The sequence below is a fragment of the Erpetoichthys calabaricus genome, chromosome 13, assembly GCF_900747795.2.
Source record: "Erpetoichthys calabaricus chromosome 13, fErpCal1.3, whole genome shotgun sequence".
NCBI lineage: Eukaryota > Metazoa > Chordata > Cladistia > Polypteriformes > Polypteridae > Erpetoichthys > Erpetoichthys calabaricus.
Window position 1 is genome coordinate 125,295,215 of NC_041406.2, and position 144,179 is coordinate 125,439,393.

Genomic DNA, 144,179 nt, shown 5'->3' on the forward strand with positions numbered 1-144,179 from the left:
ATATTTGTTTTTTGTCTATTAAACTCCTCCATGCAGATATAAAGTTTTTCAATGTATTACATTATATTTTACTTCCAGTTCGAGACTCATGCATTCTGTTGACATTACTTCTGTAAATTTCATTTACCAGGAAACCTTTACTGAAGATTAAATTGTGCTGCTCACAAAGTACAATCCTGAAGCAAGACAGTAACTGCACCTGAAAAGATGAGTAACTGGACCATGACTAATGCATATGATGCCCGTGCTAGGTAACCAATTACATATTATTACCTAATATTTGCAGTACATTCTTTTAACAAATTCAAATACTAATGTGTAAGCAAGGTTGACTGGGGCCATATAGTTGATCACCTGAAGCATTAACATATTTTGCAAAGGACAAAATTCAATATTATAGCATAATACACACCAGATAGCACTGTGACTATTTGCTTTAAGTAGACAATAGTAAATCTAAATAAAACATGACTGACTGCTTGGTTACAACTTTGGCCCCTTGCTGATAGGGTAAGTAAATGAACAGCTTTAATCTAACAAAATGACAGCTTCATACAGTCCACCATAGTTGTAAATTAATCATTTGTGTAATGAAGGCGGCTGGACTCTATTTCCAAGTACATTTCATTGCTAGCAACAATTTGGCAAACTGATTTTTTACACCAGCCAATGTATAAATATTTATATCTAAAACATTATTGAAATATTGTTTTAAATCCAACTCTAAAAAGAACTCATGATTCTAACGTTTATATTGCTACATAAAATGTATTTTTTGTGCCAAATAAAAAAACATGGCAAATCTATAGCTAACATGTAAACAGGCACATGCATGACTTGCTAACAGTTTGGGTTGACCTCTACCAAGACTACCAGGAGTAACCATTACCATGCTTTCCAAAGTCAACCAGATTTTAGGCTTCTGCAGTGATGAAGGCAACAATGCCAAAACATTGAGCCTCTTAACTTCTTATTTCCACTTGGGGATTTACCTTTACCTTCTTCCCTTTGCAGATGCACATAGACACAGCCCCACACTAACTTCACTGCCTACAATACATGTCATAAAATACTGAAAACACAACATTCCTAATATACTCTATGGCTACGTATACAGATGGCAGATAAAACCTAGCAGTTTGTATGTAATAACTGTAAAATAGTAATCCAAAGGAAAGATTAACCATGATTGTTCAATTCTGTAGTTTCAATTCACCACTGGAAAATCAAGTTGGAAAATTAAAAGAACTAATCATTGCAAGCACTTTTTTTATATGTTTAGGTGACCATGTTGTAACCACTGTCTCACTCAAGACTGAGTGAAACAGAACTCCAATCTTGGAACTACATACAGTATCACTTAGTAAAAGTAATGTCTCATCGGAACTGCCAAAACAAACCTAAAGTAAAATTACACTAGCAAATATCAATTATAAGTGAATGCTCAAAGACATGAAAAACTACAAATTCAATGGGCTGACTAAGTCTAAAATTTCAGATATAAATTTTCTGCCAAATGACAGATTTGTAATTTACAGATGGCAGAAAAATGAAAATAAGAAATCTAAGTTAAAACATTGTAATGTCTAAAGCTTTATTGATTTACAGTTGGGATTATGTAGGTTCTCTAAATTATTGTACAGATAGAGGTATGGCATAACAATAAAATGAATGCTAACAAAATATTAACACTTCAGTAATTAATGCTGAATATATAATCACAAAGTAGTATACAGAAAAAAATGTCTCAAATGAGTTTTTCCGGGGGGTCTTTAAACATTTTCAGTGTTTGATTTGGGGATCGTCCATTTACTCTACTTTAGTCTGTAGTAAAACACTTGGAGGTAAGTTTTCAGGTTCTCGTTTTATCAAAAACCAGGAACCTGCTCTTGGGTTTTTTCATCCACTATCAGGGTTTTGTAAGATTAACAACTTTATACTAAGAACTGCTGTTGATGTCTATTTTTTATTTTCATAAGTAGTATCATTTAATAATTTTACACTAATGTACTGTATAATGTTGTATTCTGCTTTTATGCTTCATTTTTATTAAATGTAATTTATAAATGATTTGTGAGAGTGAAAAGTAAGTAATTAACCATGACATTTTTATAGTTTTGAAACTTTTCTAGTCATTTTTAAGGCTTTACATTTTCCATGCAGGGATAATCAAACCAAACAGATCCAAGAAATGGTGACTAATGTGAAGAAGCACTTTGGACAATTATGCCAGTTGTTTGCTGCTTATACACGAAAAACAGCACGGTTGCGTGACAAGGCCGACCTTCTTGTAAAAGAAGTGCATTTTTATGGAGACACGGAGACACCAAATTTGAGAAAAGGGCTGAAACTTTTCGCAGATCAGTTGGCAAAGGTGCAGGACTACCGTCACGCCCAGGTAATCTCACATGTATTTTTGCAACAATTAACATGAAAAATATATTTGTTATATACACTGTCATTTTATCATATCATGGGCCAGTTTCACAAACATCCACCCTCCACCGGTGAGAAAGGACTAACACTGTTGAGAAGAGCTTGTGAGGCTCTTAATTGCTTTGTCAAAATGGGTGACACCTGCGAATATGCATGAGAATTGGTGTAAGCTCTGACTGCCTCAGATGCTTTTGCATGTTGAATCTATATGGTTCTTACCATTTTGGCATGTGGAAAGCTGCTGTTTTACTATCCAACATCTGTTTATTATTTCACAATAAGCCTCAGCAGAGACAAAGGCATGCAATATAAGTGAATGAAAGGCAAGGAAGTGTTTTTAATATATTTACAAAGTGAGTAAGGAGGAGATAGCAAAACATTTTATTTAAAAAATAGGTAATTTACACCCCAACCTAATGCTAAAGTACAAAGAGAATGGCAGTGTGCCTTGCCCCATTTTTTTTTAAATAATATTATGGGTGATACACTATGTTTTTCCTCAGTAGGCCACTCAGTTGCAGTGTTTGCAGTTCCCTGAAAGGCAAAGCACCATTGTATAGAATCACATTTTACAGATCAATTGTTGATTTGAATATATTTGCAATTTTAATTTTGAAATGGTCTTTGTGTTTTAAGGTTGCACATAGATTTACCTTAACAGTGGTGCTTTCTATATTATGATTAGTTATGTGAGGGAGAACAGTGGAAACGAAAAATAAAACACAAACCTTTTTGGTCTGTTAGGCATGTGGTCTTAACAATAAACTACTGAGAGGACTTTCTGCTCATGTTTGTTTCCTGTGCCCCTAACCTGTATCAAACAAACTCATCTTCTTTCTGTATTGTATAACACAACCCTAGTCAGTAAAACTGTGTTAAATAAACAGTGGATTTATTTCAATGAATATACACATCATCTAAGACAGGAACATTGTCGGGAAGTGGCAAAGAACAACACAAGATGCATCAGAGCTTTGCCATCAGTCAGGTGGTGCCCTACAGTATTATCTGAAAATATGTGCAAGCACTGCTGTAGGTAGTCCTTTTTCCCAACACTAACTCATTGCTGGTATCAGGTAATGACTAATCTTTTTACCCACTGCTATCATTTCATTAAAATCACTTGAATCTCTTAACCCTTATTAGTAAGGTATCCCAGGACTCTTTCTCTTTTGTTGATATAGTTTTTTCTTTTTTCTTTTTCTTTTGGTGCTGTTAAAATTTGAGTCTAGAGGCTATGCTTTAGTTTTCCCGTGAATTTCATGCATATTTAATTTACTGCAATTTTCCTAAATTCATATTTCTAATTAGATGACCAGTCCTCTTAAAGGAATTATTTCTGAAGTGTGGTTTTTTCATAGGTGAGAGGTTCTCGCTTTTCACCAATCTTCTTGCAAGCCTTTAAGAAAAAGACAAAAGAGTTTGGTTAGAGACTAGTGAGAAGAATATGAGCTAAACTGTCAATGTTTGTTATCAAGTATCTGGTCCCTTATCTCTTTTTAGCTAATTATCCACATCTTTCCTTACTGTTCCCAAAAATCTTTTAAAACTAAGGGGCTTTGCCCCCTGCTTGCAAACCCCTTGGCCTGCGCTTCGCACCAGCCACTTCGAATCTCTGCCGCTCACGTATGTGGATTTCACTTTCACCAAACAACAAATCTTTTAATTCCCGCAGATACACCTCTTCATTGGGAAGAAACACTACTTTTTCCTGATCGCAAAACGAATTAGACGATCTACAAGTCTCTGACTTAAAGTTTAAATCCAAACAATATATTCAATCTCTTTTCACTGTTCTGTTATTTCACTGAGTAATAATTTCTGTTTGTTTGCACTAATGTGATCTTTACAATCATTTTACACTGTCGAATTTTAGTACTTTCATTATCTCTAAACTGCTCTGCATGTGTATCACGCCAACTTTTTAAAATTCTTTATGATGTTGTACTTTGTCATCTACTCTTTGTCTTTTATTTTTGGCCGCAGGTGTGGTTAAATTTCTTGGCACAAAATCTTGTCTCGCGGGACGTGAAAGTATCTTTCTGAAAAAGTCACGTCTCGTCCCAGGCTAAAAAGTCTCATCTCATCCCAGGATTTTTTTTATTATAATACAGAGATATTTACATAAGCTATGGTTTTTACACACTATATCTCATAACAGGGGAATGCTCTATGCTCTAAATTATGTCCTGTATATTATTTTATGGGGTCAGATGCAGTTAAGTTTCAATATTATTTTATAGCATTGGTGCACAAAGACATGGACATTTTGTTTAAATTTTCACATGGCTATAAAAGTTCTAATGTGAACACACAGCAATAAGGTGTATGTTTTATTGTCAATCCAGGGAGCCTTGGCTCCTGGTAAGCATCTTAATTTAACTACTGGGATTACAAAGTTTGGAATAGTATCATGCGTTTTGTGGGTGGTCCCCCAAGAGGCTTGGCCACTTGCCCATCACTGCACAGAACCCCCCTCAGCCCTATAAAGGTGGGAGTAACCCACATAATGTTAACATTTACCCCAGTGGGGTGGAATTGAAGAGTCGCATAGTTTGGGGGAGGAACGATCTCCTCAGTCTGTCAGTGGAGCAGGACATTGACAGCAGTCTGTCACTGACGCTGCTCCTCTGTCTGGAGATGACACTGTTTAGTGGATGCAGTGGATTCTCCATAATTGATAGGAGCCTGCTGAACGCCCGTCGTTCTGCCACGGATGTCAAATTGTCCAGCTCCATGCCTACAATAGAGCCTGCCATCCTCACCAGTTTGTCCAGGCGTGAGGCGTCCTTCTTCTTTATGCTGCCTCCCCAGCACATCACTGCGTAGAAGAGGGTGCTCGCCACAACCGTGTGATAGAACATCTGCAGCATCTTACTGCAGATGTTGAAGGACGACAGCCTTCTAAGGAAGTATAGTCTGCTCTGTCCTTTCTTACACTGAGCATCAGTATTGGCAGTCCAGTCCAATTTATCATCCAGCTGCACTCCCAGGTATTTATAGGTCTGCACCCTCTGCACACAGTCACCTCTGATGATCACTGGGTCCATGAGGGGCCTGGTCCTCCTAAAATCCACCACCAGCTCTTTGGTTTTGCTGGTGTTCAGGTGTAGGTGGTTTGAGTCGTACCATTTAACAAAGTCCTTGATGAGGTTCCTATACTCCTCCTCCAGCCCACTCCTGATGCAGCCCACGATAGCAGTGTCGTCAGCGAACTTTTGCACATGGCAGGACTCCGTGTTGTATTGGAAGTCAGATGTATATAGGCTGAACAGGACTGGAGAAAGTACAGTCCCCTGTAGCACTCCTGGGCTGCTGACCACAATGTCAGACCTGTAGTTCCCGAGACGCACATACTGAGGTCTGTTTGTAAGATAGTCCACGATCCACGCCACTAGGTATGAATCTACTCCCATCTCTGTCAGCTTGTCCCTAAGGAGCAGAGGTTGGATGGTGTTGAAGGCGCTAGAGAAGTTCACAAACATAATTCTTACAGAACCACTGCCTCTGTCCAAGTGGGAGAGGGATCGGTGTAGCATATAGATGATGGCATCCTCCGCTCCCACCTTCTCCTGGTATGCGAACTGCAGAGGGTCGAGGGCATGGCGTACCTGTGGCCTCAGGTGGTGAAGCAGCAGCTGCTCCGTGGTCTTCATCACATGTGACGTCAGAGCGACAGGCCAGAAGTCGTTCAGCTCACTAGGACGCGATACCTTTAGGACTGGGGTGATACAAGATGTTTTCCAAAGCCTCGGGACTCTCCCCTGTTCCAAGATCAGATTGAAGATGCGCTGTAGAGGACTCCCCAGCTCCAGCGCACAGACCTTCAGCAGTAATTTTCTGTTCTTATTGTGATTATTGGAGTTTTGACCGCTTGCTTTGTTTTTTAATTTCGTTTCTGGATTCTGTATTTTGACTTTGTTTGCTACTGGATTGCTTTATTGTTTAGGCAACTCCTTTTGCCTTTGTGCTCCTCGGAGCAGATTTTTGTCCTACTGGGCATTTTGTGAAGCGTACCGTATTTTTTGCACCATAAGACGCACCTGACCATTAGACGCACCTAGGTTTAGAGGAGGAAAACAAGAAAAAAAATATTCTGAACCAAATGGTGCACTAATATGTTTAATAAAATATAGCAGAATAATATTTCAACCATGTAAATTCAACAGCGGTATTAAGAAACATCATCACTGTCATTAACAAATAAGGAGAGACTTTAAGGTTCAAGCACTTTTCTAGTTTTATGGAAACCCCAAGAACTCCTCATCGCTAGTGTCAGAATTTATTAAGCTCAGTTGCTCACAATCACTTTGCAGCATCACGTACCTATCATCACGCGACATAACCTGTCCAAAGCCACCAGGGGACAAAGCACGTTTGGACCAATGCTCCCTGAAGTTATATCACCAGTCTAGTCCCATCTATATTTGTAATGCCACAAAGCCCTTCATCTCGTGTTTTGTTGTGGGTTTCCAGTTTGAAAAATGAGAATGCGGTGCAAGCACAGCCCTCGATTCAAAAAATTGCTCTGCATACCTGTTTGTCTCGTCTGACAGTAGCTGAAAGGCAGCTTCAGGAAAGAACAGCCTGAAGTAGTCCAGCGGCTGGTAATCTGTCGAGTCCAGAGTCCGACTCAGTGAAAATGCGCAAAAAATCATCTGCTGAGTATTTTGTTTTCTGCACTCGCTTTGCTCCCTCATGAGATGTAGATGCTATCTTGCCTTTGTTTATATTTGTTTACATTTCGCAACTCACGCACACGCAAGGATTAGATGCCGAGTCAATGAGTCTAACATTCCTCCAAGCACAGAGGGAATGCCTGTAACGTAACAGTGAGTTTTGTCGCCCTCTACCCCTGGATGTCGACTTTTGTCAGGTAATACACATCATGGTCTGTGACGCAATATTCGCTCCATAAGACGCACAGACATTTCCAACCTTCTTTTGGGGAAAAAAAAGTGCATCTTATGGTGCGAAAAATACGGTAAGTCTTTTTATTTATAAAGATTCTGTGCTTGCCTTTGTTATTAGTAGGTTTTATGGTTCTTCCCTCTACTGGGAATTTTTGGAGGTTTTTTAAGGACTCTGTACTTGGAAATTCTTAAGAATCATTACACTTAAGCACTGACCAATCACCCTCTAGTAGAGTCTTTGAGAAAACAGATACCTCTGTTTATTTAGCAGGTCTATATTTATGAAAAATGCAAGTGATCTACAATTGTTAAGATTAGTTGATTTTGGGTTCAAGTCTTTTTTTAAATTATTCAAGCAGCCAAAAATAACCAAGTCAATTAATCATTTGTAAAGAAGTAAAGCTGTAAAAACTAAGTACTGGGCAGTCAGCCAGCTCTAATTTATTGACAGACTAGCAAAATACCCGCGCTTCACAGCGGAGAAGTAGTGTGTTAAAGAGGTTATGTAAACATATATATACATATACATATATATACAAATCTACATATACACATATCTACATATTGATATATATACATACATATACACATCCACATATACATATATATACATATACAAATTTACACATCTACATATATATATACATATGTACATATATATACATATCTAAATATATATACACATATATATACATATGCACATATATATATATATAAATATAGACATACATACATACATACATACATACATTGACATATATATATATAGCAAAATACCCGCGCTTCGCAGCGGAGAAGTAGTGTGTTAAAGAGGTTATGTAAACATATATATACATATACAGTAATCCCTCGCTATATCGCGCTTCGCCTTTCGCGGCTTCACTCTATCGTGGATTTTATATGTAAGCATATTTAAATATATATCGCGGATTTTTTGCTGGTTCGCGGATTTCTGCGGACAATGGGTCTTTTAATTTCTGGTACATGCTTCCTCAGTTGGTTTGCCCAGTTGATTTCATACAAGGGATGCTATTGGCAGATGGCTGAGAAGCTACCCAACCAGAGCGCGTATTACGTATTAAATAAAACTCCTCAAATATATTGTAAGCACGGGGCTGTTCGCAACCCTAGAGGATATGGCCGCTCCTCAATAAACGCTGAAAGATTACCTTCACATTGCTCTCTTTCTTGCTGGGCTTGCATATGGCTGATTTGTCAAGCGATATGCTTCCTGCACTGTGCTTCGCATACTTAAAAGATCAAACAGCACGTATTGATTTTTGATTGTTTGCTTTCTCGCTCTGACATTCTCTGAGGGGGTGTGAGCAGGGGGGCTGTTCGCACACCTAGACGATACGGACGCTCGTCTAAAAATGCTTTCACGTTGCTCCCTTCTGTGCAGCTGCTTCGTGAAGCGACATGCTGCACGGTGCTTCGCATACTTAAAAGCTCGAAGGGCACGTATTGATTTTTGATTGTTTGTTTTTATCTCTCTCTCTTTCTCTGCTCCTGACGGAGGTGGTGTGAGCTGCTGCCTTCAACTGCTTTGTGCCGCGGTGCTTCGCATACTTAAAAGCCAAACAGCCCTATTGATTTTTGACTGTTTGCTTTGTTCTCTCTCTCTCTGATGCGCACTCCTTTGAAGAGGAAGATATGTTTGCATTCTTTTAATTGTGAGACGGAACTGTCGTCTCTGTCTTGTCATGGAGCACAGTTTAAACTTTTGAAAAAGAGACAAATGTTTGTTTGCAGTGTTTGAATAAAGTTCCTGTCTCTCTACAACTTCCTGTGTTTCTGTGCAAATCTGTGACCCAAGCATGACAATATAAAAATAGCCATTGTGACAGACGACCGGCTATGGACTCCGGTCGTCACCCCCAGGCCGCTAGGAGGAGCCCTCCGGACAGCATATTTGTGCCCCGAGTTCCAGCAGGGCCTCATGGACTTTGTAGTGTTGTGACACAGCCCTGCTGGATACCTTGGGGGCCGCCAGGAGTCGCTGTAGGAGGGCTAGTGGGCTCTGGCATGCCCTATAACCCGGAAGTGCATCTCAGTCACGTGACGGGAAGAAGCGATGTGCTCCCGGGATGAAGAAAAGGACTGTTTGCCCTGACCCGGAAGGAAAATGGACTTGTGGGTTTGGCTTGGAGCCACTTCCGGGTCAGGGGCTATAAAAGGACTCTGGGAAGCCCAGAACACTGAGCTGAGCTGGGAGGTAGGGTGGCGACGTGTCTGGGAGAGGAGGAGTATTGTTTAGTAGAGAGTATTGTGTTAATGAGTGTGTGGAGGAGAGTGCTTTGTGCACTGTATGACAACAAAATAAATAGTTGTTATATTATCACCTGGTCTGAAGAGTGGTACCTGAGGGTTCGAGAGGTGGACACGAGCCTCTACTGCTACACCATATAAACATATGGTTTCTACTTCGCGGATTTTCACCTTTCGTGGGGGGTTCTGGAACGCAACCCCCGCGATCGAGGAGGGATTACTGTACATATATACATATATACACATATCTACATATACATATATATACATATATATATATATACAGTATATACATATACATATCCACATATATACACACATATATATATATATATACACATATCAACATATATATACACATACATATACACACATACATAAACACACATATATACATCCATCCATCCATCCATACTCTTCATATATACATATATACATACATACATAGTGCGTTGTAACACGGGCTGTGATTGTTACATGGGAGGGAGACGACAAATCACAGCTTCCCGCTCTCTAATCGGGCCTGTGTTTGGTGCATTGACGGATGCCCAGATCCCACAGTATCTCCCCTTAGGAGTGGCGTTTGGCAAGTGTAATTGAATAGCGGTGCTGCAAGTTTAGCTTTACACCTGTTTTTAAGGCTTATTGACTGAAAGGGACTTTCATGAAAAAACTTAGGGCTTTGCTACAGGATACACCCTCCACAAGTTAAGGAAGTAAAAATAAAGGTATATATTTCTGTTTTATTTAAACCTTTTAAGTTTGTATGCGGGCGGCATGGTGGTGCAGTGAAAGGTGCCAGTTAGGAGTTCGCTTCCCTGCGTGGAGTTTGAATGTTCTCCCCATGTCTGTCTGGGTTTCCTCCGGGTACTCCGGTTTCCTCCCACAGTCCAAAGACATGCAGGTTAGGTGCATTGGCGATTCTAAATTGTCCGTGGTGTGTGGGTGTGTGTGGGTGTGTGCGCCCTGCGGTGGGCTGGCACCTTGCCCGGTGTTTGTTTCCTGCCTTGTGCCCTGTGTTGGCAGGGATTGGATCATGTATTTAGGATATAGCGGGTTGGATAATGGATGGATGGACATTTGTATGCATAGCCCTATTTGCCTGTTTTCGTTTTTTTTCTTTCTTCAGTAATATTTCAGCAAACCCGGAGCTTGTCAGTTCAAATCCTGGTACTGACACCACTGTGTGACCCTGAGGAAGTCACTTCACCTGCCTGTGCTGCAAAAAACAAAAGTAATGTAACAAATTGTACCTCAGATGTTGCAAGTTGCTGGAATAAAGGCATAAGTAAAATAGATAAATATGTATTATACACATAGGAAGTATTAATTTATTTTCAGTTAAGTCATCTGCAGCAAACCTTTATAAATGAGGGTTTCTCCTGTTTCTTCTTCATTGAGGTTTTCTCTTGGAGAGCTTTTTTCATTTCATTGAAAATTAAAGCAGCAGCTGCCAAAATATGTAGCTTTCTTATTAATTTTTCAACATTGTGTAAAATAACTTTATAAAGTAACATAAAAGGTTTAAAATACTGGTTATCCTTTTACACTAAAATATTACTAAAGAGATACAAAAAAAGTAAAATGCGTATGTTCTTTTTCTTTAAGGAGATTAAATATTACTGAAGAAAGAAAAAAAAAACTTAAACAGCCAAATGGGGCTATGCATACGAACTTAAAAGGTTTAAATAAAACAGAAATATATAATTTTATTTTTACTTCCTTAACTTGTGGAGGGTGTATCCTGTAGCAAAGCCCTAACTTTTTTCGTGAAAGCCCGTTTCAGTCAATAAATCTTAAAAACAGGTGTAAAGATATTGACAATAAGCTACACAAACCCACCAAGACATGGAATCGTTTAAATCAAGTATCATTACATCTTCCTTTCTTAAAGAGAAGTAAGGCAGTACTTATAAGCTTACATATATATATATATATATATATATATATATATATATATATATATATATATATATATATATATATATATATATACAGTGGTGTGAAAAACTATTTGCCCCCTTCCTGATTTCTTATTCTTTTGCATGTTTGTCACACAAAATGTTTCTGATCATCAAACACATTTAACCATTAGTCAAATATAACACAAGTAAACACAAAATGCAGTTTTTAAATGATGGTGTTTATTATTTAGGGAGAAAAAAAATCCAAACCTACATGGCCCTGTGTGAAAAAGTAATTGCCCCCTTGTTAAAAAATAACCTAACTGTGGTGTATCACACCTGAGTTCAATTTCCGTAGCCACCCCCAGGCCTGATTACTGCCACACCTGTTTCAATCAAGAAATCACTTAAATAGGAGCTGCCTGACACAGAGAAGTAGACCAAAATCACCTCAAAAGCTAGACATTATGCCAAGATCCAAAGAAATTCAGGAACAAATGAGAACAGAATAATTGAGATCTATCAGTCTGGTAAAGGTTATAAAGCCATTTCTAAAGCTTTGGGACTCCAGCGAACCACAGTGAGAGCCATTATCCACAAATGGCAAAAACATGGAACAGTAGTGAACCTTCCCAGGAGTGGCCGGCCGACCAAAATTACCCCAAGAGCGCAGAGATGACTCATCCGAGAAGTCACAAAAGACCCCAGGACAACGTCTAAAGAACTGCAGGCCTCACTTGCCTCAATTAAGGTCAGTGTTCACGACTCCACCATAAGAAAGAGACTGGGCAAAAACGGCCTGCATGGCAGATTTCCAAGACGCAAACCACTGTTAAGCAAAAAGAACATTAGGGCTCGTCTCAATTTTGCTAAGAAACATCTCAATGATTGCCAAGACTTTTGGGAAAATACCTTGTGGACTGATGAGTCAAAAGTTGAACTTTTTGGAAGGCAAATGTCCCGTTACATCTGGTGTAAAAGGAACACAGCATTTCAGAAAAAGAACATCATACCAACAGTAAAATATGGTGGTGGTAGTGTGATGGTCTGGGGTTGTTTTGCTGCTTCAGGACCTGGAAGGCTTGCTGTGATAGATGGAACCATGAATTCTACTGTCTACCAAAAAATCCTGAAGGAGAATGTCCGGCCATCTGTTCGTCAACTCAAGCTGAAGCGATCTTGGGTGCTGCAACAGGACAATGACCCAAAACACACCAGCAAATCTACCTCTGAATGGCTGAAGAAAAACAAAATGAAGACTTTGGAGTGGCCTAGTCAAAGTCCTGACCTGAATCCAATTGAGATGCTATGGCATGACCTTAAAAAGGCGGTTCATGCTAGAAAACCCTCAAATAAAGCTGAATTACAACAATTTTGCAAAGATGAGTGGGCCAAAATTCCTCCAGAGCGCTGTCAAAGACTCATTGCAAGTTATCGCAAACGCTTGATTGCAGTGATTGCTGCTAAGGGTGGCCCAACCAGTTATTAGGTTCAGGGGGCAATTACTTTTTCACACAGGGCCATGTAGGTTTGGATTTTTTTTTCTCCCTAAATAATAAAAACCACCATTTACAAACTGCATTTTGTGTTTACTTGTGTTATATTTGACTAATGGTTAAATGTGTTTGATGATCAGAAACATTTTGTGTGACAAACATGCAAAAGAATAAGAAATCAGGAAGGGGGCAAATAGTTTTTCACACCACTGTATGTTGTATGCAGTATGGGACTCCTGAAATGCAGGTGTCAGTGTCTCAGTGTTTCAGGAGGCAGACTGGTCTAACAGCCAGTGAAAGTCTGGAGCATCATGTTTGCATATGTATGAGGCTGATTAACATAGTCCATGTATGGTTGTGTCAGGTTGGCAACTGAGTGAAGTTTGAGGCATGTTCATTTACAAACATTTGCAAGATGATTGTCAGTTAAAAAGGGTTAATTGCGTAGAAATGTGCATAAAGCAAGTTTTATAAGTTTTTCTTTTTTTTGGGGGGATACGCATTTTAGTATTTTTTGGTGTATGTACAGTATATTTTCATGCTCAAATCCATGCAAAGTTTTATAATTGAGACCAAGGTCTCTCAGCAGAATCCATGCTGTTTGTTTTAACGAGATGACATACTTCCCTTCCTCCTTGCCAGAGACCACCACTTAACAGACCAAAGAGAAACTGCCTGCTCACTTACTCTTGACAAGACAACATGGTCCAAACTTTTCTCAGTTCTGATAATGTAAAACCCCTATTATCAATAAGCTGTTCAATCCTCTTGCAAACCCCTTAGTATTATTCTCACCCTTGAGGTCACTGTTAACTAGCCTAGCCTTTGCAACTTCAAATTCATATTCATGTCTTGTGGTGTCCTTTTTCTCATGCTGAGAAGGTGCTCTCTCAGTGAAATGGTGATGTTTATGTATGTTTTGGGCCGGTGCCTCTCTGGTGCCTCAAGCAACATCTGTCATCTAATCAATACTTTACACATTTAACAAATGGTCTCTAAATAAAATATCCATTTGGATATTTATAATAAATATGAAATAGCTTACTGTTTTTGAGAATATCTCCCCCTAATTCACAATTATCATGTACTTGCTTTTAGGTTGAGAGACTTGAAGCTAAAGTGGTAGAACCTTTGAAATCTTATGGGACTATTTTGAGGTTCAATCGAGTAAGTACATATTTTATATGTATCATTCAACTTTTAGGGCTACTGATGATTACATGTTGTTTGTTGCCTAGCAGTGTCATCACTACGGCTGTGCACACTTAAGAAATGTGTTTTGTGTTTTATTACTTACATGCTTATTTTTGTTCCTCTGCACAAACATGGTCTGAATATTGTGTAACATGACTTACATTATTTAACAACTGGTCAAGCCTGTCCATTTAACTGGTGAGTCTAAGTAGCTCCAGCAATTGTGAATGTGTGTATGTACATCGTGTGCCCTTTGATGGATGGACACCTCATTCAAGGTTGGTTCCACCCTTGCACCCAGTGGTACTAAGATAGGTACTAGCTTCTCACAATCAAGAACTGCATAACAGGGTTTGAAAATGGATGGATGTATGGTACAAATGATTAAAATCTGCTTTTGTAACACCTCTTTTTATGCAATGGTAATTTAAGTTTGTTTTATTTACTGCATCTTGCAAAATTATCTGTTCTTTTATATTTAAAAATTACAAATTAAAAATGAAAGAACATTACATTATATTAAGCATATAATTCATGGCAGTTCTCTGACTCTGTGTTTTGAATTTCTTTTTCCAACACTTTAAACCAGCTTACAATAACTTATTCATATGTACATGTTACCGACCTCAGGCCTAGGGGAACCTGGGCCAGGTACAAGCCACTATTGCTACAGGGTGTAGCCACAGCGATATGGTGAAAAAGCATAAAAGAAACAGGCAGCCGTCACAAGTCCCAGACCATACTTCTGTTCGGTTTTATTCTCCTTTACCCAGAAATATATAAATGCTTCAATTTCTGCATAGATCAACATGGCAATCATAGGAGCAATCAAGCACCTGACCTCCTGGCTGGAAGTGAACGCTGGCATTTCTGTCTGCCGCTGCTTGCCGGTGTTTTGTTTGTATACTTTTTCCTAGTTGTTTTTTACTTGTTTTTTGCCTTTTGAATTGGATTTTCCTTCGCCTTTGCTTTGGATTAAAAACTGATAACACGCTTTGCGTCCCTTGCCTCCTTCGGCCTCAACACGAGCCCTCGTAGAACTGTTCTTTGCTGGCTGCAACCTGTGTGGGTAAGTGTAAACTTTCTCACTGTTTCTCTGCTCAAGTAACTAGCTTTGATGAATAGGTGGTTGAAACTGCCCCTTGTCAATTGCTGAGTACTTGTGGAAATCCCTGGGGTGACAGTCTACTGGCTAACATCTATATATATAATTCACTAAGCGGGGAGACAAGTAGCCACCCATGGAAAGCACGCCGGAAGGGGCGTGGATTCACTAAACTGCCGACAAGTAAGACGCCAATGGCGCACGCAGGAAGGAGCCACGCCCACCAACTCTTAGACCATTGGATACGACAAAAAAATCACAGCCACGCCCACCAAATCGGACGTGACGCCTCGGAAAACATGCCGTCATTTCTGTTTGTCTGTGCCACAGACCCCTTTGCATCTCTGAGCCACGTTGACTTTTCATTAGTCAACCTCAGTGGAACCTGCCAGAGAGAGACAGAGGCACACACAGGCAGCGCGAGAGAGAGAGCTGCGCACACACACAGAGGCAGCGCCAGAGAGAGACAAGCGCACACACAGGCAGCGCGCGAGAGAGAGCCACGCACACACACAGAGGCAGCGCCAGAGAGAGACAGAGGCACACACAGGCAGCGCGAGAGAGAGAGCCGCGCACACACAGGCAGCGCCAGAGAGAGAGCTGCTCACACGCAGGCAGCGCCAAAGAGACAGAGGCACACACAGAGGCAACGCCAGAGAGAGACAGAGGCACACACAGGCAGCGCGAGAGAGAGAGAGCCGCGCGCACACACACAGAGGCAACGCCAGAGAGAGACAAGCGCACACACAGGCAGCGCACGAGAGAGAGCCACACACACACACACAGAGGCAGCGCCAGAGAGAGACAGAGGCACACACAGGCAGCGCGAGAGAGAGAGCCACGCACACACACAGAGGCAGCGCCACAGAGAGACAGAGGCACACACAGGCAGTGCAAGAGAGAGCCGCGCAATCCTTTAAAACTGAAGTTAAAACACAATGAAGGAAGCAGTCTTTAAAAACCAATATGCCCTGTGCCTCTTTTTCATTAGCGTCTCACCTGCTTCAGGCCCTGCAGCAGTCGAGACACTCTCTCTGCAGCTGACCTTCTCTGTGCCTGACTCCACTACTGTCAGTCGCCTGATTAAAAATGGCCTTTTGAAGGGGAGCTATGGACCCGCTATACCACAGGAACACATTGCCTTCGAGCCTGCTCTCGCTCACTCTAACGTACTGGCTTTCTCTCTCTCTCCTCACTCGCTCACACACTGCACAGGGGAGAAATGCCGAAGCACGAGTCTACCCGGAAACCGTTTCAACCACACTTCCACGCCCCTCGCTACACTGTGAGTGCGATGATTATTTATTTAAAAATGGGCTTTTGAAGGGGAGCTGTGGACTCGCTATACCACAGGATCACCTGTGACATTGCCTTCACATTGTTTTCCTTTTATTTATGATCCTGTTGAGCAGATCAGACACCCAGGCAAACAACACTGAATAATCAATAGCTGCAACCACTTTGCCCGCCCCAACTCCTCACCTGAGTCGGTTTCGTCTCTGTTCAGCAGTGTTTCCCAAACTCGGCGCTGGTGAACCCCTGTGGATGCAGGGTTTTGTTCCAACCAGATTCCTAATCATTAATGCCGGTGAAACTCATCCGGGATAAGTCGGTTTTTCAAACGCAGCCGTGTAGCAGATTAGTCTAGCAAGATGTAATAATCCGAGATGAATGCGCGCCCTCGCGCTGAGTGAAAAGCCAATATATATTGAGTCTACAAAACATGATCAGCAAGTCTTTGATAGGCTGCAACAAAATGATGAAAGAACGGGCGCATTTTTTTCACACAAGCTGAGTGGGTGGGTGTTTCTTAGTTAATTAGCAACTAGAAGGATTTCAAGATATAATATACACAAGAGGTAACACTGCAAAAGCGGCCCAAACCAGAAAAGACGGCTGGCAAAAAGTGGCTGACAAATTAAACGCGTGTGCATTGTACTTACTGAAAGCAGCGTTACGGATTTTGCAAATGTTCATTTTTTTCCCTCTGCTTAAAAACATTGAAAAAGCGGCACGGATTGGTTTACAGTGTGTAAAACAGTTTGTTGTCGCGGATAATTTGCTATCCACACAGGGAGGAACCGGGAAGCGAACCCACAATCTTCCACTGTCTCCTTCCTGCAAAGTAGCCGTACTACTACAGTGCCACAAGGCAGTTAAAGAATGCACCGGGCCACATGTTAATTTTTTCCCCTGTGCTTAAAAGACATTAAAAAACTGCTTCTCAACTGTGACTCCGGAACAACTCAGTACGCGAAAAGCAGCCAGAATCGCAAACAACAATGAAAACTCTACGTGACTCACAGGTAGTGATGGGCCACTCGATACTCAGGTTTCGACACTGTGTCGAGCTTTCGAAGCACTGCAGATTTTAATACTTGATCGAATAATGACATCTGTGATTTAAGGATTTCACATTTTCTTTCTCAAATGTGCTTACCTATATCATGGCAAAGTACAGAGATAAACCTTTATTTTCTGTCTACTCCGTTTTAATTAAGACAGACCAAAGAAAACATTTAAGGCTATTAAATGTGATCTCAAGAAAAGATCAGGGTTAATTATAATACTAATAACAGGAGCGATTATAATGATACAGTGCAAAAGTAAATACTAATTGAAAGAGCCGGGAATGCATGATGTGAGGCGTCTTATTTTGTTTAACTCTTGCTATCGTTTAGTGCATTCTGCCTGTCGGCGTTAGTTATATTTATATTTTTTAGACATCACACACTACAAGCTGCTGACGAACCCTTCTCTTCGTTGTCAGTCTGTAGCTATGAAAAAATAAAAGCAATACGACTTTTAACAGACGTCATTGAAGTGTATCATAAGTTTCTGTAACGTTAATGAAAATGGCCAGGAGGTGTCACGAGAGAGGTGAGTGTCAAATGCTTCGAAGCTTCGATACGATTTCCGACACAATTGCTTCAAACGTGTTGATGCTTCGTGAGGCTTCACTCCGCCCATCACTACTCACAGGTTACTGAACGAGAAATCAGCAGACTAGCATGACGGATGGGGCGTAATGGGTGTCCTTCCCCTCTCCTCCGGATTTTTCAAGTGTTAATTTTTTCCCTGTGCTTAAAAATCATTAAAAAAGCGGCCTGATTATGCGGCATATGGTACGCCGAAGTTTGGCTAGTGTTATTTTAATTGGGCTGAGTAGGTACACAAGGGGTACATTGCTTTGCTTCCAATCTGGAATTTGCTTGAGTGACTTCTGGAAATTTGCTATGATAAACCTCAATTGGTTGTCATGGATTATTATGTCTACTTTGCTATCTAATGCAGTCACATCCTCAAAGCTAAAATATTCACCAGATGAATTGTATCGACTTCGAACAAACTATGACGTGCCTGCTGATCTCTTGCTGCACCGCGGCATTCTCCGATGACCAAAGTACGTTCACCGAGGCTCTCATCGTCATTTTTGCCTCAGCAGGAGTAGCAACGGGTCTATTCCTTCAATTTGGTCTGAAGAACGCACATGTCCACGTACTTCTGAGTGATGTGCTAATCACAACGTGCTGATTCCTTTGGTAAAATCACCGGAATATACGTCCATAGACGCTTTGAAGTTAGGATTATTTAATACTCGATCTATCTCTAACAAAGCTCTACTGATTGGTGATATTATCATAGATACTAAGATGGACTGTTTATGTTTTACGGAGACCTGGCAGCAACGCGGTGATTATTTCTATCTAAATGAAGCGCTCCCTCCAGAGTTTGTCTGCATCTCCAAATCCCATTCTTTAGGGAGGGTAGGCGGTCTTGCAATAATATACCGTAAAGACTTAAAACTGTCACCGATACCTCTTCCAGCGTATCCATCCTTTGAACTGTTAGCTGGCAAACTCTGCGGACCTTCACCTATTATAATTGCTGTTTTATATAGACCTCCTAAACTATCAAGTGTTTGTATTGCTGAACTTTTTACTGTTTTAACAACTTTGTGTGCAATGTCTGCTAATGTCATCTTCATGGGTGATTTTAACATACATGTTGACGTGCCAACTGATGCACTGACAAATGATTTTAATGAAATCCTTGACTGTTTTAATTTAACTCAATATGTCAACTTTCCGACTCATAACAAGGGTCATATTTTAGACTTAATTTGTTGCTCTGGTATCACACCTCACAATCTTATTCCTACTGAATTACCTATCTCAGATCACAGAATGATCACAATTGATGTTAACTTACTTCTCAGTAAATCAAAGGTTCCGCATGTAATTTAATTTTGTAATGTCAAGCATGTAAACTCAGTGACCCTTATAAATTTATTGCAATCCCAGTCAGTTTCTCCTTCCGCTACCACACCATCGGAATTAGTAGACCATTACAATGCTGCTCTGTCCTCTGTCTTTGATACACTAGCTCCCTTAAAAACACGGACTGTCTCATTTATTCGCACTGCTCCCTGGTTTACATCTGAACTCCGTCAGCTCAAAGCCTCGGGCTGACAGTTGAAGCGCCTAGCTAAAAAGATGGGTCTTGTTGTACACAAGGAAATGTACTCAGATCACATGTTGAAATACAAAAATGCTCTCTCTGCTGCCAAAGCTGTATATTATTCTAACATTATCAATACAGGAGGGAATAATACTAGAGCTCTTTTTTCTACAATGAAAAGGTTAATTACACCACCAGAAAGTGCCGCTCACCATAACCTCTCTGTTAAATACTGCTGCACTTTTTTGGATTTCTTCAACTCAAAAATTGAAAAAATCCACCAACAACTTGCCTCCTCTATTTCTGTAGAAAATGACATACTCTCCACTATCACCCATGTTCCCTTACCAACCACCCTATTCTCAGATTTCAGTTTACCAGCTGAAAATAATATCTCGGAGCTTGTAACAAAAACTAATTCTTCCACATGCCAATTAGATCCAATACCTACAAGCTTTGTTAAGTCTTGTCTGTCACATATTTCCCCCATGATAACTACTATAGTTAACTCTTCCCTTACTACAGGCACGGTCCCCCTCTCACTAAAAACAGCCTCAATTACTCCAATTCTGAAAAAACCTGGTTTAGACCCAAATTTCCTTAACAATTATCGGCCTATTTCAAATGTTCCACTTATATCCAAAATTCTTGAAAAGATAGTTGCCTCCCAACTCCAGTCCCACCTTTCAAAAAATAACCTTTTTGAACAGTTTCAATCTGGGTTACACCCTAAACACTGGGTTTCACCCTAAACACAATCACAAATGATCTTCTCCAGGCAGCTGACATGGGGCTTTTATCAATTCTTGTGCTTCTTGACTTCAGCTCTGCATTTGACACCATATCTCACCAGATACTTTTGAAACGTCTAGCTAGTTTTGGAGTCTGTGGCCTTGTCCTTCAGTGGTTTTCTTCCTACCTCACTGATAGGAAGCAATTTGTTCAAATAAAGGGCTTTAAATCTGAAAATGCAGTTGTTACTCAGGGAGTTCCCCAGGGTTCTGTTTTGGGGCTGCTTCTTTTTCTCATTTATATCTTCCCAATAGGTAATATCTTCCGGCACCATGGTATTAAGTTTCATTGTTATGCTGATGACACACAGCTATATCTATCCACTAAATCCACTTCTGTTTTCCCTCCAGATGCCCTTATGGCATGTCTCCAAGACATAAAGACATGGATGACTCACAATTTTCTCCAACTAAACAGCAATAAAACTGAGGTGCTCCTCATTGGCTCTAAATCTACACTTGCTAAGGTTAACCATTCTTCTATTTTAATCAACAATACTAACACAAACATTTCTTCCCAAGTTAAGAGCCTGGGCACTATTCTTTACAGTACTCTCTCTTTTTCTTCCCATATAAGTACCATTTCTGCCTTCTTCCATCTCCAAAACATTTCTATACTTCGCCCTGTTCTTACCCAGCATAATACTGAAGTATTGGTTAATGCCCTACTCACCTCACATATAGATTACTGTAACGCTATTCTATCTGGCATTCCACAAAAACTTATTCATCACTTACAGCTTATTCAAAATTCTGCTGCCAGGATAATAACCTGTTCTAAATCCACTGAACATATTACACCTATTCTCTCTCAACTTCACTGGCTCCCTGTTAACTACAGAATACAATACAAAATACTGCTCTTAACATTTAAAGCTCTCCACAACCTTGCTCCTCCCTACCTCACTGATCTCCTCCAGATTTACACTCCCTCTTGCTTACTCGGATCTTCATCTGCAGCTCTACTTTCTGTACCACACATCAAACTCAGTTCTATGGGAGCTCGAGCATTCTCTCATAGTGCTCCTCAACTCTGGAATTCTCTTCCCTCCCAAAACTTATATTTTTAACCTGGCATATCAATTGTGAATTCTACACTGTTACTGCCTGCCATATTTGTTTGTTTACTAATTATTGCTTTGTAATTTATCATTTTCTTGTTTTTATTTTATTAATTGTTGTTTAACTTTATTGTAAGGTGACCTTGAGTGATAAGAAAGGCGCCTATTAAATAAAATGTATTATTATTATTATTATTATTATTATTAATCAGTGAAACAATGGTGCAAGCCTATTTCCTCTACATAACAAATAGTGTAAACACATTTACTTTGAGTACTTAATTAGAAACCAATGTCCCCAGAACTCGTTAATAAATTCAAAGGAAGCAGACAGTTCTGTATCCCCACATTATGTGTAGATGAGATACTAAATCAAAGCAGTCTGACTATTTAGCTAGGCAGGTAAATATTTATGTCCTGTAGATAGCCATCAACAATAACCTGTAGCAGAATTTTCCAGAAATTCTGCCTTTTCTTTAAAACACTGGTTTATAGCCCATTACACTAAGCAACACACAGAAATGTTATTTTCTTTAGAACTAGGCGACCCGCGGCTTAGTATACACATATAATTATTTATTGATGGGTGAACACTTTCTGAAAGACACAGTTGTCCAAATGGGGTGGGTTTGAGGATACGACTGTGAGTGAATGAAAAGATGGAACTCTGGAGAGAGCAACATACAATTGTCCGTGACTGAAAACTGGTTTTGGCAGATACAGGCATATCTTTTTGAAAGTTTGGCCCTGTGCCTTATTAATTGTCATTGCAAAGGCTAATCTAACAGGAAATTGTCTGCGTGTTAAAGTAAAAGGCAAATTTGAATCTGATGGAGTCAGGGAAATCCGGGGAATAAGGACAGTTTGTGAGGTCAGTGGCGTAGCTAGGGGCGGGCGGAGGGTGCGGTCCACCCCGGGCGGCACATTTTTGGGGGTGGCATTATTGGCCAAAAGGCTCAGAACACTTCACATGTAAGCAGCAGGGTTTGGAAAAATATCACTCATGAATGAAAAAAAGTGAAATTCTCTGATTTTCATCCACAAATGCTTCAAAAATCATTTTCAGATGGTCCTTCTCTGACGGCATCAGAAACGGCAGTTGAAATTTATGAGGCAAAAATAAACAGAAACATTACACTGATAATAATTTCTAGGAAGATAAACAACTAATTCACAATGTATAATTTCGTTTCGTTATCAATCCGAATGCATTCTTGCTCATCCCCACCTATCACTTGTACACCACACCAGTTCTGGTTTTCGCAGCGTAATTATATTAAACTAATAATCAGAACACGGCTTATACAGTGCGTCTGTACTATATTCTTGTCTAGTTGATGCTTATAAATAATTATATGTGAAAAAAATATTGCTGTTTCTCTATATATAAATAAATCTATGCAAACTTTTTCTCAATAGGTCATTTTAATTTTCTATTTAAATAAGTTAACATATTCAGAAAGGTTGGAGGGCAGTAAATTGAAGCCCTGCCCCAAGTGGCGCGAACTTGAGCTACGCCACTGTGTGAGGCAGCAGCTGCTCCAGTACATTGCGGTGAATGCTGGTAACAGTCAGTCTAGTGCCATTACAGAGACTTCTTGCTGGCATGAGGTTTCTGAGAAGCATGACGACTGAACCAATTTTAATTTTGACTTTATGCAGAGGCATGCCAGTGGGAGCAAGACTGCTAAGAAATTCTTCGGGGAATGAAGGACGTTCTCAGAAGTGAATGGTGATAGTAGCTGGAAGTATTTGGGACATTGCCACAATTTCTGCTTCGCCTCCATAAACTGTGGAAGTATTCATATAGTCAGCGTATTGTTGAGCAGACTGTATGACTATGCTTCCGTGACTAAGAACAACGGACAGTACATCGCTAAAGTTATCACAATGTTGGCAAACAAAGGTTACAGCCATGTTGTGAAGTTCAAGAGCAACAGTTTCGTCGATGACATTTTTCCAGGAATATCCGACTAATAGAAAGAAACAGTTACCTGATGCAGGAATTTGTATAACCTTGAAAGAAGAGTTGTTTCCATGAAATACATGTGAAGCGGTGGCCATGTTAGGAAAATGAACAGTCAACGTGGCTCAGAGGTGCATGTGGACTGTAGCACAGACGAAAGCGACTCAGGATGTGTTTGGAAAATTAACAGTCAACGTGGCTCAGAGATGCATGTGGACTGTAGCACAGACCAAAGCGACTCAGGATGTGTTTGGTGAGGAGTTGGGGGCGGGCATATGAGCAGGCAGTGCGCATGCCTCGACAGCGAGGGTGGACGCGGGAGGAAGGTTAGAGTTGGCAGGCAGGGCTCTGTCATGCGTATCCCATGACGCGGGAGGAGGGTTAGAGTTGGCGGGCGGGGCTCTGTCATGCGTGCTTGCGTACCCCATGGTCGGGCGACTTGGTCTTTTATATATATAGATACTGAATTACATACATATACATACACTTGCTCAATATGCATAAGTGTCATGCCTGCATTTTCATAGCAAACTAAAATATATTTTTTAAATTAATGTTGATCGCTGTCAGTGTGGAGTTGGAATGTTTACTTGATGTCAATGGAAATTTCTTTCAATTTCCATTCATGTCCCAAAGATCTGTAGACTGGATTTAATGGCAATTACAAACTGGCCATGTATGAAAAACTGACTGTGTTACCCAGCTTCATTGCCTTTCTTAAGGCAATTTACTTTCGTTAGAGTGCCTTTTGGTTAATCAGGTATATCAGAAGTACTATGTAACTAACTAAGTGCTTTTCTGTACACAATATTTGCTTTTTTTTTTCTTTTTTGTGTCTACCAGAGGTTAATATTATTGGCACGTAGTGTGGTGTTGTGGTTAAAGCTTTGGATTTCAAACTCTGAGGATGTGGGGTTAAATCCTGATACTGTGTGACCACTTCACCTGCCTGTGTTCCAACTGGAAAAACTAATGAAATGTAATCAATTGTATCTCAGATGTTGTACATCACCTTGGTTAAAGGCATCTGTCAAGTAGTAATAATAATATTATTAGGTCACTAGAGCTGCTTAATCTTGAACATGTCATACACCATTCCTCATGAGTAAATCACTCTTGCCAATTAATCAATTCCTGCTTTTCCTAGTGATTTGACTTTGTTGATGGCCATGGCAAAACGCAATTTTACAGGAAGGTGTATTCTTTTGAACTGAAACTCAAATCACTAATCCTAACCATAATCAGCTATGTTCCCTCTAGCTATGCGGATCTGTGGCCGCTCACCTTTTGTCTGGGTACCACGCAGCACTTTTGAACTGCCACTCCTTCCCCCACCTTTGCAGTCGTTTGAAGGAGCTGTGCAGCTGTTATCATGCCTTTCACCCTTTGGTAATGCACCCATGGCTCCCATCAACCTCTCCCCTTTTTAATTAATGTGTTGTTGCTTCATAGCACTCGAAACTTCATGGGATGTGGTACCATTGTCATTTGTGTGTCAGTGGTTCTCAGTGCTTGACACTTCATGGGGGTACACACAACTCCCCCTCACTCACTGTTCATTTAAGAGACTTCACAGCACTTAATACTCACACTAGGAAGTTGACACAGTAGAACGGATAATGAAGATGAGAGCCAGTAGGCACCTAAGAGTGCTGGAAGACAAAAAGCAAAAAACAAGGCTTGCTAATCACTGAGCTTTCCATCTTTCTTGAGCTTCAACAAACATTCTGTTTCCATTTGACAAAGTGTAGGACACTGCACCATCTTCAGTCATCTGTCCACCCTATCGTGAGGCCCATCAATTGCGCCTGCTTGGTCCTTCATTTGCATAAAGCACGCTCTCAATGCACCACATACCATGTTAAGTAGCATATTATTAATAAATATTGACAAATATATTCATCATTAATAAAATAAATGTGTTGGCTAATTTTCTTTTTTCTATAATGTACAATACAATACAATACAGTAAATTTTTGTATAGCCCAAAATCACACAGGAAGTGCCGCAATGGGCTTTAACAGGCCCTGCCTCTTGACAGCCCCCCAGCCTTGACTCTCTAAGAAGACAAGGAAAAACTCCCAAAAAAAACCTTGTAGGGAAAAAATGGAAGAAACCTTGGGAAAGGCAGTTCAAAGAGAGACCCCTTTCCAGGTAGGTTGGGCGTGCAGTGGGTGTCAAAAGAAGGGGGTCAATACAATACAATGCAGTTCACAGAACAGAACAATTCCTCAATATAGTAAGAAATAAAAAATATAAATTTTAGAAGTACAGAGCAGAATTTAACAGTAGATGATATATCCCATGATAAGATTTGGATTTGTGTAGAGTCCTGGAGACCTCATCCTTCAAGCTGCCTCCCCCATTTGGCCATTCCACGGCTAAAATAGTGCTGGGCCAGCCAATCCGATGAAAGGACCCCTCTTTCCCACGATTCCTGCGATCCTCCATCTGGGATGACTTTTCCTTAGGCAGGCAAAACAACTTGGCAGGTGGGCCATGGCACCAAGTGCCACATTTGAGTACCGAGAAGAAAAACAGAATAAGTGAGGGTTAGTATACAATTATAACTGTCAAGTTACTTATGTTTAAGTGCTAATGACTAACAACAGAGATGCAGTCTGCGCAGTTAATCAGCAGCTCTAGTCAGGATATGCTAAACTGAAGTAGTGAGTCTTCAGCCGGGATTTAAAAGCTGAGACCGAAGGGGCATCTCTTATAGTAGCAGGCAGACCATTCCACAGTTTAGGGGCCCTGTAACTAAAAGCTCGACCTCCCACTGTTATTTTATTAATCCTTGGAATCATAAGCAGACCGGCATCTTGAGATCTTAATGTGCGCTCAGGTTTGTAAGTCATGATAAGTTCAGACAAGTAAGCCGGACCTTGACCATTTAATGCTTTATATGTTAAAAGAAGGATTTTGAAATCAGCCCTAAACTTAACCGGGAGCCAGTGTAAGGATTTAAGAACTGGAGTTATGTGTTCGTATTTTCTTGTTCTTGTAATAATTCTCGCAGCCGCATTTTGGATTAACTGGAGGCTGTATAAAGAACAGTTTGAACATCCAGTGAACACCGCATTGCAGTAGTCAATCCTACTAGAGATAAATGCATGAATTAGTTTCTCAGAATCCTGTTTATTTAAAAAGCACCTTAATTTCCTAACATTTTTAAGATGGAAGAAACATGTTTTGGACAACTTTGTAATATGTGCTTTAAATGACATGCTAGAGTCAAAGATAACTCCTAGATTGCGGGCTGATTCAGTAAAATTGACTGGGATTCCCACTGAGTTAAAGGATGACAAAATATTGTTGTGATCAGCATCATTCCCTCCAGCAATTAACATCTCTGTTTTATCTGTATTTAAAGACAAGTATTTCTCATTCATCCACTCCTTTAATTCGTTAACACAACTAATTAAAGACAACATCGGAGAAACTTCATTTGATTTAAATGAAAGGTATAACTGGGTGTCATCTGCATACGAGTGAAAATTAACATTATGTTTCCTAATGAGAGATCCCAGTGGAAGCATGTACAGTGAAAACAGTAAAGGTCCCAGTACTGAGCCCTGCGGGACACCATATTGAACTTCTGTGTATAATGATGGAGTACTGTCAGCACATTTCTGTACATGTCACCAAACAATGTCACCAAATTTCAATCACATTTGTCAAAGCACTTTTAAGATTTTGAGTTATTTCGTTTTTCTCTTGCCGGGGTTGGGGATAAGCCCTAAATATTAGTATATCAAAATGCTCTTTCTTAGAATATACCTACTGTCCTAAATCTAACACTGACAAAATTTCAGCTTTTTACCTAAGTGGGAAATAGAGTTTTTGTTGATGAGTGTGCAAGTGAGTGAATAAATCCGTGTATTACATACAGTACAGTATATGTAGATGGATGTATGAGTGAGTATACCTGCAGAGGCCTGTCACCCTATTTTAGGATATGGTCCCTAACTTAGGGAATGGTCCCTAACTTAGCCAATACTGTGTTTGAAATACTGAAATACAGTAGTGAACAAATAGCATTATAAATAAAACAATAATTACTTAGGAATACCTATGTAAGAATTGATATTCATCTATTTGAATTTTTTCACGATCTAAAATTATTTAGCAGACAGAACTGAAAATCTGAGAAATATAATCAGCCTCTTGATCAGTGCTGAATGTTACTCGCATTTACAAAATGGCACTTAATATTTCTCCAGTTTTCTTTTGAGGCTGAAACAAATACATAAACTAACGTGATCTCTGTTATAAATAGGATATTAGGCAATGCAGACATTATTTGTCATATGTACTTTGTTGCAATCTCTTGGTGCAATGCATACATTATAGAAGAAACTTATATTGTAAGGTTTCTAAACTCTTTTGGGATTCCCTCCAACAAGATGACAAGCCAAAGTGCGTCCCAAACTACGATCACCACATCTGTGGAAGACAGCCTTTCAGTTGCCGGGGCAACCACAGTCTTCCAGCGCTGTAGTGGCTCGCAGCAAAAGCAAATCCGAGCCGACCGCAGTCAAGCTATAAGCACCTGTCACCGATAGGTGATGCAAGGAACATTATAAATGCAGGGAACAAGATTACTTGGCCACGACCCTGCCTGATATGTATAGGAGAATGGTAAATCCCGCTTAGATAGATAGATAGATAGATAGATAGATAGATAGATAGATAGATAGATAGATAGATAGATAGATAGATAGATAGATAGATAGATAGATAGATAGATAGATAGATAGATAGATAGATAGATAGATAGATAGATAGAAACTTTATTAATCCCAAGGGGAAATTCACATACTCCAGCAGCAGCATACTGATAAAAAAAATAATATTAAATTAAAGACTGATAAAAATGCAGGTATAACAGACAGTAACTTTGTATAATGTTAACGTTTGCCCCCCCCCCCCCCCGGGTGGAATTGAAGAGTCGCATAGTGTAGGGGAGGAACGATCTCCTCAGTCTGTCAGTGGAGCAGGACAGTGACAGCAGTCTGTCGCTGAAGCTGCTCCTCTGTCTGGAGATGATACTGTTCAGTGGATGCAGTGGATTCTCCATGATTGACAGGAGCCTGCTCAGCGCCCGTCGCTCTGCCACAGATGTCAAACTGTCCAGCTCCGTGCCTACAATAGAGCCTGCCTTCCTCACTCTTCATTATGCTGCCTCCCCAGCACACCACCGCGTAGAAGAGGGCACTCACCACAACCGTCCGATAGAACATCTGCAGCATCTTATTGCAGATGTTGAAAGACACCATCCTTCTAAGGAAGTATAGTCGGCTTTGTCCTCTCTTGCACAGAGCATCAGTATTGGCAGTTCAGTCCAATTTATCATCCATCTGCACTCCCAGGTATTTATAGGTCTGCACCCTCTGCAAATAACCGCGCTGTTCCTGTTTCAAGCTGAATAAAGCTGGTTTTGCTAAAGTACTGAGACACAGCCTCGTGTTTTGTGATGCAAGACAGGGACTCACACGTCACAATATATCACCCCTCAAGTTGTAGTATTTTTTCCTTTTATGTGTTCTTAATTATCTTCTGTATACTTCTTTAGATGGAACCACACATTTTTTCACTCGCTGACCCTCAGTTTATAATAGCAGTTTTGGTCGTGTGGAACTTTCTAAATCCTAAATTGGTGAAATTTTGTCTTGATCTGTAATGAACTAGCCATATGTCCAATACTATTAGGATGGGCTTTGGCTCCTGCAACCATTAGCCCTTTGAACAAAAATTAAAGTGTCAGAAAATTGACAAAAATGGAGCCAACTAGCTATATTTTGATCATCGTTTCCTTGACATTCATGTATTACCTCTCAATATAAAGGACAGATATTTCTCTTTCATACTTTTTACATCTGGAGAATTAGTTAGTTGTACACATGTATTACAGAAGAATTAGTTGCAACACTTAGTAATGTTTTACCATAAAATGCATGCTAAATGTTATTCTTATTTCCATAGGAATAAGTTTTCCAACACTAGAAAAGTGTCAGTGAATGTGTCTGGAATTCCCAGAAAAAGTTGTTATGAAATACCCAGTTTTCAAGTAGTACAAAAAACAGGATCCTTTTTCTCAGCTTCTACTGTTTTCAAATAAGTATCTATAGCCCTAATATAGATATAAGTATCTATTATTCCCATAATTGAAAACTTCTGGTCTATGTATTATTTTGAAGGGGAGATGTTATTTTGTCAAAATATATATAGTTTGTAGAAACTATACTGTACATCCAAATTACAACACCAATAGTCGCAAGATTCAAAAACATCTTTACAAAGAAAAAAATGTTGAAGTGTATAAAGTGGTAAACATAGAAAGTGGAAAGTGGTGTAATTTAAAAGCTGAAACACCCTTCTCATTTAGTAGATTATTGTCTACTAAATTGCATGCAATTGAATCAGGACATTCAAGACGGCTGAAGGGGCAGGTTTTGATGTAATGCTGGAATTTGGCCATCTTTGAGGGAAGAAAGAAAATAATTTCATTGTGGAATTAGGATATGTAATACAGCATTCTAACAGCAAAACATTCAAATGTAAAATAGCAGTGAGTAAATGAATGATTTTTTTCAATCAGTTTTGCATTATTACTTGTCTCCACCCATGGGTCCAAAACAATGGCATACATGTAAAGGGTTAAATGGGTATGAAAATGTACATATGCATGAATGTGTGAGGTTCACTCAGGTTTTTTTCTTTTCATGGCGAGAAGAAAATCACTAATTACAAATAACTGAAGGCAGATACTGTATATTGTGAAAATATTTTTGTCTGATGGACTACCAAAAATATATGAGGTGATTTGAAAAAGCTGAAGCCCTAATTCAGAAGCCACACTATTTCTGTTTCTATATATGTAAACCAATTACTGGCTGGCTGGCAGTTACCCTCTGTTGGGAGTAATGAGTATTAATATTTGATATTTGCCATCTAATGGAATGTACAGTATTTTGTAATGCACTTACTAATAATATACAGCACATCTTGTATTTCAACAAAAGGCGCAAGCATTAGCACCATTATTAAGAACCCTATATATAATCCCATATGCAGTGGCTAAAGAAAGTATTCTGACCCCTTCACTTCTTGACTTTCAGCACGCATTGTTGAGCGGTAGATTTAATATTAAATGAATAAATGTCATTTTTGCCCATCAATCTACACTCAGTAACCATAATGAGAAAGTGAAAACATGTTTTCAGAAAGGCCTTCAAATTTAATAAAAAAAAAAAAATAAAAAACAATATGTCTCATTTGTACAAGTATTTACACCCTTTGTTCTGGCACTCTAAATTGTGGTCAGGTGCATCCTGTTGGCTTTAATTTTGCTTGAAAATGCCCTTGAACTTGATTGGAGCCCACAAGCTGCAAAAAGCACCAGCATTACTAAGCTGTATGTTTAAATTGTCATTTTGAGCAAAAATCTTTAAGTATTTAAAAGACAGTCTTAGTATCATAATCACTCCTAATCATCCAAAAGCTGCATATGGTGCATTCCTTAGATGGGCTTAAAGTGGATAAGGACAAATTGATTGTAATAGTGTATACCACACTAATAACACAGACTTGCTGGAACAATCCCAACCCACCTTTTATAACTCAGTGGGTAACTGATGTTCTGTATTATTTATAATTAGAAACAATCTCAGATTCTCACTTAGAAGATCTGTCCAAACCTTTTTAAAAACATGGTAAGTTTTAATTATAAAATTTTAGAATAAACATTCATATAAGGAGAAAAGGATGGTGTTTTTTCTGTTTTGGCTATCCTCTCTTTTTCTCTTTCTCTAGAGTTGGGGTCAAATTCTTATTTAATTAAGTTTTTTTTCTGTGCTGTTCTCTCTAGACTGATTTTGAAGTAAGCTGTTGTATAACCTTTGCAAGTTTGATCTGCCTGATTATATACTATGTAACTTTCTTAATATGAAATGCTTGTAGAGACCTACACAAGAACACTTAAAGCTAAAATTGCTTCCAAAGGGTCTTCTACAAAGTACTGAATTAAGGTTCTGAATACTTTCCTAAGAATGGGATATTTCAGTTTTTAATAAATATGCAAATTTAAAATTTGCACTTTTTCTGAAATCATGTTTTTACGTTGTCATTATGGGTTATTGTGTGTAGACCGATGAGCAAAAATGGTAAATGTATCCATTTAAAAGTGAATCTACATCACAATAAAGTGTACAGAAAGTGAAGGGGTCTGAGTACTTTCTAAATTCACAGTAACTGAGGCAATAGCCAAATACAACTATGACCTAACAAATGAAAATTTAAATAGAAAAAATATAGGAAAAGAAAAGGAATGATAGAAGGAATCTCAAGTCAATAAAACATTCTGGTGATCATCCCTAATTAATGTAGCAAAATGAAAGCAGGAAGAAATTGCATAACTATATAACAAATTCCTTTGATAGCTACAGAGACTGGCCTCCTAGGAGCCAAAATCATACCATCAGCTACTTCCATCTGTTTTACAAGTCAATCGGCTTTAATTTTTTAATGGGATTTTTGTCTGTTTTAAATTTTCTTTGTGAGTTTAAGTTAGTGTCATTTGTATATGGCATCTGTAGGAGTGTAAATAATTAATTTTATTTGTACACTGGGGTCTCCGCCCCCTGTTCGCTTTGCTCGCCCACCTCAGGGTTTAGTTAACCGGATATACAATTTACATGACTAAGAGCTGAGAGCACAGGAAGTGTGTCTGACAAAAGCATTCACCCAATTGAAAGGTTAGATGACTGTGGTCTTGTTTGAAAATGGCTGTAAGTAGATTTGAAAAAATCTGATGGCAAAAGTCACTGTCTCACGGGACTTGCTTCCAAAGGTTGTAAGTATGGCGTGCCTGGAAAGAATCTCATGTTAAAAGTCTCCATCTCGCAAGACTTCATTCCACAAAGTCTCTCAAAAGTCATGTCTTGTTCTAAGATTTTTTTTTATTATAATTGAGAGCTGTGTCTAGCCCCTTGGAATGGGCACATCAACAATGGTGCTCTTAAGTGAGAGTGTCACAAGTGATGTTGTAGGGATTATGGGCTGTAGTTACACTCTGTTTCTGATGATTTTTGAACTAAGATTTTAGCACTGAACCAATAGTCCAACCTGCATGTAGGATATGAACTCATATTAAGTTGAATTCATATTAAACAGTAAGAAAAATGCTTATTTAAATTTAAACAGCAGTGCTTTGTTTTCATTACAGTTAACAGTCAAGGAGCAAAACAGCCAAACTCACTGTATCCTTGCTGTTCTAGTAATGTAAATATAGCTGTTTACTGTCCATTTCATTCAACAATTGGTTTTCTTCCTTCCAAAATGCAACTACATTGTTTGTCCTTTTATTGGCAGATAAAAATGGGGTATCTACTGAATCTTATAGAAGATGCACTTCCTAACTATTTGATATACATAACAGTCACAAGAAGTAAATGACCATATCTTCAGATGCAGTAGTTATTGTATGTCTTAATGAGGTATGCGACCAACTACACTACCCACTTATTGTAGGGAACATTGCTCCTTCATATTGGTACTAGGACCAGAGGCTAGTTGGAGAGTAAGATTTGTCAATAGTCTTAGTCAATATAAGTGGTGCCTTTATTGGGTAAAATAGCGATTCTTAAAAGTTCCCCATGTAGATAGATGATTGTGGGGTGCGTGTGGGTGTGTGTGCATTATGTGAAGGACTGGCAATCCATTCAGTAATCCTTTCTGACTTGCACTCAATCCTATTGCTCATCCAAGAGCAAATTTTGTTAAAGCAATCTGAAAGTATAGCAAAATCCACAAAAGCGTCCTTATTGATCACCAGAAACATTAACATCATCTGTATAAATATGGAATTGTAAACCTACATCGTAAACCTACCTAAAAGAGAGCTATAAGGTGCACTGCAGCAAAATGGTATAGCTGCAGATTTAAAATTATTCATAGCAATATAAATGAGCACAGTTTGACAAATAAGAGGTAAACTATTTAAAGACAGTGCCGGATATTCCAAAATATGATACCAAGCAATGTAGAAACAATCTGATGATTAACTGTGTTAAATGCAGCTCAAAGATTTAGCAAACACAGAGCAGAACAAAAGTTGCTTTCACAGTTCAACAGCAGATCATTCAGTAACTCAACCAAAACGCTTTCGGTGCTAAGTTATTTTCAATACACCAGACTGAAGTTTCTTAAAAAAACGTTGACAAATTGATACTGTAGTATGTTTGCAATAATTTTCCCAAAACTTTACAAAGGAAAGAAAGATGAGAGATGGGATGATATTTGTCAAAATCAGAAATATCCAAATTAGTTTTCTATGAAACTATCAGGGACTAAGCAAAAAGTAATGTGCAAATCGACCAAGTGAAGAATAATAGAGGTAAGAGACAGTGAGTTAGACATATGAAACGGTGTGTGAATGGGGTCGAACAAGCAGTAAGTAGTTTTTAGTGTGCTAAAAACCTTAACTAGATGGTTAGAGCAAACAGTAGTGAAATCTGAGAAAGATGGAAGCAAAGGACAATTGAAATCATTAGACTGTAATTTTTAACTACTAGTTGCAAGTTGTAAAGCATTAATCTTTTTTACAAACGAATCCATTAGATTATGCATGTTAATCTTATACATAAAGAAATCCATTAAATTCTGCCAATCAGAATCAAATAAAGCAGGAAACATAAGGACCTTTTTTGGAAGAAAGAACGCTACTGAATAGCAGTCATAATATGAATGACCACAGTGGCTGCAAGTTTCTGTTCTGGCCGCTTTCATCATTAGTAACTAATTCCTACAGTTAATGGAACATACTATGTTGCCTTGAGTTTAACTAAGTCACACTTGTTTAATTTTATTTCATTTTTCTAACCGGCAGCCATACAATATTCATCAAATGACCTGGCTAACTAAGAACTTGAATCTGCTTCATTCATACTTTATCTGTCTCAATAAAATATTAGAACAGTAAAAAAGTTCCAAGAAATATTGATCAGCTGTCCTCAGCTGGATTGTACTCTTACAAAAAATCTGCTTTGGAAATTACTTGTTGGTCAGAATGAGAACAATAAACAGCCATTGAATTAAATAAAAGCTAAACAGAAGACTGGTTACAGTATAGTGAACAATGTGGCTCTCCAGGACTGTTTGAGACCCCAAAGTGAGATGGTCATCTGTTGGGTTGCTTTGCATCTCTTTGTTGTTTGGCTGTCAGTTCAGAAAAAAAAATCAATGAATCAAGTAAATTATGATTAAGCTAAAATAAATATGTTAAATTATTAGCAATAACTGGTTAATAATTAAGAAAGTGTTTGAAACAAAAATCTGCAACCACTGCACCCCTGCCCCAGGATATGTCTGACACCCTTGTTGCAGAAAATAAAAAGCACTATCCATAAGGGAGGCAGTGAGGAAATTAATGTGGTTCTAATTGTCCTGTTTTAGAAACTTTGTTTTTACTTTAATTTATGTTTTATCAGGACTGGTTTATGTTACTCTTAATGTGGTGAAACAGATTTGAAAACAGGTGGATGTTATACACTGTAGACTAGCTATGCTGCCTATCTAAAATGGGTTGAAATCTAAGTAATCAACGTAGACCTTTGTGTTACCGTTTACAGTGCACCATCTACTGGAATGTTTTTTGTAAAGCATCTAGTAATAAAATGCATTGCTTTTGTCATTCCAACATATGGCACATCACACATACTGTATTTGTAGCAATAAGATGCATTGCTACAAATGTTTGTGATGCACCATTTATTGGGATGGCAAATGCAATATATACTGTATATAAATATATACACATATACATATACATATATATATATACATACACATATATATACACATATATATATACACATATATATATACACATATATATACACATATATATATATACATATACATATATATATATACATATACATATGCACATACACATATACATATACACACATATATATATATATATATATATATATATATATATATATATATATATATATATATATATATATACACACATATATATACATATACACATATATATATATCCATACACACATATATATATATATCCACTGTCACACACGTGTGTTTAGGAGACAGCTAAAGGGCTTAAATACAGGTAGTTCCATGCCAGACCAGGGGGGGGCGGAGTGCACTAATTTTCCCTCTCGATCTTTTACAGACCATTCTAGGGAAATCCCACCCGGCTCTGGGGCAGCCACTGACGTCACTTCTGGTTCCGGTCGGGATGACATCACTTCCGCTACTGGCCTTTAAAGCTGCCATCTTGCTACCTGGAAGTCAGTTCTGTTTTGGACTCGATTGAATGAACATGTCTCTGTTATTTAATAGCTTTTGCAGCCATAAACGATTAAATGGGTGGCTGCCCCAAACCTTCTCGATGTCTTTTGGTCGTTCTTCTGACAGTGGCGTAGTCGGCAGGAGGGAGGAATCCCTGAAGAGAACGGGACCGGACCTGAATCATGTCCAGGTGGGAGAGTACCTGGGCCGAGCTTTCGGGTGGGGAGTGCGTCTCGGGTTTCGGAAAGAATCGGTGCAGACTCCGCTCCCTTTGTCTATTTCTGGGTCACCTCAATTGAATAGGGAGAGTGTCGTTGGGACACACAGACGTGGGCTGGTCTCTATGGGGGATACGATGGGAACTTATTATGCTCTCTCAGAGGAGAGAGTTGTCCGTTCCACCGGGGCTAAGGTCCCAGAGGAAGGTGGACATTCCCCAGACCAGCAGGTGAAGAAAATTAAAAACTGGAGGTTTAACCCTGAACGGTCTACCCAAGAACAGCTAGACCTTCTATGAGAAGAGGTGGCCGGCTGGTTAAGGCCTGCTGAATGTACCACCTTTCAGGTAGTGAAAAAAGTAGCCTGCTTTTTGTTCATAAATAGCCTGCCAGAGCATTTCGCCCAGCCGGTCTGGGGAGAATTTGCAAACATAAACGAGCTCATTGAGCTCATAGAAACATCGAGGGCAGCCTCGCAATTTGAGAGGGCGGAACGGTCCTTAAGTAGAAGCCGTAGAGATTACGTCCCTCTTACACTGCCCTCTCGACATACACCGGAGTTTGCATCGGAGTCCCCGATCCCGCGGGCGCGGTCCTCGCTCGGAGGCGAGGCGGAATGTAAGTGGAGAGAGAGGGATGGGTTGTGTGCGCTTTCAAACCCCCTGGCTTTGGCTCATAAAGGTGAGGTCATAGTAAATGGCCACAAGGTAGAAGCCTTATTTGATTCCGGCAGCAACATTTCTGTTGTTGATTGCCGATATGTACTACCGCGACAGTGGTTAAAAACAAAGACCAGAATTACCTGTGTACACGGAGATGTCCGCGCCTATGACTCCGCCCGGTGTTTCATCTGCCACGGAGGGATACTACGAAAACTCGTTGTGGCTGTACATCCAAAACCCCCGTGTGCAGTGATTCTCGGGCGGGACTGGTCTGACATTAAAAGCGGTGCAGTACTGATCTCGCCTTATTCAAAATTAGGCCTAGTAACCGATGGGAATACACCGTCTCAGGTTGTCTCCACACCGTGTACGCAGCCGGTGGAGAGAGATATGGGAAACCCCGAGGAGGACGGAGAGCTTCCCGGCCCGTCGCGGGCGAATACGTCATCAGTCCGCACCTCACCAGAGCGGGATGACTCTCCGCCCCTTGAGGTCAGCCCGGACCCTCTCTCAGATCTGAGCTTTCAATTCAGACAAACACCGGCATCATTTAGAAGGGAGCAGTGGAATGATGATTCCCTTAAGTTTGCGAAGAATGTAGTAGTCCTCGCCAACGGCCAACGCACCAATCAGCCCATGCCACAAGGACCCCACTTTGTGTTAGAAAATGACTTATTATATCGGGTCAGTGAACACGGGGGGGGAGTGCGGAAGTTGCTGCTAATTCCACGAACTTTCCGGCGGCAAGTTTGTGAGTTAGCGCACGCCCATCTCCTAGGAGGCCACTTGGGCACCGAAAAAACTTTAGAGCGTATTAAGCTCCGCTTTTATTGGCCGGGAATTAACGAGGAGGTTCGCCGCTTCTGTGTTTCGTGCCCGGAATGTCAGCTGCGGCAAATTCCTAGGAGGGACCGTGCTCCTCTCGTTCCCCTCCTCTTAATTGATGTCCCTTTTGAAAGGATAGGGGTCGACATAGTGGGACCCCTGGAACCCTCGGCCCGAGGACATAAATATATATTAGTCCTCGTGGATTATGCAACCCGATATCCAGAAGCTGTCCCATTGTGCTCAGCTAATTCTAAAGCAATCGCACGGGCATTAATGGAGGTCTTTGCGCGAGTTGGAATCCCTAAAGAAGTCCTTACGGACCAAGGGACGCCGTTTACCTCGGAGACGTTCAAGGAAACGGCCAAGTTACTCAAAATAAAGCACTTGAGAACCGCGGTGTATCATCCTCAAACCGATGGTTTAGTAGAGAGATTTAATCAGACTCTCAAACAGATGCTTTGCAAGGTGGATGGGATGGGAGGAATTGGGATCAGCTCCTCCCCCTCGTACTCTTTGCCTACCGGGAAGTCCCGCAAGCCTCAATGGGGTTCTCACCCTTTGAATTGTTATATGGGTGACAACCCTGGGGCATATTGGACATTCTAAAGGAAGGTTGGGAAGGAGAGGCCCTTCCCACAACTAATATTTTGGAATATATCGCGCAGTTACGCGATAGATTTGCAAAGATTCGACCCATATTAAAAAGTCACATGCAAGAGGCGCAATCAGCACAGGCCCACTACTACGACCGTGGCACGACACTCTGGGAGTTCCAGCCGGGGGATCGAGTCATGGTATTGGTTCCCACCTCCCACTCTAAGCTACTTGCCCACTGGCAAGGGCCATACGAAGTTAAAGAGCGAAAGGGGCTCGTCGACTATTTGGTGAAACAACCCAATCGTCGACCGAGAGAGCGGATATATCACGTGAACCTGCTGAAACCGTGGAAGGAACGGGACCCTGATCCCACCTCCGGCCAGCACCGCTCCCTTTTTGCTCAAAGTAATACCCTTAACTTCGGGTCTAATTTAAATAACCGACAGAGGCGGGAGCTAGAGATAGTTATCTCGTCCGTCCCAGAGGTGGTTGACGAAATCCCCGGAAGGACTTCTCTGGTTGCCCATGACATAGTGACTGAACCCGGGGTCATAGTCCGAGAACGCCCGTACCGTCTTCCCGAGGCAAAGAAAGCAGAAGTGGAACTGGAAATCAAGCGCATGCTGGATCTAGGAGTCATAGAGGAGAGTCATAGTCCCTGGTCCAGCCCAATTGTCTTGGTTCCTAAGCCCGACGGAAGTTGGAGGTTTTGCAATGACTTCCGTCGACTTAATCAGGTCTCACTATTTGATGCTTATCCCATGCCTCGAGTGGACGACCTCCTTGAGAGGCTTGGACAGGCAGAATACTTGACCACACTTGACATGACCAAAGGGTACTGGCAGGTTCCTTTAACGGACTCCGCAAAGGGTAAAACCGCGTTTAGCACCCCTAGTGGGCACTGGCAGTATCGTGTCCTTCCACTCGGGTTACATGGGGCTCCTGCAACTTTCCAGCGTCTGGTGGACAAAGTGCTCCGCCCCCATAACACGTATAGTGCTGCCTACCTGGATGACGTCGTCATCTATTCCAGCACCTGGAAGGAACACCTACAGCATGTTGGAGCCGTGTTACGGACATTGGGAGAAGCCGGTCTTCGTATCAACCCAAAGAAATGTTTCTTTGGATTGGAGGAAGCCAAGTATTTGGGCTACCTGGTGGGTCGTGGTACGGTGAAGCCACAGTGCTCTAAAATACAAGCCATTTTGACATGGCCCCGTTCGCGAACCAAGTGGCAAGTCCAGGCATTTCTCGGATTAGCGGGGTATTACCGCCGGTTTGTACCACGTTTTTCAGAGAGAGCCGTGCCCTTGACCAATTTGACAAAGAAGAGGGCTCCTAACACTGTGGTATGGACTGATATGACTGAGGCAGCCTTCAGTGACTTAAAAAGGGCCCTGACGTCGGCACCCGTTTTAAAGGCGCCTGATTTTTCACGGCCTTTTATTCTCCAGACGGACGCTTCGGACACAGGCCTAGGGGCAGTGCTGAGCCAAAGTGTCGATGGTGCTGAACACCCCATCATGTTTCTGAGCCGGAAACTGTTGGATCGGGAGACCAGATACGCGGCAGTGGAGAGGGAGGCTCTGGCGATTAAGTGGGCGATCACACAGTTGAGATACTACCTCTTGGGTCGGGAGTTTACTCTAGTCACGGACCATGCCCCTTTACAGTGGATGGCCCTACACAAAGAGTCTAACCCGCGAGTCACAAGGTGGTTCCTCGATTTGCAACATTACAAGTTTTCGCTCATTCATCGGAAGGGTTCTCTACACGCCAATGCCGACGCTCTCTCCCGTGTTCACGACCTCTCGGTGCAGGACGCCCGACCCGACGGGTCTGGGCTAAGGGGGGGGCCCTGTCACACATGTGTGTTTAGGAGACAGCTAAAGGGCTTAAATACAGGTAGTTCCATGCCAGACCAGGGGGGGGCGGAGTGCACTAATTTTCCCTCTCGATCTTTTACAGACCATTCTAGGGAAATCCCACCCGGCTCTGGGGCAGCCACTGACGTCACTTCTGGTTCCGGTCGGGATGACATCACTTCCGCTACTGGCCTTTAAAGCTGCCATCTTGCTACCTGGAAGTCAGTTCTGTTTTGGACTCGATTGAATGAACATGTCTCTGTTATTTAATAGCTTTTGCAGCCATAAACGATTAAATGGGTGGCTGCCCCAAACCTTCTCGATGTCTTTTGGTCGTTCTTCTGACACCACACATATATATGTTTATATATATATATATATATATATATCCACACACATATATATATATATCCACACACACACACACACACACACATATTATATATATATATATATATATATACACATACTGCGGTGGGTTGGCACCCTGCCCGGGATTGATTCCTGCCTTGTGCCCTGTGTTGGCTGGGATTGGCTCCAGCAGACCCCCGTGACCCTGTGTTCGGATTCAGCGGGTTGGAAAATGGATGGATGGATGGATATACATACATATATATACACATACTGTATATATACATATATATATATATGGAAGATATATATATATATAAAATAAAAGAAAACTAAAGCAAATGCTATAACACACAGAATAACAATACTTAGGCTAAACTCTTGTCACTCACATAATGTCTCTGTCTGAAGATAATTAATGATCACAATGTCACAAACCCTGTAGCACTGCCACATAAAAAATGTTATGTGTTTTCCACTGTCTGTCTGGTGTACCTGTGCGGATATTAGGAAGGCCCATGCATCCCTGTTATTGACAGCAGTACCCTAGAAGGTGGGGCATAAATGGCAGCATTTTTCAAAAGGAGAACAGGAACAGCCATTGAGAAAAAAAAAAAGACAGAAAAGACCCAACTACGCTGATCAGCATCTGATTTTGCAGTTCCAAAAGACCTGTCTATATAGGTTGAGGTCAGCGATTCTCTCTAGGAACATGAATCTTGCATTCTGTTACACCTAGCAGACTCGGGTGAGCTTGTGAAGTCCTTTTTTACAATGGCACAGAATGACTGTGAAACATTTAACATTTAAGATTTCAACTTTTTTTGGGTAAGCCGGCATTCTACAATTCATTCACCTGTTCTGAACTGTTTACTTGAACTTTGGACTTGTGTGTGAACTTTGGACGGGGGCCGGGGTGTGATATTTTCTACTATATATATTTTTATTTGCACATATTGGGGTAATTGTGTGTTAGTGGGCCAGAGGAAATTGGTGTTTTTCATCTTCTTGACCTTCCTTCTTTGTATAATATGTTTCTCATTCGTACTTGATGCCACTACGGATATATTTTTTCATATACTGTTTATATACACTTGTCTGTTAGAGCGGGTCATTTCAAAAGGAGACATATGGAGGGTGCTTCAGGGAGTGTACTGGCCTATCCTTTTATCGCCCACTTTACAGTTAGGAAGGTGAGCAGTTTCGATTGGCCCCTATCAGCTTATTGGCTCCAATTTGTCACAATCTTTACAAAACTTTTCCCATTGCTGTAGATTCCACATACAAAATAGGAATCACAGGAGCCCCATATTTTCATGGGTAATTCTTGGGAAAAAAATTGGACCTAGATAAAGCTTTGTTCCACCTGATTGCTATTCATTGTGAAAAAGCAGCATATTCATTAGAATTACTATGCAACAATTCAAGTCTATGTTATGTGAATGCTGGAAGATACCTTTAGACACATTATATGGCACAAAAAAATCATACCCACCGACTTGAGCCATCCCATCATTTCTGAATGACTCAGAGTCAGAATGTGTAAGAAATTTTCTTGCAAGTATGCAAACATGCCTATTTGTAGGGGACACCACTTTTGTCATTATGCTTATTTCATTTTTAATATATACATAATTTTATTTTGTATTTTTAACTATTTGTATAGGAAAATCTGAAGGCTACTTTAAGTGCAAGGAGCCGTGAAGTTCAACAGTTGCAGCAGTTGGAAAGAATGAGGCAAAAAAATCCATCAGATCGTCAAATAATTGTATCCTTAGCCTACTGTTTAATATTGGTTAAAAAACTTTTTTGAGTTGTTACTTTTCGTCTTATAATTCATCATGTTTTGTACAATTTTGAAAACAAGTAATGTTTAAATCAACAGAATATTTTTTCAATGGATTCAACCATTTATAATGACCTATAGATGGAGTAGCCATGAATTTAAAATTGTATAGCAAGAGAGTTTCACTTAATGTTTATATCTTGTGTTTATATTCTTACTTTCTAATTAGAGAATAAAAATGTATCAAGGACAAGCATTAAACATAATTTAATAAGTGATAGTTAAGCAACACCAAGGCCAGAATCCAGTTACCTGCATGCTTAAGCATTACTGAAGCACTTCTTAGTTTTTCACCTTCACCTTATTCATAGACTATGAAAACAAAGGACACTAAATTATTGAAAAGAACAGGTAGAAAGAGAAACTAATAATCCTTCTATTTTTTCAACCCATTTATTTGAATTTCTGGAGATTTCAGGTGGATGATAATGTCTTACTTGCAGTTTAATAATAACCTCATTTATTCTTGAGTTATGTACAGTATACTTTTGCTAGAGTATGTTTACTTTAACTAATGTATTTAAACTAAAATGCAAGCCTTGAATCACTAGAGTCAGTAGGTAGGGATGTGAAGATAAGTGAACCAATTCTCACCCCATCCAAAAGCACAAAGTCATTTTCTACCACTTTTAGTTTTCAAAGCATTCTCAATTATTGAATTATAGTACACTAAGGGGCTTACTCCCTGCTCGCTTCGCTCGCCAACCCCCCTTGCCTGCGCTATGTGCCAGCCACTTCATGTCTCTGCCACTCGTGTTGTGAAGGGGGGGCTGAACGCACCCCAAGGAGACGGGGACTCTCCTCCGAAACCCCCTCTTAAACAGTGATACAATGGGAAACAGTTTTTTTTTTACCTCCTCTTTGCTCGATCAGCTGCTGCCATGCCGCGTGATCTGCATTTCACACAGTGCTTCGAACATTTAAAAGCCTGTACAGTAGCTGTCTTTGTCATCTACTCTTTGTCTTTTATTTCCGGCCCCAGGCATGGTTAAATCTCTTAGCACAAAGTCTCATCTCGCAGAATGAGAATTCTTGGTATTTTTTAGTTGATAATTTAAAAACGGAATTAGAATCTGAAAATATAACAACATCACATTAAATTTCGAGAGATTCTGAATAGAATGATGCCAAAAATATATATGTAGGTTTTAAAATAAGCCCGATTTAAAGCATGACAAAAAAGTCACATACAAACGTCACATAAAATCGTTGAACTTTTAGGCTCAGGATTTTATATATATATAGAGTAGACCAGCGTTTCTCAACTTTTGAGTATTTGCGACCCGAGTTTTCATAACAGTATTAATCGCGCCCCCCTAACGTTTTTTTGAAACCCTAATAAAACTTATTACTATATTTTTTACTGCCGATACACCGCTACAGGTTTAAAATTTCCCTACAAATAGTGAAATTATGCCACATATGGCAACACTGCCCACCTCTTCTTATTTCTCGCGCTTTCACGGAAAGTTTCAATATTTGCCGAATTTACTAGAGATGCACCTGCTAGTATAAATGTGAACTTCGTCTCGCCAAGGCCATATTTCAGTCTGGTTGTTTGACTTAAGTACTCGATAGTGTTCGTAGCAACTCGAATATACGTTGTAAAAACCAAACATTTTTAACCTCACCACTATGGATAAATTTTTAATTGGGCACAAACAAGCATCGGACAATTGTGAAGCATCAACAAGTGCGGAGAAAAGCGTCGTTCCGAAGGTTAAATCAAGAAAATATTCTGAAGAGTATTTAAATTTTGGATTCATGAGAACCGAAGTAGCCAGCGAGGAGAGGCCCCTTTGTGTTATTTGTTCGAAACTTTTGGCGGCGGACAGCATGAAACCCAACAAGCTTAAGCACCATTTGGAAACAATTCATAGTGAGTACGTTAATACACCTCAAGAGTTTTTTGGTGCTAAACTAAAATCACATGAAAAGCAAAAATCTGGTTTTAAAAAAACTTTACTAGCTTCTTACAAAGTTTCGTATCAAATAGCTAGATCCAAAAATCCGCACACTATAGGAGAAGAACTCATTCTACCAGCTGCAATTCAAATTGTGGAAATTATGCTTGGAAATAATTTTACCAAACAACTGCAGTCCATCCCTTTATCAAATGATACTGTTGCTTGTCGAATTGGTGATATATCTAAAGATATACAGGAGCAGCTATTGTCAAAACTGTGTGGAAGATTGTTCTCAATTCAGCTTGATGAGGCAACAGATAGCAACAAGGATTGTCATTTAATTGCATATGTTCGATTTTGCGATGGACTGTCAGCAGTGGAGGAGCTTTTATTTTGTAAACCAGTACAAGACAGAGCGACAACACTTGCTTTATTCAATATATTGGATAATTTCATGACTGAGGCTAACATACAATGGGAAAACTGTGTTGGAATATGGTGCTTGCGCAATGTCTGGGAAATTCCAAAGTTTACAAACATTAGTAAGACAAAAATCTCCACAGTGTATCTGGGCACATTGCATGATTCACAGGGAAGCCCTAGCTGCCAAAGAACTAAGTCCTGGTCTGAACAATGTGTTGACCACAGTTACATCTGTCGCGAATTATGTAAAAATGAGGCCCTTAAAATCAAGACTTTTTTCTGCTCTTTGCAAAGATATGGGTGCAGAACATACAGCTTTACTTTTTTACTGTAAAGCAAGGTGGTTATCACATGGCAAATTTCTCCAACGTGTTTACGAATTAAGAGATGAAATAGCAATGTTCTTGGAAGAGGAAAAGCTCAAGGAAGCAGAAATGTTTCGAGATCACTTATTCATGATGAAATTGAGCTACTTAACTGACATATTTGATAAACTGAACTTGTTAAATGTTCAGCTTCAGTAAGCTAATACACATACTGTATCTTGGAGATTAGTGACAAGGTGAATGCTTTTTGCAGAAAACTTGAACTATGGAACACACACACATAAAGCAGAAAAACTTGGAAATGTTTAGCAATGTGAACGAATTTGTTAAAAACTATACTGCCAATGAGGATTACATCAAAGTTATATTTTTAACTATTAAAAATCATCTAACCATGTTGGCTAAAAATTTTAGAAGGTATTCTATAACCTACGAAAACTTAATAAAAACATACGAGTGGGTCAGAGACCCATTTCAAAATATTCCCGAAGGTCTCTCAGTTGAAGAACAAGAACTATTCATAGATCTCACAGCAAGTGATGAAATTAAAAGGGAGTTTGGTAATAAACCACTATTTGAATTTTGGGCTGGACTAGATGAACAATTTTTGGCATTGAAAGAAAGAGCTTTTCATATACTTTTACAGTTTCCTACATCTTATCTGTGTGAAACCGGATTTTCTACAGTAGCGGCATTAAAGACAAAATATAGGTCCCAGCTAAACATAGAAAGAGAACTCAGAGTTTCAATTTCTAATTTAACACCATGTTATGAAAAGCTTTGTTCTGCAAGACAGGCTCAAGGAGCCCACTAATACCAATTTCTTCTTTTTTAATTAATGATAAGAGTTCTGTTGTGCCAAGCAAAAAAAAAAAAAAAAAACACAAAATGCAAAATAGACATAAAAGTGCTTATGTCTACAATCAATTCTACCACATTAGACTGTTCTCTTTTATCCTTGATTTGCAGAGAATACAGAGAATCACTGAAGTGTCCCCATTATTTCAAAAAACGCAGTCAGCTTTTCATGAGAAAAGATCCCACCTGCCAACATAAATGACATGTAGTGTTCTTTCATACATGGTTCGTAGACCTCCATCAGAATTGCATCAGGAACACTCTTTTAATAGGAAATGATGTGAAAGACTGGAGTCCTTGATTCTGCTTTTTTCCTCTTACTTAATAGTAAGCTTCATTGACAGTGATGACACAGAAAACAACAAAGATTAATCTGTGGTAAGAAATTGGCTTTACCAAGTACCAGGCATTGGAGACACATTACTCAAAGTGGTCACTGTATTTTTGTTCTTCCATTTCACCATGGTCACACATATAGATAGCCTTACAGTGTAGATGATGAATACACTCATCAGCCCATTGACCTTTTATTCTGAATTTATGACATTCAACATTTTATTAAGTTTGCACATTTAAATTTTCAAAATGAGTACCATCATCAGTTTTCTTATTTGAGCACTGTCCACAGCTTATGGGCTCGAGCTGAAGGTAGAAAGGAATCATAGTTCCAGCTATACTACTAGCACTCAATGTAATGCTTGAAGTGGTACTCCTTTACCAACGAATGAAAAAATAAATAAAAAATACAGATTAAAATGAAATACATAAATACAGCGCATCACTTTTTCCACATTTTGTTATGTTACAGTCTTATTCCAAAATGAATTAAATTCATTTTTTTCCTCAGAATTCTACACACAACACCTCATAATGACAACGTGAAAAAAGTTTACTTGAGGTTTTTGCAAATTTATTAAAAATAAAAACTGAGAAATCACATGTACATAAGTATTTTCTACCCGGGGGGGTAAACGTTAACATTATATAAAGTTATTGTCAGTTTTTACCTGCATTATTATCAATCTTTAATTTAATATTGTTTTTTGTATCAGTAAGCCTTTGCTCAATACTTTGTCGATGCACCTTTAGCAGCAATTACAGCCTCAAGTCTTTTTGAATATGATGCCACAAGCTTGGCACACCTATCCTTGGCCAGTTTCGCCCATTCCTCTTTGCAGCACCTCTCAAGCTCCATCAGGTTAGATGGGAAGCGTCGGTGCACAGCCATTTTAAGATCTCTCCAGAGATGTTCAATCGGATTTAAGTCTGGGCTCTGGCTGGGCCACTCAAGGAAATTCACAGAGTTGTCCTGAAGCCACTCCTTTGATATCTTGGCTGTGTGCTTAGGGTCATTGTCCTGCTGAAAGATGAACCATCGCCCCAGTCTGAGGTCAAGAGCGCTCTGAAGCAGGTTTTCATCCAGGATGTCTCTGTACATTGCTGCAGTCATCTTTCCCTTTATCCTGACTAGTCTCCCAGTCCCTGCCTCTGAAAAAAATCCTCACAGCATGATGCTGCCACCACCATGCTTCACTGTAGGGATGGTATTGGTCTGGTGATGAGCGGTGCCTGGTTTCCTCCAAACATGATGCCTGGCATTCACACCAAAGAGTTCAATCTTTGTCTCATCAGACCAGAGAATTTTCTTTCTCATGGTCTGAGAGTCCTTCAGATGCCTTTTGGCAAACTCCAGGCGGGCTGCCATGTGCCTTTTATTAAGGAGTGGCTTCCGTCTGGCCACTCTACCATACAGGCCTGATTGGTGGATTGCTGCAGAGATGGTTGTCCTTCTGGAAGGTTCTCCTCTCTCCACAGAGGACCTCTGGAGCTCTGACAGAGTGACCATCTGGTTCTTGTTCACCTCCCTGACTAAGGCCCTTCTCCCCAGATCGCTCAGTTTAGATGGCCGGCCAGCTCTAGGAAGAGTCCTGGTGGTTTCGAACTTACGGATGATGGAGGCCACTGTGCTCATTGGGACCTTCAAAGCAGCAGAAATTTTTCTGTAACCTTCCCCAGACAATCCTGTCTCTGAGGTCTATAGACAATTCCTTTGACTTCATGCTTGGTTTGTGCTCTGACATAAACTGTCAACTGTGGGACCTTATATAGACAGGTGTGTGCCTTTCCAAATCATGTCCAATCAACTGAATTTACCACAGGTGGACTCCAATTAAGCTGCAGAAACATCTCAAGGATGATCAGGAGAAACAGGATGCACCTGAGCTCAATTTTGAGCTTCATGGCAAAGGCTGTGAATACTTATGTACATGGGCTTTCTCAATTTTTTTATTTTTAATAAATTTGCAAAAACCTCAAGTAAACTTTTTTCACGTTGTCATTATGGGGTGTAGCGTGGAGAATTCTGAGGAAAAAAATGAATTTAATCCATTTTGGAATAAGGCTGTAACATAACAAAATGTGGAAAACGTGATGCGCTGTGAATACTTTCCGGATGCACTGTATATTTCTTAAGTTGAACTCTGTTAGAGCCTCTGTCCATCTAGTCCAAGTCATTGCTGGAAAAACACATTTTTTTGACATTTTACCATCTTACTTGTGTAATATGAATAATGATAAGTCATTGCATCCATATTTTTAACAGAATAGGAAATGTAGTATCAGGTTCAACCTAGGCAAGGCAAGAAAGCTACAGTATAGGTACTAGTACTGAAACAGTATCCTTCTTCACTAGATATTTTATTCATTTTGTACAAGGTGCAAATAAAAGATCTGGACAAAAGATGTACAGTTTTATTTCTTTAATGTTGCTGTCTTGTCTCGTTACATCCTTGGACTGCGCTCCATCTCTCTTCATTCACCTCTAATGAATGTATTATTCAATAGGGTTTTATGCCAATACAGTATATTATAACAAATTTTAGTACAGTATATGGCATCTTATAGAAGGTTCAAAAGTATGACTGCAACTACTAACCAGCTGAAAGTTTGGAAAATGTATATTATTGTACACATATCTGTTACTGTACGCATCCTTTCTTCACAGATTTACATAAAAATAAATTTAAAATGAGAACTGCTTTAACATGTTCTTACACATGCACACGTCTGGATTTCTTTCTTGGTGTTGTACGTTTGCTCAGTGAACTTGTTTTTTTTCTTTCAAGAAAACTATGTTGTTGTAGATTGTAGATTTTGGACTGATGCATCCTAATGGAAAACATACATATTAAAGGGGAACAGCCTTTGTTTTCTATTTGTTTTAAATTAAAAAGTATTTGTTCATGTGGATGCTTTAATAAACTCACAGTGTGATATGATTAGCTGTTTTTGTATAAATCACCAGAAAAGCATGGACCGGTGACATGACTGCTCCGATGCTGAGCTGGTGGAAGAACTGAAGTCCCAAGAATGACTGTTTCCCTTTAATGAAATTAAAATCCCAATAATAGATGTTTTAAATAATTAGCTATTATATAAATATAATTAAAAAAACAGAGCCTTTATAACATAATAGTTTCCTTAACTGTTAATTACAGTCTCAGGTTGGTTTTGGATATCTTAAAAGGAATATAAGCTGCACTACAGATGGTTATATTTTAAGAGGACTAACACTGATATTTTTTTATATTTGTGATAAATATGGTTTACATAAAAGGCATATGGATATTTAATATTGTTTTGGGAAAATACAGACTTGAAAATTGTAAGTGCTTGGCAATCAGGTTTATCATACAGTGTTAGAAGCAAATGACCAAATAATAATTGTGTGTGCCACCCTCTTTTATATTGTTATAATGAATGCATTTATATGCTTAAACCTCTGCTGGTTCCTTCTTGTTCATCTGTTTCAGTATTAAAGTTATTTCTCTTACTGCTATTAAATTTTAATATTGTTTTGTGACATCATCACAGCTCCATTCTGTGGTTTTGTTATGGGCCAACGCCATGTTGTTGTTGGCAGTCATGGCTATAGGCAAATATAGGAGTTGATTATGACATTGCATGATGCCTGACAGTTTTGGCATCGTCCTGTTCCTGGGATATTGATAGTCATGATCTGAGGATATACTAGTGAAATTAGGACACAAAACAACAAGTATGGTGCAACAAAAAGTGTTTAGTGCATTTTATTCAAATAGGCAATCCAATCAGCACGGGTGAAAAAAAGCATGGTGCAATTAAGTCTTATCTTATTATCAATTTTGTCTATGTTGTTGTCAAAAGATCAGATACACAGCTGAAAGAAAAAGCAGAAAAAATGTTACATGGATCATTGGTAACATTCTGTGATGACTATGATCTACCACCTTAGACTCAGTGCAATAAACATTTTTTTTTAAATTAATGCTGAGTTTATTGGTCATTTCTAGAAGCCGAATTTGATTTTAATGTATAATGTGATGTCATTTTATGCAATATGTGAAGTAATATACTAGATAAAGTGGTTAAAACTTTCCCTTTATATTCTCAACCTGAATAACATGGATCCTATTTATCTTCAGTTCATTGTGTCCTGGTGTATTTAGCTGGACTAATTAATGCTTATATTTAATTAGTTCAAGTTTTAGAATTTGATTGGAACAAAGACTACACCTGACTGAGATCCTCTATGAGGCTGACTACTTAACGTCAACTTAATAATCTAATGAACCCCAGCAGCAATCTGAAGTTCCAGTGCTGTTGTTAACAGGGATTTTTCAATTATAAAATGAAGGATGGCCAATGTTGATTGTTTTTAAGGCTGAAAGTAATCTTCAAAGGGCAACGATGAATGCTACTCGTACAACACTTCAACTTGAAGAAGCCATTGATGAGTTTGAGAAGAAAAAGATAAAAGATATAAAGGTAATTGGAAAAACCTGATCAAGCTAGATTAGTTAAACTTTATTTGAACTCTAGACTTGCAGGCTTTATGAAACCAATGAATTTGATCCAAAGTGCAGTTTTGCTGCAGTCTTTGAACTGATGAAAACTTAAACAATGATCCACAGATACTGCACACTTTTACTTCTCCTCATTTTTTTTTTTTCATCACAGACAATTTTTACTGAATTTATAACAATTGAAATGGCATTCCATGCAAAAGCCTTAGAGGTGTACACCACAGCATTTCACCATATACAAGATGTAGAGGAAGATGAGGATCTACAGGTAAGTATAGGTCTAATATTAGGGCTGTTTGGCCTTGTACTAAAGATATCCTCTTTCTAACTGCTGGGTATATAACAATAACAACATTGGTATGCTGTCAAAATGAATAAAATGAAACTGAAAATGTGTTTTTTTTTTTTTTTTTTTCAAAATACTAGGGGGCTCTGCCCCCTGCTCGCTTCACTTGCCCACCCCGAGTTTGTTTTACCGGATATACAATTTAAAGAGATTGTTACATATGCATCATTTCACTTTTACTTTAAAACTTTTGTAAAAACAATACTTGTCCTTTTTTTCCGGCCACGGGCGTGGTTAAATATTTCTCGCAAGACATATAATGCTGCTTGTGTTGTGAAAGGGGGGCGGCTGAACGCACACTAAGGAGGTGCCATTGGATCATCTGCTGTCATTTTGCTGCTGCTGCTGGCGAGCTCCGTGTTCTTTTTGTTGAGCTGCACGTTGATCATTTTAAAGCCTGCACAGCAGCTGTCCTTTTGCCCCTTCGTGTCTCTGGCGCTCGCGTTGTGAAGGGGTGGCTGAACGCACGCTAAGGAGTTGCAGTCGGATCATCTGCTAGCTTGTTGCTGTTGGCGAGCTGTGTCTTCTGCTTGTCGAGCTTTGCATCGATCATTTCAAAGCCTGTACAGCAGCTGTCCTTTTACCACTTTGCATCTCTGCCGCTCACGTTGTGAAATGGGGGGCTAAACGCACGCTAAGGAGATGCGGTCGGATCATCTGCTGGTTTCCTGCTGCTGCTGCTGGAAAGCTGTGTGTTCTGCTTGTCGTTGTTTTAAGAGCTGGGAGCACATGATGTCTGTCTGCCAAAAGCATTCCAACAACTGCAAGGTTAGATGTCCGTGAACTTGTTTTAAATGTTGACTCACTGCCTTGTCTTCGCGTGACAGTAAAGTGTCTATTGCGGGATGTCAAATTGTCTTCTGAGAAGATCACGTCTCGTCTCCCTAGTCTTCCTCATGATTTTTTTTTATAATAGAGAGGTGGTTTCTTGTTAGTGCATCCTAAATTAAAAACAACAATACAATCCAAAGCAGTTATTGAAGAATGAATTCAAAAGTAGCATTTAACTATTACTTTTTATTTTTGAAAGCCTCTCTCAAAGTAAGCTATCTAAATATTAAGAAAAAAAGTTGCTTTTAAAGCAACGCTGTTATTTTTCTTCGCTTAGTTGAAAGTATGAACAACATCTGGCAGGGGTTTTGATTTTATTATTGGTTGAAATGTCAGGGAAACTAAAGAATTCAGTACAGTGAATTTAGACAGTGTCACTCTACAACCACATGGCGGCAATAGCAGCAACCTACCAATATGGCATTATGAAAGCAGTTTATTTTGAGTTTATGTTCATATTGCTCATCTCCATTTATAAGACCAGGTCTCCTTAAATATTTACAAATATAATTACAATGCCAAATTAAATAAAATACAATAATAAATGAAAAAGATGCTGCTGACTATAACAATAACAATAATATAATAATAAAGAAGAGGTTGAATGATCTGCCAAAGTTGATAACATAAACCAAACTTTTGACAAACCTTTTTATAAAGATGAAAAGTCTGTCCCGATTACTAAAACTTTTTACAAAACATGTGCATTCTGCATTTCAGTTGCAGGTATGACTTAACTTACCAACTCTGTTCTTTTAAATTGAATTAAATGATCACCAGAGTTGTGTCAGTTTGCACACAGAAAAATTGGAAACATGAAAATTGTAGTAATTGCAGTTTTTGGCAATTTTGGTCTATATTGAAAAATACAAAAAGTACTGGTTGAGACATTGTAAAATAAATACATAAATAATACAACAACATATTCTTTTCTATGATACAGTATGTTGTTGCATTCTTTTTCACTGACAAGAGCTGAAAACTGGAATCTTTTAAGATGCATCAAGTAGGATATTTACGTAAATGTTTAAATGTTGCAGAGCAGTGGTTTTCAGCCTTTTTGGCCTTGGGATCCAGTTTTATCTGTTTACAGTCAATGACAACTATAGGCAACATTTTCCCCTGCAACATTTAAAATAGAGTGATGTGTTATACAGTCGAAAGGGGGGAGTCCCCCTCAGAATTTTGAGTGCAATGATAAACCTAAAAAATATAAAAAAGTGGAAGACAATTGTAAAATGCGTGAGCTGCTCATCCTCTGAAACTTTTTTTTCTTTTTCTTGAAATGGTGACCCAGGGGTTGAGGGACACTGCTGTAGATCCTGTCATAAATTAGGCTCTCCAGAATTGCCTGGAGGAGACAGACAGGGATATGTTCTTTAAGTATCACTGCAGTAACATCAAAGGACATAGTGACTGTATTACTGACTGTATCAGCTTCTGTGTTGATAATATAGTACTCACAAGAGTTGTGTGTTTTTGTTTTCCTAATAAAAAAATGTCATGAGAGAAGACCTGAAATAAAAGTTGAACTTAAGGGATAATGTCCTTAAAGTTTGGAGATAAGGAAGACATCTTGCAGTTGAAGGAAGAGCTTAAAAAAAAAAAAAACTTGGTTATAGGAACACCATAGAGTGCAAGCTACAGCAGAACATTGTATAGGAGGTGGGATGAGGAACATCACCAGCTACAATCATGTTGATAATCAGATGTTAGAGGAAAACTTAGACAGGTCCATGAGACAAATCTGGTTTTAGAAAGATTCTACTTACATAAGCCAGTCGAGTCTTTGGTCTTCTTTGTTTCAGATCATGTGGTTACTTTTGTGCCTAATTCCTCACAACCCTGCCTTTCCCCTAATGAATTCACTATCCCAGAAGCCTACATCTCCACTGTCCTTTTCTTTCAACCAAACAGGTTTGAAAAGAGACTAAGAAGTTCAAAATTGTCAAATAGTTGCACCTAAAGGCATAAGGCCAAGAGAGCTTGTGCTAAAGAGTTGTGTGGGAGCCTTCAGCATCTATTTATTATTTCTCTTAACCATAGATGGTTATAAAATCATAACATCCTGCATTGTCCCATTGTTGGATTGCCTAAAAATGAGTAATTGATTGTGGTAGCTCTCATATCACACATTATGACCTTTGAGAGGCAAGTCCTGAAACACCATGCAACCTCTCTTTATAGGCTACCTTGAAATTCTGCAGTCTAGAAGCAGATGATCTTTAATCTATGTTCTGATCTACATCCTCCCCACAACCTAGTTCCTTCTGATCAAAGCTAAGACTATAGTCTAAATCATGTCCTTTAATTTATTCACTGCCTTTAGCACTATTGAGCTTCTCCAGTTAGGGAGTAAGTTTAAGACAGTGCCAATCAATTTCCCCACAAATTTGTGGATTATAAACTACCTAATAAGTGAAAGTTTGTTAGGCTGGGAATGGTGAGTAGTTATATGCATGCGGCTTCTGTCAAACTGTCAATCAAAATGATTAATGACCTTTAAGCCACGCCCCTGTAGTAGTTATATGCATGCAGCTTCTGTCAAACTGTCAATCAAAATGATTAATGACCTTTAAGCCCCGCCCCTTTCGGCTGACTGCCAGAACACTTTCTGTCAAAAATGATTGATGGCCTTAAGCCCCGCCCCTTCTGTGACGCACTTCTGGTCCCTGCCCCGCCCCTTCGGTGACGCACGTCCGGTCCCCGCCCCTGCCCCTCTGATTGGTGGATTTGAATGATGCATACCGCCCCCTGTCGGTGGATTGGTGACGCACATCCGGTCCCCTTCCTTGAACCCCCTTCGCCTGCTCGGTTCTCCTTTCTGTCAAAGGCATTTTGATGGATATCTGCCCCTTCCATGAACCCACCACTACCTCCCTTCACCTGCTCGGAGGTCCTTTCTGTCAAGAGCCGTTTGATGGATATCTGCCCCTTCCTTGAGCCCACCATTACCCCCCTTCGCCTGCTCGGGTGTCCTTTCTGTCAAGAGCCGTTTGATGAATGTCTGCCCATTCCTTGAGCCCACCATTACCCCCCTTCGCCTGCTCGGAGGTCCTTTCTGTCAAGGGCTTTTTTGATGGATATCTGCCTCCTCCTTGAACCCACCATCACCACCCCAACCACATTCCAACCCTCACCTCCCGAAGGCAAGCCCAAACATGTCCTGGGGCATCCCGAGAACATGTTCCAACATGCCCTCGGTCAGGCAGCACCTGTTGGCTGGCCCCACCACTTCTGAAGGTGCTGTATAAAAAGCGGCTCATCTTCTTCATTCTATCTATGATTTTAATATTAACACCAAAATAAAATATCTCTCTACCCCTTTGCTTTTTTTATCTAAGTCCAACAGCTTTCCATTTCACAGAAAGACAAGCAGCCCCTATCTCTCTCTACACACCGAGATTCTCTGACAGGAGCTGCGCGCCGCCGATGGGGGGTGGCTAGGTCCGTTCGCGTGTGCTGGAAAGCTGCTCGGTCCCATTTCTGCTGGGGTGCCCGGCCGTCTGAGGAATTCTTTCCATTCTTTGCGCGAGGTTATAGAAAGGGGGGTGATTCACAACCCTGCTGCCAGATACGGTGCAAGCCGGTAGCTGACACCATAATGTGCATCAAATAGACTCCAATATACATCTCCCCGTTTAAAATTGGCACGTATCTGTTATTATAAATTACATTTCAAACAAAAGAATTCCTGCTTTTTGCCTATAAAATAACTCTGAGGGCTGACGCTGTTCTCACTTGCCTGGTCAGCGCACACACCCATTAAAGAGATCACGGTAGGGCATATTTTTGATTATTATATGCGCCAAATGAGTATGTTTAAAAAACGGATGGCAGAATCCTTATATTTTATCCTTAATATTAATGTTTCCAAGTTGATTCTCCGGTAACTCCCTTTTTTAAAAATGACAGCTGTTTAAAACGAGAGGGGCTGGGGTTTTAAATTTAAAAATGCTCATAGGTTACCATTAATTATTATGTTCAGCAATAGTGGTTCTTTCTGTATACCGAAACGGGATAATCTGTTCAATTTGTTTTTGTCTCGACATCTGGAAATTCAAACAGAGCCTCTTCTCTGAGAATATTCAGGAGTGGCTTAAAAGCGCAGGCAGAGATTGTAGGCATTTGCTCTGACATAATAACATGTCCGTATTCTGAACTACGTACAGAAGGGCCCGCTTGTGAAATGCATACTCTTTCGAAACGGAATCCTGCTGTAACCTTTTGTTTTCTGTACGAATCCGCCTGTTTTTAAAAGTCTGAGGTAATGAAACATTTTTACTTTATAAACTCTCATTTGGATAGCCGGTTGGAGACAGCCTCCAAGGATGAACAGGGACCAGGAGCTTAATGCAACAGTGTTTTCATTCCTCTAAATGAAATGTAATTATTTTAATACAGCCTATAGTAGCCCCAAAGTCCAGATGATTTTTAGATGTATCAAAAGTGTATTGTTGAATAATGGGGATAAATGAATAGTATAAGATGTACCTGTATGTATGAGATTATATCTTAATACACAGGGAACCTGAGACCCGGTTGTCTGTTTTTATTTACGTCCTTAAAAAGTTTGTATACATTTTTCTGTGGTAACCGTTTCTTTTTTTTTTCACAAACGTCAGGTATCTTTGTAAGACGCTCGTATAAAGTTTTACTTTTGCCTCGGAGCTCAAGTCACCGCGTTCGAGTATGAATTTCATTTGTTTATTCAGGTCCATTTCCGTAGCGTTCCGCCGCATTGTAGCCTTTTGTTTTTCTGGGACTAGGCACATCTGTTGTGTGTATTCATATTTATCCTCTCAAACCTATTAAACTAGTAATGAAAGGAATGGCCGTGCTTATGATGATGATTTTTAATTTTTTGCTTAGCTCATTTCTCTAACATAGGATCCTTTTGACAAAGGAAAACTTTATAAATACACTTGTGCATTTAAACGGAGCTTTATAAGAAAGCAGGTTCCACACCTTGTCCCAGTTTTGTACGTGCATTTAAAAACACTCACTGTTACACTAGCACAAAATGTTGATATTTTCTGTCTACTCAAAAACTAAAATTATTTCTATTAACACAGGGGATAATTAGAAAATTAAAAAGTTAAAAAACAGAAAAGCCCAATTATGATTTTTGTTTTGTCATGGGAGGGTCCTAGGGTGACACTTTTCCCCTTTATACTCTCTTACGTAGACCTTAACACATATTCTTACCAAAATAGTTCATCACTTCCCAATTCCTGTAACTTTAGACAGAGATCCATAACAGGCAAGAGAAAAAGAAAAGTATTATAGGTCAAATACACAGGGCCATAAAACAAAAGAAAACTAAAGTGTGAACACCACAATACCTGGTATTACTAGATGTATTGTTTTTTTCCAGGTGACCCATTTTTTGTGTTGTTTGAGGTATCAGCCATAAGTCAAGATCTTTCTTTTATACTGATTTGATAAAGCTAATCTAGGTATGATGTGGTCATCCTGTCTCCAAGACAACTTTACCTTTATTACATTTAAATTTCTTGTCTCTGAAAATTCATTCATAGCTCATACACTTCTGCTCTTAGAGCCAGGAGGCTATAGTTTGCAGGTGTGCTTGTTTAACTAGAGGCAAGGGTTGTAAGAAGCGCTCTTCTGCACATCCAAAGTTCATTGAACTAAAATCATGTTTTTAAAATCATCAGCTTTAGCTCATGCTAGTGACCTCATAAATGGTTGCCAACAGCTCAGCCCTCTTGTATAGCTCACAAAATAGCAGAGCTAATTACTCTTTCTGCTTAAACTAATTATCAAATTCAGGTAATTCTTAATTAAACACTAAAGCATTAGTGAACAAAATACATTTTCAGTAGCCAAGTAAAATGACCAGTTGCTTTAACATGAAAATAAAGTCTCTTTAGAAAATAAGGCATCTAAAAGCATCTTTGTAAAGGTCCAATTTTAAAACATTATAAGAAAAATCCTTGTTTCCAAAAGAGTTCTGCCCATTTTTCCAACAGTTTTCTTGAATGATCTTTGAAATCATCAGTGGCCTTTCTGATCACACCCACCCCAAACATAGCATATACTGTAACTTAATTTCTGTACTGTACTCATTTTAAATGATAATAGCCAGTATAAAGTCCCTAAAGGAACTGGGTAGGAACTGGAGACATCTGATATCTTCTATCACATATATTTTTTGCAAGCCCAAGTAATTCAGATTCTGCTCAAAACACAAATATACGGTTATTTTTCTGATATGGCCACATCTTTGTCAGGCTAATCATGAAAAAATAAATACAAATCAGATTTTATTCTCATTACAGTTTATTTGCATATTTTATTATACCTACTTAACTTTTATCGCCATTTATGTTATCTCTATATTTATTTTCTAGTATCAGAATGTAGTTTAAGTTAATTTGTTTTGGGTTCAATAGATGTATTTTTCATATTTACTATGAGAGATGCTGATTGTTAACCGTTCAAAACACATCGTTGAAAAAGTTTTTTATAGCCCGGCACATCCTGACCAGTTGGGGGGCAAAGACTCTTTGAAAAGAGACTCCCACCCCACCCGCCTGATTGGTCCTCCTTTGTGTCAAGAGCATTTTGATGGATGTCTCTTATTCAGGTCTGTGAAATGTACTTCTGCATGAAAAAGCCCAAGGTCTCGGGAGTGTGGTCGTTGTGTATAGTTGATACAGAAAAGAGAATACAGAACACACGCCGCACTTGTCCTATCTCTTCTGAAAAACCCTAGGTGAATTTTGAACATCTTGTCCTAGGATTGGTTAACACTGTGGCACAGGCGCTACATCTCCGTCATATTGACCTTTACAGAGTAAAGATTATAGAATCTTTTACAATCTCCATTACAAGATCCACAGCCCCACAGAAAGTTTGACAATTAAGTGGAGATCCTTTAGTTTGTCAGAATCATGGGGTTAGCGCACAGGTCCCTATTCTAAAATATCTTAGATTATATCTATTTAGTTAGCATGTTGGCACTGTTCATTTTCAATATATGTGGTATATGTCCCTGCCCAGGGTTTCTGGTCAAAAAGGTTAAAACAGAGATCCAACATATCCCTATTGAAACAGCAACATTTGTTATTAAGTGTATAGGTTCGTCTTGCATTCTAATTCTTAAAGCTGTATCAAACTATGGTTCATTTCAAAGCAAAACGCAGCCAATCATTTTGCTTATAACTAAATTAAATAAATCTTATAAACAGAACCCAGTGCTTGATAATACTTAACACTAATGGATATCATTAAAGGCTACTTCTGTGTTTTATTCAGTTGTAATATTTAGTATTTTTATTATGTTTTATTTAAAAATTAACTCTTTAAGACATCTTCAGACTATTCCAGACTGCACACGTCAAAAAAAGCTTATTATTTCAAAAAGGTTTCTTTTCATGCTGGTTTTGTCTCCATAGCAATGTTTTTTATACCTTATGACAGTTTTTCTAATTGTAATAACTCCTTTATAACTCCACTTTTTCATGTTCTTCCTGAATCTGGAGGAACACAAGCCCAACTTTTAGTGCCGGATAAGGTCCTAACAATAACAGGCTAATGTTAATTAGCATCATACTAACAGATGGTAAATAATGTTTTCCCCAACTCTTTGCAACCCTGAGGAATGGTCTAAACAGATGACCGTTTAGCTAATAATATACCGCAGAACACGTAGGTTCTGTTGTAGTGTGCTTTGAGCTTGGGGTGATCCCTTGTTGATCCGGTCTTAATATGATTTTTAATCTCCTCTGCGACTTAGTATTTGTAAATTTTAGTTTTTACTATCTTATATTTGTGATATGGGTGAGTCAATGTTTCATTTTGGAATAATAATAATGTCTAGCTTAACTCTGCCCTTGACTGTGATCACCGCACAAACCCTGGTCCTTTGACTCGTATTCAAGAAGATTGCAGACACCAGTTGACTCTTGGAATCCCAGTTCAAACTTGCATCCCCTTCACCCTGAATGCTACTAAAACAAAGGGTGCTTTTTCACAAACAGAGGGGAAAAGCAGTTTTCAAGGATAACTGTCCAATGTAACCTGGACTACCTAAAAGAAAGAATAAACCTCACAGTTTTAGTAAAATTTTAATCCTTGTGTTAGCACCTATAATAGATATTATGTAAATATTCACTAAAACATTTTCCTTCCTGATTTGCCTAACGTGTCCAAAATAAGCCTAATCGTCAGCCCTGTAGTGTATAGGCTCATATAACATACTATAACATACTATAACCATTCTTATTTTTCAGGGGCTCATAACTGATGTAAAATGAAAGGCTCTTACCAAGCGTTAACAGAATTTCTAAAACTTTGTATTATACACAGTACCCTGAGTACCAAGTGGTTACAACCTGTTGATGAAAATGCTGATTTAAATTAAAGCCTGACCAAGATAACAACTGTTTTCTAATCATCATATAAAATGTTTAGTAAATAAAGAGAGACTAAATACAATTTATAACAAAAATGGAACGCCGATGGACAGCTGAATAACCGAGGGAATCTAATTTAGCTTGAAGTGCCACAGAGTGTTTTACAAATAAACCCCTACAACAGTGGTTCTCAAACTGTGAGGCGGGCCCCCACCTAGGGGTGCGAAGATGTGAAAAAAAGAAAACAAGAATCGAAAATATGAAAAATACATCTATTGAACCCAAAACAAATTAACTTAAACTACATTCTGATACTAGAAAATAAATATAGAGATAACATAAATGGCGATAAAAGTTAAGTAGGTATAATAAAATATGCAAATAAACTAATGAGAATAAAATCTGATTTGTATTTATTTTTTCATGATTAGCCTGACAAAGATGTGGCCATATCAGAAAAATAACCGTATATTTGTGTTTTGAGCAGAATCTGAATTACTTGGGCTTGCAAAAAAATATATGTGATAGAAGATATCAGATGTCTCCAGTTCCTACCCAGTTCCTTTAGGGACTTTATACTGGCTATTATCATTTAAAATGAGTACAGTACAGAAATTAAGTTACAGTATATGCTATGTTTGGGGTGGGTGTGATCAGAAAGGCCACTGATGATTTCAAAGATCATTCAAGAAAACTGTTGGAAAAATGGGCAGAACTCTTTTGGAAACAAGGATTTTTCTTATAATGTTTTAAAATTGGACTTTTACAAAGATGCTTTTAGATGCTTTATTTTCTAAAGAGACTTTATTTTCATGTTAAAGCAACTGGTCATTTTACTTGGCTACTGAAAATGTATTTTGTTCACTAATGCTTTAGTGTTTAATTAAGAATTACCTGAATATTTGATAATTAGTTTAAGCAGAAAGAGTAATTAGCTCTGCTATTTTGTGAGCTATACAAGAGGGCTGAGCTGTTGGCAACCATTTATGAGGTCACTAGCATGAGCTAAAGCTGATGATTTTAAAAACATGATTTTAGTTCAATGAACTTTGGATGTGCAGAAGAGCGCTTCTTACAACCCTTGCCTTTAGTTAAACAAGCACACCGCAACTATAGCCTCCTGGCTCTAAGAGCAGAAGTGTATGAGCTATGAATGAATTTTCAGAGACAAGAAATTTAAATGTAATAAAGGTAAAGTTGTCTTGGAGACAGGATGACCACATCATACCTAGATTAGCTTTATCAAATCAGTATAAAAGAAAGATCTTGACTTATGGCTGATACCTCAAACAACACAAAAAATGGGTCACCTGGAAAAAAACAATACATCTAGTAATACCAGGTATTGTGGTGTTAACACTTTAGTTTTCTTTTGTTTTATGGCCCTGTGTATTTGACCTATAATACTTTTCTTTTTCTCTTGCCTGTTATGGATCTCTGTCTAAAGTTACAGGAATTGGGAAGTGATGAACTATTTTGGTAAGAATATGTGTTAAGGTCTACGTAAGAGAGTATAAAGGGGAAAAGTGTCACCCTAGGACCCTCCCATGACAAAACAAAAATCATAATTGGGCCTTTCTGTTTTTTAACTTTTTAATTAAAAATAGTAAAATGTTTTCTAATTATCCCCTGTGTTAATAGAAATAATTTTAGTTTTTGAGTAGACGGAAAATATCAACATTTTGTGCTAGTGTAACAGTGAGTGTTTTTAAATGCACGTACAAAACTGGGATAAGGTGTGGAACCTGCTTTCTCATAAAGCTCCGTTTAAATGCACAAGTGTATTTATAAAGTTTTCCTTTGTCAAAAGGATCCTATGTTAGAGAAATGAGCTAAGCAAAAAATTAAAAATCATCATCACAAGCACGGCCATTCCTTTCATTACTAATTTAATAGGTTTGAGAGGATAAATATGAATACACACAACAGATGTGCCTAGTCCCAGAAAAACAAAAGGCTACAATGCGGCGGAACGCTACGGAAATGGACCTGAATAAACAAATGAAATTCATACTCGAACGCGGTGACTTGAGCTCCGAGGCAAAAGTAAAACTTTATACGAGCGTCTTACAAAGATACCTGACGTTTGTGGGAAAAAAAAAGAAACGGTTACCATAGAAAAATGTATACAAACTTTTTAAGGACGTAAATAAAAACAGACAACCGGGTCTCAGGTTCCCTGTGTATTAAGATATAATCTCATACATACAGGTACATCTTATACTATTCATTTATCCCCATTATTCAACAATACACTTTTGATACATCTAAAAATCATCTGAACTTTGGGGCTACTATAGGCTGTATTAAAATAATTACATTTCATTTAGAGGAATGAAAACACTGTTGCATTAAGCTCCTGGTCCCTGTTCATCCTTGGAGGCTGTCTCCAACCGGCTATCCAAATGAGAGTTTATAAAGTAAAAATGTTTCGTTACCTCAGACTTTTAAAAACAGGCGGATTCGTACAGAAAACAAAAGGTTACAGCAGGATTCCGTTTTGAAAGAGTATGCGTTTCACAAGCGGGCCCTTCTGTACGTAGTTCAGAATACGGACATGTTATTATGTCAGAGCAAATGCCTACAATCTCTGCCTGCGCTTTTAAGCCACTCCTGAATATTCTCAGAGAAGAGGCTCTGTTTGAATTTCCAGACGCCGAGACAAAAACAAATTGAACAGATTATCCCGTTTCGGTAAACAGAAAGAACCACTATTGCTGAACATAATAATTAATGGTAACCTATGAGCATTTTTAAATTTAAAACCCCAGCCCCTCTCGTTTTAAACCGCTGTCATTTTTAAAAAAGGGAGTTACCGGAGAATCAACTTGGAAACATTAATATTAAGGATAAAATATAAGGATTCTGCCATCCGTTTTTTAAACATACTCATTTGGCGCATATAATAATCAAAAATATGCCCTACCGTGATCTCTTTAATGGGTGTGTGCGCTGACCAGGCAAGTGAGAACGGCGTCAGCCCTCAGAGTTATTTTATAGGCAAAAAGCAGGAATTCTTTTTTTTTTAAAATGTAATTTATAATAACAGATACGTGCCAATTTTAAACGGGGAGATGTATATTGGAGTCTATTTGATGCACATTATGGTGTCCGCTACCGGCTTGCACCGTATCTGGCAGCAGGGTTGTGAATCACCCCCCTTTCTATAACCTCGCGCGCAAAGAATTCCTCAGACGGCCGGGCACCCCAGCAGAAGTGGGACCGAGCAGCTTTCCAGCACACGCGAACGGACCTAGCCACTCCCCATCGGCGGCGCGCAGCTCCTGTCGGAGAATCTCGGTGTGTAGAGAGAGATAGGGGCTGCTTGTCTTTCTGTGAAATGGAAAGCTGTTGGACTTAGATAAAAAAAAGCAAAGGGGTAGAGAGATTTTATTTTCGTGTTAATATTAAAATCATAGATAGAATGAAGAAGATGAGCCGCTTTTTATACAGCACTTTCAGAAGTGGTGGGGCCAGCCAACAGGTGCTGCCTGACCGAGGGTATGTTGGAACATGTTCTCGGGATGCCCCAGGACATGTTTGGGCTTGCCTTCGGGAGGTGGGGGTTGGAATGTGGTTGGGGTGGTGATGGTGGGTTCAAGGAGGAGGCAGATATCCATCAAAAAAGCCCTTGACAGAAAGGACCTCCGAGCAGGCGAAGGGGGGTAATGGTGGGTTCAAGGAAGGGGCAGATATCCATCAAAAAAGCCCTTGACAGAAAGGAGATCCGAGCAGGCGAAGGGGGGGGGTAATGGTGGGCTCGAGGAAGGGGCAGATATCCATCAAACGACTCTTGACAGAAAGGACCTCTGAGCAGGTGAAGGGGGGGGGGGGTAATGGTGGGCTCAAGGAAGGGGCAGCTATCCATCAAAATGCCCTTGACAGAAAGGACCTCCGAGCAGGTGAAGGGGGGTAATGGTGGGCTCAAGGAAGGGGCAGATATCCATCAAACGACTCTTGACAGAAAGGACCTCCGAGCAGGTGAAGGGGGGGTGGTGGTGGGTTCAAGGAAGGGGCAGATATCCATCAAAATGCCTTTGACAGAAAGGAGAACCGAGCAGGCGAAGGGGTTTCAAGGAAGGGGACCGGATGTGCGTCACCAATCCACCGACAGGGGGCGGTATGCATCATTCAAATCCACCAATCAGAGGGGCAGGGGCGGGGACCGGACGTGCGTCACCGAAGGGACGGGGCGGGGACCGGACGCGCGTCGCCGAAGGGGCGGAGCGGGGACCAGACGTGCGTCACCGAAGGGGCGGGGACCGGAAGTGCGTCACGGACGAGGCGGGACCGGAATTGCGTCACAGAAGGGGCGGGACCGGAAGTGCGTCACAGAAGGGGCGTGGCTTAAGGCCATCAATCATTTTTGACAAAGTGTTCTGGCAGTCAGCCAAAAGGGGCGGGGCTTTAAGGTCATTAATCATTTTGATTGACAGTTTGACAGAAGCCGCATGCATATAACTACTGTTCTGGCAGTCAGCCAAAAGGGGCGGGGCTTTAAGGTCATTAATCATTTTGATTGACAGTTTGACAGAAGCCGCATGCATATAACTACTATGGTGTCCAATGACAGATGGGCACACTAAAGAACAGTTGCCTGTTTTTCTATTCATTCTCTACACAACAGATTTTAAGTACAACTCAAATTTGTATCATCTGCTAAACTACTCAGATGGCCATTGTACTGAAAGCATTATTCTCAATGGAGATAAAAACTATTTAAAAAGCTGGTGGAGGAAACCCCTGGAATTGAGCATTACCAAGACAGATGATGTAGTGGTGGATTTCTGGTGTACCAGGGAAACCTTGAGATCAGTCACTGCTGGGGGAAGAGATGCAGTCATGTAAATTCCTTGTGTCTCTCTGAACAGTAGACTGGATTGAGTGGATATCATGGACAAAACAGGCCAGAGCAGGTTTTAGATAGTTCCACAAACTGATCAAGAAGGCCAAAAATAACATAAATACACAAAAATAACAGGCTCACTGAACCGAAGAGTATAATTGTAGATGCTGCCTGTCAACCTCCTTAATCTTTACTTTTTTATAGGCACTGTATGTAAAACATTCATTCCACTTGTAAGACTTTATATTTTATTCTTTTACAATATTAAATCACCCTGGATTTACTATAATTTGGCTTTTATGATAATGATTAACATTACAAGACCCTTTAATGTCAAAGTGAAAACAGATCTCTGCAAAGTGGCCTAAAATAAAAAAAAAAATTGATCACATATTTACTCACCCCCTTTTATATGACATGCCTACTGTAAATCATCACAGGTGCAGCCAACTGGTTTTAGAAGTCACATAGTTAGCTAAATGGAGATTGCCTCTCTGTAGTCAAGGGATTTCAATTGAAGGTAGTATAAGTGCATCTGTGTCTGTAAGGTCCAACTTGAGGAGAGTCAGTAATGTGGCCTAACCTACACAATGAAGACAAAAATAATTTAGAAACTCGGTGAAAAGGTGATTAAAAAACATAAGTCAAGGGATGGATACAAGAAAATGTCTAAGTCACTAAATATCCTTTGGTATCCAGGTAAATCAATCATTTAAAAAGTGTAAAGAGTATGGCACAGTTGTAAATCTGCTTAGGGCAGGCCATTCAGAAAATTTGAGAGATTGTGTGGAAAGCACAAGAAGCCACCAAGAGACCAATGATAACCCTGAAGGAGTTCAGCTACACTGAATGAGGTTGGAAAGAGTGTAGAACATGTGCTTTACTTGTCATGTGCATTTTTAACAATGTCTTTCTCTATGCCATTCTCCCATTAAGCTGTGACATCTCAGCTAGAGTTTAACAGAAGGCACATGGAAGACTCTGAAGTCAGCAAAAAGAAGGTTTGTGGTCTGATGAGACCAAAACTGAGCTTTTTGGTCAAACGGCATAAGCCAAAAATGCACCATCCCCACTCTTAACAATGGTGCTGGTAGTATTACGTTGTGGGAATGGTTCTTTGCAGCAGGCTTTGGAAGGCTGGTGAGGTTAGAGGGTAAAATGAATGCAGCAAAATACAGTGAAATACTGGAGGAAAATCTGATTCAGTCTGCAAGAAACCTGCACCATGAGAGAAGATTTGTTTTCCAGCAAGAAAACAACCCCAAACATAAAGCCAAAGCTACACATTACTGGTTTACAAACAACAATGGTAATGTATTGGAATGGTTGAGACAAAATCCAGATCTGAATCAAACTGATAGTTTGTGGATGGACTTGAAAAGTGCTGTTCACTCATGATCCCCATGCAAACTGACAGAGCTTGAGCAGTTTTGCAAAAATGGGAAAATTGCAGTGTTCATATGTTCAAAACGGACAGAGACCTAAAAATCTGTGCACATAGTAAAGGCTGTCGTGGCTGCCAAAGATGCATCTAATAAATACTGACTTCAACAGGGTGAATATCTATGCAATCAGTTATTTTTGTTTTATATTTATACTTCAATTAAACCATTTTGCAAATATCCATTTTCACTTTTAACGTTAAAAAGTCATTTTTAGTTTTACTGTCAAAACAGCCAAATTAAACTTGCTTTGATTCAGTGTTATGCAACAATAAAATGTGAAATATAACAGCAAGTATCATTGCATAGCAATTAACAGAGCAAATCAAGGTGTAAAACAGGCCACCCCACCAACTTATATAGAAAAATATGTTTGAAATATAGGTATCATTACAATTTTTAAAATAAATTTTGTCTGATAAATCGGCCTCTGATATATGTGTGTGTGTGTGTGTGTGTGTGTGTGTGTGTGTGTGTATGTGTGTGTGTGTGTTGTGTGTATGTGTATTCACACTGCTTAGGGTTGATGCTCTGTCCGTGGATTGTTCCTGCTTTGTGCCCAACGTTTGCTGGGAAGGACTTCAGTTTCCCTGCAACCCTAACCCTAGACAATTGGGTTTAGAAAATTAATGGATGGATAGATATTTTCTCTTTTGGCAGTAGCTTGTGGTGATCAGGCTAAGTTTTAGAAATTTTGTTACATAGTCCTGTGAGATTTCCAAAGGAGGTGTTTCTCTAAAAATGCTACTAGTGGGTTTAAAAGAAATAGCTTAACATTCTTATATGTATGCTGTAAGAAGTGCCTCTTTTGATATCGTATTTACATCATATGCAAGCTGTATTACTGTAAATGAGGCACTATGCAGCTTGGCTTACTGAATGCTTTCTCCTGTCGCCCATGTCACATCCTCAAATGGGCCATGCTTACAAAGCCCCTGGACCTGCTATTCCACAAATAGGAGTCACTGTGTGAAATTCCCTTCCTCTGTGCTTACTTGCTGGTGAATAAGGATGCAGTGATTTTCTGCATAAATCATTAAGGAGAACAGAAAACAGAATTTAAAAAAAATAGTCTTAATTTCTAAGACTTAATTTCTTTTAAGTCATTTTTAATACTGTAAATCTTTGTCATTGTATCCATGTTCTGTCTTTACCCATGTTTTCTAGAGTCACAAGTACATTTCTTGCTCACAATCATTTATTTCTACAAAAAATAAGTAAATCAGTCTTTATTTTAGGATTATTTTAAAACACTTAATAAGCAATGTTAATAATTTAAGCCAAAATGCTGAATTTATGGTAGCAAAGTAAGATTACTTTTTAAAGTAACAAGTAACCTAACTTAATACTTATTTCATTCATGTAATAATACCTGTGTTACTTTAAAAAAAAAACAGATATGCATTACTATGTTACTACAGAAACTTATTCCTGGCATATCAAAAAAAAAAAAAAAATTGCTGTGTTACACTTCAGACATATTGTGTTTTTTCTGTAACTTAGTTCAGATGCTCCAGCTGTCTGGTGAGAATTTAGTTAAGCACATGTGTGGTGTGCAATCAAATGAAAAAAAGTTGTATATGGGCAGTGGGAGAGCAATTCTTTTTTTTATTTATCCTTTCTACCCCTATAACTAAGTGTTAATATAACCATAGGCTCCATAACACCTAGCTATAATATGAAATCTAGGTCAAAGCTATCATATGTAACAATGTACTACTTTAACTTAGGACTACAAAATGGCAAGAGAAGTTCAGAAGCAATGTCTCTATCACCAAACAGTGAATTTTGTGAACTGGAATGTCAAAGGTCTCAATCATGAATTAACAAAACAAAAAAATATTCTCCCATTTAACAGGTCTAAATGCGAAGATAGCATTTTTACAGGCACCTCACTTAAGGACCAGTTTCAGCGGCAAAAAGGTTGGATTGACCATATTTTTCACTCCAGCTACACAAAGAAAACTAGGGGTGTTAGAATTCTAATACATAGAACAGTCCCATTTGTAGTATCAGACGTAGTATCTGATCCTGAAGGGTGATATGTCATGGTGTTGGGCAATTTATTTGATACTAAAGTGATTTTGATAAATATCTATGCACTTAACATAGATGATAGAGATTTCATCCAAAATGTATTTGCATCTATTCCTAATGTAAACACTCATAAAATTATAATGGCTGGAGACTTTAATTGTGTTTGAAATGCAGACCTGAATAGGTCTTCAATTACAGTGGCAATAACATCTAAATACTGCAAAAATAATTACACAGTTTGTAATGGATCATAACCTATCAGACCCATAGAGGTTTTTAAATCCTAACCTAAGAGCGTAGTCCTTATCACCAGTGCATTGTTACTCAAGAAATTTATTATTTCTTCATAGACAATAATTTTTTGCCCATTATCAAATCTTGACCATGCCCCTCTGATCATGGTGCTTATATCACTATGGCCTACATAGTCATCTCGTAGCTAGTGTATTAACACCCTGTCATTAGCTAATGAGAGCTGTATAGAATTTATATGCAAGCAAATTGATTATTTTCTTGAGGCAAATGCATCCCCAGATTTCTCTGCAGGAATACTCTGGGGAAACTCTGAAGGTATTTTTAAGAGGACAGATGATTATCTTTCCCACAAAAATAAATTGGAAATCGTGTCGGAATCTTGAGTTAATCAGCAAAATCACCATAATAGATCTAGAACATTCCAGATCTCCAAATGAGGCACATTATAGGAAAAGACAGGCTCTACAATCAGAATGTATCCTTTTGACAACTAAAGAACAGAACAGCTCATCTTTAGAACACAACATCATTATAATGAACACAGAGAAAAGGAGAGAAGGCAAATAATATCTTAGCTCATGCAAATCCATAAGCAGGAAGTCCACAATGAAATAACAGTAATTACCATCACAGATGAAGATAAAATTATTGACCATAAAAATAAAACCCACACATTTCGAGAGTATCATAAGTCCTTATATTGTACTCAGCTAAAAGAAAATACAGTAAGATATAATCTAATGAGTCTTTTGATTCATTACAGGTATCGCAGCCAGATACTCTTAGTGCAGTGGAACTGGATAAACTCTGACACTCTCAGAATTACTAGATGCTATAAACTCACTTTAAAAGTGAAAAAGCAGCAGGCCCTAATCAGTACCCAATGGAATGTTTTAAAAATTTTCAAATAAGTTAGTTCCACTAATATTAGCAACATATATAGAAGCTAAAGAAGACAAAAATCTACCTCAAACTTAACACCAAGCATTAATTACCATCTTTCCTAATAAAAAAAGACTTACTACAATTTGCATCATACAGACTAATATCACTCCTGAATAATGATGTTAAGATACTCTCCATAGGTCTATCAAGAAGGACTGTGAAAGTGCTTCCTTCAGTAATATCACAAGACCAAATTGGATTTATTAAAGACAGTCACTTAGCTTCTAATCTTTGATGTTTGTTTCATATAATATATTCACCCATTATATCTTATTATCTTATTATCTCTGGATGCAGAAAAAGCATTTGATATAGCTGAATGAGACTACCCATTCACCACATTGCACAGATTTGGTTTTGGCCCAAACATATGTGCATGTATCAAACTACTCAATACCAGTTCAGAAGCCTCAGTGTGTATTGACAACATTATTTCAAACTACTTCAAACTAGAACATGATACTTGGCAAGGATGCCCCCTATTGCTCTTTGCAATTGCTACTGAGCCATTGTCAGTTTATTTTCAAAATGCATCAGAGATAAAGGGGATTTTTAGAGAAAGACTTGAAAAGGAAGTATCATTCTATGCAGATGATATGGTACTGTATATATCTGAACCACAAAATTCTGTGTCTGCACTCCTAACAGCACTAGCAGATTTTCAAAAGATATCTGGACTCAAAATCAATTTGAATAAAAGTGCCTTTTCCAGTGTACTCTCTAGCACACAATATTAGACTGGACACCTTCCCATGAAGGACAAACAAGTAGTGGACAAACAAACTGTAATTGCCTTTACATCACTACTAGCATGTAGACTTATCTTACTCAACTTGAACAATCCCACCTCACCACTTTTAAGTCCGTGGGTAACTGATGTTCTGTACTATTTAAAACTGGAAAAAAATCAAATTCTCACTTAGAGAATCTGTTCAAAATTATTATTTTTTTAATATGACAGGATCTAATCAATAACACTGCGGTGGGCTGGCGCCCTGCCCGGGGTTTGTTTCCTGCCTTGCGCCCTGTGTTGGTTGGGATTGGCTCCAGCAGATCCCCGTAACCCTGTAGTTAGGATATTGCGGGTTGGATAATGGATGGATGGATAGATAATCAATAACATTTCAGAATAAGCATCTACAGTATATTGGGGATAAGGATAGACCCCTAGTAAATAAATAACTAAAAAGTTATAAGTATACATTTAATCCTGCATGTGCTGTGGGGTAAATTTAATCTGCCCAGAATTGCACTGCCAAGTAGAAAGAGTGTGATGGGAGCAATCCAGTGACAGAAACCTATAAATAAAGTGTCAGTTTCGTGTTCATCCAGCTATTTGTTGTATATACTGTATTTTGAAACTGTGTGATTTAGTGGCACAGCGACCAGTATTCATACTATGAATCTCTGGGGGTCATGTAGGGGATGGAAAAAGGGAATGGATGTTATTTATGTCACAACACATGAAGGACTAAGCATATTTATAAAACACAAGAAAATGATCACATTTGACTGGGTTTCATGAAGGCTCATATATGGTCCAAGGATTTAATAACAAATGCTAGCCACTGAAAGGAGCAGTTTTTCATAAAAAAGAATGTAATGGGCTGTATATAACATGTTGCATCTTAGAATAAGTAACTATGTAACATATTTATGTAGATTTATGTGTGTAATGAGTAATGTAGGAAATGTTACATTTAAAAGTAACTTAGTTAACACTTATTATAATGAGTAAATAATTTATCCAAATGTTTGCAAAAATTTCTGACTCTCCTCACAAGCACATTATTAAATATTGTCCCGGTCATATATTGTGTCCACACTCTTCTGTACAAGCGGAGGAACTCTCTAAAGATGAATTATTCTTTATATTATTTTCTCAGGTTTTCAGGAGTACACTGAGACCACCAGACTACAGGAATCCTCTCGAACTAGTTTGTACTCATTCCAGAGCATCCCTTGACAGAATACATTCTCCAAGGAATCTGCAGGTAAGTGATTTTACTTGAATAGGAATGTTAAGTCTGTTGTAATTTTTCTAAGTAAAAGCTTCCTACTAACAGGTAATCTCTTTCAAAAACATTCCCTATATAAAATCAGAAGCCAGGAGGTGAGTGGAAGTAATGCGTCCAGGAAGGAATTACAGATGGAACGTTTAGAGCATTAGGAATCCTAGAGAAGTTAAAAAACAAACAAAAAAAAACAATAAAATATGTGGTGCTTATACAGTTTGAAAATTGACCAATATTTCTTAATATTCACATCTGAATCATACTTTTTAATATAGACAGAAGAATGGCTTATTTAAAGGAATCAAGTCACAAATGACATTTAATAGCAGTTTATTCATTTTATGTACTGTTGATTGCATAACTACTGTACATTGTTTTTAACAAATTAATGAACTGGAGATAATTTTTGCAGCTGATTTAATTTTTAAGCTTTAAAATTTACAAAGCAGTAGGTGCAGGGAATACCATGATATAGTGATACAGTGCTACTAAATTTGGTGGCGGACTGATCATTCACCACTAATATTAAGTAGATATTTGTCAGTCATTTCATATTTCCTGTTTATCAAGGTTATTATTGTTCTGAATTCATATTGTTCCTTGCTGAGTGCTTTAATAATTTCAGTCCATGCAGCTTGATAAACCTGCAGCTTTGCTGATCTCAATTTTTGGTCTAATTTCTAACTTACTAAATTAAGATGACGAGTATTCTTAAGCCCCTGGGAACATTTGTTCACTTTGTTTTGAGAGACGCCACTTTACATAATACCTCAATCTGTTGTTATTGACACCTGACATATTATTCATTTCCAAGCTCAGGTTTCAGGCTTCTGTAATGTTCATAAGTCTTAAAATATTTAATTACTCAAATTATTTTATCTTTATCATTTATTATTACTGTTATCATTTAATGGCCACATAGTTTTTGTCCTAATTATTTATTTAGTCCCCTTTATTAACAAAAGAAGAAGCAACTCTGAGTTAATCAGGTAATGATCTGAAATGGTTTCTCTATCAGGCGAGATGATTACATTGTGAATGTTATCACCATGGGTGATAATTAAATCTACAATGTCATTAGGGAAAGGATATTTCACAATCTGGAGAAACTGTACAGAATCAATCAGGGCGACAAATTTTTTACTGGTGGTACTAGTTTTCACATCTATGTGAATACTAAAACCACGCAATAAGATTAATTTTTCATAGTTAATAGATACTTTGAAGAAAATGTGGCAAAACTATTTTAAGATTGTGGAATAAGGACTAGGGAGTGTATAAATTAGCAATATAATTGTGTTTAATTAAGTTTTATGTCTAACATTAGGATCTCACAGGAATTTAAAAGTATCCAGACATTTTTGGTAATATTCAAGGTACTTCATTGAAACTCACTCCATGTCTGCCTCCTCTGCATCTAATGTGTGTTTTCTGAAGACTCCCAACTCAAGGAGTTGTATCTGCATGCACAAAGCATGTTTCAGTAAAGTAACAGATGTCAGACTTTGAGCTCAAAGAATGTCTTTAACTAGAACTGCTTTTTTGCCTACATCTGAAGAACAAATGTTTATTAGACAACATTTTATAATGCCTTAATGTGAAGCAATTTATTTATTTAATTATTTTAATTATTTTGCATTTGAATTATATCTAGTATGGAGTGAACTGACTTCTTATTTGTAATTTAGTTAGAATAAGTAACAGAAATTAATTTCTATATGCCGACTATGAGTTTAGTTGCATATGCTCAAGGAATCAGAAACAATTAAACGAAAAGGAAATTATATAATCAATGGAAGTATATAAGAAACCATTGATTAATGCATGTGTCAGAATTATAAATGTTTATTTTCTGTTCATTTAATAAACTTTTTTTTTCTAAGCCAAGTTATTGTTCCATTACAATGTCTTAGAGTCAACATGTTGTTAGCGTATCATTAGGAACAAGGCAAAACTAGTGCTCGCTCACACATCTTCACACCTTAAAACACCTTTTTTTCCATTGCCAAACAAGTCTTAGGTTAATACATTTATACTGTACTATTTAATGATTAATACTCACTGGTCAACAAACATTTTGCTACTGGGATTCTTTCATCTGTACTTCAACAAATTTCACTTGCTGACTCCAAATCTGAAAACCGTTTTCATCCAGCACGTCCCATTTTTTAGCTTTGATGTTCTAGGTCTTGGACAACTAAGGTGACTGGACAGTAAAGGCAATGCATTTCAGCATTTAAGAAATAAGTTTGGTCTCGAGAAAAGTGAAGCCAAAATTAAGGAAGGTGTTTTTGTTGGCCCTGAAATACGTGAACTGATGCTTGACATTGAGTTCGAAAGGAAACTGAAGCCAAATTAACTAATTCGAGCGGGTTGTCCAGAATTTTCTTGACAGTCACAGAGCAGAGAATTATACTGAGCTTATGGAGAATATGCTGAAAGTATATTAGCTTACAGGAGCCAGAATGTCACTGAAGATGCATTTTTTACATTCTCATCTCAATTTTTTTCCACCAAATCTAAGCGATGTCAGAGATGAGCATGGGGAAAGATTTCATCAAGATATAAAGGTGATGGAAAACTGTATCGGGAAAAATTTACTCCAAGCATGATGGGTGACTACTGTTGGTTCTTGCAAAGAGAGACGGATGTGCAGTACAAGCACAAAAGCGAGTGCCTCCTACATTTTTGGGCACGCTGACCTCACTTTTATATTGAGGTAAATTGACATAAATATGCTTTAATGTGTCTCTGGTATCATCTACTGGTTTGTTTTCAGTATAAACACGTCAAAACAATTTTGGTGGGACATAGTCCAAACTCCAGATATCGTGTTGATATATTATATTGATATTCAAAAGTGTCAAAATATCAATGACGTGTATTTCAAAAACCTGACGTGCTAACTTAATTCTGATTTCATACATGAAATCAGTGTAGAAAACTTAATAAAGAGATGCTCTGAAGTTTCCAGAAGCAAACAAAAATATTTTTTTGTAGACTAGTGATATTTAGGGGTATTACAAATGTAATTTAAAATATATAGATTCTAGTGTTGTGTTAGTTTATTAGACATGAGAGGTCAATACAGGGGAACTGCAACAGTTAAAGAAAGAGTCTTCACGAAACTAGCGATGGCACACGTGGGCATGCAGTGCCTGTAAAACGTATTCACAAGCCTCCTGGATTTTTTTACTTTTTATTTTTTTCACATTAACCAACAAAAAATAATCTTTAGTATTAAAGTGAAAACAGATCTTTGCAAACTGGTTTAAATTAATTATAAATATAAAACACAAAATAATTGACTAAGGAGAATCCACTCCCTTCAAGTCAGTATTTTGTAGATGCACCTTTGTCAGCCATGACAGTCTGTGTGGATATGTCTCTGTCAGCTTTGCACAGCTGGACTTTGCAATTTTTACACATTTTCCTTTACAAAACTGTTCAAGCTAGTATGTGTGTGACAGCAGAAGAAAAATAAAAAAGAGTGACATCTAGAAGGCTGATAAAAATAAAGTTTTTTTTTTTGTAATTTTTTTTTAATGTCCGTCTCTAGGGATGGGAATCGAAAACCGGTTCCCACTGTTTCAATTCCTTTTTTTTTTTTTTTTTTTTAATATTTTTATTTTATTAATTTTCATTGTAATCATTCCATACAAACAGATCAATTTATAACCCAACAAATTTGAAAATAAATCAAACCCCACCCCTGAGAAGGAGAGCTTAGCTAAAGGAAAATTGCTTTAAGCTTTTTAATAAGGCAACATTAGACAAAAGAAGGGGAGAAGTAAATATCTATATAAATAAGAGATGGAGAAGGGAGTTAAATGCAATAATAGTTAATTCTCTTATTCTAAAATAATATTGATTAAATCCTGCCATGTTTTGAAAAAATTTTGTACAGATCCTCTAACTGAAAATTTGATTTTTTCCAATTTCAAATAATATAAAACATCGGTTTCCCACTGACTTATAAGAGGAGAATTAGGATTCTTCCAATTTAACAAAATAAGTCTGCGTGCCAAGAGTGTAGTGAATGCAATCACCGTTTGCTTGTCCTTCTCCAATTCCAGTCCATCTGGAAGGACACCAAACACAGCTGTTAGTGGGTTAGGAGGGATTGTGATACTAAGGCTGTCTGAGAGGCACTTAAAAATTTTTGTCCAAAATGATGTTCGTTTGGTGCAGGCCCAGAACATGTGACCCAGTGAGGCAGGAGCTTGGTTGCAGCGCTCGCAGGTTGGATCCTGGCCTGGAAACATTTTGGACAGTTTTAAGTGAGACAGATGAGCTCGATATATAATTTTTAGTTGAATAATTCTATGCTTTGCGCATATAGAACTCGAGTGAATTCTCTGCTTTGCTACCTTCCACTCCTTTTCTGATATATTGATTAAGAGATCTTCTTCCCAATGTCCTCTTGGATCTTTGAAAGGTAGGGACTCTATTTCCGCAATATATAAAATCTTATTAGTGTTTGTTTCCTCGGAATTGAGCAGTATTTTTTCCAGCATTGTGGAGGGTGCAAGGTGGGGGAAGTCGGGCAATTTCTGTTTAACAAAATTTCTAATTTGAAGATAGTAAAAAAAATGTGTAGCTGGGAGGTTAAATTTTGAACGTAATTGTTCAAAAGATGTAAATATGTTGTCTATATAAAGATCTCTGAGCATTTTAATCCCAAAACTTTTCCAGGTATTAAAAACTGGATATGTTTGCGAAGGTTGAAAGAGGTGGTTCTCTTGCAGAGGTGCCACTGATAAAAGATTTTCCATCTTAAAATGCTTCCTAATTTGGTTCCATATTCTGAGTGAATAAAGCACAATTGGGTTATTAGTATATTTGCGATAACTTTCATTTATTGGAGAGCAGAGCAGGGAATATAAAGAAGTACTACAGGATTCAATTCCTTGGAATTGTTTGCGATTTTTGCAAACGATTCCCCTATCGATTCCAGTCGCCTCGAATGACGTCGCCACGCTGCGTAGCGTCATTTACCCAGCAGGAAACATGGCGCCTAAGCGGCACAAACGCTCAAAAGTTTGGTTATACTTTACGAGAAAGAATGACAACAGGGCAACTTGCAAAGTAGATATTTCATCAAAGGGAGGAAACACTACGAATATGCAAAAGCATTTGCTCACAAAACACATGATAACCTTAAATGAATGTCGTATTTTTGATCCACTCCGGACTAGTGAATCTCAACCCAGCAGCAGCGGTAACGTTTGCACGTCCTCTCCCGTTAATACGGCAGGTAACTAATCAACTAACATTGCATATTATGTTAGCGTGATTTGCCTTATTGCAAAACCTGCTATTACTGTGCATTCCATTTAGATGACCATGACGAGAGAGACAGACAGAGTCTGGCTGTCTCAGAAGCTGGCAGTTCTCGCTGCAGTCTACCGGTAGCTTCTCCTTTCACAGAGGCGGGGAAAAGTAAAATGACACAGGCCAGGATAGACGAATGTCACCGAGCAGTGACTAAGTTTGTGGTAAAAGGCTTGCACCCATTTGCCACAGTAGATGCCCCCGATTTTCGGTAAGTGAATGTGTTTAATTGTAGGCTAAGTCAGGGAATGTCAAAGTTGCATGTTCTCTTACCAGATGTTTCATCCTTTTCCATTTATATATCTTTTAGAGAAATGACAAAGACTCTGAACCCTAAGTACAAAGCCCCAAACAGAGACAGTTTAACCAACCACTTGATCCCTGTTTGGTATGTGGTTGAAAAGGCAAATCTGATTTCTGAGCTGAAACGTGTTGAAGGCAGCCGTCACTGCAGATGGATAGACAAGTTTTAGTCAAGATCATTACCTCACAGTAACGCTGCATTATGTCAGGAATGGCCAGGCTCAAGAAAAGTCCTCAAAACCAAACCAGTGTACCAGGCACAGACAGGGACAGCTGTAACAGAGGAGATTGATGAGATCTTGGAGGAGTATGGTATCAAAGACAAGGTTGTGGCAGCCACTGTTGATAATGCGGCCAACATGGATGTAGCTGTCAAAATAGTTGATGGTTGCAGAATTGCACAGTTCCATTGGACTTGAGTTGATTGTATTTGTTGCTGGCTGATGTAGTTTTATTTTTGAGTGCTCAGCTCATATATACTTTTAAAAAGGAGAGTGTAAATGTTACTGGACATTCTTATGTAATTGCCACAGAGTAATTTATGTTATACTTTGTTATTGCTACAGAAGAATATTTGTTTTATTATTATTTTACATTTACAAATATTTTTCTGGGGACCCCGTGGCACCCCATCGAGGAGCCGTAGGCTGTGGATCTCTTAAGATCTCACTGTTGGGTTTGTAAGGTCTTGCTACTCCTAAATTTCTATCTTGTTCAAAGATAAGATATAAAACAAAGTTCTAAGCTAATCGACCTATGTGTTCTCCTTTTTTAAAAATAAGAATCCATAGGAGAATCGATAAAGAATCGAATTGTTAAACAGAATCGAAAATGGAATTGGAATCGTGAAAATCTTATCAATTCCCATCCCTATCCGTCTCTATGCCTTTGGCATAAGACATGCAAACTACAGCACTTTTTGTTGGTGTAGAAATAGAACCATGCCCAACTATAAATTCCTAGTTGTACAGAAATCTGGACTCTGATTCACCCACTCCAGAATAATAAAATTGCTTTTAAGCCATTTTTGTGTAGCTTTGGCTTTATGCTTGAAGTTGTTTCTCTGTTGGAAAACAAATCTTCTCCCAAGGTGCAGGTTTCATGTAGACTGCATTAGGTTTTCCTCCAGCTTTTCCTTGCACTTATTTGCAATCATTTTACCCTTCCAGGTATCCCCGCAGCATTATGCACCATAGCAGCTTCTGCATGCTGACTTCAGGTTCTGCCATGGGCATTTTTAGCAGCGACTTTGGCTTTGCCACTCTCCCATAAAGCTGCAACTGTTGAAGCATCCAGGCACCAGATGTTGTTTTTCCCGGGGGTCTTCAAACTCAGCCACTGTAGCTTGTAACTGCTTCAGAGTTTTCATAGGTCTCTTGGTAGCCTCGCTCACTAGTCGTCGTCGTCTTGCAAGTTCAGCTCAGTTTTTGTGGACAGCCTGCTCTAGGCAGATTTACTTTTGTGCCAGACTCTTCCCATTTCATAGTGACTGATTTAATGACTCCAGGTGATAATTAGTATTTCCTTGTATCCATCAAAATGACTTGTGATTGTCAATCACCTTTTTAAGAAATTTCTAGAAGTGTTCTTTTGTCTTCATTGTGTAGGTTAGGCCACAATACTGACTCGCCACTACCTAGACCTTCCAGACACCGGCGCATTTAACCTACAATCAGTTGAAACCCCAGACAAGTGAACTCCATTTGACTAATGGTGTGACTTCTACAACCAATTGGCTGCACCAGTGATGATTTAGGTGTCCCATATTAAAGAGGGTGAATACTTAATGTGAACAATTTTGTGTTTTATATTTGTAATTAATTTATATTACTTTGCAAAGATCAGTTTTCACTTTAAGGTATAAATATTTTTTCTGTTGATCAGTGTCAATAAAACCAAACTAAGTCTATTGTGATTCAATGTATAACAATAAAATGTGGAAACTCTCATCAGGAGAGGAAGGGCATTACCAAAGGGTACTGTGGTTTGGTGCCAATGAGAATTGTGTACAGTACATTAAACTCTGATCCTGAGAGACATCTTCAGGCTATTAAACCATATGCCCTTGACAGAACATCAGACACGTTTTTGTTGTTCCTGGTCAGGTTCTGCTCCAGTTTGTGAGTTTCTCACAAACTCAGTCCACAGCCCTCCAAGCTAAATCTCAGAAGAACTTTCACCTAAAATTGCCACGGTGATGATATTTTACTTTTTCCATTGAAGAGACCTTTACTGTATTAAGGGCAAAGTACTGTCATTATGACAATTCTTGCAATATCAACAAATGAGACAAGAAGACAGGTTCCTCAAGGAGTCACAAAAGAGTGTTCTTTGAAATGTTTCAAAGCATATGTAATATGCACTAAGCATATTGTTAAATGCACAAGGGAAGCCTTCCTTTGTGGGAAAAATTCAAGACCACCACATTGATTAACAGGACTGGAAAACGATTAACACATATTTTCATGTGCCATTAAGGATGCAATGAGCCTAAGCTGCCTCAAAAGCTTGCATATTGTAATCTGATCAGTTAGCCAACAAAAGATGTCTTTTTGACTGACTTCTCATTGCATCCATTATGTCTAACACGGTACAACATCCTACTACCATTAAAGATGGAAAGTTTCTTTAATGAACAAAACATAATAAATTGTTTGAATTGTTTGGGCTCCTCATCTTTAATGTGAATTACAGGAAATGCAAAGACTCTTCAAACACTAAACTATGAACAATATATCATTACAAAAACTTGATCTTTTATTAAGATTTCTAAAATTGATATCGCATGTACTGGGTAGTTTCAACCTGGCAAAATTTACACACCACCATCTATAATATGAGAATATTTTTCCCAAAAGATATTTCTCTTTTTCGGGTGAGCCTGTAGTTGGTCTATTACTGTGGCATATTGGTATTTATTACTTCACCAGAGGCAAATATGGCTTAAAAAACACTGCACAACAATTTTTTTGAAAAGTCTTGCTTCCTGAAAAGTTGCTGATTGTGACAGGTACCTACTGGGTATGCACAAATATAGTTTTGGTTTTACTGCATCACGTAGGAACTCTGAGAAATAGACATTTATATGTTGTGGACGCTAGGGTTCGCTGTTGCCCCGTTGAACCCACCAGACAGACATCCCAGACACACGTGTAAAAGCAAAATAAGATTTTTAATATTTTCTCTTCAATAAAGTGCACAAAGCACCGCACACTCCACAATTCTCAATACTACATTAATAATCAATAATCACAATCCTCCAACTCCCAGCAGCTCCGTCATACTCCCACCCAACTCCGGCTCGATCTGCTGGGGTTTCCCATAGTCCTTTTAAAGTCTCTGACCGAGAAGTATTCTGTCTCTGGGTCAAACGCCTTCTTCAGGTGTCCCGGAAGTACTGCGGGTTTCTGTCCTCGTGACTCCTAAGTACTTCCAGATTAACGTCACCATAATAGTCCTCGGGTTCTTGGTGAGCACCCACTGGCGGCACCCACGGTGCCCAACAGGGCTGAAGAAACGGACTCCATGTCCCATGCTGCCCTGCGGGAGTCCGGGGAACCATTTCTGTCCAAGGGAGCTACCATCTAGCATCCCGGGGGATGCAGTGCCCTAAAAAGGCTCTTTCTTTCAGTTGAGGGAGTCCCAGCCAGACTGAAATGCAATGTACAATGTTTACAGACAATAACATATTTACTCACGTTTATGTTTCAGATAAGCTATTAAATTCAACAGAATTAAAAGTGTTTTGCTCCTGATGTTCTTTTGTACTCGATGTCTGGTGCATCACGTTGCAGTGTCCAACAGTAGTCAGGAAGCATTGACGGATTCCAGTTGCCCTGGTATCGTTTCTCCATCGTAGCAATGTCCTGGTGAAACCTTTCACTGTGTTGTTCGTCACTGACAGCACCGAGATTTGCCTTCCTTGTTCAGTGCTTTCACAAAATTCTTCATGAGTCCCAGTTTTATGTGAAGAGGAGGCAAAAATATCTTTGCCAGGTCGACAAGCGATTCATGTGCCACATTTTTCTGTCCTGGAACTAACTTTTTACGGAGTGGCCAGTTCTGTCGAGAATAGTGCAACTCTTTGGCATGGCTGTCCCATTCACAGATGAAGTAACAGTACTTTGTATAGCTGAGCTGCAGTCCTAGTAACAGAGCAACAACTTTAAGATCTCCACAGATATTCCAGTTGTACCTGCTATACTGGACATGCTCTAGCAACAGTTCCATATTCTCATAAGTTTCTTTCATGTGTGCTGCATAGCCAACAGGTACTGAAGGATAAACATTGCCATTGTGTAGCAGAACAGCTTTCAGGCTTAACATTGACGAATCAATGAAGAGACGCCACTCTTCCGGGCTGTGATCACAACACAAGGCCGAGAACAATCCTTGCATGTCACAACAGAAACAGAGACTGTCGACTTGTGCAAAAACTTTGGTTATATCATGATGTCGGCCTCGAAACACAGAAATTTTCATACCTGGTGACAGCAAACACCATTCCTGCAGTCTCGAACCCAGAAGCTCAGCTTTTACTTTTGACAGACCCAAATCTCTGACCAAATCGTTCAATTCGAACTGTGTTATCAGATGTGGATCGCCTGATGAGCACGGTTCAAAATCCGGGTCAATGTCACTGTCAGTACCCTGTATTGCAGCTTCTTCATCTGGTTTGTCTAAGGTCCAATCCTCTGGTGGTTTCGGAATTGGAAGACTGTCGTCATGTGGCACGGGTCTCATTGCTGAAGGCAGATTAGGATATTCAATTGACTTCTTGTTTTTGGCAGAGAAACCAGACACATTAGTCAAGCAGAAGTTACAGTCTGTTACATGGTCTTTTTGTTCTCGACATATCACTGGAACAGCAAACAGCATCGTCTTTCGAGTGCCTCTGAGCCAGGCTCTCAGACTGACAGCACATGTTGCACAGCAAATGTGAGGCGCCCATTCCTTGTCTTGATCACAAATTTTGCAGCCGAAATACAGATGATAAGCTTTCTTCACAAGAGCAGTCATCCAACGTCTCTGAGGCGCAAGTGTATATTCGCCACAGATATAGCAGAATGTATCGCGGCTGTTACAATATTGACGAGACATATTGCCCGACACCAAAACGTCTATAGCATCAAGCTTACTTACTGTTATATTGCTACAGATACTATAGATTACTATACTGATACTATACATACACACTGACAATCTATACTAACCAAATGAGCAGGAACTGTATATGCAAGCCACCTTTATAGCATGCTGAGACAGCATCAAGCTCATTCAGACCTGCCCAGGCATGCACAGGATGTCAACTTCCACAGAACAGCTTCCAACCTGGCCTGATTCCATGCCTGGACATGCCCAGGTTGCACAAACCATTGTTGATAAGTCACTTACGGGAACAAAAATGTTTGGATACAAATATAAGAAAAAAATTATGACAAAACTGAACATTTCTCTGAAACGGTACGTGATGGCTAAATTTTGATTTGATATTCGTGATCAGCACCCAAAAATCTATAAGAAACAACAGTATTCAATTAGCAAAAACTTTGTTGTGCAGTGAAATTGGTTGTTATTTGTTGAGATATTGTGTCATTAGTTTTCATTGATCAATGAAAGCAGAATATTTATATCAAATTAAAAGACCATAAAAACTTTCCATTGTGTTTGAAAATATTTTTTACTGGTTATATATAATGACATTATGAAAAGTATGACTTTTAGAAATTATGATTGTCATACACAGGTACATTGAGAGTGGTATCTCAAATTTAAAGTGTCTTTTTGCTGCTACCATAGTTACCAGACAGTTACCAGAGTTAGCGCTGAACCCGGGCTGGCTCTAGCATTTTTGCTGTCCTTGGAGAAACTGTAAAAATCAAATAATAGCAATAATAATAATAATAAATATGCTTAATTTAAGTTCTTTACAACAAATCACTGAAATTCAGTATTTTTTTCCTAATTTCATCTTTGTGAACCTAAAAACAATTACTTTTAAATCCATTTTCTGCACTATTTCACTCTCCACTATTTCACTTGTTGACAATTATATAAATCATAAGGATATACTGTATCTATTTTGTGATGGACAGCAGCAGTGGACTGGCATCCCATACAAGATACACACAGTATCCTTTCTTGGCAGGGAGGTCAGTGTAGTGGAAGGACAATGGGAGAGTGCTCCATGAGGGTAAAGAGTCGCCCAGTGGACAAGTAGGCACTGCTCTCCTGGTAGACCACCAATTTGGGCTCCCACAGAGGTTCAGGGTAGCTGTAATTTGGAAGGACAGCCCAGTTGGGTGCCCTAGGGGCTTCCAGTGGGTGCTACAGGGGAGGTCTCTGCTACTTTATGACTGCTATGCCTGATCTGGAAGTACTTCTGGAGTGCAATGATGTGGTACTGATCCAAGTAACTATAGGCCAGTACGGTTAAAGTTAATCACAGGTAAATTAATGGAAGCAATTGTTAAGTAAAAGATGGAGCAGCATATAAGTCTAAAACATTTGTATTAGCAAATACTTATAATGGGTTCAGGCAGGGAATATTAGAACATTGGAAAAATTTAGACAAGAACAGACCATTCAGCCCAACAAGCCTCGTCAGTCTTATACACTTGGATCCCTTAAAATAACATCAAGTTTAGTTTGGAAAGTCCCTAAAGTCCTACTGTTTACCACATACTTGGTAACTTATTCCATGTGTCTATGGTCCTCTGTGTGGAAATAAACCTGTTAAATTTATCCTTAACAAGTTTCCATCTCTGTCCCTGTGTTCTTGATGAACTCATTTTAAAATAATAGTCTCAAGTCAGTGTACTAATTCACTTCATAATTTTAAACACTTTAGTCATGTCACCTCTTAATCTGCTTTGCTTAAACTGAAAAAGGTTCATCTCTTTTAATCTTTCCTCATAACTCATCCCTTGCAGCCCTGGAATCAGCCTAGTCCCCACTCTCTGGACATTTTCTAGCACTGCTATGTCTTTTTTGTAGCGTGGAGATCAAAACTGTACACAATACTCTAGATGAGGCCTCACCAGTCTGCTATAAAGCTTGAGCATATCCTCCTTGGATTTGTGCTCTACACATCATGCTATAAATCCTAACATTCTGTTAACTTTCTTACTGGCTTCTAAGCACTGTCTGGAAGTTGATAATGATGAGTCAACTACAACTCCTAAATCCCCCTCATAAGGTGTAGTTTCAATTTTCAGCTCTACCATTGTGTATTCAAATTTAATGTTTTTACTTCTTACGCATAATAGTTTACATTTACTGACATGTGAGGTTGCCAGTTCAAATGTCATTACTGCCAGAAGGGATCCTACTACGTTGGGCTCTTGACCTGAAAACTGCTCCAGGGACACCGTGCAATGGTTGACCCTGTGCTCTGACCAACAGAGGTTATGCAAAAACACAAAATCCCCTTGGGATTAATAAAGTATATCATATCAACAAAATCATCTGCCACGCATCTGTCCAATCTTGTATGCTGTCCAAAATCTTCTGTAATGATTCAAATGAGTCTAGATCCACCAGCTTGTTATAACCTGCAAATTTAAGTAGTTTGTTATTTATATCTGATCCAAATCATTTATATGTATTAAAAATAGCAACCCCCAGCACTGACCCCTGAGAGACACCACTGTTAACATCACCTAATTCTGATAAGGTTCCCTGCACTTTAACCCTCTGCTTCCAGTGTCTGAGCCAATTCTGCACCCATCTACACACCACATACTGAACTCACACTTCTGTAAGTTTGAAGCCCAATCTTTCATGTTGTACCTTATTAAATACTAAATAATACCATATGCGCCACTTTGGTCATATCCTTTTGTTGCTTCCTCATAGAATACCAGTACGTTAGTAACACACAACCTCCCTTGTCTAAAACTCATACTGACTGTTCAGTAAAAATTCTGGCCACATGTTGCTCAATCTTTTTCTTAATAATTCCTTGCATTAATTTACCTGTGAAGCACATTTAGCTTACTGGCCTATAATTACTTGGATCTGCCCAATCACCCTTTTTATATAAAAGAATATTTGTTGCTATTTTGCAGTCCTTCCGAGCTTTCCCAGTGCACAATAACTTCTGAAAAATAGGTGTCAATAGTTATATACTACCAGTCAAACATTTTAGAACACTTCAGTTTTTCCAGGTTTTCTTCAAATGTAATCAGTTGTAATGCAACAAATGACCTAAAATGGTGAAAAGGTAAGCAGTAAAACTGCCAGTTTTAAATTTAAAGTTTAGGTTAGCAAAAACTGAAAAAAGGAAATTTCAGAATATTATAAATGGGCCTTCTTCAGGAAACAACTAGTAGGTTACAACTTACAGGTGTTCCCCAGATACTAAAGTAAATTAAGCCTTGGAAATTGAAGCAGACAATTTGCACAGGAGTCCCAACTTGTGTTGATTACTTGAAAACCCCTCTGTATGTCTTAAAGCAGAGTTGGAAGACCCCTGTGATACTAGGGATGCACCGATACCACTTTTTTGGAAAACGAGTACGAGTACGAGTACTTGCCTTTCAGTACTCGCCGATACCGAGTACTTGCCGATACCGAGTACTTAATAAAAACATGATTTAAATTTACAGGTAACAGCTTTAGTCATATAATTTAACAAAAAAAAACAAGAAACTCTCGTCTATCCACTGGGAGGTTAGGCTAATTAGCGACACGGGGCTAACACTGCTTGTCCAAATATCCGTGGTGAAACTAACGCAGAGGAGGCTTGCAGTAGGCTGTGGATATGTTTTTTCACGGAGTCGTGTAGTTTAGGCAGCTCCGTGTCAGTCATGTAGCGGCGGCTTGGGACATCATATCTGGGCTCCAGAACATGGAGGAGACGCAGGAATCCCACATTTTCTACCTCCGAGAGTGGCTGGTCACTCAATGCAATGTACTCGATAATTGCCTGTGTTATTTTCACAACACATGGATTGTCTCTGGACATTTTCTCTCGTCTTGCAAGAGTTTGCTGCAGCGTGGGTTGTGTTGGTTTAGAAGCGTGGGTAAACTCTTTGTACTCGCTGTCGTGTTGGGATTTTAGGTGCTTGATTAAATTACTTGTGTTAAATGCGCTACCTTTTGAGCCTCCTCTGGACAATTTCGCTGAGCACAATTTGCAGTCCGCCTTTGTTTTGTCGTCTTCATTCACTTTGAAATAGTTCCACACGGCTGACATGTCTCGCCTCGCCTTCTCCCCGCTCTGAGCTGCAGCCGGGCCTGGGGGGCTGGCACTCGGCGCCTGTGATTAACCCCTTACACGCCGCTCAAACATAGACATTTTTCAGACCGTGGTATCGGTCCCCGGTATCGGGGGACTTTTAACGAGTACGAGTACTTTAGAAAATGTGGTATCGAGGCCGATACCAGATACCCGTTTTGGTATCGGTGCATCCCTATGTGATACTATACCCTCTGAAGTACTACTTGGACAATATTACATTGTAGAAAGTTGTAAATTCTAGTGATAATCGCAAGAAAATAGAAATTACAAAAGAAATGAGGCAGAGCATTATTACCCTTTGAAGTGTAGGCCTTTCATTTAGGGAAACTGCAAAAAAAAAGTGTCAGTGAGTACGGTGTCCTTTACTATCCAAAGGCAATTGGAAACTGGAAGAAACTCTGATAGGAAGAGGTCTGGCAGACCCAAAGTCACAACCTAACAGCACAACAGCTTCAAGCACAGTTTAACAGTGGTCGAAAAAAAGCAAGTCTCAGTGTCTACAGTGAAGGGGAGTCACTGTGCCGTAGGTTTGACAAGGCAAGTAGCTGAAAGAAAGCCATTCCTTTAAGGAAAAAATAGGGCCTTGAAATTCTGGCTTTGTACTATGGCAGACAGGAAGAAAGTCTAAGAGGCAGATTAATCAAAATTTGATTTGTGTTTGTATGCTGTCAAGTTGGTGAAAGGATGGTTCCTCAGTGCGTGATACCAACTGTCAAACACGAGGAAGGAAGTGTGATGGTCTGGGGTTCTTTTGCTGGAGGTAGAGCTGGAGACTTGCACGGAATGACTAGCGTTTTGAATCAAAAGGGTTACCACAGTTTGGCTGTTATAGCCGGAAAAAGTGGCTACTTTGATTAATCAAAAATTTGAATAACATTTTGTACACTTAATGATTCCTTAACTTTTTAAATTTGCCATTGTTTATTTGTTCTATGCCTTGATTTCATGAAACATTGAGACATTAAACTGTGTGTATTTCCATAAAAATTGAAAAAACTGAGGTGCACTAAAACGTTTGACTGGTGGTGTCCATGTACTCACTAACTTCCTTAAGCACTCAAGTAAATGTTATCTGGTCCTGATGATTTACTAGGTTTCAGCCTATTTAATGTAAGCAGCACTTATCCACCTAAGTTCTAAATCATTTAGTACTTTCTCAGTAGTTCCTGTTACTAGAATGAGGTTATCCAGAAAAATGCAAGTTTAGAGCAATTTCACTGTCTACATTTTTAATTCCAATTTACTGTTTTTCTATTTACACTTCACCTCCTCCTTAACTGTTAATTTAAACTTTAAATACTGAAGGAATCTATTTAGATGATCTTCTGCCTTATCTGCAATGTTCCTCTCTACCTTTTAGATTCTTTAATATATAATGGTTGCCATCATGCTCTCATTAGCCCTAGGGTTTATTTTGCATTGGAGTTACTTGAGTTATACACCTTGTACAACTGTTTTCCTTTGCTGCTTCATTTTATTTCCTTTCTACAGATTTTTTTTTTAATTTCCTGCAAATTCCTAATTTTGGAATGTACCTGTCCTGCTTTATAAGTAAATTGTTTTTAAACCTGTTCCACTGCTGCTCAACTGTTTCTCCACTTAAGCTTATCCTAGGTTATCCCTTATAGACTTTGCTCTGTCTGTTTAAAATTTGCCTTACTGAAGTTAAACTCGTGAGTTTTAGTCTTTGCATCAACGTTTCGTCAAAACACTGAGAACTGTTTTATATTACAGTCACTTGACCCTTGTGATTCAATCATTTCTTCCCCCTCAATTCTATCCTGACAAAATACTAACTCTAGGCAGGTTTCCCTGTGTTATGACGGGTCCGCAGCTCAGAAAAACTGGCAGTTTTTAATAAACTAAAATGAACTCGCTCATGCTGGTAAGTGGAGCAATTTGCAGTGAAGATGCTCCATCTCCCGGTTGATATGAGGCGGTCAGCTGGGTGTCTACACCTGCTGGTCAACATCTCTCCGGGCTGCCAGGTCCGAATAAGATAAGCCGGAGAGGCGTCAGTTTTAAGGGGAACACACCAGGGCTTACGGATTTTTAAGTTTAACAGAGTTTTCTGCACTGCGTTGTCTTTTTTTTTTTATACTTATATTTCTAGTTATTGATTTTAACCTCCACAGTGCACTTCATTTTTTTAATTATTTATTGACAAGTGTCCCAAGTGCAGTGCTCCAAACTATTTGATTTTTTTTTTTTCATTTTCCCCTTGCTTCAGGTGTGTTTTGTCCTCGTCTGCCATGATCATCTTGGTTATGTTACTGATGGTGTCGGGTTCAAGAGGCTCACAGAAATTAAGAGGGACCAAGGACCCCCACCGCCCCCCGACCCCCTTCCCCATTCGTGCTTTAACTTACTGTGTTAAGAAACAGTCACTTATTACTACTAAAAACTTGTGCTTTACTACTCCACTATTTGCAAGGGTATCCCAGTTAATATGCAGGGAGTTAAAGCCCCCCATGATTATAATATTATTAAAAAGATGGACATTGAAATTACTGTCTACATTGGGATGCCTATAGCACACTGCTAAAATACGGCAAATCTAGACATCCTCACTAAGATGTGGCTCATCATTCAACTGAAAATGACTTGAAATTAACTTCTGCTTGGCATAAACTGCCCCCCTTTTCTGTCCTTCCTAATAAATATGTACTCATCTATGTTACTGTATATTCTTTCCTAGCTAGGTTTCAGCCATTGCTACAATATCATAATTTTGCTCAGCTGCATATAAGTCACTTGTTTTATTTTTGATACTTCAAGTTACTTAAGGCAAGTTATTCTTAATGTATTACTTATTTTACACTTGCACATAAACTTTAGGTTAGAATTCACATTACTATGCACATTTGTTTTTACACTATTCTTCATTACTTCAAGTACAATTCTAAACCTGCCCCGTCCTAAACTCCTCATCCCTAGTTTATACAATTCTCAGCTAACCAATTCATATACCTCCACAACACATTAGTACCCCTCCACATCAAATGTAACCTGTCACAGCAGAATAGGTCCCATTTGTTCCATATGGATTTCCAATGTGTCATAAATGTATAACCTTCTATCCTACATCAAGATTTGATTCATGTGTTTAGCCTTCTAATCTCAATCTTACCTGAACTGATGTGTAGCACAGTCAGAACTTCAGAGAAGACTACCATGTAAGTTCTGCTCGTGAGCCCTAACTCTCTAAATTCAGAAGGCAGAACTGAAAGCTTGCCCTAATGTTTGCCATTTGTTCCAACAAGGACAGTGACAACTGAATCCACCCTTGTTCCCTTCTATGGAGGCCTTCCACCTGTGCACCTGGAAGGCAGCACACTGAGCAAGACTCTAAAGTTAACCTGCACTTCAACCCCTAAAAGACTGAGTCTTCACTATCTGAATCTTTCTCTTTCTGGGGACTGGTTTTAAGGTGGCCCATTGACACTGTCCAGCTCCACAAGGACCTGAAAACAGTTTGACAATATCAGTTTTGGGGTTGATGTCTCTGGACAGTGTGCACCCTTTTATGTCACGCTTTGCAACTGTGACCCACCAATTTCTACCTATTTGCTCTGGGGTGCCCTACAGCTTCACCTTACGGTTACACACTATCTCTGCAAAGGACACCTGGGCCAAGTCCACCAGTTTTCTACTACAATGTATGCCAGCCAACTCCTCCTTCAGTTTAGTGACCATGAGCTTGAGGTGCTGGATTAGCTGGCATCTCCTGCAGACATAGCCTTCAAAGAGGACTGACTTCTCCAAGTCCACTGCCAACAAGTTCAATATTTAACAGGACTTGCATTGCACTGGTCTCAGTTTTAAAATTTGGCTTTGGGTTCCTAAACTGCTCAAGTTTCTTTGAAATTCAACTTAAACATTATAAATGAATAGATTAAATAACTACTGCAGTTATTTAATACCTTCTTGCCCCTTAATTTCCTGTAATACTCTCCCTCTAGACTGCTTGCTGTATGTCTTTCTTTGAAGTTATTAAACTTTATTTTTCCCTGTCTTGTTTTACTAACTTTGCATCCCTATTATTACATCCTTACTTTGAAGCTTTCCACTTACACCATTTGTATTCCTTCCGCTGTCGACCTCTTAACTACACTAGTATTCTTGACTAAAAAGAACCATTTTATTAAGTAAAACTTTTTACCCATTACTTTCTTCTAAGAAAATGCGCTTACTGAATATCAGCTGCTAGTTATTTACTTATTCACTTGTCTGTTCTTACTGCCACTGATCCCCTTTCTTAACTGCTTTCAAGTCAGCCGCCTACCTGTACCTAAATAGATGCTTTTTACTAAGGAATGAACCCATATGCCCTCACGTTCTGCAAGCACTATTGCTTTACTGTACGAGTGCTATATGGTGTTTTATTTTTTTAATGCCCTAACTTCTTCTCACTACTCAGTCACTGGTATTTTTAACTATTTGTCAATACAACACCAGTTGCTTACTTATGGACGTATCTTTTTCCATAACTACTTTCTAGCTCACTGATGATGCTTTTGTATAGATAGATAGCTAGCTAGATAGATACTTTATTAATCCCAAGGGGAAATTCACAATAGAATAGAATAGAATAGAAGTAACAAGCACAACTAGCAAGTAACTTTTCCACACACCTGTCGGATACCTTTGCTCCTGTGCAGGCAAAAAAAAGCAAAAAAAAATTCTTGTAAAGGGAGAAAAGCTTTAAAAATTCCCATATAGCTTCTTCGCGACAACCAAAAAACAAAGTTTTTTGTTCTTTTAGTTAACAGTTACACAGCAGTAACACAAAACACTCTGCACTTCTTCTTCCACTTCCTCTTGGAAGGATTATGTCAGCACGTCAGTGTCAGTCTCAGACTCCAATCAGTAATTGGATGCTCTGTGTAAGAAAGGACAGAGCCGGTTATACTTCCTTAGAAGGCTGGCATCCTTCAACATCTGCAATAAGATGCTGCAGATGTTCTATCAGACGGTTGTAGTGAACGCCATCTTCTACGCGGTGGTGTGCTGGGGAGGCAGCATTAAGAAGGAGGACGCCTCACGCCTGGACAAACTGGTGAGCAAGGCAGGCTCTATTGTTGGCATGGAGCTGGACAGCTTGACATCTGTGGCAGAGCGACGGGCACTGAGTAGCCTCCTGTCAATCATGGAGAATCCACTGCATCCACTAAACAGTGTCATCTCCAGACAGAAGAGCAGCTTCAGCGACAGACTGCTGTCACTGTCCTGCTCCACTGACAGACTGAGGAGATCGTTCCTCCCCCAAACTATGCAACTCTTCAATTCCACCCGGGTGGGTAAACGTTAACATTATTCAAAGTTATTGTCTGGTTTTACCTGCATTTTTATTACTCTTTAATATTGTTTTTTGTATCAGTATGCTGCTGCTGGAGTATGTGAATTTCCCCTTGGGATTAATAAAGTATCTATCTATCTAATTCCCAGTCTCTCCAAACAGTACCTCTTAGTCAAGGAAGGTTATGTTTCACTAATATTTTGCAATTCTATGAGGAAGCAACAAATCATATGATAAGAGAGGTACCTTTGTTATTATTCATCTTGATATTTAGAAAGCTTTTGATAAGGAACTACATGACAGGTTATTGATACTGATAGTGAATTAAAAGAAGTGTGAATTCATGGCACAGTATGTAGATGGGAACTTTTCCCTAGCCCTCAAAAAAACCATTGACCATTATAATCTACTCAGAAATAGTTCAGTTCCTTCTTCCCCATTGACTTCAATGCATTACGTGGTGCAACAAAGTGTGCAAACATTTCCATGATTTTATCAATTTCGAGGTGAAGCTAATTCAGCAGGATTCACGCATCTCTTTTCTTCACACAAAGAACTATAGGCACATGGAATAAATTGCCAAGTAGTGTGATGGAGAGTAAAATCACACCTTGATGTTATTTTGGACAAGCTAGATGAATACAATGGGCAAGTTTGTTGGATTTTTCTAATGTTCTGAGGTTCTAATAATGAATTTTTAATCCATCACAAAATGATACTATATATAACAAACACACCAAGAATGAAACTGGAGAAAATAAAAACAGCATGAAACCATATAAAAAGGAACTGCATGCAGTTTTACATATGTTTTTGTTTTTATAATGCCAACAAGTTTTTTAAAATGTCAGATGTGTTTTAGTGCCAGATTACACTCTCCTTAGTCATCCGATTTCAAAAATAGATCACGCTACAGGTAAAGGGCAATTAAAGCAGATGACTACACAAATCTAACAATGGGTCTTTCATTGACAAAGATACATTAACTCCAAAATGCACCAAGTGCCACTACAGAATATCAAGTGTAGAAAGGATATGGGAGAGACTAAATAAATGCTAAACAAAACAGCTATTACAGTTATAAAGAATAAAAAAAAATATTATGATCAGCCTCATCAGTAGCTCTAATACATTACGTATACATTATACTAAGATAACAATTCAGCCTTAATCTGAATGCCAAAATCAAAAATGCCTCTGTAATAGTGGTAGGTAGTGTGAATGCTTGGGGGCGCTGTTGCCCCGTTAAACCCAATAGACAGATGCTGACAGAGGGTAAAAGCACCAAATAGTATTCTTTTTATTCTTTCTTCTTGGTCAGTGCCTTCAAAGCAACACCACCACAATAAACACAATTAAAGTACTATCAAAACACACCGTATTCTTTTCTCCTCCACACCTCCCAACAAGCATTGTCCAACTCCTCCCAACTCAGGCTCGCTTGCTGGGTCTTCAATAGTCCTTTATATAGTCCTTGACCCAGAAGTGCTTCTGTTCTTCCATCCCCATGACTTGCCAGCTCTTCCAGGTCAAATGGAGGATTTGAGGTATTTTTCAGCCTGGAAGTACTTTGGGGCTTCTGACCCCATGACTTGGGAGCACTGCAATGCTGCAGGGAACTCGTCATCTGGTGTCTTGGGGGAAACAGTGTCTCACAGTAGCTGCCTTCCCCCATCCTCCTTCTCTTTGGGCGTTCCGACGGGGTTGGGCAGTCGGCTGTCCACCACAGTAGATCATTCCAGAGTGTGGGGGTCCTAAAGGTAATGGCTCTACCACCTAAAGAGATTATCCTTTGAAATTTTTCAGGGCTGCATCTTGAGACCAAAAAACTTTGCTCTTAAGTGTGATTATTATTACATTTTATAAGGTAAGGGGGGCAGTGGGCTTATCCATTTGTATCTTTATATTTAAAAATTTAAATCAGCTCTAGGGTAAACTAAGTAATTTATGAGTTTTATGGTCATAATTATTAGTTAAGATCTTTGCAGCCATGCTTTGGATTAACTGTAGAGTAGTAAGATAACAATTTGACAAGCATTATAGTCAATTCTGCTTAATAAAAATAAATGACCTAGTTTTTTTAAAGCATTTAAATTATGAAACTATCTTAGTTTCATTAAAATGTTAAGACTGAGCTTTTATCTTGCTGCTTTGTGTTTTTAATTGTGAATTATAACTAGAAGCCTAGATTAGTTTGATTCTAAACAAGTTATGATAAATACTATACAGCGCTCAGGATCTTCCATGTGCTTTCTCATTAACGGATTAATTCAGTTTTGTTTTTGTTTTTTTAAACAATATCAACATTGCTGTGAAGTACTTGAAACACATAGATGTTTGCCTTGAACATAATTTAAAGGACTGGATATAATGCTTGAAGTCTCAATGTGAATTATTCAATCACTACGCTTTCTTTGTTGTTTTCTACTCACTGTACTCCACATACATCCTCACTTACCAATGGCCTAAATGAATAGTTACTACACCGTAACTGAAAAATTGTTTTCAATGAATATTTCAGACCATTCACACTGAATTAATCTTCTCCAACCATTTTTTTCCCCAATTTGGAATTGGAATCAGAGTCCAATCCTGGCATCTATGAGTGCAAATCAGAAACCAGTTTGGACTGTGCCTTAATCCATACCACACTCACATAAGACCAGTTTAGAATCACCAGTAAACCTAAAATGCATGTCTTTAAGATGTGAGAGGAAAACTGGACTATTTGACATGCATGATGAAAACATTCAAACTCCACACAGATATTGAAAATGTGCAGTCCAACACAAAACTGTGCATCTGTGAGGCTGTGATACTAAACACTGCACCACTAAACTGTCCCTACTCAGATTCTACAAAGTGTAAAGCTGTGTGTAGTAGGAAACTGAAGCAGAGTTGAACTGCTGTAAATGGCAGCCCTACATATTATGCCACTGTGTCACCCTATACTTTTATTTAATACTAGGGTCAAGCCCCCTGGTGCCTTCAGCGCCCAACCCCAAGTTGAGGTCTGGTAGGCCGCCACACTTGCGGCCAAAGTCACGAAATTCTATAAATATGTAAAAGAAAAATTAATTATTATTTAACGGAGTAAAAATCATGAAATGAGAATAAAATATTTACTTGCTTACCAATTGGAGTATTCTCGTTAATCCAATATGCTCAATGAGTATTTATAAGAGTCTAAATAAACAATCTATTAATTTTAACTGACATTCTTATAGATAAAAATACATTTTTTAAAAAATGACTAATTTAAATAACAGGAAAAATCATGTGAAAACTAATGTGGTATGCAATGGGTCATTGTAACTTGACATTCAGCTAACTAAATCACCTAAATACATATGACTTTCTTGATATTTTAGTTTATAGTTTAAAAACAGAATAAGAATCTGAAAATCTATCAACATCACATTAAAGCTTGATAAATTCTGAAAAGAATGATACCAAACTTATATATGTAGCTTTTTGAAATAACCCCCGATTTCAAGCGTGACAAAAAATGTGACATAAAATCTTTGCAGAAAATCGTTGCACTTTTAGGCTTAGGATTTTATATATACAGTATAGAGTAGATGAAAATGCTTATTACTATATACTGCATGAATATCTCACTCACTCACACACACACATGCAAACACACACACACACACACACATATATATATATATATATATATATATATATATATATATATATATATATATATATATATATATTGTAAAGATATACAAAACAGCAGAAAAAGATTTGGGGATTCACCCCCTATATTGTACAGTGAACAAAACAAAATAAGTCAAACTTTTAACAAATGGCTCCAGAGTAATGTCTGATTCCGTGTCCAAAACAGGGACAACTAAACACAAAAGGAGTTGGGCTTTTATAATAGCCAGGGAGGAAGAGGTGGGGTCCAATAATTGAGGCCAGAAGTGACCTTGGTAGGAGGTGTGGTCAGGCAAGGGAAGCAGGAAGTATTATCCATCTTACTAACCGAAGGTTGTAAACCGGATATAGACGCAGAGCGCTGGGCACATCGAGGCACACGCGCACTGCCGCCCACCACAGAGCGAAAAAAGAAACGAGAGGATTCGAAGGTTGTATTACAGTACGGAAACCCCAGAGGTTTACTAACCGAAGCTGTGACAACGCGCTTGCGAAAGGAGTCACGGCTCAAACCAACTGTGACAACGCGCTTGCGAAGGGAGTCGCGGCTCAAACCAAAGAAAACACAGAGACGAGACTACGACCTGTGGACTGCACCTGGGGTAAAGCGTGCACGCCAGGTTGTACAGCTGCCTGGACGCGACCGCCCACACCACCGCATATACCTTCCATGATATGTCTTCACGCAGCGGCTTCCCACCGAGGCGCATATTGCGCTGTGGCGCTCGCCCCACAGTCAGATGTGGGGGCTTCCCAGAGTCAGTAGGTGGCCCCCAAACAACACAACCTGTTCAAGCAGTCGGTGTCAGCGAAGGCAACAGACTCACGTCTCCACAAAACGAAACCGCTTTAGTACAGATATGCTTATTGGATTAAATGACATATCCCCAGACGCACCCGCCCTCCATGATATGTCATCCATCCACATATCGGACGGAACAGAAACTGATTGCCATTCTAGGATTTCCAATTCGCTAGCGAATCGAGGGGTTACTTGTTACTAGTATTATGTTGGCTTATGTTGGCTTCCCTTCTGGGGCTCTGTAGGAGAAGGAGAGGAAAGGTTAGTGCACTTCGAAAAAACCTGCTCTTGTTTTCTGCCCTCGGTTAAGCCCTTACCCTGTCTCCCAAGAGCATGTCTGTGACAAATATAAATAAATTATATATATAATATATATTGTGGCAAGCGGCTGGGGGTGGCACCCAGCAGGGATGCCCGGAAGGACCGGAGGAGGGATTACGCTCCACAGGGTCTATATCTTCCCCATAGGGAGACCCAAACCATCACCGTCCCAGAGAAAGAGAAGGAATTGAAGGAAGAGAGCCGGTTCATCCGATAAGGGCGGACGTGAGGCTGGGAGCTCACGTCCAGAGAAGGGCTGCCCTCTGCGGAGGCAGAGCTGTGCTCCCGTCCGATGTCCCAACACGGGAGGCACAGAGGTCTCGGAAGGGGGGCCGAAGTGGCAAGCACCGGAGTGCCGGACAGAGGGGGGAGCGTTGCCCGTATTCAAAGCAGAGAGACGCCAAGTGGCGGCATCAGGGCAACATCTCCGCCCTTTGTTCTGATTCAAGTTTTGCAGGACCGGGCCCTGAAGTGGAGCATGTCAGCTTCCCGACATGGGAGACCTGCCCTCGCGGGATGGGCCGCTGGTCCCTAGGGGTCTCAGCTTGTGGTGGGGCACTGTGGCAAGTGCCTGGGGGTGTCACCCAGCCGGGATGCCCAAAAGGACCAAAGGAGGGATTACACCTCCTCCACATCACGAGGGGGCGACTGCCCTGGTGGCTTTGGGAACCACAGAAACTGAGCTTGGAAGCTCAACCCTATAGGGGCCCTTGGTCACCGCCAGGGGGGCACCCCGATGCCTGGAGAGCCCTGGTCCTCAGCACTTCTGCCACACCCTGAAGTGCTGGGGGGATGACGACCAGAGACACCCGGAGTGCTTCCGCGTGCACAGCCAGTACTTCCGCCACACTGGGGACTGCCAGCGGAAGATTATCGGGAGGCAACTGGAGCACGTCCGGGTGATTATAAAAGGGGCTGCCTCCCTCTGTTTGAGGGCTTGAGTCAGGAGTGGAGAAGGACGGAGCTCGGGAGGAGAGGAAAGGAGGCGGCCTGAAGACAGAAAAGCATCATTGTGATAGAGGCCTAGACTTTGGGGGAGTATTGGGGTTGTGTAGCGCATTTGTATATATTAGGTGTAAATAAACGTGTGTTGGGTGATTAAACCATGTCTACCTGTATGTGTCCAGGCCAGCCTCCACTATATATAATGTATATATAACTAATGTAATATATAACTTGGTTTATGAGTGTTTTGCAAGACGAGCAAAAATTTTTAATAAATTTTCACTTGAAAAACGAGCAAGGTCTTACAGTACGAGTAGTTTGTCAGCTGAGCGTCATGTGATCACAGCTGAGCTGATGGTTCTTCTCTCTCTCTCTCTCACTGCGGGATTGTGGGCAATCGTCTCCTATTCTCTGTCTGAGTTGGCGTGCCTCACTCATATAGTCAACATCCGTACGAGCGTATGGTGTTTACTACAGCATTAGCATTGTGACTGTGCGCGCATGCGCTCGTGTGTTTGTTTTATAAGTCACTACACACATTACTGAAATACACTCAATGATAGTTTTGGATATCTCCTCACACTTCACAGATGCAGTAGTTTACAAACATTGTATTTTAATTTTTCTTTGAGAAGCATGAAAAATAATTGTGTTGAATCTCAATTTATCATTACATTTTTGCTACATATGTACTATTGAAGGACTTTTTTTTTTAAATCAGATGGTCACTTTATTTTAACAAGCAATGTATAAAAAATAAAAAATAACCTGTTTACTCTTTACGCTCAGATCACATTCTATTTGTTTATCAAGCAGAACTAAATATTTTAATTTTCTACACAATACTGTAATAACTGTACAGTTCACTCAGTGAGACACACAAACATACTCACTATGCATACACACTACTGGTGCAGTCATTGGTTCCCCTGTGGATTGGACTGTTGAATCAACACAATGGCTGTACATGCTGGGGTCTTTGGCACATGTCGTCCCAGTAGTATGCAAGGTGTCACCAATGGTTTACCGTGCTCCTCAAGAAGGCTCTGTCTCCTTTTCCCTGTTCCAGTCTCAGTTCAAGGTGGTCAAGATGACAAAAGTATTTTTTTCTGAGATGTTCAATATGTTGAAAAAATTGCCTGTGGCCAGCATCCAGTGTAATGTTTTGTCTAAATTCTCCACTCCTCTTTTTGTAGCATTATAGTCCATTATCGTTTCTGGCCATGGCATCTCCTATCCCTGTGCAGATCACATTGTTCACCAAGGATGTGTCATCTGTTTTGACAAACTTTAATGTCTTCACTGGCCTATTCTGTGTGGCCAGCAGTTGAGATGGGAGCTCTGGCTTATTTTTCCTTATTGTGCTAAGCATTGTGAACTTCCTCTTGAGGGGCTACTGTCCCAGTTTGTGTAAAAGTTATTGCATATGGCATTGTGGCCATGCAGCTTATGTCATGTCCAGGGTAACCCTAATGCCTTAATTTCTCACAGCAGTTCCTCCATCTGACTTCCCTTTGTTAATGAAATGACATCCTTTGCTCTTCTGTATCTCTGTGCTTCCCCATGAGCAAGTTATTCGTAGCTTTGGTCTGGGTTATCATTTTTATGCAGATAATGCTTAGATCTGTTTCTGTGTTTTGTTCTATTTCATTTATTTGTTTAAAATCATTTGTTTAGGATGACATTAAACAGACATGACATTTTGCCCCTTCTTTCAGTTTACCCCCTCTGTCTGTCCAGGTACTCAGGGTTTGAATTTTTATCACAATTTATGTTATTTGTTCAAGATTTTTTTTTAGTATTATATGTTGTATTTTAGTTTGCATTATTGTCTTTAATTCTATTTGAATGTTTTGTATATCCTATATTTATCTTTATTTAGTGAAGATATTATTTGTAGCCAATGTTATATAGGTCATGTTGTTCTTTTTGAATTTTGGGCATAGGAAGGGTGCTATATAAATAAATTGTGTCTTATTAGTATTTTTATTTTTTTTTCTTTTGATTGCCCATTGTTTATAATAATAAGTGACAAAAACTAGAGCAGTTCTATATAAGGCAATTAATATATTGCATAATTCAGTGTAGAATATGTATTGCCGTTTTCTTCACATACATGTTTAAAAATATAATTTTAGGTTTAAATGTTTATTCTAAATTGGTTTAGAACAATATTGCACACATGCATAATACATTTTTAAAAACATAATCACTTTTATTATTAGCGTTTTACTAAACTCTAACGTGGTGTAAACATTATAATTAAATTGTATACTTTGTTTCATGAATGTAAACGAAAAACTATTTTTAATTAAGACAGATCTTGATGTTTCTAATTTTGTCAACATGTTAAATGGTTCCCACAGACCCGAACACAATGTAAATGTTAATACTGTATTTCACAGAAACGATCCGTATTGTTTAATTTGATATATGACATGACGTGATGGCAGAAACCCTCTGAACTTCACAATGATGTGTATTATTTGGTTTCTAAATGGGTCTTTGACCCGACGTTACTTTCCGGGCTTTGCCGAGACCTGCCAAAACCTTCCAAAAGTAATTTTACGAAGTCAGTCCTGAAATGACGGAGACGTCACTTCCGGGTCTAAAACTGCGGAGACTTATGGTGCTGTGGCTCTGCAAGTGGATGTTCTCACTAGAACAGCACAATACTGTATATACAATACAATATGAGAGGTATAAATTGTTACTCATGTATCTGAGTTCCACTTTATTGTAGAAGGGAACAGCCCGGACACAGACAGGTAGAGACATTGCAAGCCATCACCACACGTTTATTTACCCAGTACTACTATTATTTACAATGTCTTAGGTGCACCACACAAACCCCCACCGACTCCCAAAGTCCAGGCTTCCAGCAGCCACTTTCTTCTCTCTTTTCCAACACAACACTCAGGGCCTCTCCTGTCGCCTCCTCTGACCTCGTCCGCCTCCTCACCCGACTCCAGCCTTGATTGTCGGGAGGCGGACCCTTTTATAGGCAGCTGATTGAGGGCCACACCCAGCCACCTGCCACAGTACACCCCCGCTAGCTGAGACCTCCTGGGACCAGCGAACCATTCCGGGAGGACGGGAACCCCTCGGCGGCAAGCCGACACACTGTAGCCTAGGGCCCGATCCTGCCAATACAAAAGAAAAACAAGGGCGGAGGCGTAGCCCTGACGCAGCCCCTCGGCTCGTCCTCAGCTGGGCTAACGCTCTCGGCCCCGATCGGCGCCCCATTGCTCCCTTTCTCGGCTTCCCAGCCCGAGCAGTCCATGCTCCTCGCCACGGAATCACCAGTGGGACCCTTTTATAGGCAGCTGATTGAGGGCCGCACCCGGCCGCCTGCCATATTATCTATATTTCTTAATATATAACCACAACAGATATCCTGCAAAAATTTTTAACGTTCTATCAAGGAGCTGTGTTAGCTAGCAATTATGTTAACTGCTTTATGACTATTCAAGTAGGCACTGCTGTAACATATACTTTCCTCTGGTCAATTTTAAATCTAATCGATTTACAGCATATTCATAGCGAATATCTTTTTTACCTAGAAGTATAATTTTTTCTGTTCAATATTTGTATTTGATTTCAATTAATTATTTCATAAATATAAGTCCTTTAATCTTTGTTTTACCTCAAGCAACACTAAATCCAAGACCCATTGCCTGTATGGCACAAGAACACTTTGTAAATATCTCCTTAGTTATTGTCTGCCACCCTCATATCTCCTTATATCTACTTTTTTATAAGTTATGAAAGTAAAAACCCAAACTACTGTATATCCTCCTCACAGGACAAGAATATTATATCCATGTAGGCTTACTACCAGTCTGATTGAAAAAGCTAATTCATTTTGTTTTTTGGATACAATTAAGAGTTAATACATAAGGAATAATAAATCCAATGATTTCAAGCATTGGAGCATATAATGTGATTAGTCTCTCTCTAGAGATGTTCCCTGTTCATTATTTTTTTATATGTGATTTAAATCTCAAGAATGAGTCAGCTAATGCTATGTACTACATAGAATAAACTAAATTATGTTTTCATAGAGGTAAAAATTACATTTCATTTTAAGAATAAAAATACAATGATTTTAAATGTTTTGTTTATCAGCTAACATCATGCAGTAATAAGGAGTCAGATGAGGACACAGATGATGATGATGATGATGATAACAGCTTTGAAGATGAAGATTAAACATTTTTCATTTACAAAAAGAATGTACTTCCCTTTGTTTTAAGAGGTACATCCACCCACCCATATATTTACCGTAATTTTATTGGTAGAAATTTATGATCTGTTCTGGTCTCTTTAAAACTATTATTTATTGAAACAAATGTGTACTATCAACTTTGGCAACTAAAAAATGAAATGTCTGAATTTTACTAGCCACTTATCACCATATATTATAAATGGGTTTGGGGTTTTATTCTTCTTCATGTTCATCTTCTATTTGTCAGTTTTTTTATAGGTTTCAGCATGATTTTTACGGGTTTACACATATACAATGCTGAGCAAATGCAATGGAAGAAAATGATAAAATAAAGGAGGTCCTGTGTAGATACTATTATTTCTTCATTATTGTGAACATACATTTCAGAGTATTTTTTTCTGCCCTTTCCCTCTTCAGAGGGACTTTGACTTTTCTTTAACTTCACACTCATTATAGCTTTCAGTATACAGGAGCCCAGTTTACACCATCGTTTCTGGTTAATCAATCCAAAATGTTTTTGTATAATTACAAAATTTCTAATGGTCATTGTCCTTAATATATATAAGGATGTATTGAATGATTATCTGTACCATATTTTGATGTCTGTGTAAACCTCAGATATATTAATAAATAAATCCTTTCATCAATCTGTTTTAATGCCCACTTTTCTAGAGTATCATATTGTGCCTATTGATAATGACCTCTGTTAGGCGAGATTAATCTCTTAAAACCATATCATTTATATTTATTGTATGAATATAAATGCTGTATGCTCTCCCAGTTCCTCTCTAATGATTTAATGCATTCCAGATTATTTGCCAATCCACTTGTGTCATCTGCAAACTTAACCATATATATATTAAAAGTAGCAGCCAGCCCTAGCATGGAACACCGCTCTTAACATCAGCTAATTCTGACAGGGTTCCTTGCACCATAACCATGCTCCCTGTCTATGAGCCAATTCTGTACTCCTCTAAAAACCTCACCTTGAACTCCCACTTTTTAAAGTTTAATGCCTAGCCTCTCATGTGGCACCTTATCAAATGCTTTCTGCTTACTTCTGTTGGTATTCCATCCAGTCCTGTTGCTTTTTCCATTTTTCATTCATTTAAACGCTTCTTTTACCTACCCCCTCTTTGCTCATTGTACTAGCCCTTCATTTGAAATTTCATCCCCAAATACTACCTTTGGTTTTTCTTCATTCAACATCTTCCATCTATTCTTGATCTTATCATGCTCATGTAAGACCTCATCTTGCTCATCTTTCACCTGCTTTATGTGAATAAAATTGTTTCCAGCCTTGGACATAGCTTTCACTATTCTAAAACTTATTGTCTCTCCCTCTTTTTTCTACAGTTGTTCTCTATACCTTTCCAAAGCTTGTGCCTTGACTTGTGCCAATGCCCTCTTTGCTTGCTTATGCATTTCCCTATTTTCCTCCCTCTCCGATTGGTACCATGTCTTCTTTACCTCCTTCTTAGCCTTTATCACATCCTGCACCCCTCTGTTCCACCACCATTTCTTTTGTGCCTAGATGAGCTCCTTGCTGTTGTCCTACCCAACACTTCTTCACTGACTCTCAAATTACTACACTTCATTTAAAAAGAGGATGTAACTGTGCAAATAGATTGGCACTTGCTCTTCTACTATTGAGGAAAGCTTCAGAAACTTACCTTGCACAGCACTGGCTTCTCAATGCCATGTTTGATTAAATGGGTACTTGAATGCAATCAAGGTTATAAATCTTACTGAAACAAAAAGAAAAGTAACATATTACACAAGGAAAGCATTTTATGTCATTTATGCATTGTGTTTTCAAGTAATCAGCCTTGTGCACCTCTGCATATGTGGGTTAAATAAAGTGTGTTAATGATATTTTGTACTTTTTTCATCAAACCTCAGATATTCTTTTGTGTCCCTGACTTTTTTGGAATTGCATACTTAAACAAAAATGTTGTCATTCTTTTTTCATTTTGTTTGTGTAAAACATAATTTCCTTCTCTCTAATATATACTGTGATAAATAAACGTTGCAAACAACTTTAAAGAGTTGGGGAATAGCCCTGTATATTGCTTTGATGCAATAATATTAGTCAAAATAGATAAATATCAAACATTCGACAAACTGGCATTTGTGATGGTGGCTTTTATACATGACAAAATGGCTACAGGAAATGATTAAAAAGGAAGTGACGTCATCATTGGAGAACCGGAAGTGGCGTCATCATTTGAGGACTGGAAGTGACGTCCTCATCAGAGGCCAGAAAGTGACATCATCGTTGGGGGACCGGAAGTGGTGTCATCATCAGAAGCCGGAAGTGACATCATCATTGGAGGACCGGAAAATGGCATCATCATTTAGAGCCGGAAGTGATGACAGGGATGAGGAAGTGGTTGATGATTCGTTTTCAGGATGGTGGATTATTGCAGGGAAGTCTGCATTACTTCTTAATTTCTACAAGGTCAGAGAGAGAGGCATCAGTACCACAATACAACCCCCATCTGTCAATAAATCGCTCACCTTTGGGCTTGTTGACTGCCTTCGAAGCGCACGTGTGTGACAATACATACTAACTGTGTGTCTTTGCTCAGGTTATTTTGTAAGGCATTGTTATAGTGTCATTGGTTAATCGGGTGTATCAGAAGTACTATGTAACTAAGTGTTTTTCTGTACACAATATGTTTAGTTTATTATTTTTTTTAACCAAAAGCTAATATTATTGGTAAGCAGTGAGATTTAGTGGTAATGACTTTTGGCCTAGAACCTCAAATCCTATATGAGTTTAAATCCTGTTACTCTCACTATGTGACTATTAGTAAGTCACTTCACCTGCCTGTGATCCAGTTGGAAAAATCAAAGAAATATAACCAATCATGTCTCAAATGTTGTAAGTCACCTTGGATAAAGGCATCAGTCAATAATAAGTAATAATATATGATACGAGGACAATCAACGTCAGTTTTTTGTGGCACCTTACAGCTAACCCCTTATAATTAGAAAGATTTAAATTTAAAAAAAAGTATGTAAAACGCAAATCAAGTCTTCGTCAGACTTTTGTCTCCTCAGATTGGTTGCCCAAGATGGTGGCTCTTCCGGTATCAGACATTCTGGGAGGATGAGGCGGGTCCAGGTGGACAGACCCCAGAAGTGATATCCTAGGTGGAGGACTGTCAATCTTCCTTTTTGCAGAGGGAGGAAAAGAGAGTTGATTATTACACATTTTGGCACCCAGCCCGGGACGCCCAGGAAGACAGGAGGAGGGCTCATTCCTCCTCCAGAATGCGAGGGGGCGCCTGCCCTGGTTGTATTGGGGGCCACCGCCAGGGGGTGCCCCGATGCCTTGCGGACCCTGGACCCCAGCGCTTCCATCACACCCGGAAGTGCTGGGGGGAAGAAAAGAGGGGACACCCGGAGTGCTTCCGGGTACGCAGCCGACACTTCCGCCACACTGGGGAGTGCCGGTGGAAGATTGCCGGGGACCACCTGGAGCACATCCTGGTGTGTATAAAAGGGGCTGCCTCCCTTCAGACGGAGACAAGAGTCGGGTGGAAGTTGGATGATGTCGGGAGGAAGGCAAGGAGGCAGCCTGAAGAGAGAAAAGGCATTGTTGTGTGGCCAGGACTTTGGGGTTTGTGGTACACTTAAAGACTTTGTAAATATGTATAATAAACGTGTGTTGGGTGACATGAGCTTGTCTGCCTGTCTGTGTCCGAGCCAGTCTCCACAACATAGAGACAGAGAATGACAGAGAATTACCATTACACAAGCCCTTAAGCTGTCTTCCAGGAACGCACACGCATATTCGCAACAAAGATTAGTTTACTGGAGCTCCTTACTCCTCAAAATGCTATACACAATTGTACATGAAGAAAATATTTCTGAATTAGATCAATTCCAGCTTTTCTAAGTGTTTTGGCTTTTGTTAATGCTCATTGAAAAACACATTTTTGCAGAAAAGTGTATTCTTTTGAATTGAAATGAGGAATCAGTAGAAATAATGTGAAATGTGAGTATATATTATTACCTTTACTAGCTGTTTATAATCATTTGTTCATTTGGGTAATCCTTAAATGTTGATATATCGAAATGTCATACTGCCCTAGGTGCCCTAAACTCCTGCCAAAGTTTAGCTTTTTTATGTAAATGGGAAATGCTGTTTTGCTTGATGAGTGAGTGAATAAGTTAGTCAGTCAACTTTGCATACATACAGTATATTTGTGTTAAAAAAAATCAGTACACCCCATTTAAATTGTTACCAATTTTAATATATTTAAAAAGGCATTAGGTCTCCAGGGCAGCATGGTGGTACAGTGAGTAGCACTGCTGCCTTGCAGTTAGGAGACCCGGGTTCGCTTCCCGGGTCCTCCCTGCATGGAGTTTGCATGTTCTCCCCGTGTCTGCGTGGGTTTCCTCCGGGTACTGCGGTTTCCTCCCACAGTCCAAAGACATGCAGTTAGGTTCATTGGCGATTCTAAATTGTCCCTTAGTGTGTGCTTTGTGTGTGTGTGTGTGTGTGTGTGTGTGTGTGTGCGTGCCCTGCGGTGGGCTGGCACCCTGCCCGGGGTTTATTTCCTGCCTTTCACCCTGTGTTGGCTGGGATTGGCTCCAGCAGACCCCCGTGACCCTATAGTTAGGATATAGTGGGTTAGATAATGGATGGATGGATTAGATCTCCATGCAAACAGTGCCTACAGAAAGGGTGATATATTTGAATGAAAACACAAGGAAAACTTTCAATCATTTATTCAATAGATGTAATATTCTACTGGGGAAAAAGTAAGGACATCCTTGACTTCAGGAGCTGGTATTGTCCCCTTTTGCAGAAATGACTTCTTGTGGTATAAGAAGTTGCATAACTGCCCACCAGTCTCTCACACTGACTTTTTGAACCATTCCTTGGTGGATTTGCAGGTTGCTTTGCATCATTATCGTTAAACTTCAACTTTCAAAGAGGTGGTCTCACATTCTCCTCGATCACTCCTCAATCAAAATAAAAAATATTACTGGGTAAGATACAATTAGAGCAAATGTCTAATAGGTCACTGTTAGGAGATCATACACTTGATGCGTTGCCATGCCGCAAAAGAGAAAATGCATGGTCATTCAAAGTGAGAGCCCAGTGGTGCTGCAAAAGGAAAAATTAAACAGAGAGAATTAAACGATACTGTTCTGCTGAGAACTATACCATATTGACATTTGCAAACTCAAAAATAAATTCTGATTTGAACAAGCCATAAAGACCTTATAGATAATCAGGAAATGCTGAAACCCAAAATGCTCTCTTACATATCACCATTTTACGGCATTGTCATTTTAAAAGTGTTTAATGGATTTTGTTTAACTGTGCTATATGAAGAAAGTTGATTTCCTGTAGGTATTTTATTTATTTGGGCACTGAAACCTGTAATAAATAATAAAAGGTCAAATTAACCCAATATAAAATTTTTGAAGTTTCTTCTACTTCAATGGCTATCCCTGGTTTATTACTGACATACAGTATTTGATTTTCATATTGGGGTAGTGAGGGGATACGGACCTTTTAAGTTTGGACACCCTGGGGCCCATGGAGATCTTAATCTGGCTTTTAACGTATCAATGTTTTAATTTTCTTTGCCCTGCTGTTTTTCATGACATTTTTGGCTCTCTTTAACTAATAGTAATGGTCGACTCACTAACAAATTTTTGTTTTTGAATGACTCTTTGCAGTAAAACACAAGCAAATCAATTCAGTATAGAGTGCAATACAAATGCAATTATATGTTTTTAACTTTATATTTTTCATATGGACCCTAGCTCAGACTTTTTGCGGTTCACTGACCACACTCGATAGATATCAGACACAGACCCTTTGGATTGGAAACTGAAAAAAACCTGTGGATGAGTCATAACACTGCTTTTTCACTTTTGATTTTTGAACTGAATCAAGCTCATGACTATCAGCAAACTACACAGCAAATCCCAAAATCACAGCAGTGTAATCAGTGAAGAAATTTGTTAAGCAAGATGAGACTAAATAAATCTAAGAAAAACTACAAAGTTTTCTTATAGTTAGACATTTTTCAATATGTTGTTCTGCTCCTACCACCTTTGTATAATAAAAAATTTAACATTTACCATGGTAGATATATGAATTATTTGATTGCACATTTGTATACAGTGCTCTGGATCCTGTTGAGGAATCAGATAAATCGATTCACATGCGAGCTCCAGAAGTACAGAAGGCCAAAGCAAATGGGTTTACAGTGTGAAACTGTAGCAGACAGGTGTTTTCTTTCCCATGAGAAGAACTGAAAGATTTTTTCAACTGGAAAGCAATAAAACATTTCTGAAAGTCATGTTACAAATACTGGATATATGTAGGTTGTGTGGTGTTTTTATATTTTTAAGTCAGAATTACTGGGGGTGCTTGAGCTCCAGGGCACCCACGGAGCCAGCACATATGAGGTAAAGAATCAAAGAGGTTTATGCAATTAAGTTCTGGAAAGCTGACAGAAAACTATGAATCGACTAGCATTATAAACAAAACCTAAGTAATATCTACATTTCTGAAAACCAAGCAGCTTAATAAACTGGATCTTGTTAACTATTGCACCACACATAAAGTAAAGGTCATTATGTACTTTAAGATTGTTTAGGTTTAGAAAAGAAATATTAATCATAAAAACAAATAATGTGAGTGGTCTGATGTGGAAATGACTAAACAAGGTGGAGAAAGGAACAGTCAATAATCCAATAACAACAGCAACATTTATTTATATAGCACCTGTTCATACAACAATATAGCTCAAAGTGCTTTACAATGACAAAGAGAAAGTTACAAGAAATGAAAAACATTTAAGATTAGGCAATAATATTAAAGAGTATATAACAACAAAGCAAGGTAAGGTCAGATGGTCAGGAGGACAGTAAAAACAAACAAAAAAACTTTGGTTAGGTTGGAGAAAAAAACAAAATCTGCAGGGGTTCCAAGGTCAAATGTCCACCCAGCCCCAATGGGCATTCTATCTAACATACATTTTCCTAAATCATTCTTCTTAATTTTCATGCCTCACATGTTAGGATTTGATGAAGTTGATCTCAACGACAGCTGAGTTACCCACCTTCATTCCATCATCTCAGGGGGCTGCATGGTGCCTTAATCAGGTGGTGGTGGCACAGATTACCACCACAGAAGACTCGGAAAAGACAGCAGAGAATACTGGGGATTGGTACAGGTTGTGGATTCCTAAAGAATATGATAATTCTATATCCATATACTCTATTAAGAATACAACTGAAATGTATCTATGAAAAATATTAAAATATTAAAGGCATATTAAAATAATGGGTGTTAGCAGTTTTTTAAAATGTACTACAGTATTATCCTGCTAACTTTTTATAGATTTAAGTGTTCCAGATTTTAGGTGTATAACAGCAAAAGGCCACCTGAGCATTTCTTTTAAGCTGGGCTCTTGGAATTATAAGCAGACCATCAATCGAAGATCTAAGGTTACGACTTGGAGTGTAGGGGGACAAGCATACCAAAATATAAGCCGGAGCAAGATTATTTAACATTTTATATACAGTAGTATTTTAAAGTCAGTTCTGAACGACACAGGTAACCAATGTAACAACACTAAAACTGGTGAGATGTGCTCAAATTTTCTTTTTCTAGTTAAGATTCTGGCTTCTGCATTCTACACTAACTGCAACTGTTTGATGTCTTTCTTAGGTAGTCCTGTTAAGAGTGCATTACATTAATCTAGTTGACTAAAAGCAAAAGTGTGAATTAGTTTTTCAGTGTCTTGTAAAGTTATAAGTGATCTAACTTTTAGTATTTTCCTTAAGGAAATAAGGGAACAAGAACAGATATATGGCCTCTGTCCACATTAACCCATAAATCATTTACTACTTTGACCAGAGCAGTTTCTTTTCTGTCGTCTTCCTCTTTTTTTGACTGCCCCCATTAGGTGTCGCCACAGCAAATCACCTTTTTCTATATCTTCCTGTTGTTTGCATCTTGTTCCATTACATTCACCACCTGCATGTCCTCTTTAAACACATCCATAAACCTTTTCTTAGGCCTTCCTCTATTCCTTTTTACCTGGCAGCTCCATCCTTGACATCCTTCTTCCACTATACCCAGCATCTCATCTCTGCATATGCCCAAACTAACGCCATTTCACCTCTCTTACTTTGTCTCCCAACCGCCCAACCTGAGCTGACCCTCTAATATACTCCAGCTCTGTCTCCTGTTTTTTGGTAAGTGCCACCATCTCCAACCCATATAACATAGCTGGTCTCATTACCGTCTTGTAGACCTTCCCTTTCACTCTTGCTGATACACATCTGTCACAAATCACTCATCCTACTCTTCTTCGCCCACTCCACCCTGCCTGCACTCTCTTCTTCCCCCTTTCCATCACTATTGCAAATAAAAAAGGGCTCAGAGCCGATGCCTTATGTAATCCCACCTCTAACTTGAATACATATGTCACTCCTACTACAGACCTCACCACTGTCACTCGTATATACTGTATATCCTATACCACTCTTATATACTTTTCTGCCACTCCTGATTTCCTCATATAATATCACATCTCCTCTCGAGGCACCCTATCATATGCAATTTCTAAGTCCACAAGACACAATGCAACTCCTTCCGACACTTCTCTATACTTCTCCATCAACACCCTCAGAGCAAACATCGCATCTGTGGTCCTCTTTCCCGGCATGAAACCATACTGCTGCTCACTAATCATCACCTCCCTTCTTGACCTATCTTCCACTACTCTTTCCCATAATTTCATGCTATGGCTCATCAATTCTATCCCTCTGTAAAGTACTCTGTACATTCCTCTTATTCTTAAAAATCGGTACCAGTATACTCCTTAGGAACCCTCTCACTTTCCAAGATTCCATTAGACAATCTGGTTAAAAACTTTTCTTTTTTTTTTTTATCTTAATATCTTAAAATTGCTGAAGATTATTTTAAGCTTAAAGACTGTTAACGATTATATTTTTGGCAGATAGTATTAAGAATTCAGCTGCAATAGATATCTCTTTGTTTCTCTAACGCCGCTGCAGGGTGGGGTTTGTTTTGTTTTGGACGTGCTCTGTCTCTTTGTATGTCAGAGGACCGGGACATCGCGTAGTGGGATCAAGCCTCATGTGGGGAGGCAAAATGGGGGGGGGGGGGGGGGATAAAGGGGGAGAGAAGGAGAGCAGGTTATATCTACTCTATTCTTCTAATCCCTATAACTATAAATATCAATGCAACAATAGGCTAAAATGCAATAACTCACGGGGAATTTTGAAATTAAGATTAAAACTGCCTCACTACCAGTTAAGACTATAAAATGACATTAAAAACTTAGAATCAATGTCTCCATGATGGGACAGTTAACTTTGTGAGCTGGAATGTTAAAGGCCTGAATCACGAATTAAAGAGAAAGAAAGTATGCTCTCACCTAACAGGCTTAAACGCTAAAATAGTATTTTTACAGGAGACCCACTTACTAAGCAAGGATCAGTTCAGACTACAAAAAGACTTGGACTGGCCAAATGTTCCATTCTAGCTTTATAAAGAAAACTAGAGGGGTGGGAATTCTCATGCACAGCACAGTTCCATTTGTAGCATCAGATGTAGTATCGGACCCTGAAGGGAGATATGTGATGGTCATGGGCAACTTATATAACAGTAAAATGATTTTGATACATGTTTATGCACCCAATGTCGATGATAAGGAATTCATGCAAAATCTATTTGCATCCATTCCCAATGTGAACACTCATAAAATTATAATAGCTGGGGACTTTAATTGTGTTTTAAATCCACTCTTAGATAGGACTCCTGTGACAGGGGGGAACGACATCTAATACTGCAAAGACAATTACACAGTTTTTAAATGACCACAACTTATCAGACCCCTGGAGGTTTCTTAATCCAAACTCAAGAACATATTCGTTCTACTCACCAGTGCATTATAGCTACTCAAGAATTGATTATTTTTTATAGATAATAATTTCCTGCCTACGATTAAATCATGCAAATACAACACAATTGTTATCTCCGACCATGTCCGTCTAGTCTTGGAGCTAAAATCATTAAGCCCCTCACACTCACCTCATAGATGGCGCCTTAACCCTCTTCTATTGGCAGATGAGAACTGCACAGAATTTATATCCAAACAAATCAGCTTCTTCCTAGAGACAAACACACCCTCAGAGGTTTCTGCAGGAACACTCTGGGAAACTCTAAAGGCCTCCTTAAGAGGACAGATTATTTCATATCTTTCCCACAGAAATAAATTAGAAACCAAGAAAGTGTCAGAGCTAAGAAGCAAAATTACTAGAATAGATGAAGAACAAGCCAGGCGTCCAAGTGAAGCTCTTCACAGGAAAAGGCAGGCCCTGCATACAGAACTTAACATCTTAACAACTAAAGAAACTGAACAACTTATTTATATAAGTCAAGACATCATTACTATGAACACGGAGAAAAAGCTAATAAGCTTTTAGCTCAACAGATTCACAAACAAGAAGTTCACAATGCAATACCAGTAATCACCAACACGAATGGAGAAGAAATCATTGACCATAAAAATATAATGCATGCATTTAGAGATTATTATAAATCCTTATATTCTACTAAGTTCAAAGAAGACAACACACAATCCAATGCATTTCTGGATACATTACAGACACCACAAATAGATGCTTTAAGTGCTGAGGAACTGGATAAACCTCTGACGCTAACAGAATGACTAGATGCTATAAAGTCACTTCAAAGCGGGAAATCAGCAGGCCCTGATTTTATAAGAAATTCTCCACTCAGCTAGCTCCCCTCTTATTGGCAACATTTAAAGAAGCTAGAGACAACCAAATACTACCTCAAACATTTCGTCAAGCATTAATCACCGTCTTTCCTAAACAAAATAAGGACTTGTTACAATGTGCATCATACAGACCAAATTCAATCCTGAATAATGATGTTAAGATACTCTCAAACATTCTAGCTAGAAGGATGGAGAAAGTGCTGCCCTCAGTAATATCACAGGATCAAACTGGATTTATTAAGGGCCGACACCTATCTTCCAATCTCCGACTCTTGTTTAATGTTATACTGTATATTCACCAGCAAAATCAAACACCCCAGAGATATTACTATCATTAGACGCAGAAAAAGCATTTGATATGATTGAATGGAACTACCTTTTCACTGCATTGGAGAAATTTGGGTTTGGCCTGAATATTTGTGCATGGATCAAACTACTGTATACCAATCCAGAAGCTTCAGTTTGTATTAATAACATTTGCTCAGACTACTTTAAACTAGAACGTGGTACCAGACAAGGATGTCCCTTGTCGCCACTGCTATTTGCAATTGCCATTGAACCACTGGCAGTTCACTGCCGAAATTCTTTTCAGATAAAGGGGGTTGTCAGAGAAGGACTGGAACAGAAAAATTCTCTATATGCAGATGATATGGTTTTATATATATATATCAGACCCAGAAAACACTGTCCCTGCAGTTTTAACAGCACTAACAGAATTTCAAAAGGTATCTGGTCTTAGAATTAATCTGAATAAAAGTATACTCTTTCCAGTGAATTCACAAGCATATAATATTAGACTGGACACCCTACCTTTTACCATAGCAGATCAGTTTAAATACCTAGGGGTAAATATCACAAGTAAACATAAAGCTCTTTATCAACAAAATTTTACTGTCTGTATGGAAAAAATTAAGCAAGACTTGCATAGATGGTCAACCCTTCATCTAACTCTAGCTGGATGAATTAACGTTGTTAAGATGAATATCCTTCCTAAACTTCTTTTTTTATTTCAAAACATTCCAATATATATCAATAAATCGTTTTTTAAACAGTTAGATTCAACAATAACCTCATTCATTTGGAACTCAAAACACCCACGAATCTGAAGAGCGACCCTACAAAGACCTCAGGCAGAAGGTGGCATGGCTTTACCTAATTTTCAGTTTTATTACTGGGCAGCAAACATACAAGCCATAAAAACCTGGACACAAATATATGAACATACACAGGCTTGGTCCGCAATAGAAGTAAAATCCTGTAGTACTTCTTTATACTCCCTGCTCTGCTCTCCAATAAATGCAAGTTATCACAAATATACTAATAACCCAATTGTGTTTTACTCACTCAGAATATGGAACCAACTTAGAAAGCATTTTAAGATGGAAAATCTTTTATCAGTGGCACCTCTGCAAGAGAACCACCTCTTTAAACCCTCGCAAACATATCCAATTTTTAATACCTGGAAAAGTTTTGGGATTAAAATGCTCAGAGATCTTTATATAGACAACATATTTGCATCTTTTGAACAATTACGTTCAAAATTCAACCTCCCAGCTACACATTTCTTTCACTATCTTCAAATTAGAAATTTTGTTAAACAGAAATTGTCTGATTTTGGCCATCACCTCGCACCCTCCACAATGCTGGAAAAAATACTACTCAACTTCGAGGAATTAAACACCATTGCCGCACTATATAAAATCCTATTAGAGTCCCTACCTTTCAAAGATCCAAGAGGACATTGGGAAGAAGATCTCTTAATCAATATATCAGAAAAGGAGTGGAAGGTAGCAAAACAGAGAATTTACTCGAGCTCCATATGCTCAAAGCATAGAATTATTCAACTAAAAAGTATATATCGAGCCCATCTGTCTCGCTTAAAACTGTCCAAAATGTTTCCATTGCAAGATCCAACCTGCGAACGCTGCAACCAAGCTCCTGCCTCACTGGGTCACATGTTCTGGGCCTGCACCAAGCTAACATCATTTTAGACCAAAATTTTTAAGTGCCTTTCAGACAGCCTTGGTATCACAATTCCTCCTAACCCATTAACAGCTGTGTTCGGTGTTCTTCCAGACGGACTTGAAGTGGAGAAGGACAAGCAAACGGTGATTGCATTCACTACACTTTTGGCACGCGGACTTATTTTGTTAAATTGGAAGAATCCTAACTCTCCTCTGATAAGTCAGTGGGAAACCAATGTTTTATATTATTTGAAATTGGAAAAAATAAAATTCTCAGTTAGAGGATCTGTACAAAATTTTTTCAAAACCTGGCAGGATCTAATCAATATTATTTTAGAATAAGAGAAATAACTATTACCGCATTTAATTCCCTTCTCCATTTCTTATTTACCTATATATTTATTTCTCCCTTTCTTTTGTTTATTGTTGCCTTATTAAAAAGCCCTAAGCAATTCTCCTTTGGCTAAGCTCTCCTTCTCAGGGGTGGGGTTTGATTTGTCTTCAATTTTATTTGGTTAAAAATTGATCTATTTGTATGGAATGATTACAATAAAAATTAATAAAAAAAAAAAAAAAAAAAAAAACACTTCCATCTCTCCTAAACACCTCCATGCATCCACAGGTATGTCATCTGGACCAACAGTCTTTCCATTCTTAATCCTCTTCATAGCTGTCCTTACTTCCTCCTTGCTAATCCATTTCACTTCTTGATTCACTATCTTCATATCATCCAACCTTCTTTCTCTCCCATTCTCTTCATTCATCTGCCTCTCAAAGTACTCTTTTCATCTGCTCAAAACACTTTCCTCACTTGTGAGTATGTTTCCATCTTTATGTTTTATCACCGTAACCTGCTGCATATCTTTCCCAGCTCGGTCCCTCTGTCTAGCCAATCGGTACAGGTCCTTTTCTCCCTACTTTGTGTCCAACCTCTCATATAATTCATTATACGCCTTTTCTTTAGCCTTCACCACCTCTCTCTTCACATTATTCCTTATCTACTTGTACTCCTGTCTACTTTGTGCATCTCTCTGATTATCCCACTTCTTCTTTTCCAAACTCTTCCTCTGTATACTCTCCTATACTTCTGCATTCGACTACCAGGTTTCTTTGTCCTTCTTCCTCTGTCCAGATGTCACACCAAACACCTTCTAGCTGTCTCCCTTATCACGTCTGCTGTAGTTTTTCAACTATCTGGTAACTCTTCACTGCCACGCAGTGTCTGTCTTACCTGCTCTCTGAACTCAACCTTACAGTCTTCCTTTTTCAACTTCCACCATTTGATCCTTGGCTCTTCCCTCATTCTCCTCTTCTTCTTCATCCAACATCATCCTACAGATCACCATCCTATGCTGCTAAACTATGCTTTCCCCTGCCACCACTTTGCAGTCTCCAATTTCCTTCAGACTGACCATCTTGCATTGAATATAATCCACCTGTGTGCATCTTCCTCCACTCTTATACATCATCCTGTGCTCCTCCCTCTTCTTAATATAAGTATTTACATTCTTTTCGCAAAATCCACAACCATCTGACCTTCTGCAATCCTCTCCTTGACACCATACCTACCCATCACCTCATCTCCACTGTTCCCTTTACCAACATGTTTATTGAAATCTGCTGTAGTCACCACTATCTGTCCTCTTGGATACACTCTCCACCATTTCATCCAACTCACTCGAGAAATCTTCTTTCTCATCCATCGCATACCCAACTTGTGGGGCATATGCACTAACAACATTCATTATCACACTTTCAATTTCCAGCTTCATAATCATCACTCTGTCTGACACTCTTTTCACCTCCAAAACTCTCTTGGCATACGGTTCCTTCAGAATAACCCCTACCCTGTTTCTGTTCCCATTCACACCATGGTAGAACAATTTAAATCCACCTCCAATATACCTGGCCTAACTTCCCTCTCATCTGGTCTATATCAACCTTCCTTCTCTCCATCATATCAGCTGACTCTCTCTCTTTACCAGTCATACTGGCAACATTCAAAGTACCTACCCCTCACTTCCACTCTCTTTACCTTCCTTTTCTCCCCCTGCTTCCAGACATGCCATCCCCCTCTTCTTCTTTTTTGGCCACCAGTAGCCCAACTTCTACCAGCACCCTATTGGCTAACAGTACTGGTGGCAGCTGTTGTTAACCCGGGCCTCAACCAATCTGGTATGGAAATCTGTATTGTTGTCTGCATATTGATCTGGCAAAGTTTTATACTGGATGCCCTTCCTGACGTAACCCTCTCCATTTAGCCAGAAATACACTGGTTTGTGCATCCCCTGTTCTAAAACCTGACTGAAACTTGTCAAAAATATACTGCTTATTCAAATAATCATTAGGCTGCTTAATAACTCCTTGTTCTAGAATTTTACTTAAGAAAGGCAGATTTGAAATTGGTCTTAAATTGTCAAAGAGGAGTCAAGGTTATTTTTCTTGAGCACGGGTTTAACAACTACAGTCTTTAGACAGTCAGGGATGACCCCCATATCTAATGATTTGTTCACTATGTCAAGTACATTATCAATAAGGACATCAGAGACTTCTTTAAAAAAGCCTGTTGGTACTGGATCAAGAACGCAGGTGGAAGGTTTCAACTGAGAAATTATTCTATATAGTTTGGGGTGATCTATTCCAGTGAAAGAATTTAATTCTCTTAAAAGGGCATGTTGGGATTCAATTGGATTCACTTTGGGGAAATGTACTATATTATTTCTAATATAATTTATTTTGTGATTAAAAAATATACTAAAGCCTCACAAATTTCACTAGAATTTTTTAGGAAGCATTCCATTGAGTGAGCTGGGTTTAAAAGACGATCAATAACTGAAAATAAAATTCTTGGATTGCTAGCATCATTTATAGTTTTAGTGAAGTAAGACTGCCTCTCAAGGTGGACTATGTTGTTATATTCAGGTATTTTAGCCTTCAATATTTCATAGTGGAGTATCAGTTATTTTTTCTCCATTTACTCTCAGCTCTCTGGCATGTTCTCTTTAAATCAGACATTCTTTTGGTCTTCCAAGGTATAATAGTACTGGAGGATTTCTTAACTGTCTTTTCAGGGGGCGCTATGTCAACTGCAGCTCTCACCTTGGCATAAAAGTTTTCCATGTTAGTATTTTCATCATTAGCACTGCTGAGGTAAGTACAACAATTGGACTGATTGTTTTGTATATTAGCTTGGTTTGAGTTTGTGATAAATTCTCCATTTTATTTTGTTGTTACTTCTTTCATTTAGTATAAATCTACCATAAGTTGCATATTTTGGATTTATAAGATTTTTCTTACATATCACTCTTATTTTGAGATTATTTTGCATGCCTGCCCAGCAGTATGTGAGTACTTGTCTTGATTGACTACCATTGAATTGAAGTAGTCATACCATATAATCAGAGTGATATTAGAAAGTGCCAAAATATTTCTGGAAGTAACTATGATACTCTGCCTTCTTTAGTACTTCTCTTGTATTCAGTATCATGACATCTGCATGGCCAAATAATTTTTCCATTTTAGCAGTTCTTTATGTAGAATACACTTTGGATAAGGAGATTTGTCAGCATAGCATATAGCACTTCTGAATGCTCTTCTCAGCTTCTTTAAATCGCCTATACTTAACCTAATCATTGCCTCGGCTGCCAGTATATAGTATAGAAGAAGTACTGTAAATGCAAACACACTTGCATAAGTAATCTCTGTAATCATGAAAATTTAAAGGGTAACAGTCTATGCCTTATTATCCTCCAAATCTATGCTGTTAATCAGCTTTGCTAAATAAATCTTTCAGTCTGATGGATGGTTTTTATAAGGTCAACTGCTTATGCTGGTGTTTGTGATTGCTACCCTACGCAAATGTCGTAGCTCATCTAGAATCTCCTTTGGTGTGTCCTGTTGGTGCAGCTCTTCTCCATCTCTCCAGGCCAAAGGGCATATGCAGAAGTAGCTTTGGTTGGTTGCATTGAGCATGTCATGTGAGAAAAGAAGGCCTTTTGCCCATTTAAATGTAAATTTTTGTAACACTTCAAAATTAGAGAGATATGATTTCCGAACAGAGCATGAAAGCATTCCTATAATGGAAAACAAAAAATAGTAATAGTTCTGAATAAATAGTATTCTCCACTCCAGCAGAAGTACTACCATAGATTTAGAGTAAACTTAAACACTCAGGAAGGTGTCCATCAACCAAAGTGACATGCTGCCAAAGTCAGTCAGTCATTTTCCAACCCGCTATATCCAAACACAGGGTCACGGGGGTCTGCTGGAGCCAATCCCAACCAACACATGGCGCAAGGCAGGAACAAATCCCGGGCAGAACGCCAGCCCACCACAGGGCACACACACACCAAGCACACACTAGGGACAATTTAGGATCACCAATGCACCTAACCTGCATGTCTTTGGACTGTGGGAGAAAACCGGAGCACCCCGAGGAAACCCACGCAGACACGGGGAGAACATGCAAACTCCACACAGGGAGGACCCGGGAAGCGAACCCAGGCCTCCTTACTGCGAGGCAGCAGCGCTACCACTGCGCCACCATGCTGCCCTTGCTGCCAAAGTGTTCTTATTTAATTAATTTATTTTTCTTATTAAAGAATCTCTTCTGTGAGTGCACAATTTTTAGTGGGATGAAGCAGCTGTGGGAGCTCGGCTTGATCCCTGCAGAGGCACAGAATATGTAAAGTCCCACTGCATTTGTGTTGTGTTGCCACCACAGTCTTTGTGCTGGTTTAGAATGACTTGTGCATTTATACATTTGATTGTGCCATTTGATGGACTCCCATACCATCCAAAGTTGGTTCATGCCTTGTGCTTGATGCTTTCTGGATAGGCTTCAGCACCCCATCACCAGAAAGTGGGGTTAAAGAAATTCAATAAATGTTTGGGGGGGATTACAGTTTGAATTAGATGTTGCTATACTGCAGGTGGTAGAAGAAGCTAAGCATAGGATGCTTAAAGAATGGATGAGAATTTAAATGAAAAGTATACATCAATTGCATCTTCCTTGTTGATATGGAATCTTAAAAATTTTGGTTGTAGACCAATAATTAAGTTAAAATTGCCAAGTATGACCAATATTCCCCCTCACTTTAAATATACTTATCCCATTGTTCTTATTTTCTGAAGCAGCACTCTTTCTTGAGTGTCTTTAGTTGCACTGTCGTGGCTACTATGACGGATGGCCAGGGCCCATGCCTGGCCGGGACACCCCTGCAACATATGTACCAGGGGGACAAGGATGGGAAACCCAGTATCTCCCACTGGACGATAGATGGCAGCCTCCCTGGGTTGCAGCGGCGCCTCGGACTCCCCCAGGGCTTGATGGGGGTTGGAGTTCTGTGCAGTTCTGTTGGGTTCCGCAGGTGCCGCCTGTGGGTGCTGCAGCAGGAGCTGCTGGCCTTTTTTGGGCACTCCTTTCGCCACACCCGGAAGTGCAACCGGATGTCGGCAATCAAGCAGCTTGAACACTTCCGGGTACCCAATAAAAGGACCCAGCAACCACCACTCAGCAGCCAGAGTCGGGTGGAGGAGGACCAGGTTGCCTGGGAGGAGTGGTGGAGGAAAAAGAGCTGTTTGCTTTGAGTTGCTTTGTGTACTGTGCTTGGGACTGTATTGTGGCTGGGGGGACACGGGGAAGACGTGCCCTCAAGCTGAAGAAAAATAAATAGTTTATTTGTTTTACAAGTGCCTCCGTGTCCAGTCTGTGTTGGGTCGGGCGCATATATAGCACCTTTCTTACACTACCTTGATGTCCTGATTCAAAATGTTTACCTTTTTATGGTCATTTTGACTTTGGGGAAAAGCTACAAGTCGCATAGTACCAGATCCTGTGAATAAGGTGTATTATGACAAACCATAATGTTTTTATTTGACAGAAATTGCCATACCAGTGGCGATGTGTGTCACAGAGCATTGTCATGATTGAGGATGAAACCCATTCCTCAAGTTGTTTTCTATGCACATCGTTTCTTAAATGCTCTAATAAGCCCTTATAATATTCAGAGTTCACCATAGTGTTCCTGGCTAGAAACTCAGCTAACACAATTCCATCAAGGTCAAAAACACAATCGTCATCACCTTGATGCTGGATCTTGATTGAGGCATTGAGGCAGCCACAACAGTGCAACTAAAGACTACTGCATTAGAAAGTGGCAAAAATGATGGGATAAGTGTGTTTGAAGCGATGGTGGAGTATTTTGAGGGGGATTAACAATGGGATTTACTGTAATACATTTGTTTTTATTTAAGTATTTGATCACACCTCGTATGTTAAATTCTCTATTGTATTATTGAAATAAAAACATAATTATAACAATAATTCAGCCTACCAAAATATAAAATATAAATAAAATAGTGCATGTATCCAGTTTCATGAACTGCTAATTACAATTTAGATTTTTACACTTTCACAGGGCCAGGGCCGGTCTTAGGCCACTGCAACCTATGCGGCCGCAGTGGGCCCCGCACTTTCATAGGCCCCGCGCTAATTCTAGGTGTAAATTATTAAATTAAACCATTACAACTTATAATCATGTATAGGTCAGCGTGTTTATTCTGTTTTTATGTTTTTACAGTGTTTTTTATCTATTACGTCGTTGTTTCAAGTGATTACGACAAGTAAATAAAATTGAAAAAAAATTGTAGCTGCTCGGGTGCTTTATCTCTAAACTCGTCATTTAGGGGAACTTGGGGTAAGATGAAACAGACACCGTTCTTAACCTTATGATGGCTCAGCTCAGTGAAACCAATCAAATAGGAGGAGCTATTTATGGAGATGATGTTATCGATTTTTTGGATGAATAGTTTGAAATTTACCGGTAGTGGTTTAAATTTTCTCTTTTCTGCCAGACGAAGATTTTTTCACCGGTGAGTAAAGCTTGTTCCTCAGAAACAAGCGTTGTATAAAATTCGAAGATCCTGTACATTGATAACCCACCCTATGTTAACAGTCAGCCATAGAATCATCGGCACGTCAACTTGTATCTTTATACAATTTGTTTTATGAATAGTCTCTCATTTCAAATGTTTAAGATAGTTTTACAAAATAAAATAATGTGATTCGTCTACCCAAACGATTGTTTCATCTTACCCGTAGTAGGGGTAAGATAAAAAAAAAAATTTTTCACAAACACTTGCTCAAAACGTACCGATTCATCCCTAAGCGACAAGCGCATGCATATGCAGATCATTAACAATAATTTGACTGAAAATTACTGGTAAAAAGCAAAAAATGTGGATTTGACAAGGAATTTTAAAAAGTGGTTCATCTTACCTCAAGTTCCCCTAAATTGGTAGACTTAAGGTATTTTTTTAAATTTTATTTACTCGTAATCAAATGCAAACGTGACATAATCAAATGCAAATTGTCGTTCAAACGTTAAATCACGTAATCAAATGCAATAATGACGTAATAAATCAGTAAATGCTTTATTTTGTTCATTTTTCATTTTTTTAACTGTGGCATCTGGTGAAAGAAGCTTCTCACGCCTCAAACTAATCAAGAATTACTTGAGGTCAACAATTCACGAAGATAGATTGAACAATTTGGCAATTCTTGCTATTGAGCGTGATCTATGTAGGAAACAAAATTTTGATGATATACTGTATGACTTCGTTACACGCAAGGCTCGTAAAGTAAAGTTAATTTGATCGTGATTTTGTACTTAGTAAAGAATGAATAAAATGCAAAGACGAATTTATTTTCTAATACAAAATCTTAATTTTCACTTATTATCCTTATCCCTACCCCGACTGGGCCCCGCGCAATCCGTTTCGCATAGGGCCCCGCAATTGTTAGGGCCGGCCCTGCACAGGGCATACTCACATGCATACACACCTACACTCACTCACACCAGGCCACATTAGACTATTCAACCTACCACACAAGCAAGACCATATCATTAGAATTGTGGAGTAAATCATGCTGACAAGAACTCTGAGAACATGTGCTCATGTGGGTTTTCTCTTTTTGTTCATGGCTAACTCAGAAAGCCAGGAAACACAAGTGAACTCTGCTCTAGCTTATCAGTTTTTAACTGCCATACAACTTAACTATATTCAGGAGCAATAGGAAGACCTAATTCACTGTAATTATTTCTGAAACGTATGATTAGCTATAAAATAATTCATTTGTGCCTGTGATAAGCTTTTGGTGGCATAAGTATTTAAGCTTATAAACTGAAAGTTATCTTAAAGCCAATCCACTTGTAAAGAAAAGAAAATGAAGCATATTGCAATTTTGCAAATCTAATTACTGTTCACTCATCCTTTCAGATTCTGTGTTTATGCCTGTGTTGTCTAGCATCACAGCACATATTTAAAATCAGAAAAAAACTAAAGCAACATATGCAATGTGTGAAATGTTTTCAGTCATTAACAGGAAACTTCTCCATAAGGAAACAGCAGCCTGCACTCAGTGTATGTTTCATACAGTAACACAGGAGGGCAGTGTTGTGTTGCTTTTGGAAACATTTGCCATAAGACATTCAATAATGATTACCATATTATGGTTTTCTCCTGAGTTTCCAAATAACAAGCTTTCAAAATTAGTTGTTTTGAAGTAAATTAAGCTAATGAAGGGTTTGTCCATAGCTATGCTTCTTCAAGTTATTGTTTTAAATTAATTTGGTTAGGCTCTGAAAAAAAGTATATTCGATATTTTTATAAATATATTGCTGCAGAAATAGTCATTTTACTTGACAAAAATAATAGCGTACAAACTATTCAAGCCTTCTACTTGTCTAGTGCGGAGTGGCTTGACAATTATACATTTTGAAATTTTCATTCCTGTTATGTTTCTAATGATGCTGGGATAAACTCTGATCTCTGCAATAATAATAATAATAATAACTGTTTACATTTATGTAGCAGTTTTCTCACTACTCAAAGTGCTCTCCACACAGGGAAGTCCCTGATCTCCTTACTGCAAGGCAGCAGAATAAACGTTCCACTTTGTAAAATTAGCTTGGGATTTACTATGTGAGTTTTAGGTGACAGGTGGATGATTTGTATACTTTTCACCTACATGGGATGATAATAACCTCACTGTGAGATTTTTCAAAAATTAGTATAACAGTCATACATTAAATTCAAATGATTCTAAGATCAGTGACTAGGGGATGGAGATGTCATCAGTCTAGGGGCGACATTTGAGCCTCCTGCAACCCTACATTGGACCAAGCAATTTTGAACTAATATGGATAGTCAGATGGATTATTTTGGTGAGATTGCAAAGTGCTGCAGTCGTTAATGATAACTCACAACCCCCAATGCCGGAGTTCAGTTCCTAAACCCTTCACTATCTTTGTGTCATTGGCTTTATCTTTTATGTTTCTGGATACATGGATTTTCTCGTACATTTTAAAAACATGCCTGTTACGTAAATAGCATCAGTCTGAACAACAGTGTGATTTGCAATTGACAGGCATCCCATGCAGGGCATGTTATGCCTGATGCTACCAGAATAGTTCATTTTTTTTCCTGTGACCCTATAAAGGAAATGTTTATTAAATGGATGGATGATTTATTCCTGTGATGTAGAACAAGTGTTTTTTAATCTATTTAGGACATTTCTACAATCATTATGGGTGTGTAGTGGTGGTAGGTCAGTTACATCTCTTTTAAAATCTAATATAATACAAAAAATGAAATGCACAATCTTTTGAAGAGACACACAATATAAACAAATCCATGAATAAAATAAAATCAGCAACAAACTCAGGCTGTGTATTCTGATAAACATTGTAAGAGAACCTTTAGGCACTCAAACCCATAATTTTACAATTTGCAGTTAAAGTCTAGCTTAGTTCTAGTTCTAAGTAAAAGAGACAGCAAAGGAAAAAATGAAAAATGACCAGGAAAATCATAATCAGTGAATAGGCTAAAGGTTAAAACTGAGAGTCAACACAACTGAGCATCAAAACCAAAATGAGAAGCAGAAATCAAGACCAGAGTATCAGTAACTGAGAAGTGCAAAAATGGATACACAAGAGGTTTTGAAATATCAGAAAACAAAAGGTCATTGCCGGAAAATGTAAACAAAATACATTCTTCTAAAATAAACCGGATAAACCATTTCTTACCAACTATTCAAAATCCTTGCATATGAAAACCACAGATTCCACATAGATATTATCAGGAATATATTAGAAAAGACATCACAAATTTATGAAAATACAAGATAACGACAGAATCCCATCTCAAGGATGCGGTCTCCAAACATGGCTAATGGGTTTGTTGCTAAAGTGTGAAAATCAGGCAGTAAAGCTGGAGCATGAAGATTTAAAAACTGAACCCATGAACAGTCATCAGGACTGTAAGCCTTTCAGTAGACAAGGACTCAGCTATAAATTCCTCAGAACCATCCACTTGCAATAGAGCAAGTGGTGTATTTTTCCTGTAATAACCATTTGAATAAATGAGTTTCAGTCTGGAAACGTGAACAGCCAGATATAATTTAAAATGGAGTTGGCAGCTCCAGACTATAGGATACTGAATCAACCTTCCTATTGATTTCATATGATCTATAGTGGTAGTTTGTGACATGGAACCTTCAAGTGGATATCTTGCATTGTTGATTATATCTCACAATGTTAAAGTTTGCCTCCAATACTGCTGCCTTCAGCAGGTTTCCGAAACACTAGGTACCACATGAATCTCAAATTTAACAGATACTGTAATCTGTCAGCCCGGGAATAGATAAGAAGGCTGAAACGCATAAAGACATTCAAATGGAGACAATGTATTAGGAATATGTTAGTTTTTGCATACCCCATGGGGTCAGAGTGCAGGGTCAGCCATTGTACAGTGCCCCTGGAGCAATTACAGGTTAAGGGTCTTGCTCAAGGGCCCAGAAGAGTAGGATCTCTTTTGGCAGTGACAGTGATTCGAACCGGCAACCTTCTGGATACCAGCACAGATCCTTAGCCTCAGAGCCACCACTCCGCCCTGATGTTAAATTAAATGTACAGCCCAATTGTTCACAAAAACTTTTCCAGAACTGTGAAACAAAATGTTGATCTCAGTCCAATATGGTGGATGAGGGAAAACCATATAAACATGCACTATATTTCAAAAAGATCTCCATACATTCTTTAGCAGATGGAAGTATTTTTGAGTGGCATAATTTGTGAAAAACAACCACAGATACTGTAGTAAAACCCTTGAAAGGAGGATGGTCAATAATAAAGTCCATTGTGATCACTTCCCAAAGTCAAGAAGAGACCTGAATTAGATTAAAGCAACCCTACTCTGAAACCGACTTAGTCCTACGTCATATCTCACATGCCTAAACATAGTGTTTAATTTCAAAGGACGTGTTCTTTCATTGACACCTTTTGAGTACATTTAGGGTTTGTGTAATACTGAGACAACCAAAAATGGGTGATGCATGAGCTCATTCAAGGGCTCTACCATGATGTTCAGGAGGTATGGATACTTTATTGCACACTGAACTGGTGTGCAGGAGGTATGATTGGTCCAGGAGCAGAGACAGTATCATCTGGATTTTTATTCCTGGACCTATAAGACATACTGAAATGAAAGCATCTGAAGAATCAAGGTAGCACTGCTGCCTCACAGTTAGGAGACCCGGGTTCGCTTCCCAGGTCCTCCCTGCATGGAGTTTGCATGTTCTCCCTGTGTCTGCGTGGGTTTTCTCCCACAGTCCAAAGACATGCAGGTTAGGTGGATTGGCGATTCTAAATTGGCCCTGGTTTGTGTGTGTCCTGCGGTGGGTTGGCACCCTGCCCGGGATTGTTTCCTGCCTTGTGCCCTGTGTTGGCTGGGATTGGCTCCAGCAGACCCCCGTGACCCTGTGTTTGGATTCAGCGGGTTGGATAATGGATGGATGGATGAAGAATCAAGCCCACTCTGGTTGAAGTGTGTTTAAAAATCTATATGAATCATACATGGGTATTTTGCAACTTCTAAGCACTGATGCCATTCCTCGAGTGCTAATTTGATGGCCAGTAGTTCACGATTTCCTATGTCATAATTCTGTTCTGATGATGATATTTTTCAAGAGAAAAAAAACTATGAATGGATCGAACCTATATCTGGAAATCTTTGTGAAAGAAGTGCTCCTACACCTAAAACTGGACGCATTCATTGCTACCATACATTGTAAAGAAGGGACTGGGTGTCTTAGTATTGGTACAGGTGATTTACATTTTCAAAAGATGTCTGAGTTTCAATTGTTCATAAAATTTTTATGGAACATTTTTATCCTAAGAAGTTATGAGAGAAATTACAGAGCTGAAATTTTTAACACTAGAAGTTCTGAAGCCTATGAAAAAACTTGTAATCCCAGCCCACCTTAAATTTTTTCGCACCTCTCCATCAGCGTCTTTTGTTTTGTTTTGTTTTGTAAATGCGTCTATCAGCACAAGCAGCAAGCAGCCTGCTATCCCTCCCCCCCCCCCCCCCCCCCCACCCCCTCCTTGATGGAGTTCAGCTCAGGCAAAAAGTTCTCCCAGCACAAGCCAAGGCTCCTTATCTGCTTTTGATGTGCCTGGAATTGTATACGGTAAATAATACAGTATATCGTTATTTGGAATACATGCATTTCATGTCTACAAAGACCTGGGTAAGTGTGGGATGAAAGGAAATGCGAGAAATGCAAGAAGTGCTGAACACATACCTAAAGCAGAAACTTCTTCCATGTTATGCTAATAATAGTGAAGACTTTAGTCCAAATATCAAATAAACACTCATGCTTTTATTCAAGGATATAACAAAAGAAAAAAATGCATTCCATTTACATGTGACTGTCAATGAGTTAAAAACTCAAGCTCAAATGTCAATCGACAGGAAGTTTACATGTATTCTTGAATGGTGCAGAGGTAAGAACTGCTGCCTTATAATGCGAAGGTTCCAGGTTTGAAACTGGGCGCTCTGTGTTTTGAGTAGTGAACTTCTATTATACATTTGATTTGAGTCTGTAACACCTGGTGTAAATTTTGGCTACTTGTAAAGTGTTTTTTTTTTATTATTCAGTTTTATTCTCTCAGTGACGTTCACGTGGTACAACGAACTTGCTTCTCCCTCTCAGAGCAGCGATGACCACAGTTGCTTGGCACCATAGTGTTTGTATGTCACTTTGGATAAATGTGTCTGCTGAACAAATAAATGTAAATGTAAAACTGAATAACAAAAAATGTGTTTGCTTTTGTGGATTGCCATCGGAAGTGACTGTTAGATTTTGATGTGTTTTGACCCCTTTTTATTTATTGATTTATTTTTTAACTTCACTTTTAGTTTGTTGATTTGGTTTGTTTTGCTTTGATTTGCCTTTTTAGACAAAGGTTGAAGTTAGTTTTGGTACTCTTGCTTTGACTATTTTTTTGAATACCGTAATAAAGGTGCCTTGCTTTGGCTACTGTAAAACAGAGGTTTCATGGTTCCACTCTCATTTTAGAATACTGGTAATGTTTTCAGGATTTTTCCCCTGCTGCTTTGAGTTATGGGGATAGCTGTTATTTTTAATTTTTAGGCATCATCTGAAGCCTGAGATTAGATTTTGAATGTGATGCCTCATTATGAGTTTTGTGAGTTGGGCAGATGCTAACACCTGGTTACGACCTGTTTTTGTTGAAGCTGTACTAGGCGTAACCGCACAGCTCGCCAATCACATCTAGTCTGAACATAATGCGATTTCTCACTTTAAATTATACAGAAGAGTTTTGAAATAATAGCAGTACAAAGCTAGGAACCCCATCTACATCTGCATAAATAAAGCTGAGTTGTTTGTATGTATTGTGGCACGCGGCTGGGGGTGGTACCCAGCCGGGACGCCCAAGAGGACCGGAGGAGGGCTCACGCCTCCTCCAGACCACGAGGGGGCGACCACCCTGGTTGCTGTGGGGACCACGGGTACAGAGCTTTGAAGCTCAACCCTGTAGGGGCCCATGGTCACTGTCAGGGGGCGCCCCAATGCCTGGAGAGCCCTGCACCTCAACACTTCCGCCACACCAGGAAGTGCTGGCAGGGACACCCGGAGTGCTTCCGGGGATGCAGCCGGCACTTCTGCCACACTGGGGCGTGTCGGTGGAAGATTGCCGGAACACACCTGGAGCACATCCGGGGGACTATAAAAGGGGCAGCCTCCCTTCATTTCAGGGCTGGAGTCGGGTGGAAGAGGATGAGGTCTGGGAGAGGAAAGAGGCAGCCTGAAAAGAGGAAAGTCATTGTGGAAGGGCCTGGACTTGTGGGGTGATTGGTGCTGCAGCCCTGGGTTGTGTGCTTCATATTCTGTGTAAATATTGTAAAATAAACGTGTGTTGGGTGACATGACGATGTCCGTCTGTCCGTCTGTCTATGTCCGCGCTGCTTCCCACAGTATGTTTGGTTTAAAAATGCCTGTAGTTATTTTTTTGAAAAGTAGAAATGGACTAGGGGACAGTCCTTCCACTTTGTGGAAATGAAAACATCAGTATGATGCCCCTATTTGAAATAAGTGCAAAAGTATGGTGTAGAAAGAACAGGTACGTAGAGAATAACTCTTTCAAATGTTTGCTGGCCTCATATTTTCCATAAAACAGATGTCTGAATGGTGGTTAGCACTGCTACCAGACAGCCCCAGAGTCTTATGTTCATATGTTGCAGTGTGTGTAGTTCTTTCCATTTTATTGTGTTTTATCCATTTTCACGTTAAAGCTGGTATGCCACTTGAGAGGCCACATGTTTGGACCAGAAGATAAATGCATATCGAGACTAGGAAGGGTTTGTTACAGGGTGATCAAAGATATTTTAACAAAAATGGAGGGGTTAACTAAAATCCAAGTGTAAACCATAAGCATACATTTAAAAACAATAGTACCAAACAAGAGGCAAAGTATTTTATGAAAGTATTTTGGAAGCAGAATGTAATCTTGGATGGGCGGCACGGTGGCGCAGTGGTAGCGCTGCTGCCTTGCAGTTAGGTGGCCCGGGTTTGCTTCCCGGGTCCTCCCTGTGTGGAGTTTGCATGTTCTCCCCGTGTCTGCGTGGGTTTCCTCCCACAGTCCAAAGACATGCCGGTTAGGTGGATTGGTGATTCTAAATTGGCCCTAGTGTGTACTTGGTGTGTGGGTGTGTTTGTGTGTGTCCTGCGGTGGGTTGGCACCCTGCCCGGGATTGTTTCCTGCCTTGTGCCCTGTGTTGGCTGGGATTGGCTCCAGCAGATCCCCGTGACCCTGTGTTCAGATTCAGCGGGTTGGAAGATGGATGGATGTAATCTTGGACTCTGTGTGACATGCAGGGATGACTTTTAAAGCATCATGTTAGTGATGTCACATGCCAGACTTCCAGGAATCCAATGTGGTATAGCGGGTCCGCGGCTTCAAAAGAAAGGAACAGTGTGATTGCACGACCATGGGGAGTTAATGAGGTAGTTGGGGCGAGTCGTTCTCAATTGCTTCATTGGCTTCCTGCGGCGTGTGATTAAGGCACTGCGCCCATGGAGACATAGGTGTATATATATGCATCTGCATGAGGAAAGGGGAGGAATAAAAGAAAACGAGAAAAGAAGGAAAGAGAGGTTAAAAGACATGAAAAGCAGTTTTGGAAGGACAATCTGGCCACCTGAAAGGAGGAAACAGTAAGAGCTGGGGCCTCTCAAAGGAGCGTTGACTGTGGTGCTCTAGGGGCTAATTCGCCCCACTGAATATTCAGGTGGAGTGTGGCGAGCAAGGCAGGTGCCCTCCCTAGGCTTCCAAGGTGCGGCCAAGTGAGTGCAAAGAAGAGAGGAGAGCCGACCTCGGACGGTCTGGCCGTGATGCTTGGAGGCAGCAAAGACGGGGGTCGGCCAAAAGGAGCTTGTGGCTACTGAGTCTCCGCCAGCTAAACAATCAATGGGTGGGCCAGCGGGAATGAGAAGGAGGTAGGCTGAGATCAGGAGGAGCTAGTCTGCATTTTAACCTCGGATTTTTAACGGATTTATTTATTGATTTTTATTCCCACTTTTCATTGGATTTTATGGATTTATTTATATATTTTTTAGAACACTGCACAATTGACATTTTTGTTGTTTTTATTTGTGTTTTTATTTATTTTTTTTTAATAAAAGCACTTTGGTACTTTTTCCACCATCCTCTGGCATCATCAGAGAATTGTCCTCATTTGTCAGCTCATCTCGGTCATAACTATCGATGGTGTTGGTTCAGCAGACTCCCATGTGGGAAAAGGGAGTCTGTAGGAGACTGGCATCATCGCATCCAACTTCTCAAGAATAGAACGTTATGTCCTAACAATGGGACTCCAAACTGATAGTGCTCGTCAGGAAACAAAATGTAGGCACTCTAAATAAGAAACATGACATAAATTAAATTAAAGTTGCTTCTAGAGGTAAATAACTGTGGAACAACTATACCATTGATGATCTCTGGAGCAAATAACTTTTAATGAGTAAACAGTGAAGTACAGAAAAAAACTGAATGAGCAAACAGTTAAAAACAAGTTATTACTGTTTCTGTTTAGACAGTTCATAGTTTCCTGGGTAGTGGGTAATTGCGAGGATCTCAATCTACTCAATTTATTTTTCTGTATTTTTTCAAATGATGATGATGTCAGACAGTATTGCACTGTCCTGATGCCAAATAAGGTAGACCAAGCACCAAAATCCTATTGACATGACAAGAGTGCTGAGTGAACTTGTCTTGTTAGTCATCAAAATTTTACCATCAGACAGGTCTGAACACATAAAAGAGAATTCTAATGTGATCCAACCAGAATGTTCACACCAAAAATGCAATCAAATATGACTCTCATCACATAGACCTTGGAAAGAATGCAGGCCAGAGCTGTTTCCCAGCGGGGCTCATTAAAACAGAGAGATTCTTGTATAATTACGCCCAATTCCTAGTCAATCTTTCACTTAAAATCAAATCTGAATAGTAGGACTGAGGCTAGATGTGGTTTACAGCAGCTCAGTAAATTTAAACAACAAAATCTCATTCAGATTTTAAACAGCAGCTTGTGCATTTTCAATAAAGTGTTAGTGTGGGCCAAGCAAAAAGAAGAACCAAGACTGTTGGAAATATACAATGAAAGCCTGGCGAATCCTCTGAAAATAATGTTTGGCTTTCTTCCTATTCCATAAAGAACTAGAAACTATGGATTTGAGCCTGGTTCAGTAATCATTACTTTAATAACTTCCTTTAATTTGACACATTTATAAAACTCAAAATCCCCCTAGGGCGGCACGGTGGCGCAGTGGGTAGCGCTGCTGCCTCGCAGTTGGGAGACCTGGGGCCCCGGGTTCACTTCCCGGGTCCTCCCTGCGTGGAGTTTGCATGTTCTCCCCGTGTCTGCGTAGGTTTCCTCCGGGCGCTCCGGTTTCCTCCCACAGTCCAAAGACATGCATGTTAGGTGGATTGGCGATTCTAAATTGGCCCTAGTGTGTGCTTGGTGTGTGGGTGTGTTTGTGTGTGTCCTACGGTGGGTTGGCACCCTGCCTGGGATTGGTTCCTGCCTTGTGCCCTGTGTTGGCTGGGATTGGCTCCAGCAGACCCCCGTGACCCTGTGTTCGGATTCGGCGGGTTGGAAAATGGATGGATGGATGGAAAATCCCCCTACATGGAAGATTAAACCTCCTGAACTGATTATGCAAAATAAGTGTAACTAAAAAGTCAGGTGAGTGAGACAGTGATACACTGAAAACCAGAGTGAGTTTTTTAAAGAGGTCATGTATAAGCACTTCTTATTTAGACAAGTGGACAAAGGGAATATAATCTGAATGTAGGAATACAGTATCTAGGCATCATCTGTATTAGTATTTACAAGAAATCAAACAATCCAGAAAACAGGAAGTGGATTTACATCCATTCTGTGCAACACATAGCCCATTCAGTGATGCTGTAATATGCACTGCAGAAATTCTTAGTTTGGTATTTTCATGCTTGATGGAAACATAGTAACAGAGTGACATCATCCTTCCCATGGTCTCAAGTGATGGATGTAGAATACACATTACTATAACATAGTGGGCATGATGGGAGGTGGGTTTTTTATGTTGAAACAAATTATTTCTGCCATGTATTCTTTACTGGGCATCAAATAAAATTTGTGTAAAAAATAACTTTCTCATTATTGTCATTTTCATTTTTACTAGATCAGATTAGGCGCTCCGGTTTCCTCCCACAATCCAAAGACATGCAGGTTATGTGGATTGGCGATTCTAAATTGGCCCTAGTGTGTGCTTGGTGTGTGGGTGTGTTTGTGTGTGTCCTGTGGTGGGTTGGCACCCTGCCCGGGATTGGTTCCTGCCTTGTGCCCTGTGTTGGCTGGGATTGGCTCCAGCAGACCCCTGTGACCCTGTGTTCGGATTCAGCGGGTTGGAAAATGGATGGATGGATGGATAGATCAGATTAATAATTCTACTATTTAATAATGCTTACAAACTTAATCACGATCAGGAATAGGGGCTGAATGTAAAACACCTTTTAACTTGGTATTTGGCCTCCATGACTACCAAGGCATGTCTAAAAGGTTATCTCATGTAACTGAGTTTTTCAACCATTTCATATTTTTAATGATTTTTATGGAATTGAATGTTTTATTTGTGCATATTGATATTAACTTTTTGCACTTAGTTTTAATTCCCATTTATTGTAAATTTCAAGAAGTCAAGTGATGACTTGCAAAACCCTGTAAGCAAGGAAAGAGAGAAAGGGTTCAAGGTGGACTTAGATGGAAATGTTTCTCAATGATCATTATGAGCAACACACAGTCCTTATGGAATAAACTGGATGAGCTGAGAGCATCTGAGACTTGGATCAGGAATAACCAACTCGAATACATTTATTAAATTAAATATGGGGTCTATTAATACATTAATAAAAGACAGTGTATCAATGTCACCATTGGAGAATGTGATCTACCTACTGAATGCTGATTTCCTTACTTTCCATACCATTTGCTGCATGAATTTAAGTTTGCTGAGTCTATGTTCCAAAGTATTTAGATGTGGCAGCTGCACCTGAAATGATTTGTTAATCCTCATAAAAACTCATTAAATTTGTGATTGACAATTTCTGTTACTGTGCACTGGAATCCACAATGTTATAAATATGTTAATATTAATACTTAGTAGGAACAACATGTTGGATTAATGGTATGGAAACATATCCAGTACTTACAAATCCCATTGCAAAAGAGCTCTTGGAGCATCTGATCACAGCCATTATTCACATACTACCAAGACACCAGCAAAAACTGAAATAAGAAAGAAACCATTCATGCAAGAAACAGTGACATTGCAGCAGAAGTACAAAGAGTGCTTCTTCTGCATTAACTCCGATATGCTGACATCCTGGCTGGCACTCAAAGAGGTTGCTTATACTGTCAGTGAGTATATGAATTTCTACGAGTTGAAGATCATTCAGTGTACCCAAACAGTAAGTCATGAGACAGTAAAATAATGCACAAGCAAAAAATCAACAGATGGTTTAATAATGGCAGTCTGCTGAAGGTCTGAACAGTATCACAGGACTGGGTGCTAAAAATGTGATCTTTCTACAAGACAAGGACCTTAAGCTCTTCGGTAATGAAATTAATTTTTTCTGTAGGTTTGATCCCAATTATTTCAGTATCCAAAATCATCAAGTAGGGGGGTGCTTTGTAAAAATGCCAGAAATATTACTGGGATGGAGTTAAGTATTGCTTACGTGGAGAAGTCTCTGCACCATGTCAGAACCAACAGGTTAATGGGGATAAATGGCATATCAGGACAGCAACTGATGTCCTGTTTCCAGCACATCTCTCCATCATTTCATTTGTTTAACTCATCTGTATTTGTTTTATGCCTGAGCTATAGAATCTTTCAATTACTACTCCAGCTCCCAAGGTTTCCAAGCCAGGAAATTGAAATGACTATAGGGCAGTCGTCCTTACTTCCATTCCAGTGAAGTGCTTGATAAAAAAAATGTTAATGACACAGACTTTCAAGAGCATGCACTGCTTGTTGTCTTACAGAACATAATATTTATTCCTATCTCAATAGGCCTAATTGTTATGACAGATCACTGTCTTTGGACTTTTTTTTCAGCTTTCAATACCACCCAGTCTCAAAGCAGCTGAGAAATGTAAAGTAAATCCATATTACATCCATCCATCCATTTTCCAACCCGCTGAATCCGAACACAGGGTCACAGGGGTCTGCTGGAGCCAATCCCAGCCAACACAGGGCACAAGGCAGGAATCAATCCCGGGCAGGGTGCCAACCCACCGCAGCATATTACAGCTCTTTTAAATTATTTGCAGTTGGAATACCAAACATTTAAGGGTGATTCATTTAAGCATAGGGGCTACTCAAGGTTATAGTCTGTCCCTTCTTTGTTTACACTGTGATCTTTGGCACAACAATGGTCGTTGTTCCATTATGAAGAATGCTATAGTACTATGGTGACATGATGTATATGTTGAGAGAATAAAAGTTATTACTTCAGTCAAGTGGACTGTTTAGTAAATTCATGCCATAATAACTGTCTTTCTGTGAATGTCAGAAAGACTATAAAAACTTTCTGAATTTCTCTTTATTCACTCCTCATTGTTCTGGAAAAGGAGGCAGAAATAAAGACTGAATTAAAATGTCTAGGAACTTGCATGTTAATTAGAATATCAATACAAATTTTCTCATCTAAAATGTAGTAGTAGGGTGATGTACTGTGGTAGCCATTATGGATGCAATGAGAAGTGAAGCAAAATGACACCTTGTATTGACTAACTAAGCATATTACAATATGCAAGCTTTCAAGGCAACTCAGGCCCCTTCTACCACTTGCTTCAAGTAGGTGCCTGAGCTACGTCAACAGCTTGCATATTGTAATCTGTTTAGTTAGCCAATACAAGGTGTCATTTTGCTTCACTTTTTATTTTATCTAAGATGGTAATCTGCGGGCGGCACGGTGGCGCAGTGGTAGCGCTGCTGCCTCGCAGTTAGGAGACCCGGGTTCGCTTCCTGGGTCCACCCTGCGTGGAGTTTGCATGTTCTCCCCGTGTCTGCGTGGGTTTCCTCTGGGCGCTCCGGTTTCCTCCCACAGTCCAAAGACATGCAGGTTAGGTGGATTGGTGATTCTAAATTGGCCCTAGTGTGTGCTTGGTGTGTGGGTGTGTTTGTGTGTGTCCTGCGGTGGGTTGGCACCCTGCCCGGGATTGGTTCCCTGCCTTGTGCCCTGTGTTGGCTGGGATTGGCTCCAGCAGACCCCGTGACCCTGTGTTCAGATTCAGCGGGTTGGAAAATGGATGGATGGATGGATGGTAATCTGCCCTTATTTTTTCTGTAAACTTACTCTGTTCAAAGTGGAGAAGAATCCCATGCTGTCATTTCACAGAGTAATCCAGTATGTTATCACTTTCAGTTCCTTTGCTTAAGATGGAGACTTGATAAATAAATATTTAAAAAGATCCAGCAGGGTACCAGACATGCAGTCAAAAGTATTGGAGCCTACGTGGATAACTTGATCAGAGTGTATCAGAGTACAGTGATAAAGAAACCTGAAATCAGCTTAAATGGTGAAAGACATATAGAGCTTGAATTTACCTCCAGTAAATCAGGGATGATAACTACCTGCAGGACCACAAACTACTCAAGACGTTCTTTTGAATCTGGTGCCTTATGGATTTTAACAAAAAACATCTGGGTAGTTTTAAAGGTAAAGAGTGTCTTTTGGGTAAGTTTAAAAAAATTCTGATTTTCATACTGTTAGAAATGAAATATTAGCTGTGTTACCCGAATGAGATGTCTTGAAATATAATTAATCAATATAGACTTCAGTGCTAATGATTGCAGTGCAATATATATTGGAATGTATTTTTTAATACAGGTAGTAATAAAATGCATTGCATTTGTCATTCCAACAAATGGTGCATCAGAACCATTTGTAGTAATAAAATGCATTACCACAAACATTGCACAATCTTTTGGAATTACAAATGCAATGCTTATGTCTCTGTTATATGCCATTTCATATGGGATTCCCAAAAGCAGTGTTAATGCTTGTGATGTGCCATCTGTTGGAATGACACATGCAATATATATATAATATGAAAAGTAAAGAGTGAAGGTTAAGGACTTTGTTTCCAGATCATTTTAGTGGCCACCAATTACACATTATTACAGATGGCATTGATTTTAGATTGGGTTACTCTAATCTTTATCAATGCCAAATAAAGTCTGTGAACATCTGTACTTTGGTGCCTGAGGACATATTTCCATGAATTTATTACAGAAAACTTCCTAGGATAACAGCACAGTTCTTGTAGTCGTTCAAAGTTTTTCTAAAGCAGATCATTCCTTTCCTCTGAGCAAAACTACTCTGAGCCTGTTGTCTCAGGTGATTCTACATTTTATATCTCATTGAAAAAGCTGTTTATAGCATAAGAATTGGTAAAGATCTTGATATATTATTGCTTAATATAGAATATTATTGCTTGTGTGGTATCAAAGAAACCATCATATCTGACAGAAATTTGTTCTCCACATTTGGAGATATTTTTGTAACAAGATTGGACATTCATCCCAACAAAGCTTGCTGGTCCTATCCATTTAATTCTTCCAAAATAACATCATGTCTATTTATTGAAAGTCCCTAAAGTTCTACTTTCTACCACACTATTTGGTAGCTTATTCCAAGTGTCAATGATTCTCTGTGTAAAGAAAAACTTCCTAATATTTGTGTGAAATTTAACTGTGTCCCTGTGTTCTTGATGAACTCATTTTAAAATAATAGTCTCAGTCCACTCTTCTAATTCTCTTCATAATTTTAAACATTTCAATCATGTCTCCTTTCATTCTGTTTTGCTTTAACTGAAAAGTGTAAGAGTTAAATTTGAACCCTGCTCCAATGTGTACCTGGTACGTGTCTGAGTCTCATATCCTTCTGAGCTTATGCTTAAAAGCTGATGCTGTTATTTTATTATTCACTATGATAATTGTATTTTATATAACCCATTAAGAGAAAAATGTTATATTTATGGCATAACCATTTTTCTGTAGTACTAAGTTTCTTGTTTTTTGTACCAAGCTGGATCATAAAATTAATTAGGCCATTGTTCTTTACTTTTTGGAAAACAAGATGTACGTGGCAAAGTTCACACTTTCCTAAAATAAAAATAAGAATGAAAAATATACATTCAAAAAGTCACATACATCCTAAACAAACAGGACTGTCAATCAAATTGTGGTCATCTAAGGTATCAACATCTGCCATGTCCCGTTAGCAACTAGGTGTCACCAATCATGTTAAAAGTTTTCTGATTATGTAGTGAATTCCTTTTAAAGAATAGTGACCTAATCAGTGAATGGCATAAATATAGTGCAGAGGACACTTTTTTCTTTGTAGCATGTAACTAACATGTGGCTAACATGTTGTTACCATCTTTCGGAGATTTAGATAAAGAATAACAGTTGACGCTTTCTCCTGCCTGTGTTTTATTGCTTAAATCGGGGCATTCCAGTGGGGAGTGTCTGTTTCAAATTCTTTTCTTCCACAAAATGCTCAGCTCTTTTAATCTTTCTTCATAATTCATCCCCTGTAGCCCCTGAATCGGCCTAGACTCCTAAATCCTTCTCATAAGGTGTACTCTCCATTTTCATACCTCCCATTGTTAATTCCATCCATCCATCCATCCATTTTCCAACCCGCTGAATCCGAACACAGGGTGACGGGGGGTCTGCCGGAGCCAATCCCAGCCAACACAGGGCACAAGGCAGGAAACAATCCTGGGCAGGGTGCCAACCCACTGCAGGACACACACAAACACACCCACACACCAAGTACACACTAGGGCCAATTTAGAATCACCAATCCACCTAACCTGCATGTCTTTGGACTGTGGGAGGAAACCGGAGCGCCCAGAGGAAACCCACGCAGACACGGGGAGAACATGCAAACTCCACGCAGGGAGGACCCGGGAAGCGAACCCAGGTCCCCAGGTCTCCCAACTGCGAGGCAGCAGCGCTACCCACTGCGCCACCGTGTCGCCCTTGTTAATTCAAACCTAACATTTTTACTTTCTTCTTCCAACTGACATTAAATTTCATCAGCAACAAACCTGTATGCTGTCCAATCCAATTCCTCTGCAATGATTTAACAGATTACAGATTATCTGATAATCCACCTATTTTAGTATCATCTGCAAACCTAACTAGTGTGTTACTTAGTTTCCTATCCAAATCATTTATATATATTAATAATAGCAGCGGCCCTAGCACTGACCCTTGGGGAACAGCACTCTTAACATCAGCCAGTTCTGACAGGGTTCCTTGCACCATAACTGTCTGGTTACTGTGTCTGAGCCAATTTTGCACCCATCACCAATCATCCCACTTCTTTTAGTTTGATGCCAAACTTCTTCATGTGGCACTTAATCGTTATTTTCTGAAAGTCAAGATAAGTAATATCATATGTTCCACTTTGATCATACCCTTTTGTTACTTCCTCATAGAATTCTAGCATGTTAGTAAAACATGACCTCCCTCTTCTGAACCCATGCTGACAGTTCAATAAAACTCTTGTTTTTGCCATATGTTGCTAAATCTTATCCTTAATAATTCTTTCAATTAATTTTATTGTGATACATGTTAAACTTACTGCCCTATAGTTGCTTGGATCTATCTGATCACCCTTTTTATATAATGTGATAATATTTGCCATTTGTTGGTCCTTTGGAATTTCCCCAGTGCACAGTGACTTTCTGAAAATATGCATCAAGGGTTTATATATGTCCTCGCTAACCTCCTTAAGAACTCAAGGATAAATATTGTCTGGACCTGGAAATTTGTTTGATTTCAGCCTATTTAATCTAAGTGATACTTCTCCCTCTACAATTTCTATATCGCTCAGTACCTCCTTAATAGTCCATTTTTCCGCTGGGAGGTTATCCACTTCCTCAATTGTGAAGACCTTAGAAATATGTGAGTTTAGAGCATCTGCAATTTCACTGTCTGTATTTTTTAATTTCCCTTTACTATTCCTGATGCACTTCACCTCTTTCTTGACTGTTTCTTTTACTACTAAAATACTAAAAGAATCTCTTTGGGTCATCTTACACTTTATCTGCTATATTCCTCTCTAACTCCCTTCTTGCCTCCTTAATATCGTTCTTAATAGTTGCCCTCGTGCTCTCCTACGGTTCACATTGGAGTTATTAGTTTTACAGCTGTTTTTTCTTTTGCAGCTTTTTTTTAAATCTTTATTAACCCACTGTTGAGTTTTTAAAATTTTCCTACTAATTCCAATTTTAGGTATATATCTGTCCTTCATTGCATGTAAAACATTTCTAAACCTGTTCCACTGCTCCTTGACTTTCTCCACACATAAAGCTTATCCTAGTCTATCCTTCTTAGACTTTGTCACATCTGTTCAAAATTTGCTCTACTAAATTTAAACTTAACAGTTTTAGTCTTTGCATCAGCACTCTTTCAAAACACTGAGAATTGTATTATATTATGGTCACTTGACTAGTGGTTCAGTCACCTCTGCACCCTCAATTCTATCCTGAGTAGTACAATATAATAAATCCAGACTGGCTTTACCCCGCATCGATGCTTTAACATACTGTGTTAAAAAACAGTCACTGATTACTTCTAAAAATTTGTGCTCTGCCATTTGCAAGGTTATCTCAGGTAAAGCCCCATGACTATAATATCCCTCTGTAAACCTGTCTTTTTAATATTACTAAAAAGATGTGTGTTGAAATTACTGTCTGCATTGGGCCGTCTATAACACACTCCTAAAATAAGGCCTCTTTCCCTAATGCTTTCCAGATGAAGCCACATGTCCTCACTAAGATAAGCCTCATCATCCAACTGAAGAGGACTTGAGTTTAAATTCTGTTTGACATAAACAGCAACCCCACCTCCTTTGTTTTATTTTTGGTACTTCTAGCATTAAGGCAAGCTATTTTAATGTGTTACTCACACATTGGTATCCTAGTAAACTAGATGTCTGGATAACTTCCACAAAGTAATAGTTAAACAGAAAGAGTTTTCAACTGTAGCCAAATTCTCTAAAGATATTTATTGACACTCTCATCAGGCATGTCTTCTTTTGAAGAACAGTATGGATTCAAACCAAATATTTTGTCCTTTCAATCTGTAAAATGCTCTGTGCATAGTTAATGTGAGAATGTACGTATTCTTCAAAAGAATTTGCAAAGAGCCAGAGAGAATCTGATATAGGTGGATAGCTCCATGTAGATCCATATACTATCCTGAAAAGATAGGACCTGACTTGTATAAATTAGCCCTTCCTACCTATTTTGAGGTAAATCATACATTTCACAAGTTGGTTGATGGTGATCATGAATGTGAAATGCAGGGAATTTTAGTTTCCAGAAGGCATGGTACTATGGTCCTTTATCTTGACAATGGAAATGATGCCATGATCCAGATGACAGACTTTGGGTACCTTCTCCTGAAGTCTATGCCCCTTTATTATTTTGACTTTTTCAAAAAATGCAATTAGCAAAGCAAGGTGGGTGCATTTGGAGCTCATTTTTTAGGATGGGGGGCTCCTGCATGAATCTCTGTTTTTGCTTTATACGTAAGATTAATTTGTGTTTAATTTTTGAACAAAATTATTTTGATAATTTAAATAGTTTCTTAGTTAAATTGTTAATCTTGTGAAGTCATTTTGTGTTGTTTTTGTATGGTTTCCATCATTTTGTGACTATCCTTGCATAGCCACGGCCATACTGTTTACACTTATTATGCCCAAAGTTGGTCATGTGATGCATAAATTATGACATATATTTCATTGTTCTCTGCCTTTTTAAGAGCAGCATGGCCTTCTAGCTTTGGTAATTAATAGAAGAGGTTTTCATGGTACTGTAGATTTGTTATTTAGGGAACTTTGGTTAGAGCTATTATCTCCATAGCTTGTTATAGACATTTTGGAAATGTTTTCCAACCAAAAATATGATCTGTATTTCGTCTTGATACAGATATTCTTGGCTTCCTGGTTTCCTGACCAGCTTGTCATTTTTTAACTTGTTTTTCTGTCCCTTTGGCTTTTTAATTTTCTAATTTTAAAGCTGACTCCCATTTGTGATAAAACCTTGTTTTACTAATGCTTTTTCACAACAACATCAGCTAAACTGTGTCAGAATCTTTTGAAAACCAGTGCCTGAATAAATAACATTTATTATTTTTTTTTATTTGTGGCATCTTTCATTGTTTGCTGAGGTATCACTGTTCCAATGAGTTGTTGCTACAATGCTGTGTCACAGAAAATTAACAATTAAGTGGCAGAAAGAGTAAAACAAGCCCCCTTGCACCACTGGCTTTTAGTTTTGGAGATAGCAAATTTAAAAAGTTATGAAGTGTGAGGGAAGGAAATATAGAAGAAATATTTTTTGCCTTAAAGTCTAGTTTGGGTTATAGCTAGAAAAAGAAGGAAGACGTAAGAATCGAAAACCTGAATCTCAGTAAGTGGAATGTTTCAAACCTGAATTCACCATACATGTAACTTGGTGTCATAATGCCTTTATCTGTCCAGAGTGGATAAGATTCAAGTGGGTTTGCCACCAATTCAAAGAGCAGCCTTATGGAAGATGGAGTTGTGCTTGTTCCAAATGGGCATAAGAAATAATGGACATGAACTAGTAGGATATGACTTTAAGTTCAAGGAACTAAAAATAAAAACAGACAGGGATCTGGGAGAAACCATGTTTACCTCAATAAAAAAACAGGACAGTGGGTTGATGGGAGGGTTTAACCAGAGTGTAAACAGCAAATGATGCAACTCTAAACCAAAATAAGTACAGTATAACACCCTTCATTGGTAAAAATATCACAAGAATAAACAGGACCTAATTGTGATAACAAGCATCCTCTATTATGTATAACTTCTGAATTTCAGCGATTGCTTGTCATTCTTATTGTTTTATGTTTGAACGATACTGTTGTAGCATTGCATTGTTGTCACCAGTTCCGACCCCACAGATTGTTGCTTACTTTTTGCTCTTGTAGGTACCTTGCTACCCTTTGAATTGGTTAGCCAGTTTGCCATACTAGAATACTGACTATGTAACTGTGACAGTTTTGCCATTTTTATAGGTTCCACCATGGCTGGCTCTGAAGCTACTCATTTAAATAAAGAACACCGGCTCAAACCGTTTGCCCTTGCTGACTCAGCACTGCTGTTATTTTTGTTCCCTCCCTCCGATGCAACAGTCAACACAATTACATAGACTGGTCAGTTGTGCTGATGATAACACCTTGCAACAATTCAGAAATTCATGAAAAGGGTAGTGTTGTCTTCACTTCCATGGTGGTTATGCAGTTCGTGACATGGACATAGAAGCAGAGGTGATGTGTGCTTCGCTGTCAGACAGTGCGAGAAGAATGCTGAAGGGTGCACTGCCATGTAGTGTAACAGGGGTGTGCAGTACTGTGCTGTCATATGGCACAAAATAGGTGTTAGTCTCTGAACTACTGGGTGGTGACATTGACTGTAAATTGTAATGGTTATGGGCCAGCCACCTGTTATGCACTGCCATGGCCTGCTGTCATACCTTTACTATACATAACCTCAGTCCACTGGGTCAAGATGGCGCATAAACCATGCCAGCTGTTGGCCAATTTAGAGCAGAGTTCCCTTTTTCATTGTGGTCTGTACAATCATACCATTCTGTCAAGATGTAGTGAATTTCCTTGACAGTACTCTCCTGCAGTTGCTAGCTTCCGTTTGATGGGTCTGAGTTACTGTGCTCTCCAGACTCTGCCACAAGTCCTGCACATCATGGGGCCATGCGAGTTGTGTTGATATCGTGCTCAAGATGTGTCCTGAAGGCCCTAATTGCAATTAATTAATTTATTGAGCTAATGGGCACACCAGAATCAATTAACCAGTTACTGCTCTTTAAATAGTGGAGATGTCTGTTATTTTAAATTGTACATGCCTTCGCTGAGAAGTGTTTCAAAATCTTATATTTTGGGTAGTTATTTTGTGAATACTCCTTTCTGAGTATGTATTTATTATGCAGTGTCTTCAGATGTGAAAATTGCTTATTTTTAGTTTCCAGTTTGTCTGGCTTTGTTGAAGTGTTAAGAGTCCTGAAACACATCGACCTGATGGACAATGATATGAATATTCATTGTTAGAAGTTCCAATCCTGGACACTATGGCTTTGTTGACCCTCTGAACTGTGTTACCTATAATTAAGGGTTGTTTACCTGACCTGTTACATTTTTATAAATACGTTTAACATGTTGAAAGCCTTGTGCTCAACTGTAAAGTTAGAAGCCTGTGTGCTTAAGTTATAATGTTAAACAATGCTTGTATTTATAGTAAAGAAAACTACTGGGTTGGGTGAACTATAAAAATATTTTGAAAAGTGACCTTGCTGTTCCTTATTTAGTATCTTTATTAAACTGAAGCTGGTTTAGTATAATTCTGATGTTTTTGATTAACTGAAGGCCAGTGATCCAGGAATGTGCATTTCCTACCCAGACATTAGCATGGCAGTTAGGAAGAATGGAACTTTCGAGCAGTACACCCACAGCCTGGCAGCAAGATGATATTT

At 39.1% G+C, this 144,179-nt stretch overlaps 1 protein-coding gene across 1 annotated transcript; it reads left to right on the forward strand.

Annotated features, from left to right (window-relative positions):
• The first annotated feature begins 222 nt into the window (after positions 1-222).
• LOC114663868 (CBY1-interacting BAR domain-containing protein 1-like) lies at positions 223-102,362 on the forward strand. Its single transcript, XM_028817795.1, has 9 exons — positions 223-251; positions 2,164-2,398; positions 14,116-14,184; positions 42,107-42,208; positions 49,298-49,303; positions 50,502-50,606; positions 50,799-50,912; positions 71,614-71,721; positions 101,788-102,362. Exons 1-9 carry the CDS (start codon positions 223-225, stop codon positions 101,869-101,871), a joined length of 852 nt encoding a protein of 283 aa, XP_028673628.1. The 3' UTR covers positions 101,872-102,362.
• Positions 102,363-144,179: the final 41,817 nt, after the last annotated feature.

Coding starts and splice junctions, on each gene's coding strand:
- LOC114663868 (XM_028817795.1), top strand. CDS start 223: ATGACTAATGCATATGATGCCCGTGCTAG. Junction 252..2,163: donor GCATATGATGCCCGTGCTAG/GTAACCAATTAC, acceptor TTTTCCATGCAG/GGATAATCAAACCAAACAGA. Junction 50,913..71,613: donor AGGAAGATGAGGATCTACAG/GTAAGTATAGGT, acceptor TTATTTTCTCAG/GTTTTCAGGAGTACACTGAG.